The 144,179-nt window shown below is 29.1% G+C and overlaps 4 protein-coding genes across 4 annotated transcripts; 2 read left to right on the top strand and 2 right to left on the bottom strand.

The window, feature by feature from the left end:
* Nucleotides 1-33,664: 33,664 nt before the first annotated feature.
* LOC147801214 (uncharacterized) lies at nucleotides 33,665-41,197 on the top strand. The gene is made up of 2 exons (XM_087154617.1): nucleotides 33,665-36,369; nucleotides 36,801-41,197. Exons 1-2 carry the CDS (start codon nucleotides 34,639-34,641, stop codon nucleotides 38,844-38,846), a joined length of 3,777 nt encoding a protein of 1,258 aa, XP_087010743.1. The 5' UTR covers nucleotides 33,665-34,638; the 3' UTR covers nucleotides 38,847-41,197.
* A 3,553-nt stretch (nucleotides 41,198-44,750) lies between these two features.
* On the bottom strand, nucleotides 44,751-45,269 carry LOC147801213 (uncharacterized). The gene has a single exon (XM_087154426.1). It carries the CDS (start codon nucleotides 45,267-45,269, stop codon nucleotides 44,751-44,753), a length of 519 nt encoding a protein of 172 aa, XP_087010552.1.
* A 42-nt stretch (nucleotides 45,270-45,311) lies between these two features.
* On the bottom strand, nucleotides 45,312-47,595 carry LOC147801212 (uncharacterized). Its single transcript, XM_087154751.1, has 2 exons — nucleotides 46,939-47,595; nucleotides 45,312-46,839 (listed from the first exon to the last, which is right to left on the bottom strand). The coding sequence occupies exons 1-2, from the start codon at nucleotides 46,972-46,974 to the stop codon at nucleotides 45,934-45,936; spliced, it is 942 nt and encodes a 313-aa protein (XP_087010877.1). The 5' UTR covers nucleotides 46,975-47,595; the 3' UTR covers nucleotides 45,312-45,933.
* Nucleotides 47,596-75,285: 27,690 nt separating this feature from the next.
* On the top strand, nucleotides 75,286-138,751 carry LOC107439084 (gamma-aminobutyric acid receptor subunit beta-like). Its single transcript, XM_016051560.4, has 9 exons — nucleotides 75,286-75,526; nucleotides 75,620-75,723; nucleotides 92,273-92,340; nucleotides 98,562-98,782; nucleotides 102,541-102,623; nucleotides 107,193-107,324; nucleotides 132,493-132,645; nucleotides 135,322-135,542; nucleotides 137,741-138,751. Exons 1-9 carry the CDS (start codon nucleotides 75,471-75,473, stop codon nucleotides 138,104-138,106), a joined length of 1,404 nt encoding a protein of 467 aa, XP_015907046.1. The 5' UTR covers nucleotides 75,286-75,470; the 3' UTR covers nucleotides 138,107-138,751.
* The last annotated feature ends 5,428 nt before the right edge of the window (nucleotides 138,752-144,179 follow it).

Below are 144,179 nucleotides of genomic sequence, written 5' to 3'. Positions count from 1 at the left end.
TTAAATGAAAATGATCCACTCAAGTAATACTGAACATCACTCAAACACGAGTTAAAATCACTCAAGTTTGAGTAAAAACGATCCACTCAAATGATACTGAAAATCACTCAAACACGAGTTAAAATCTCTCAAGTTTGAGTAAAAACGATCCACTCAAATGATACTGAAAATCACTCAAACACGAGTTAAAATCTCTCAAATTTGAGTGAAAATGATCCACTCAAGTAATACTGAAAATCACTCAAACACGAGCGAAAATAACTCAAGTTTGAGTGAAATTTTTTTCACTGGAACTTGAGCTATTTCCATATAACTCTTTCACTAGAGCGATTTTAACTCAAGATGAGAAGGCCGCTTTTTTCTAGATGAAAGAGTTAAATAGCACTCAAGTTGAGTTATTTTCACACGTTCATTTTAAGTGAGTACGTTTAAATAAAAAAAATACAAAATATAAGAGGAATTTGTCGAATAGTTTTTAATAAATAGAATTTCAAAAAAAGTTTTTTTAAAAACTTTCAGAGCTCAAGAACTTTTGAAACGTTTTCAATTAAATTTTATTTATTTTTTGCTATTTAATATTACCTAGTTTGAAATTGTGTAAAAATTTGTGTACAATTGAATATTTTTTCAACCCTTATTAATGAAAAGTGTTGCGTTGACTCATTAAATAAGGCACTGAACTGTCATTTGTAAAGTACTGGGTGATCAATGTCGAATGGCGCCTTGAATCTCACATAGCTTCAGATTGATAGGTACCAGCTTGATGGGAAAGTAAAGGTGGCCTGTGCGCAATGCTGGACACATTACCACAATCATGTCTTTGGTCACAAAAGTGAGGACCCTTAATTTCCAAGATCCCCTAGCCCAGACTTGGCTGTTGAGGGAATGCTTTTCTTAATAAATAAAATGATGAAAAAATAATTAAAATTACTTTTCACAAGAATTTTTTTGGATAAAAGAATTTTAAAACCATGGTCACAAATTTTTCAATCTGTTTCGTAACATTCAAACATATTTAAGTATAAAGAAAGTGAAAATAACGTTGAAAAGTCTAATTTTCAGCGTTAATTATTGGGACCATATTTTAGAGTGAATTTCAACAAATTAATGGCATCCGTGTGGGCGGTAATTTTAGTAGTAACCTTAATGAAATAAATTTCCTTTTAACTTTTTGACAAAGGAAATGATTTTAATTCAAACCTATCCAATGAGGTTGTTCCAAATATAATTTCCAATCAGATTTTTTAGATTTTACAGAAAATTTTTTATAAAAGAATAATAATTTCAAAACAGATCTAATAAGTAACAATTTTCCTTATTTATTCTTTCAATTTCTTTTTAAAAAAATAATGCACAATTTAGGGAATTAATTTTTTTTTAATATCTGATTATGGTATGGATTTACTTTTCTTAAGATGAAAATTAATTATGATTAGATATTCCTAAAGAAACTGAACGATATAGCTTGGCTGAAAATCTTTCATATTGGAATAATTATTTTATTAATTATGCTATTAATTTTTAACCTTTATTTGATAATTTAAAGTTTTATTTAACTTGTCCAGTGTAATAAACAGTTTTTTTTCCTTTTGGAGTTATGTATGGATAAGGGTTGTGACATATATAGGGACACACCCGCTGAATGCAATACGTGTAGATTTAACTGTTGTGAAAGATTGTATAAATGAAGGGTAAAGTCAAAAGACGACTTTCTATCCATACTACAAACCAGCTAAATACATGAAAAAAATATTATTGCATGAACTGTTTGAAGTGTTGTTCGAAGATTTGGCATCCGAAGTAGCGGCCGCTGAAGTCCATTTTGATCATTGCATAGTCTACAACGTTGTAAAAATGATTATCTGGATAATTTTGGAGAAGACAGATGTACTTTTTATTGTGTGCGAAAAAGACAAAATTTGTACTATGCAATAAATTGGTGTCTCAAGAAGCGTTACGTCAACTAGTTATTTAACGTGATTCCCTGATGCATAAAGTTATTTACTTTTTATAATCTATTCAGTTTTACTTTTTGTTTCCTACTTTCTAAAATTTTAATTTATACTAGAAAGCCGGCAAAATGGTGTTGGCGTGCCTGACTGCGAAGCCAATCGCTGCGGGTTCGAATTCCGCTCAGGGTATGGATGTTTCTCTCTGTTCTATATTGTGTGATGAGTGAATGTGGCCACCCTATGAAAGGGCTCACCTCCATGACAGGTGCCTACTGGATAACGTTAAATGAGTATTACTACTTCCTAGGCGAAGAACGTATAAGTTCAGTGCCTGTCATTAAAAAAAAAATTATACTAGAAATGCTATAAAAATGTTTCAATAATTTTACACAATACTTTCATTGAAAATCATATTACTTCAGCATTCACGTCAATATATGCTTCTGATTATTAAATTTTTAAGAAGCATAAACATTATGTAATGTTTTTACTTATGTGATGATGTATTGATTTGGGTTACACAAGCTTTGCTCTCACCCTGTCTTTAAAATTTCATCCTCAGAATATTGAACTAATGCATAAGATTTTCATTCAGTTAATGATCGTACGTCTAACAAAACTTTATTCCTTCAAAATTTTGTTTTTCTCGTTATGAATAACATAGCTAATTACATGATTAAAAATCATTATACAAAATAAAACTTTTGATTATTTTTTAAATTAAATTTTCTTCTTAGAAAAAGTTAGCTGGTTCGGAAGGCTTCTTCCAAATAAAACTTGAATTATGTTTGAAATGTCTTGGATTCGGATTATAATATATTGTTTGTTTATGTTTGCCTTGAATGTAAACATATTTGAATGATTCATGCATACACTTGGAAATAGATTTTATAAATCTGACTATAAAGTAAATAATAGCAACAAATAATAATAATTTTCTTAAATGCATAAGTTATTTTTATTTTTAGTCATCTTTTATTGTGGATTCAATTCGGTTATGGGGTGCAAAAAAATTCGCAAAGAAAAACAAATAAAATTAAAAATAAGATATTACTTTAAAATTTAAGGTATTAAAGTATTAAAGCAACTCAATTAAGGTATTAAAGCAACTGTAAATTAAGAAAAACATAAAAAGGAAGAACGAAAAGGAGAATCAAAAAGGAGAATCAAATATTGACTTATAATCTGCAATGAAGTTTACATTCCATTAAAGTATTATTTTAGGGAATTGTATAATTTAATCACTTAAAACCCGTGATCAAACACATTTTCAAACAAGAATTTTATAAAAGGAATATTATTTTTTCAATAGTTTTATGATAGATTTATGAACACTATTAATATTTCATAATTTATTCAAATATGATAAATAAGGATATATCGTTAAAAATAAATAATAGTATACATTGATATTATTACTAGGTATTATTTATTTTTGATATACAAATGAAAATTAATATCGAATAAATTTAATTTTTACCACAGGTAATGAAGAATATTTTGAGCTATAAGCACCAATTTTTCTAGCATCAAAAACTTAATGTTTTGCATAACAAACAGCTTTGATGTGTTTCCATATTTTCTAGAGTTTTGAGTTCCCAAATAAATGTTTTTTATTTTTTCAATTATAATTCAGAATATATATCTACGCCTAAAATTTTAAAACTACTAAAACTGCTTAATTACCTAATTAATATTGTATATTTTATTTCATATTAATAATCCCATAATTCCAGATAATTCATTAGATTTCAGAGTGTGCATTAAACAAAAGAGAGTGAACAATAAAAATTGATCTAATAACAGTGGTTTCAAGCATCGATTAAAGGAAAGTGGGTTCAAGTTTTAAAAAAAAAGGGAATGAACTATAAATATTGTTCAAATAACAGAGGATTCAAGTACCGATTAAAGAAGAGTGGGATTGAGTTACGATGTAAAGATAGTGGGATCAAGTTTTCAACAAAACTGAGTCAACTATAAAAATTGATCAAAAGACAGTGGTTTGAAAAGCGGCTAAAGGAGAGAGGGTTCGAGTACCGTTGTAAAGATAGTGGGTTCAAGTTTCAAACAAAATATAGTGAACTAAAAAAATTTAACAAATAACAGTGGTTTCAGCACCGATTAAAGGAGAGTGGGCTTGAGTACCGATGTAAAGATAGTAGGATGAAGTTTAAAACAAAAGAGAGTAAAATATAAAAAGTGATCAAATAATAGTGGTTTCAAGCATCGATAAAAAGAGAGTAGGATCGAGTACCGATGTAAAGATATCATTCTGAAATTTAAAACAAAAGAGAGTGAATTATATAATTTGATCAAATAACAGAAGTTTGAAGCATCGGTTAAAGGAGAGAGGATTCGAGTACCGATGTAAAGAGAGTGGGTTCAAGTTTTAAACAAAACATAGTGAACTAAAAAAATTGATCAAATGACATTGGTTTCAAGCACCGATTTAAATAGAGTGGGTTCGAATACCGATGTAAAGATAATAGATTCAAGTTTTAAGCAAAACAGAGTGAACTATAAAAAATTGATCAAAAGACAGAGGTTTCAAGCTCCGATTAAAGGAGAAGGGGTTCGAGCACCAATTTTAAGATAGTGGGTTCAAGTTTTAAACAAAAGAGAGTGAACAAGAAAAATTGATCCAATTGATCTATGATTCATATGAAAACAGCATGAAAATAACTATTTCTAACCTAATATACCTTAACATTCAATTTTTATCACTGTTTTTAAGGAACGGTCAATTTGAACGCTTATGGCCGTTCTGGGTATACCGAATATTCGGCCATCCGAGTGTTAAACAAAAAAGAGTGAACTGTAAAAATTGAACAAATAACAGTGGTTTCAAGCCTCGATTAGAGAAGAGAAGGTTCGAATACCGATGTAAACATAGTGGGCTCAAGTTTTAAACAAAAGAGGGAGAACAAGAAAAATTTATCTAATAACAGTGGTTTCAAGCACCGAAGAAAGGAGAATGGTATCGAGTACCGATGTAAAGATAGTGGGATGAGGTTTAAAGCAAAAGAGAGTGACTATAAATGGTGATCAAATAATAGTGGTTTCAAGCATCGATTAGAGAAGAGAGGATTCGAATACCGATGTAAAGATGGAGGGTTCAAGTTTTAAACAAAAGAGGGAAAACAATAAAAATTGATCAAATGACTTTGCTTTCAAGCACCGATTAAAAGAGATTGGGAACGAGTACCGATGTAAGGATAGTGGGTTCAAGTTTTAAACAAAAGAGAGTGAACAATAAAAATTGATCTTATAACAATGGTCTCAAGAATCGATTAAAGGAGAGTGGGTTCAGGAATTAAACAAAACATAGTGAACTAAAAAAATTGATCAAATGACATTGGTTTCAAGCACCGATTTAAATAGAGTGGGTTCGAATACCGATGTAAAGATAATGGATTCAAGTTTTAAGCAAAACAGAGTGAACTATAAAAATTGATCAAAAGACAGAGGCTGCAGGCTCCGATTAAAGGAGAAGGGGTTCGAGTACCGATGTGAAGATAGTGGGTTCAAGTTTTAAGCAAAATAGAGTGAACTATAAATATTGATCAAATAACAGTACTTTGAAGAAGCGATTAATGGAGAGAGGGTTCGAGCACCGATTTTAAGATAGTGGGTTCAAGTTTAAAACAAAAAAAAGCTAACTGAAGAAATTGATATAATAACAGTTTTTTCCAGCACCGATTAAAGGAGAGTGGGTTTGAGTACCGATGTAAAGATAGTGGACTCAAGCTTTAAACAAAAGGGAGTGAATTATAAAAATTGATCAAATGATCGGTTTCAAGCACCGATTAAAAGAGAATGGGAACGAGTACCGATGCAAGGATAGTGGGTTCAAGTTTTAAACAAAAGAGAGTGAACAAGAAAAATTGATCTATTTGATCTATGATTCATATAAAAACAGCATGAAAATAACTATTTCTAACCTAATATACCTTAACATTCAATTTTTTCACTTTTTTTAAGGAACGGTCAATTTGAACGCTGATGGTCGTTCTGGGTATACCGAATATTCGGCCATCCGAGTGTTGAACAAAAAAGAGTGAACTGTAAAAATTGAACAAATAACAGTGGTTTCAAGCCTCGATCAGGGAAGAGAAGGTTCGAATACCGATGTAAACATAGTGGGCTCAAGTTTTAAACAACAGAGGGAGAACAGGAAAAATTGATCTGATAACAGTGGTTTCAAGCACCGATGAAAGGAGAATGGGATCGAGTACCGATGTAAAGATAGTGGGATGAGGTTTAAAGCAAAAGAGAGTGAACTATAAATGGTGATCAAATAATAGTGGTTTCAAGCATCGATTAGAGAAGAGAGGATTCGAATACCGATGTAAAGATGGAGGGTTCAAGTTTTAAACAAAAGAGGGAAAACAATAAAAATTGATCAAATGACTTTGCTTTCAAGCACCGATTAAAGGAGATTGGGAACGAGTACAGATGTAAGGATAGTGGGTTCAAGTTTTAAACAAAAGAGACTGAACTATAAATATTGCTCAAATAGCAGTAATTCAAGCACCGATTAAAGGAGAAGGGGTTCGAGTACCGATGTAAAGATAGTGGATTCAGGTTTTAAACAAACTACTGGGAATTAAGGAAATTGAACAAATATCTGGGGTATCAAGCACCGATTAAAGGAGAGTAGGCACAAGTAGCGATGTAAAGATAGCATTCTCAAATTTAAAACAAAAGAGAGTGAATTATAAAAATTGATCAAATTACAGTAGTTTGAAAAAGCGGTAAAAGGAGAGAGGGTTCGATTACCGATGAAGAGATAGCGGGTTCAAGTTTTAAGCAAAACATAGGGAGCTAAAAAAATTGATCAAATGACGTTGGTTTCACGCACCGATTAAAATAGAGTGGGTTCAAATACCGATGTAAAGATAATGGGTTCAAGTTTTAACAAGAGAGGATGAAGAGTAAAAATTTATCAAATAACAGTGGCTTCAAGCACAGATTAAAGGAGATAGGATTCGAGCACAGATGGAAAGACAGTGGGTTCAAGTTCTAAACAAAAGAGAGTGAATAATAAAAATTGATCAAATAACCGTGCGTTCAAGCACCGATTAAATGAGAGTGGGTTCGAGTACCGATGTAAAGATAGTGGTTTCAAGTTTTAAACAAAAGGGAGTGAATTATAAAAATTCATCAATAACAGTTTTTTTAATTATTATGTATTCTACTTATTACCCCAATTACTATTAACATATCCCAATTAAATAATGATTGTAACATAATAAATATTAAATAGATATTAGCCCGAAAACCTCTTATTGTGGAAGTTTAAACAAAAAAAGGCTAACTGCAGATATTGATAAAATAACAGTGGTTTCAAGCACCGATGAAAGGAGAATGGGATCGAGTACCGATGTAAAGATAGTGGGATGGATTTTACAGCAAAAGAGAGTGAACTATAAATGGTGATCAAATAATAGTGGTTTCAAGCATCGATTAGAGAAGAGAGGATTCGAATACCGATGTAAAGATGGCGGGTTCAAGTTTTAAGCAAAAGAGGGAGAACAATAAAAATTGATCAAATGACTTTGGTTTTTGTTGTTGTTGATTTACGTCGCACTAGAGCTGCACAATGGGCTATTGGCGACGGTCTGGGAAACATCCCTGAGGATGATCCGAAGACATGCCATCACAATTTTGATCCTCTGCAGAGGGGATGGCACCCCCGCTTCGGTAGCCCAACGACCTGCATGCGAAGTCGAGCACTTTACGGTAGCACAGTTTAACGAGGACCAATACCGCACACCCTCGGTCCCTACGCAGGCTGATCCAAGTGGGTCACCCACCCGCACACTGACCGCAGCCAGTGATGCTTGACTTCGGTGATCTGATGAGAACCGTGTCTTAACGATCAGTCCACTGCGGGACGACTTTGGTTTCAAGCACCGATTAAAGGTGAGTGGGAACGAGAACTGATTTAAAGATAGGGGGTTCAAGTTTTAATCAAAAGAGAGTGAACTGCAAATATCTGAAATAACAGTGATTCAAGCACCGATTAAAGGAGAGTGGGATCGAGCTACGATTTAAAGATAGAGCGTTCAAGTTTAAAACAAAACTGAGTGAACTATAAAAATTGATCTCAAGACAGTGATTTCAAGCACCGATTAAAGAAGAAGGGGTTTGAGATCCGAGGTAAAGATAGTGTGTTCGAGTTTTAAACAAAATACAGTGAATTAAGAAAATTGAACAAATAACTGTGGTTTCAATCACCGATTAAAGGAGAGTAGGCGCGAGTACCGATGTAAAAATAGTGGGTTCAAGTGTTATACAATAGAGAGTGAACTATAAAAATTCATCAAAAGACAGTGATTTCAAGCACCGATTAAAAGAGAGTAGGTTCGAGTACCGATGTAAAGATAGTGGCTTCAATTTTTGAACAAAAGAGAGTGAACTACAAATATTGATCAAATAAGAGTGGATTCAAGCACCGATTAAAGGAGAGAGGATTCGAGTACCGATGTGAAGAAAGCGAGTTTAGGTTTTAAACAAAATAGAGTGAACTATAAATATTGATCAAATAACAGTAGTTTGTAGCACCGATTAAAGGAGAGGTGGTTCGAGTTCCAATGTAAAGATAGTGGGATGAAGTTTTAAACAAAAGAGAGTGAACTATAAAAAGTAATCAAATAATAGTGGTTTCAAGCACCGATTAAAGGAGAGTAGGTTCAAATACCGATGTAAAGATAGCATTCTTATATTTAAAACAAAAGAGAGTGTATTATAAAAATTTATAAAATAGCAGCAGTTTGAAGCAGCGGTTAAAGGAGAGAGGGTTCGAGTACCGATGAAAAGATAGTGGGTTCAAGTTTTAAATAAAAGAGAATTATATAAATTCATCAATAACAGTTTTTTTAAGCATCGATAAAAGGACAGTGGGTTTGAGTACCGATGTAACGATAGTGGGATCGAGTTTTAAACAAAAGAAAGTGAATATAAAAAATTGAGCAAATAACAGTGGTTTCAAGCACCGATTAAAAGAGAGTGGGTTCGAATACCGATGTGTAGATAGTGGGAGGAAGTTTTAAACAAAAGAGAGTGAATTATAAAAATTGATCAAAGGACTTTGGTTTCAAGCACCGATAAAAGGAGAGTGGGAACGAGTACCGATGTCAAGATAGTGGGATCAAGTTTTAAACAAAAAAAGAGTGAACTGTAGAAATTGATCAAATAACAGTGGTTTCAAGCCTCGACTAGAGAGGAGAGGGTTCGAATACCGATGTAAAGATATTGGGTTCAAGTTTTATACAAAAGAGGGAGAATAATAAAAATTGATCAAATGACTTTGGTTTCAAGCACCGATTAAAGGAGAGTGTGAACGAGTACCAATTTAAAGATAGTGAGTTCAAGTTTTAAACAAGAGGGAGTGAACAATAAAAATTGATCTCATAACAGTTCTTTCAAGCATCGATGAAAGGAGAAGGGGTTCGAGTACCAATGTAAAGATAGAGGATTCAAGTTTTAAACAAATGACAGTGAATTAACGAAATTGAACAAATAACTGTGGTTTCAAGCACCGATTAAAGGAGTGTAGGCTCGAGTAAGGATGCAAAGATAGCATTCTCAAATTTAAGACAAAAGAGAGTGAATTATAAAAATTTATCAAATAACAGTAGTTTGAGGCAGTGGTAAAAGAAGAGAGGGTTCGAATACAGATGTAATGATAGTGGATTCAAGTTTTATACCAAAGAAAGTGAACTATAAAAATTGATCAAAAGACAGTGATTTCAAGCACTGATTAAAGGAGATAGGATTCGAGCACTGATGGAAAGACAGTGGGTTCAAGTTTTAAACAAAAGAGAGCGAATTATAAAAATTAATAAATAACAGTTTTTTTAAGCATTGATTAAAGGACAGTGTGTTTGAGTGTCGAAGTAGCGATAGTTGGTTCGAGTTTTAAACAAAAGACAGTGAATTAAAAAAATTGAACAAATAACAGTTGTCTCAAGCTCCGATAAAAGGAGAGTGGGTTCGAGTACCGATGTAAAGATAGAGGGATGAAGTTTTAAACAAAAGAGAGTGAATTATTAAAATTCATCAAATAACAGTAGTTTGAAGCAGTGAGTACGAATTTTAAGATAGTGGATTCAAGTTTTAAAACTGTCTACACTGTTTAATTATAAAAATTACACTGAAAGAATTATTTAAATGAAAAGGATACTATTTAAATATTTCCACAATAAAGAATACGTTTTAGGGCGATTCCATGAAAAAAACGTCCTGAGTGACTAAATATTCAAAATTAAAGTAAAATCAAGAAAAAAAATTTTGATTCCAGAAAGTGTGCATTTTCTAATTGTTAAGATGTTTTATAGAATTATAACAATTTAAATTCTAGTTAAATTCTAGCAAAGGTGAAACTGGAACAGTGTGAAATTTATCACGGGTTCTCTGCTTAGTTATGATAAATTTTAATGGTATTTTATAAATGTTTTTAGTATTATATATAACTCTTTTATCCTTTCATCTTTGATTTGTTTATATATATATATATATATATATATATATATATATATATATATATATATATATATATATATATATATATATATATATATATATATATATATATATATATATATATATATATATATATATATATATATATATATAATAACAGGGCAACAACCCCGTTATTTTGGTAGTGTTTTTAAATTACATTAGTAGAATCATAAACCGATTGATTTTAACAGGCTTTATATATTACAGTATGGTGCAAACAGAGGTCTCACCCACTCTCCCAGATGAAGGGGGTGGACTAATATTAAGACAGTAGTGGCGAAGGTTATGTTGGCAACAATCGTACAGCAAAAGACAAGCAAAAACAATCTCTCCTGCTTTAAATACTAACAGAGAAGGAGATGAAAAGGCTCAATTCGTACATACCTTGTAACTCTACGCATCGTCGATAATCATTTAATGCTTCCTAATATGGAAGTGAAAGAGGGAAAGATTTTAAAAATAAGTCCTCCTTTGAAATATAAATCTAATTATAATTCAATGATATGTTTTCAGTCTTGAAGTCCCAAAATAGAATATCTCTACACCTATTCTTTACAAAAGACACTTTATGTAAACGAAAGAGTTTTAATGCTCTTATTAATGCAAAAGTTTCTATAATTTTTGTATTGCATCCCCTCCCCCCCAAAAAAAATTGGTATGCCAATATAAAAAAAATTTAGAATACGCTAAATTTATAAAATTTAGGTCGGTACGACTGTCCTTTTCCTTACTACAAATAGCATTTTATTTCAATTATGTGCACAAAAAAAACAACAATTATTTACAATGACAACACAAAAACATGATAATGCAATTTATCTGTTTAGTCAACTAAACAGAAACTAAAAGGAAACATGTTTAGATAACTATTCTACTAAAATTTTTGAAAAACTTTTTGATACAAAAATATAAAAATTTTTTATGCGAATGAACTGGACAACAAGTGGGCGATTCCACGAAAAGTGGTCCTGAGTGACTAAATTTTCAAAATTATCGTAAAATCAAAAATGACACAATTTCGGAATCTAGAAGATGTACATTTTTTAATAGTTAAGATAGTTTTTCGAATTACAAAAAACATTTATGTGAATTCTAACAAAAGGTGGAACACTATGAATTTTAACAGGAGTTCTCTTCTTTGTTATGTTATATTCCAATGGAGTTCTTAAAATATTAAAGAGCAATAAAATAGTTTTTAGTAATAAATATAACTATTTTACTCTTTTATCATTGTTTAATGTATTTTTTTAATTTGGCCTAAATTTTTCTGCTTGTTTGAAAGTCGATTAATCAAGATAGTCTAATTTCCCAGTAACACACGTAACATAATTTTGTATTTTTTTCTGTAAAACCTTTAGTAAAAAAGAAAATTTAAAAAATTTTTGTTTTATAAATTAAGAAAGCAAGATATGCAACGGAAAAAATTCTCGAATTAAAACTGCCAATAGTTAAAATTTTATAATTAATTTTATTCAAATTAACACACGTAACGAAAAGTTACGCGCGTTACTGTTATGTGTGTTAGAGGTACTTATACACTTTAATTATTTATTTATTTTCAATAAAAGATTTAAATCATGTTCGGACATTTTTTATAACCGCCGTGCAACTTCAATGCCACAAATACGGAATTGTAAGATTGTGGTTTTTTGTAAAATCAGGTCGGTATAAGCATTAATAAAAAAGCAGCATAATAAGACGATAATTTTGAAACTTTTGGAAATTTTTTTCCCAAACTTCTATTTGTTATACGTTTATGTTTAAGTAGAATATTTCGACTGCATTTGCTAGATTATTATAAAATGGATAAGCTTAAAATAGTGTCCTTATCTGGATTTAAAAGAATAAGAAGATGAAGAAAAAAAGAAAAGAGCATAAGATTCTGCACTTTAAAGGAAAGGAAATAAGGAAATAATGAAAGTTAGACTTGAACTTTCAAAACAGATTGATAATGATGTAAAAGGTTCACCACTAAGTATTTCAGATGAACTTAATTATTAATAAATGGATTTTCTTCAAAAGTTAGATTGTTTATACTATGCTTGTATTGAAACAAGGGCTGGTTCTCTGGATTATTACGGGGAAAAACGGGCAATAAAACGAAAGAAATATCTAACAATGTTTCTAAGAGAGGCTTATACTGATTTTTGTCAGTTGCATCCTAAACATTGTTTAATTTTCCATATTTAGTGCTTTATGACTGAAAAATTTATTGCTACTGTAAAACTCAAATATCATGAAATTTTTATTCTTTAACTGGAAGGCTAAAATTAAGTTTATGACAATACAGTGAATAGATGGTAGAAGTATTTATGTATATAAAGTAAGAGAAATTTTGGATCTTATTGTTGGAAGGGTGCTTCTGATACTTACAAAAATTTCTCATTGCTTGTTATAGGTTTCTAACCATCATTTATTGTAGTTTGGTAACGATGAGAAAAAGATGACAATAGCTCACAATAAAAAATATATAATGGCAAATGTGCAAGAAGAATGTTTTGAAATAACTCTTGAAAATTGGACTAACTTTCAATAATACGTAAGAGTTAAAAGAATCCGAGGTGATACTTTCCAAACAAACATATCTAGCATTAAAACAAGGGAAATTCAAGTTGGGTTTTGCAATGGCATATTCTTTTGAATATCAAAACGAATTTCAATCAGCATTATGCTATCCAGCCACAGTTCCGTTATTCACAGCAGCTATTGTCTTAGACGATACTCTCCTAAAGAGTTTAAAATAGAGTCCTTTACAATATTTTCCTAAGGCAAAGACAAAGGTGAAACAATGTCTACACTTTTATTTTAAGACTCTTTAAAAACGATTCTATTTCAGAAGATGAGCTAACAGAAACCTTCTATATTAATAAGTCAAGTTAAGAATTTAAAAATAAATATATGGTTGAATTATTTCATATTTTGTCAATCAAAATATAAAAAAAGAAATTAATTTGGAAATATTTTACGATATCACATGTAGAAGTTCCTTCTATGGGATAGGTGTGTAGTACAAAATCTTGAAAGCGAAGCAAAAAAACAAAGTTATTTATATCATTGTGTTGTTATACAAAAAAATTTATTTGCTATCCAGTGTTGTTTTCAAAGCTAACCAATCAACTCATGCCTAATACAACAGTATTATATATTAGCCAAAAGGAAATAAGATATTAATTGAAAAGATTAATACATGGCAATGGTAATACAAAGCATAAAATCTATGCATAAGTATCGTTAGATACTTGAATAAGATGCATAGATGCACATTGTGGCACACAAATAGTCAGTAAGTCAATTTCTGTTCCCTCCTGATCAGAAGTGCGCCTATAACTGAAATTAAAACGACATATGCTCTATCTCGGGAACATTATTGACGCAAATGCACATGCTTGTAAACTTAAAATGCAATATTTGCATAAATTAATTGGAAAATAAGCATATTTTTGTTTCCAAACAGAAATGATTTTGAAGGAATAGATGTGCCTAAGATTTGCTATGTTTTACTCTCTAAACCAGTATAAAGAAGGGCTACAGCCATCTTTCCAGACCATAAACTATTTTATTTGCTAAAATAAATTGTTTTTCTTCTGCTAAATTAAAATAAATAAATGTTTTAGTGCAACATTTATGACTTCTCAGTTGAAATATTCACAGAGGGTAACACACGTAATGTTCAGTTAACACACGTAACGCACCAATTTCACCAAAATAAAGAAGTTTTTATTGTTGCAAGAAATTTTTAAAAATCACTAAACACAGCTTCGATATTGTATCTCTCTATAAAAGAAAATATCTTAATTTTTTGCCTTTATACTTCACAGAATTAAATGAATATATTCAAAGTTTCAAATATCTAGCATTATAAAGGGTAACACACGTAACAAAATTTCAGAATTTTTTTTTTTCAACATCAAATTAATTTGCGCCTTCAATCTTCGTTTTGAAAACTTACAACACATATAGATTTAACAACAAATTAAGAAAAACATAAAAAATATCTAACAAGTTTATTATAATAAGTGTTAAAGTTGAAATATGTCGTGTAAAAGTAACACACGTAACGAAAGAATCGCCCAAGTGTCATTTAATCAGAATTTGAGATTCTGTGTGGTTAAAAATGTACACAATTTTTATGTGAACGAACAGGACAAGTGTCATTTAATCAGAATTTAAGATTCTGTGTGGTTAAAGGGGTTATTTACTTGATGAAAATCTGTATTCCCCGCTAAAATGGAGGAAAACAGAATTTCATGAAGCACAGTGATATTGAGAGATCCAGGCAGGTCAATACAAAAATAGTTTATAACATTTTCTCACCTTCTTGAGAAAAAAAAAAGTTCAACTTTCATCGCCCTCACATCCAAATGATGCTGAGGTAAACATCTCCACACGTGACTCAGATCTCCCAAAAATATAGGGTTTGCTTCTTCCATTGAAGAAAGTAAAAAAAAATTTCTTTTCTTTTCCGTTGGACATTATTCATGATTTAATTTCAACATTTGTGGGCAGTGATATTTCCTAAGCTTTGATACATGTACCATTTCAAAATTTTGCCGACTTACATTATTTTTTTTATATATTTTGTAATTAGCTTCTGAAATTTTTGAAGAATTTTATACGCTCCACTAAAAGGAGGTTACAACTTCCTTGTATTAGGATAAGTAAATTCTTCAAACATAACTATTTCATCAGTTTTAAAGTCTATACTTAAAAATCTAGCATCATAATTAATTTTGTTTCTTTCATGATATTCTTTAGTATTTCGAATTGCTATTTTTTTAGCTTCCTCAACAGGTGGATAGATTTCTTCATTTAAGGGATTTTCATAGGGGAGTCTACCATGCATGAGGTATGCAGGTGGAAATTTTGTTACAGAATGGGGAGTTAAGATATAAGTATTAACTATATCTTTTAACAAAGTAGGCCAGGGAGTTTTAGTAGGCTTTTCATTAATTTTACATTTTAAAAGCGTAATTATTGTTTGACCAAGGCGTTCAACCTTGCCATTAGACTGCGGATGATGTGCAGTTGTCAATAATTGTTGAATTTTATTGTGTCTCAAAATTTTTTTAAAATGAGAAGAAGTAAAGGCAGCGTTTCGATCACTCAACAAAGATTCAGGAATTTGATTTTGAAAAATTTGATGCAAAAAATTAGTATAGGTTTCTGAACTGATGGATTTTGACGCAAAAGCCAAAATGTAAGGTGCTCAATAAATATAGTTAAATATTTTTTTGTTGAATTATAGTAATCTAATCCACCAACACTATCTATTGCTAGTAAGTCAAAAGACTGATTAACAGGGGATAAATATTGTAATAATCCAATTCTTTCTAGTCGCGGTTTTTTATTTAGTTTGCACGTATGAAAATGTTTACAAATTTTTGTTATATCTGAAGCTATGTTGTTCCAATAATAAACAGGAGTTATTAAATTAAAACATTTTTGTATTACTGGACGATTAAATTTCTCATGAGGAGACTTGCAGTAGTTTTAATCTCAACGAAAATGGAACAACTATTTTAGTAAAATTTTTCTTGCATATACATAAAACATTATAGATATCAACAAAATTACCTTGTAAGTTATCATTCCTTTGAGCTTCACTTATTTCACTCAATTTTAACAAATGTAAAACATGAGCATTATTATTTTTACTATTGATTTTCACAAGTGAATGTACTGCATCTCTCGATAGCCAATGTGCTTCAAAAGTAGTAGAACCTTTTGTGTATTTAATATCATATTCATACATACTTAACAATAACGACCATCTAAATAATCTACCTCTTAAATTTTTTACATTTTTCAGCCAAACTAGAGCAGCATAGTCAGTATGTATGGTGAATTTTCGTCCAAAGAGGTAATGATGGAATTTATTTAAAGAATCTACTATAGCAAGACATTCAAGTTCTGTTATTGCATAGTATTTTTCATAGTCCCTTAAGGAACGTGAATGAAAAGCTACAGGATGCAATACTCCACATTCATCTGTTTGTCTTAACACTGAACCAATTCCAACTAACAATGCATCAAGAAAAAGATGACATTCATGATTAGGACTAAAAATTTTCAAAATTGGTTTGCAAATAATAGCATTTTTTAAAATTTCTAAAGATTGTTGAAATATTAAATCACATAAGCCCGTTAAAATTTATTTTGCAATTTCATTCTTATTTGCCTCCCTTGAAATATCAAGAATGTTTGTAATTTTGACTAATTCCGAAAAATTGAAAGTATTACAAATTTCTTTCAGTTTGCTTGAAAATTCTTCATCGTTAGGTTTAAACGAAAGACTGAAAAATTTAGTATTTTATTATGATTTAATCGTGATAAATTATTGAGAAATAAAAGTTTAAATAGTAACTTAATTTGGTTTGCTGTCACTAATTTAATCTAAGTTTGAACCACATTTATTTCCTTCAAAAACATTTTAAATGCACTATAAATACAATATTATATCAAAATTTAAAAAAGCAATGTAAACATAAGCAAACTCCATTCAATTATTCATAATAAGAATTTTAGGTCACTTGACCTACGTAATCATAAAATTATCACTACTAATTATGAAGAAAAAAAATATGCATTCTTCTGAAATATTTTTTTTTCTTCTTCTTCAGATGTATCGGTGCTAAAAAAAAATATCACTCGATTTTAACGCGGGTGTGCTTCATCTGTTTACCAACTGGTACTTTTTAGAACACCGAGAAGCAAATTTTTGCAGGTCATTTTATACTCTCACTTCGCACTCGATTTTCACACTCGCATGGCGCTTTCATTTGAAATTGTTCCCCAACACACATTCTTAATCACTAGGTGCCGAATCACTACCAAGGATGATGTTTCTTCCAACTTAGATGCAGAAATCTCCTCTGAAAGTTCTTGGGACAGATATCAAAGGCTTTCGTGGATGTGAGAAGCTCCAGCCAACTTTCTTCCGATAACGGCGAGGTATAGGAACAGGTAGAGGAATAGCCGGGGTGGGATCATTCTTCCTTCAACTTTTTCCCTGTGTCAGGGATGGGAACCTTCGACAATTCAGCACAACCAGCCATAGTTAGGTTTAAGATTCAACTTGATTGAAATGCGCAATAGTTTCCTCCGTGAAGCTTATCCTGCGTGGCTTCTAATAACAGGGCAACAACCCCGTTATTTTGGTAGTGTTTTTAATTTACATTTGTAGAAATAAAAAGTCGATAGATTTTAACAGGCTTTATTTATTAGAGTATGGTGTAAACAGAGGTCTGACCCACTCTCCCAGCAGGAGGGGGGTGAACTAATATCAGGACAGTAGTGGCGAAGGTTGTGTTGGCAACAATCGTACAGCAAAAGACACGGAAAAACAATCACTCCTGCTTTGAATACTAAAGAGAAGGATGTGAAAAGGCTCAATTCGTACATACCTTGTAACTCTACGCATCATCGATAATCATTTAATACTTCCTAATATGGAAGTGAAAGAGGAAAAGATTTTAAAAATAACTCCTGCTTTAAAATATAAATCTAATTATAATTCAATGGTATGTTTTCAGCCTTGAAGTCCCAAAATAGAATATTTCTACACCTATTCTTTACCAAAGACATTTTATGAAAACGAAGGAGTTTTAATGCTTTTATTGATACAAAAGTATTTATAATTTTTGTACACACACACACACACACACACACACACGCGCGCGCGAGCGCGCACGCACGCATATATATATATACAGGGCGTTTAAGAAGTCCCGGTCCCTTTTTGATGCTTAATAACTCATAAAATAATAAAGACAGATTAAAATTAATAACATAAATGGTTAGATAGACTCAAAAAGATTCATGACTTTTGTCAATGAACTTCCACATGTGCCCCCTTCGCTGCACGGAGAGTATCAAGTCGATAGTCAATTTCACGCCAGGTAGAGGCAAGCATTATGAGTTATTAAGCATCAAAATGGGTTCAAAATGGGTGTTTCTGGCATTGTTAATCGCCATAACGTGCGCATATGAGGATCTGAAAACCCCCATGAATTCCGTGAGACACAAAGGGATTCCCCAAAGGTTAATGTATCGTGTGGACTAATGCACGACTGAGTCATTGGGCCTTTCTTTTTTACAGAAAAGACGGTCTCATCAGTCGTATACTTAGACATACTTCGTATTTCCACAACTAGAAGAGCTTCAGCCTCATGTCTTTTTGCAACAAGATGGTGCGCCACCTCATTGGGATATCATCGTTCGTAGTTCTTTGAATAACCATTTCCCATCAAGATGGATTGGGCGAGGAGGTCCAATTCCTTGGCCACCCAGATCACCTGATATAACGCCGCTGGACTTTTTTCTTTGGGGATTTATAAAGGAAAATGTTTACAGTAGAATCGTTTCGAACATTGATGGCCTAACAACCAGAATTACAATCGCAATAGCCTCTGTGGATGCCGACATGCTTGCCGCTACCTGGCGTGAAATTGACTATCGACTTGATATTCTCCGTGCGACGAAGGGGGCACATGTGGAAGTTCATTGACAAGGGTCATGAAACTTTTTGTGTCTATCTAACCATTTATGTTATTAATTTTAATCTATCTTTATTATTTTGTGAGTTATTAAGCATCAAAATTGGTCCGGGACTTTAAAAACACCCTGTATATATATATATATATATATATATATATATATATATATATATATATATATATATATATATATATATATATATATATATATATATATATATATATATATATATATATATATATATATATAAATACAAGAAAACACTAAGAAAGTTAAGAAAAACAATAAGTATCATTTATTGCGCTTAAGCTGCAAGTAATTCATTAAGCCAAATTAATTCATTAAGCCAGTAATTCATTTAAGTAATTAAAGCCAAAATTCATTGCCAAAATTCATTGCCAAAATTATTTACTTAATAATTTCTTTGTTAATTTATGTAATTTTTCCATGTGCAAATCCATTTCGGGCAAATCCGTGGCTAAAATTATGTACTAAAATTTTTTCTTTATTAATCTTTCCATGTGCAAATCCATTTCGGGCAAATCCGTGGTTAGAATTATTTACTAAAAATTCCTTTGCTAATAATTTCCCTTGTTAATCTATACAGTTTTTCCATGTGCAAATCCATTTCGGGCAAATCCGTGGATAAATTGTTTGCTAAAAATTTCTTTATTAATTTATACAATTTTCCATGTGCAAATCCATTTCGGGCAAATCCGTGGTTAAAATTATCTGCTGAAAAAATTTTTTTCTTTGTTAATTTTTCCATGTGCAAATCCATTTCGGGCAAATCCGTGTTAAAAATTATCTATTAAAATTTTTTCTTTGATAATTTAAATAATTTTTCTATGTGCTAATCCATATCGTGCAAATCCGCGGCTAAAATTATTTGCAAAGCAGGCAATTTATGTTTCTCTTTTCTATTTTATATTTTTTCTTAAATAAACATCTATCTTCTAAAACTATTTATGATAAATTTTTAAAATTATCCAGTATAATATTACCTTGCGCACATCCATTTCGGGCCCATCCTTGGTAACTAACAAATCAAAACTCAAAATAACAAATCACTTCAGCAGTGCAGTAAGAACGACACTTTAAAACCCTCTTGTTACACTCTATTTGCGCTTTTGTTTTCATCATTTGTTTTCATATTTTGTAATCTGGCAATCTTTCTGCGAAAACATTTTTAAATCATTCTTGAAAAATATCCGTCCAAGTAAATTGTTATGATTTTGCAACTCGCTTTATAGTCCCCCCTTTTTAATGTTTTTACTTTTTATTTTATTTTATGATCTGTTTCTACATGTTATTTTTACTTTTTATGATCTATTTTTATGTAGTTATTTTATAAAAAAATTTTTGAGTGCTCCTCACACTATTGTATTAATATATTTTGCTTTGGCTTTATTGATACAATATCAGAAAGCACTCTGTTTTGCGGATATAATCGTGTGGGCTGAAGAAAAGATTATATCTTTTTTTTCCGGTTTTTTTCCCGGTTTTTTAATTAACATTTAACTTTTTTTTTTTTTTTATTTTATTTTTTTTTTTTTATTTTTTTTTTTTAATAAAATGTTGTTTGTTATTTTTTTACTTATTATTTCCCACCCCCTTTTTTTCATATGTCTATAATTTTTCTTTGTTTTATTCTTCATTTTGAACTTATATATGTATAAATATATATATATATATATATATATATATATATATATATATATATATATATATATATATATATATATATATATATATATATATATATATATATATATATATATATATATATATATATATATATATATATATATATATATACATTCATCACTAAGTATTTTAGAGGAACTGAAATTACTAATAAATTAATTTTTCTTCAAAACTGACATTGTTTATACTATTCTAGGATTGAAAGAAGAGTTAATTGTCCGGATTAATGAGAAAAAAAAACCGGCCGTAAAACGTAAGAACTATCGAACCATTTCTAAGATAAGATTAGGCTGCTTTTTGTCAGTTACACAATGGACATTCAGTTTCGTTTTCAAAGTTTTGTACTTTGCGATTAAAAAATGTATTGCTATTGTAGGATACTATTTCGAATCAATGCAGATGCAAATATCATGAAAACTTTATTATTTTATTGAAAAGTGAAAATCAAGATTATGTCAATACTTGGAGATGGTAAAACAAGTGAAAAAATTCTTGTTTCTAATTTTTGGAAAGGTGCGAATGACATTTTCAAAAATGGAGCACTGCTTGTTATAGATTTCTAGTCATCTTTTATTGCAGTTTGGCAAAGATGGGAAAAAGATGCCAATTATCACATAACAAAAACAATACAATTGCAAATAAGCAGGCCTAGCTATTATAAGTATAGCAAACTTTTACAATAATTATTAACATAAAAGTTAAAATAATTAAATAGTTTATATTTTTGAAGTGACTGTGGTAGGTTAGTCTAGTGTTTAGAGTATTGAAATTCAGTTCAGAGTGTCGGGTTTTGATCTTTCAAAGCCACTGAAGACTCAACGAATAAAAGCGATAAGCTTGCTCGTAAAATCTGGAGAATTGAAACTCCTGCGATCGGTTGCTGATCAGTACCATGTGTAGGGATTTGTAGAAAATTTTCCTTACCTTCTGATCTACGTCTAAATTGCAGATGTGGCCACGCACATGATTAATGTTGACATCTGTGTTGGTGTCTTAGCTAAGTTGCACTTTTACCCTAGAGGTGCTCTCTTGTGAAACAAAACTTCCGAACTTAATTCGTTGCGTGAGAGAGCTAGGCTTGTACAATTGTCGTTAGAAACACAAACAATATTTTTTTGATATAAAAGTGATTCTGGGTAATAGAATTAAAGTTTTAATCCTAAACCTCTCTTCTTCAGGATTAATTATGAGGCAGAAAATTACATGAAGTGCAAAAAATAACTATAAAAGGAAACTTTTCATTTGCTTTCATGTTTATACTATTGCGACATATCTTAAGGATCAAATACCCAAAACGAAAATAAGTTAATTCAAACAGAGTACGTTTTTGCGTCATATTTAGTCATCTGCCACAATAAATTTACGTATCTAATGTTGGTCAGCTAAATCATTAAACCTGTTGCTCAGTAGGTAAAAAAAAATTTCCAAACGGTTGAAAGCTGTTTTGCTGACAGAACAGTTTTTAATCCCTATCATAAACGGATTAAAACCGTCAGTTTAAACTCTAGTTTTTAAAATACAGCACAAAAAATACCTACATCTGGTGTGAGTACAGATTTACTTCATAATTTTGACCGAGAAAACATTTTCCCTTATGATAAAAATTTGTTATGACTGTAGATTTATTTTGTAACTTTTGCTGTAAAAACGTCTGCTGTTTTTTTTTTGTTTTTGTAACTGTTGCTTTTTAACTCTTGTCAGATGCTAGTTTAAACCTTAAATTTTACAGGATTTTTTTACGATGCATTTTGAGCACTCTACATTCCATAGAAGTAATTTTTATTTCTAAAACGATATGTATTTTCTTGATGAAAAGAGCTGTTTTAACTTTAAAAGAAATAAATTAAAAAATAACAATTCTTCAAAAAAAAATCGTTTATTTTGTTACATATAAAGAATTACCCTAATTCAAAACTAATATCCAGTTTTTGCTTATTTTTTTACCCCTAACAATTCAGCTCAGGCGTAGTTTTCTAAATAGTAAAACAAACTAGATCTTGAAAATTTTTCAGTCTCGCAAAACTTAGGTTTTGACTCTTATTGACCAATAAAGATAGATCAGATACACCTATTCTGAGAAACACTGATAAAAAATCACAACATTTGTAAAAATAAATATTAAATATTCCCTCTGAAAAGCATTTTTTATGAAGACTGAGCTTTCAAATCCGAAAACTGAAAAAAAAGAAAGAAAAAAACTTCAATTACTGAAATCATCACCTCCTTACAATTTATATTCTAAGCTGTATAAAAGGCAAAACTAATTTAAGGACTATTAGAAAATAGGTATAAATAATATGCTTGATAATACTGGGTTACTGACGCGTGTGAAAAACAAAGTAGACCATAAAAACTGGAAAGAAACACAGTGAGGGTGTGTCTAAAGGCATTATATCATAGCACTTTCCAGATTATGAAAACAGAAAAGTGACTTCTGACCATACAGTAATAATGATTACCTTTATTGAAGTGACTCTAACATTTGATAAATTTCTTATCATAGAGAAAAGCAAGAATATATGAGAATTTATAAATATAAACGGCTAATTTAGCGTATTCATATCAATCATTACATTGATAACTGTTGTAATTGAATCCGTGGATCAGTATATTTTTTCATATATAATTAATCTTAAGAAACTATCTAATAAAAATATAGTAAGTCACACATAAGTATACCAAGATTTTTTCTTAACCTTCTTGTAATCCTTAATAAAATTTTTCTATTTGTTATGTGTAGTCTTTCTGATTAAGACTTTGATCAAGTCTTTCTGATTAAATAAAGGGCCGGTACTGAACTTTGGTTCTTCGCCTTAGAAGGTGCCGGAAGTATTGCTCATATATCGCTACCTGGTGGGCACATGTTAACTGAAGTCAAGGAGGCGAGCAACATTACCTTCTCTACACTGCCACAGAAACCCGTTCATATGGTGGACATTCACACATCAGAAGACAACACCCTGAGCGGGATTCGAACCAGCAGCCATTATCTACGCTGTATATCACGCTAACCACTAGGCCACCTGGCCGTGGAGTTTAGAAATATAGCACAGTATTCCAGTGTATAGAAATTTTCATTGAAAATCCATTTACCTAAGTAAACTTTTGCAAACTATTTGGAATTATAAAATAAAAACTAACTCTAATCCTATTGGAAAAGACGACAATATTTCTAGCTGGACCACTCGTCACAGTTAGTTTGTTACAACTGAAAACCTCTAGTTTATCAGGGAGACGCCATACTGATGAGTGCACTTATCTGTCCCCTGACTAGAGATTGCTCAGTAGCTAGTTCAGGTGTCTCCAAATAGCACTGTTTTTTAACAATAAGTTTTCATGTATTTATGAGCACCAAGCTTTGAAAAAATATAATGTTGAAAAGCTGTTTAAGCACATTACATTTAATTATTGACAAGCCGTTTTCATGAACACACAGAAAAAAATTGAATATACGGATAACATGTTTTGAACTCGAATATTTGAGCTTTTCCCGAAAGTAATTTCTTCCATTGAACTCTTCAATTGCTCGTTAAGTTATCTAATAAAACATCTATAAAAGAATTATATCAAATTAAAAAAAAGGAAGAGAATAATTTAGAATGACTTACCTCTTATGTTTATTGAATTATTCAAATTAAGTATAAAGTTCAATGAAGATGAAGCCTGTGACATTGAGTCACCAAATCTTAATTTTTCTGTTGGGATTGTGACCTAGAAATTAGGCCGACACCCCTGAACCCTCTACTGTGACGCCTCACTGTCTGCCGACCTTCACGCCTTTGACCTTCGGCGGCCTTTGATGTCAACACATGTTTTTAGTTACTGTACGGTCGCCGTTAGTGTTTAATTATGCTAAAATTTAAGGGGTTAGTCAACTCACTTCAGTTCGCTCCTTAAGCTAGATTCTTTTGCTTTTTAGGGAGTTTAACTTCCACTTCTGGCCTTTTATATAAATACCGCCCATTTTTGGGAGCGGGTAGCATTCGATATTTGATCCTTTCAAAATCTACGATCCTTTAACAGGGATTTTTAATTTTCACCCCCTCCTCTCTTTGAGAGACGGAGTTTTTTTTGTTTGGTATAATGACATGGCGGTCATATCTCTGACCCCCTGTGGGTGCGTGAGCTGTCCGGCTCGGCTATGCTGAAATTCTTCTTCGCCATGGGTGAATCTTTGGAGGGCAGATTTTGAGAAGTATGACTCCAGCGGCATCCCACTCCCGTGTAAAAAAAGGGATTTATGTTCCATTCTCTCGCCGTTCCTGTTTTATGATACACCAATAATGTGGTGTAAGAAGCTGTCCATGTTAGTCTCCACTAATGCCTATCCTTTTCAATCATGTGCCAGAAATTAGTGTGCTGATGTTTATGGTGTTCCTTGTGGCTGTGCTCCTCGATGTTGTGATCTACTATTATCCAATTTAACAAACCTTCTGCTGCAATTAAAAATAAAACGAACATTTTTGTGATAACCAGAACTCATTTATTCTGTTTCTTTTTAAGAACATTATTGTTTTTCAACATTTCAGACATCTCAAGGTAAACCTGCAACAGGTATGTGGAACTCAATTAGATAATAATTAACTTGTCCTTTATTTTTCAACCTTGTAACAAAAGTAATTAATTAGCTAAATTTATAATGTTTTTTTTTAACTAATTTAACTGCAACAATTTGTACCTCACCAATGTGTATTTGTATGTGAGTTATTGAGGCACATCGCATAAATTTAATTGTATTTTATTTTTCGGCCATATTTTTAATTATAATAACAGCCAGTACAACTTAACATTTGGCGCCGATGACCAGTCGCATTGCTGTGGTACTTGTTTATCAAAATTTTTTGTTTTCTAAAAATGATTTAAAGTTTAATTATAATAATTATATATAATTTTAATTTTGTTTAATATAATAATTCCTTTGATAAACAGTAATTGAAGATTTAAGAAATTAATTCCTGGCATTTTGTTGTTTTAATCATTAAATGATTGAAGATTTTTGACCAAAATTTTTTTAGCTACCTACATGTTTTTTTTCTAACTATGTTTTTAAAAAGTAATCAGTAATGTAATGCTTTATCTAAAAAGTAAGTTTTCATTTATTACCTACATTGTTGGGTTCAATTGCTTAGAATAATAAACAAATATATGATTAATTTTGATTTAAAGCTTGTGTTTATATATTAAGTTAAGTTATGATTTTTGAGTTGATTTAAAATAATAATTGATTACTACAATTTGCTGTAATTGAATCATGCAATTGTTTTGTGATATTGATCAGGGTAACTATTTTAATTAATAGTATAACTTTAATTAAGAAAATGCAGTTAACTAATTCTTCATAAATCAACTAAAATAGGATTTGATTTTGTATTTAAAATTGATGTTCAATGTTATTGATGTTTACACGAATGCCATATTGGTTAAGCAAAAATCGAACAGCTTTTATGTAATTGAATGATTACAATTTTAATTTTTTATTTAAACTTAAGGTTCACTTATTGAATAGTTTCATTTTTAAATAATAGTACTGCATTGTTTATATTAATATCAGAGGCTATTGAGAATTTGTTGAAGCTAATCATTAGTAATAATAAGTAATTTGTATTTATACCAGTTTTTAAAATCTGTTGTGTTTTTCAATATTTAACTATTTCACATAAAATTCATGATAAAATTCATGGTCACAGGTTAAATGAGTCATGTTTATGAATGTTTTATTTCTAATACTTCTTTAAATATTTAATTGTCAGTATTATTTAATACTTGTTTTTCAAGATGTTTCATATGGTTAGATAATTCAAAGTAATCATTTGAGTCATATCATAATTCCTTTTGACTAGGGCAATTTTTTTTAATTGTGATTTGTTGCATACAATTTTTCTTAAAATTTAATTTTTAAAATATATGGTATTTTTGTAATAATGGTAATTTTATACTATATTATTATGCAAAGGTTTTTTTTCAATGATACTAATCAATATAAAATATTTTTGGTAGATGACCCCAATTCAAACCCGCAGTAGGACTAATTTTAATTTAGCCTTTACTAATTTTAATTGATGCCTGATAATAGTAATGATGTAGATGCTTGTAAGCAAGCACCAAAGTTTAATTTCACTATTCCGGAATTCTCCGGGAATTCTCAAAATGTCAGTTGGTTTTTGACTCAACTTCAAGAGTTGGTCAAATTAAATAAATCTGAAAATGATGCAGCTTTATATCTGTTAAAATCAAAATTGTCGGGCTCTGCTCTTACATTTTTTCAGAATTCTCCTGAATGTAGAGCAGTTACAAAATTTGAGGAAGCATGCAAGCTACTCTTAAACTTTTTCCAACAAGATGATTCTTCTTCGGCGGATTTGGCAAAATTTCAGGCAATTATCCTCTTGCCCTCGGAAACAATCAAAAATCTTGAGTATCGTATAGACACCCTAGCCCATAAAGCATACAGCTTTATCAATGATCAAACTGCCTTGTCTAAAATAAAAGCTATGCAGTTTTTGTCCGCTATCCCTTTGCATCTCAAGGAGACCATTCTCATTGAGGGGATACAGGACTATCGCGAGATGGTCAAACGGGCTAATCATATTGTGTCAATTCAACAGTCTTTGGCTGGTTCGACTACTTCGTTAGTCGCTGCTCATTCAGTAACTCAGTGCACTTCTGCTGCACCTGACCAGCTCACCTTAATTGCTAAACAGCTAGAGTTCTTGACTACCAAAATTGAGACTATGCAATTTAATTGCAAAATTTGTAACGAAGCACATGATACAAAAGCTTGTCCCCTTTTACGTACACCTGTGCAGGGTCAGGATCGGGTTAGACAAGAACAACCCCGAACAACCCCACACCTTACCTGTGCTTTCTGTGGACGCTCTGGCCACATCATGAGTAATTGTCGCACATATCAAAGGCAATTCAGACAAAATTCAATGGGCTCAAACATGGCGATGCATTATTTTCCGCCACAGCTCCCCGTGGCTCCTCCCCGATTTACTGCACCGCAGTATCCACCACCACCTATTCCGGTTCAAAGTGAACCATTTCGACCTACAGTTAATGTTAATAATAACAGGGGAAATAATCCTTTAAACTCTCGCAGGAGGCAGTAAGGGATGGACCTGTCTCCTCATCCACCAAACCATCCAAAATTTTTGATATTAATGATTTCATGTCAGAATCTATGCATAATTCAAATGTAACCATTCGGGAGTTTTTGACTAATTGTGATTATAAAGAAAATATTGAGCACATAAATATTGTGTCAGATGAGATTAGTCTTCCAACCATTGCATCTAATTTTAGTAACGTTAAAGTTAATTTCTTGCTGGACAGTGGTTCGTCAGTGTCATTGTTGACTCTAGATACTTTCAATAAAATCAGGACTAATAACAAAGTAAAATTTTTATCAAGAAAGGTCCAAATTAGGACTGTCAACTCTCAACTTCAATTTACAGCTTGTGCTGAAATTTCATTTAAGATCAATAACCAGTTTTTTAGACACCAATTTTTTGTAGCAGATATTAGGAGTAATACCTTTTCTTAAGAAAGCATAATGTTCTAATCAATTATAAGCAGGAATGTGCACAATTTAGTAATTTTAGTATTCCCTTAAATAATTCTCATGAATTAACTTGTAATGATAACAATAATGAACAGGTGCATGTTGTTTTGAGGAATAAGCTCAATATTGAGCCAGGCGAGACTGCTATTGCCCATTTAAGAATTGATTCTTTTGATAAACAAACAAATAAAGAAGTGTACTTCACACCTACTTATAATACAAATATTGTAATTCACCCCTCTATTAATGTTATTGACAATAATTCTTTTGATATAATAATTCTAAATAATTCTGATAACACTGTTCACTTAAATAAAGGTTTGAATATAGGTAATATAAGATATAATTTTGTTGTCCAAAATAGTAATGATAGTAATAAGGTAAATGTGAATGAGATTAATAATATTGAACAGTGTAATTTAATTACTGCTTCTCAGGATGTTTTAAATTTAAGAAAAGATGAACTAAAATCTACTGATTTTGATTTAGCACATTTAGACACTGATCAAAAATTAACTCTTCAAAACATTTTATTGGAGAATTTTGCTGCATTTTCCAAAACCATAAAAACTTTAGGATGTACTGATCGTGTGGTTCCCTCTTTAACATTAAAAAATGATAATGCAATAAAAACCTTACCATTTGAAATTCCATATGCTTTAAGGGATGACATTAAACAAGAATTAGATGAATTAGTGGAAGTCGGTATTATTCATAGGCATGTTAGCCATTGGGCTGCTCCACTAGTCTTAGTCAAAAAGAAAAACTCAGAAAATAGTCAGGGAAAACCTAAGTATCGTTTAGCTTTGGACTTAAGATTACTTAATGCAGTGGTAGAAAGCTCCACCTACCCTTTGCCTAAAATAAGCACTATAATTAATGAAATTTCTTCTTATAAATTTTTCACAAAGTGTGATATACGAGAAGCCTATAGGCAGGTTATGCTTCCTGAACACCTACAGGACATACTGACTTTTACTACTCCTTTTGGATCCTTCGCTAATAGACGACTCGTTTTTGGCCTCAAAACGGCAGCGAGTACTTTCCAGGCTTTAGTAGACCTAATTATTGAGGAATTAAATGCTGATGGGGTAAAAGGTATCCATGCATACCAGGATGATTTCCTCATTGGAGCAAATTCGTTTGAGGAGATGCAATCTAGACTATCAGCTTTACTTAAAATTTTAATCAAGTATAATTTAACTTTGGCTCCGAATAAATGTTCTTTCTTTAAAGATTCTGTGGAATACTTAGGATTTGTAATTTCTCATCAATGCATAACACCAACTGATTCTAATATTTCTAAAATTACTTCTTTTGCCACTCCACGTACAGCTAAACAAGTTAAAAAGTTTATTGGTGTCTGTGGATTTTATCGTCACTTAATCCCTAATTTTGCTCAATTAATTGCTGTTTTAACCAAGGTTGCTACAAAGCAATCAAAATTTAAATGGACGGATGAACAACAACATGCATTTGATGCTTTACAACAAGCATTTTTCTCTAAACCGTTTGTTAGGTTACCAGATTTTGAAAAATCTTTCTTTCTAAATACTGATGCCAGTAAACTCGGCATTTCGGCTGTATTAATGCAGGAGCATGAAGAGTCTCTTCACCCTGTTTCATTTTTTAGTAAATCTCTATCTAAAGCTGAACGTAATTATCCTGCGATTAAACTTGAGTTATTTGCTATATTTAAAGGTGTTACTGCCTTCAAGTCATATTTGTACAATAGAAAATTCACCGTTTTAAGTGACAGTAAACCTCTAGCACATTATCGGAAAATTACTTCCCCTGCAGATATAATTACTCGGTGGCTTTTAGCCTTAAGTGAATATTCTTTTGATTTTATTTATGTACCTGGTCCTGACAATGTGTTAGCAGACTGGTTTAGTCGGTCTCCGGACCCTAATTTTCATCAAAATGCAATTGTTAATAAGGAGTCTGAATTAATTTTACCCTTTACGGATATTGATGATGATCATGTGCTTAATCATTTTTACTTGTAATGATGCTCCCCTAGAAATTTCTTTAGATACATTCAAGAATGAGCAAAGCAAAGATTAATATATTCTAGAAATTATATCTCTTTTAAATGAACCAACACTAGTCAATCAGTCAAAAACTGAAAATTTCTTTCTAATTGATAATGTTTTAATGTATGCCACCCAGACTTCTCCCCACAATCATAGAATAGTGGTCCCTAATTCTTTAAAATCTAAGATATTAAATATTTGTCATGTTTCTCACACTGGAATTCAAAAAACGTATGAACTAGTCTCTAACAGATACTTTTGGAAAGGATGTTATGCTGATACTCTTAATTATGTCAAATCCTGTGAATTATGTGTTAAACATAAACAATCTTCGAGCAAGCCGGCTCCTTTAAAATCTATGTGGTTACCGCAAAGACCTGGTCAATTTGTCTCAATGGACATTGTTGGGCCTATTAAAAATTGTGGTTACATTCTAACATTTATTGATCACTTTTCTCGTCATTTAATCTTAAATCAACTACAAAATTTAACTTCAGAAACAGTTTCTAAACACTTAATTAATTACATTTCACATTATGGTAGAATGCTATATCTTTTAACCGATCTTGGTACTCAGTTCAAGGCTGAAGTATTTGAGTTAATAAATAAAAAGTTAGGAATTAAATTGGCACATAGTAGTGCAGCTCATCCCCAAAGTAATGGAATGAGCGAACGAATTAATCAAGCAATAAAATCTTCTGTTTTGACTTTGCATGAGAAGGGTGTATCTTTTGCAACCAGTTTAGTAATTCATCAAAATATTTATAATGGCACAATTCACTCTGCAACAAAATTTACCCCTAATATGTTACATTTTGGCCGTAATTTGGCATTAATTTTTGATTGTTTTGAGTCTAGCATAGAACCTGTACATTTAGATAAATCCCATTATTTGTTAGATACATTAAATCAACTAAATATTGCATATGATAATGCTTATAGTAATTCAGAAAGGGCTCAAGTTAAGCAAAATTCTAGACAAATTACAAAAGCCAAGTTAAGATCACTTGATATAGGTGATATTGCTTATTTAAAGCACACTAATGTTTTTAAACCCAAATTTGACGGTCCTTTTACCATTGTTTCAAAATTTAATGATGTCGATTATGTGATTCAAATTTTAGATAACCCCAATGCACCTAAACAAACTGTACATATTGATAGATTACGTCTGTGTCCTCATAGGAGACAAAGCTTGTTGTTTCAACCCGTTGATACCTCGGATAATGTAACTGATGCAAGTATCACTTTTCCTAAGGCTTGTCCTTATAATTTGAGAAACAAATAATTTTTGGTTGTAAATTTAACATATTGGTATACGTATGATAAGTGTTATGGTGATACGTTCGTATGTGACGCTGGCCGTTGCATGTCCATGGAACGATTGTGTCCCATGCCAGTTGTGATGCAATGCCAATAGGTTGTTTTGCATAATTGTTTCAGTAATTTTTTTCACATATAATTTTTGTAACTTACTGTGTGTAAATTAATTGTTCTTATGAGGTTTTCAATCTGTGTTTTTACAACTGGTGGATGATGAGGGGGGTTCTCCTTACAGTGACTTTTAAGTTTATACCATTTTAGGTGCCTGTTTCTTTGGGTTGGTTCTTGTCTAACTTTTACAATTTTTTTTCTAATGATTGTTAGGTCATGTTTTAGACATTTTTTAACATTAGTAAACACGTAATTTAACTTTGAGGATGATACAAATTTCGAATGCCAATTTTTTTTATTTTTTTGATCCTTGCTCCTGTACAGTATATTTTATTTCTTTTCTTATGTAATGAATAAAGTTTTATTACATAACTTTTGGATTCTCAGAATGTAGTAAACGGCTACAGCTCTGTGTTTTAGATACAAAACTTTTCTTGTATCTGTAGTGTTGATGATTTTAATTTTGTTTATGTCTGCTTGCAAGCACTTTTTGTTATTTTTATGTTCATCAAACTGTTTTATTCTTATGTTCATCAATTTTTTTATTTTTTGTTCATTAAGCATTTTTATATTTGTTCATAATATGTGAATTTATGAATTTTCATTTTAAGCATTGTTATAGGTATTGTTTATGGACATTTTAAGTAATCATTGTTTATCAGTATTGGTAAGCAGCGTTTTTGATCATTGTTTATAAAATTTTGTCTATAGATAAATTTTGTTTTTGGTGTGTGTTTGTTATACATAGTTGTGTTTAGGCCATGATGCCTATGGTTTCAACATACTTATGTGATCAATTTTTTTAGTGAGAAAAATGTCTGTGATTTTTTAAGGTGTAATTTCTAACTTAGTTTTTGCAGGTGTTAAGTTCAATGTTTTTGCCTAGGCGTTTCTATTAATTTAAGTTTTTTAATTTTAAATCTCTCGAAGTCTTAACTTGTTAATTTTTTTTGTGCACTAATTGATCTCACTAATGACTTTGATTTCTGAACCCATGCGTAATTCATAGGTTGTATACTAAATTTTTTTGTCGTTTTAACTCGGAATACTAAATTATCAGTCGTATTTGATTGGTTTTAAATTTTTTTCAATAATTGAATTGTACAAAACTTTGTTGTACAAATTTTTTTTCATTCGTTTAAACTCGGAATACCATCAGTCTACAAATGTTAGCCTGATTTGTTTTCATTTGTTTGCAATTCTCAATTTTTATAAGCATATTTCAGCAAACGAAATCAATTTTTTTTTCATTCCTTTTTATAAGGAACCTTTTGAGTTAATAAATTACCTCAAATTTTTTTTCGCACTTATTGAGTGAGTTCTTTATATACTCATTGAGTCACATTTTATCTCTGTAATTTTATTTTCTATGGCGATAAAAATTTTTTTAATGTCGAGTGAACTTTGTTTTGACTATCGGGTAGGTCAAAAGTTTTTGTTAGCAAACAATTAAGATTGTTTTTGTTGGTGTTGTTTTAGTGAACAATTAAGATTGTTTTGTTGTTTTTTTTTTTCAAACAATTAACATTGTGTTTTTTTTACTTTTTAGCGAACAATTAACATTGTTTTTCACTGTTTAGCAAACAATAAAGATTGTTTACTTTGTAATATTCAAGATCAGCTATGTACAGCTGTTAATGTCTGTTTTTGTGTTGTGATTACTATTGTAACTATGTTGGGGCACAGCATTTCTACTTGAGGCCAATTTACTGTCAAAAATGTTTTGAGATCTAATGTTAAGTAACATCTGAATGTTCTGTTAAGGCTGATGTGGTGGACTGGAATGGCAGGTTGTTAAATTGTTAATTTTAATGCTTTTTGGGTACGAATACTTTTGGCTTTTCTTCTAAGTAGTAGGGTTTTAGGGCTTCTGCGCCAGGGGTCCGGGGGTCCCGCGGATGTACTCTTGAAGGGGGTTGGGGGGATCCATGTAGGGGGCGTGGTCGAATGCGGGATCCGGGGGATTTTCGGGGATCCCGCGGGTGCACTCTTGAAGGGGGTTGGGGTGATCCATCAAATGTGACAGCTACTATAGTTGATGGTGTTTATTTTTGTAATTATTTTTTTTTAATCTTTATTTTTTAATTAATTTTTTTTAATTAATTTTTTTAATTATTGTTTTTAATCTTTATTTTTTAATTACTGTTTTCTGAGTTAATATTTTTTTTCTAATACGAGTGATATTTGAAAAATGACATAAAATGAAACCCGATGTCATACTATCAGGATTGAACATGAATCAGGTAATAATCAGTCTGTAAGATAAAACTTGAAAGCAAGATAAGACATGTTTCCGTAGGGTGATGTCATTTCTTCGATTCAATCAAAACAGGAATGCGTGACGTCATACAACCAGGATTCAACATGAATATGAAGTACGCGTCTTCAAGATAAGGCATGCATCACTTCTGTGTGGTCTAGAAAGATGAAGTATATTGAAATGCTTCGCTCACTTCTTGTTCGGTCTTGTTTCATTAGATCATTCTAGAATGTTCCATGGGGGGTGGAGTCAGAAAATCATGCCGTCATTTTCTGCCTATCAGAATAAATTTTACAGAACTAAAATAATGATATCATTTTTAACCAATCAGAACAAGCATTACATAGCCGTTCGCAATGCATTCTGGGTAGTCGACTACAGTTTAAAATCAGATGCGTTTGCCCAGAGACCTTATTCTGATTGTAGGATTACCTCTCTCAGGGCGCTTTTCTAAACTTAGTTTGTTCTCTCTTTGTTATTACGTTAGATATTTTGTTAATTTTTTATTTGTCATCGTTGTTAAAGTTTTGTTAGTTGTTTAACTTTTTATTTAAAAGTTTTGCTAGTTGTTACGGAGAAGTTTTTAGTTTAACTTTTTATTTAAAAGTTTCGTTAGTAGTTTTTTTTTTATTATTACTTGTAAATTTATCAAGTTTTAAGATGAGTCAAGAATTTAGTGCTTCTTTGCCTGTGAACGATGAAGTGCTTGCTATGTGTGATTTTGGACACCTTACCGGTAAAGATTTGGATAACATGTTGAGACAAGATCAAGCGGATGAGGGTAAAGTTCCATGCCCTGAATGTACGAAAAGCTTTACCACACGACGAAATATGCTGCGACATCAACGTTTCATACATGGGGATAAACCCCTCCAATGCCCGGACTGCTCAAAGACCTTCGCCAGAACGGATAAACTAAAATGTCATCTCAGTGTGCATAAACGGAGAGCTGTTGTTTCCACGTTCACTACTTCCAAGCAGCCTCGTCTAGATATTCTTACTGCAAATCAGAATATTGTTTCCAATAGGGTTCCTGCTCATTCATCAACGTCCCATGCTACTTCTCCAGATCCCGATCCTTCCACATCTGCCTTTAATGGGAGAGTGAAAAATATTCGTCTTCCCAATAATGACCGCATTAAAGACATGCGGACATTTCTAGAACTCAAGCGAGAAGATTTTGTAAGAATAGTATCTTCTCACCTCGTTAACTATGAACTGAAAGTGAATCTAAAATTTTTGTGTCGTTACCAAAAAGTAACTCAAAATGGTATTATCAGCGAAGTGAAAAATTTCAAAACAAAAAATGCAGTCATTACATCTTCCGCCGATCTAAATGAAGTCTATAGTGCAAAGGTGGAAAAAATTCTGGCAGAAGCTGATGATTTTGAAGGGAAAGAATCTGGATGGGCCCTTGAGGAAATCATCAATTTAGAGGTATGGTTAAATAAGTACAATCCACTTCGCGGTTCTTCTTACATTGATTTACCACCAGTAATAAAGCAAAAGCACGCTATCATCAACGTGCATAACACCGACAACCGATGCTTTATGTGGGCAGTACTCTCTGCTCTCTACCCCATACCAGATCGTTGTCTACATGCTTCGCGATGTCAGAAATATGAGCCTTATATCTCTACTCTGGACTTTACAGGAATAGAGTTTCCTGTGAAATTAAAAGATGTACCTAAATTCGAGAAGCTAAATGGACTTTCCATCAACGTGTACGGATTGACAGAAAATAATAATGTGTATCCTCTGGTCATCACGAAAGAAGAGAAGTCTCGTCACATTGACCTAATGTACCTCACCAATGCTTCATCCTCTCATTATGCCTGGATCAAGCACTTGTCTCGGCTGCTCTCTAGACAATACTCAAAGTACAAGGGAAAACATCTTATTTGCCGAAGGTGCTTACAATTTTTTACGACAGATGAAATTCTTCAGCGGCATAAACTAAGTTGTAATCAACATGAAGCTGTACGAGTTAAAATGCCTACGGATAAATGGCTTAGCTTCAAAAACGTCAAACATACTCAGTTGGTACCTTTCGTTATTTATGCGGACTTTGAATGTTTGACAAAACCTATTGACTCTTGTGAACCCAATCCAGATGTATCATACACAGAAATGTACCAGAAACACGAGCCCATTAGTTTCTGTTATTATGTTTGTTATATGGATGGACTTTACAAACCGCCTTTTGTTTACCGTGGTAGTGATGCAGCGAAAATTTTCATGGAAAAAATACGAGGTGAAGCTGAAGAAATTCAAAATTTGTACAAGAATCCAAAGCCAATGCTACCATTAACCATGGAACAACTCCAGCATTTTGATTCAGCATCCAATTGTTACTTGTGTGGAAAAGAATTTACTACGGAGAATTATAAGGTAAGTTATTGTATTTATTACTTTTAGACTATAAATTTTAAATCTCAGAGTTGAATTATCTCATTTATTACAAACGATAATTTTGTATTATTGGTACTCAAAAATCAGTGTCCGCAATTTACCTTTCTAACGATTTTTTTTTTCTCCTAAGAATTCTTCATATTCATGTGATGATTAAAAAAGAAAATAGTACGAGTTTTCAAATTATTAAAACTAACTGTAAAAACTGATCTTTGTGAAAGAAATTTTCAGAATATCTCAGGAGTTTAAATTAGCTTCTTTTTAATTGATAGCTGCAAGAAATAAGATTTCACTAATCAATCAAAAAGAGGAAAGGAAATCACGTATTTCTTAAGATTATGAAAAATGTAAAATTTAATGTTATGGATTAAAATTAGTATGCATATTAAAAATAGTTTTTATTGTTATAGGTTAAGGACCACTGTCATCTAACGCAGAAATTACGTGGAATAAGTTGTAATACATGCAATTTACAAGCTAGACTACCAAATTTCATTCCCGTCATTTTTCACAACTTATCCGGCTATGACAGTCATCTTTTTATCAAGGAACTAGGAAAAGATGAAGAAAATATTACCGTGATTCCAGAAAATACTGAAAAATTTATTTCTTTCTCTGAATGTGTATCAGGAAAAATCTACCTTCGGTTCATCGACTCATTTCGTTTCATGGCAAGCAGTTTGGACCAGCTGGCAAAAAACTTATCTCTTGATCAGTTTCATCATATTTATAAATTTTTCTCGTCCTCACAAGTACCTCTGTTACTCCGTAAAGGGGTATACCCATATGATTACATCAACCACCCAGACAAGTTTGAAGAAACCACCCTACCTCCCCGGGAAGCGTTCTACAATCGCCTGAACGAGGCCAACATTACTCTGGCGGACTATGAGCATGCTCAAAGCGTTTGGAAGGCTTTTAAAATGTCTTCTTTGGGAGAATATTCAGACCTCTATGTGAAGACTGATGTTTTACTTCTCGCGGACATATTTGAAAATTTCAGAGGAGTATGTATGGACCATTATAATTTAGATCCTGCTTGGTACTTTACGGCTCCAGGGCTCTCCTTTGATGCTATGCTTAAGAAAACTAACATTTCTATTGAGCTTCTTACTGACTATGACATGCATCTTTTTATAGAAAACGGAATCCGTGGAGGGATATCCCAATGTTCGCATCGATATGGAGTTGCAAATAACAAATATATGAAAACGTATGATTCATCATATCCCTCTAATTACTTACTCTACCTCGATGCAAATAACTTATATGGTTGGGCAATGTCCCAACCCTTACCTCTTCAGGATTTCAAATGGGTGGATCCAACTATGGATATTTTATCTGCTCCTGATGATGGTCCAGTTGGTTTCATCGTAGAGGCTGACTTACAGTACCCTAATCATATTCATGATAAACATTCTGACCTTCCTCTTGCACCGGAAACTAGGATACCACCTGGTTGCAAGGATAAAAGACTGCTGACAACACTTTATAATAAAGAAAAATATGTCCTTCATTATCGCAATTTAAAATTATATATCCAACAAGGCCTTATTTTGAAAAAGATTCACAGGGTTCTTCAATTCACGCAGTCTCCGTGGTTAAAAGAATATATTGATTTGAACACTAACCTTCGGAAAGCTGCCAAAAACGAATTTGAAAAATCGTTTTTTAAATTGATGAACAATGCCGTTTTCGGCAAAACGATGGAAAATATACGAAAACGTGTAGATGTCAAGCTCTGCAGCTCTGAAAAAAAGGCAGAAAAACTAATTTCTCGATGTAATTTTCAAGACCGAACCATTCTTACAGAACGCCTTATTGCCATACACATGGGACGGACTGAAATGATTTTTAATAAGCCCATTAGCATTGGAATGGCCATACTGGATATTTCAAAAATACTTATGTATAAGTTTCATTACATCAAAATGAAGCCCAAATATGGAGATCAAATTAAATTGTTGTACACAGACACTGACAGTTTCATTTATGACATCACCACTGAAGATGTATATGCAGATATGAAAGAGGATATAAATAGTTATGATACGAGTGATTATGCAGCAGATAATATTTACGGTCTTCCTTTAGTAAATAAAAAGATTTTAGGGGTTATGAAAGACGAAAATAAAGGACATATTATGACAGACTTCATCGGATTAAGATCTAAAATGTATGCTTTTAAAATAAATGAAAATGTTACTAAAAAGTTGAAAGGAGTTAAAAAGGCTACTATAGATAAAAAAATTGAGTTTGAGGACTATAAGAAATGTCTCTTTGAACATCAACAACTCCATACTACCATGAACACAATTCGCTCCAAGGACCATAATATTGCATCAATAACAGTAAACAAGTTAGCTTTATCACCTTATGATCAGAAACGTTATATTTTAGAGGACAGGATCAGCACCCTCCCATTCGGACACTATTCCTTGGAAGAGGAAACTTAGTAAATAAAAAGAAAAAAAAATCTGCATAGGAAGAAAAAAAAAATGGAAAATGAAGAAAAATTGGCATAAACGAATGGACTTAAAAGTTTTAAGAAAGATTGAATGTAGATTTTAACGGCACATCTATGCTTTGCAATGAAGAGTGATTGAACTATTCAAGGAAATAGTGTTATAAACTATGACTGACAGGACTATAAATAGAAGTGAAAAAATTATATTATTTCATTCATCATGGATCTTTTGAAATTGAAGCATCCCTTTACAGCCGTCCTGGCAGGTCCAACTGGTAGTGGCAAAAGCTATTTCATCAAGAAAGTGATCGAAAACAAAATGTTGCAGCCTTTCCCAAAATCTATAGTGTGGTGTTATGGTGTTTATCAAAAACTGTACGATGAGATGCCTAATGTTATTTTTCATGAAGGACTTCCATCTGATTTGAATCAATATTCAAATGCATTAATTGTGATTGATGATCTCATGAGTGAATTGGGAAATGATCCTCAATTAACAAAACTATTTACAAAGTTTTCTCATCATAAATCTTTGAGTATCATCTTTGTGGTCCAGAACATTTTTCATAAAGGAAAGGAAATGAGAGAAATATCTCTAAATGCCCATTATCTTGTATTATTCAAGAATCGAAGAGATCAATCGCAAATTACACATTTAGGATGTCAATTGTACCCTCGAAAAGTTAAATTTTTTCAAGAATGTTATGCAGATGCCACATCAAAACCTTATGGTTATTTACTCATTGATTTAAAGTGTGATACCGAAGAATCCTTACGCATGCGTACTGGTATGTTTCCTGGAGATACTTATTATGTGTACCAACCTCGATAACTTCATTTTGACTACGAATTCTTAGCCAATAAGATGTCTGCCGTGGTAATTGACTTTGAAGGTTTTCCACTCCCATCAGGAAGCTACATCATCAAAGAACTCGCATTTCAAGCCGTAGAAGGTAGTTCTATCTCGGGATTATGCACCTTCAAACCACCGTACCCTTTCGAAGAACTATCAGCCCGTAAGAAAATGCAATACAATTGGATAACAAGAAATATTCATCGAATCGACTGGAATCAAGGACTGGAGCCTTACGCCAAACTTCGTACCATTCTAACATTTTTGTTTGATATGTTTTCACACATTTATGTGAAAGGACTCGAGAAAAAAAAGTTTTTGGAATTTCTATCTGGAAGAGTGTGCTATGATTTAGAAGATCTTGGCTGCCCTAAAATAGATGATTTAATGCCATCCTTTTCTTCCTGCCCCGCACATTCACCTGACTTTAAACATTGTGCCGTCGTCAAAGCAAAAGCATTTGCTCGTTTTCTCAAAGAAGAGTTATAAAAAGCTTCCACATCTGAGAAAAGAAATCATTTGAAAGCGAGATGTCTGCGTGTGATGTACGAACTTTAGAGCTCATAAAACTGATCTCGAAATCTAAACATTGCAAATCACTTATAAAAAAGTGTTCAAAGCGTGAGATTAAAACCCTGTGCGAGTGTGTTTTGAATGCTCTTTGTGGTAATATACCACTTACAAAAACTCAAAAAAGTCGTTTATCTCCTCACAAAGAAAGTTTAAGAAAACTTGTGAACAAGAAAACACCATTATACAAGAAGAAAAAAATTCTTATTCAAAAAGGAGAGGGATTCCTATCCATTTTACTGCCTGCAGCTATTTCTGTCATTAGTTCTTTAATTCATGGAGTATAGTAAGAAATTTGTGCTAGTTCCGGAAGATAGAATACAAGTAGCAGAACATCTATCCGAACTGGATCAACTAATGAAAAAAATTCTTCAGAATAAAAAGTTATCAGATGAAGAAAAAGTGACTTTGTATTTACAAGTGTTGCAAAAATATACACATTTTTCAATTCAGAAGCCTAATATAGAAGAATTTGAGTCACGTCAAACAGAAATTCCAACAACAGAACCAGCGAAAGAAGAACCCATACAAATAAAAAATGAAATAGAAGATCTGGGAGAAAGAATCCTTAGTGTAGTTCCAGCTCGATGGCAGGATAAAGCAACAGAAATGTTAAAGTTTTTGAAAGATCAAAAATCTCTCCTTTGGAATAATAAAGGTGAAATCATTTATAAAGATGTAACTGTTCCTGGAAGTAACATTGTAAATCTCCTCAATGACTTTTTAAGAAATCGGAAATCAGCCCCAGAAGGAAGACATGTATTTTTAAGTGCTTTGAGTGATGTTAAATTACCAAAACATTTGGATGTAAATAAAAAATTGTATAAAGAAAATAAAATTGTAAAAAAACGTGTAATGTATGCTCGCAGAAATGCATGGTTAAAACTTTGAAATAAATGCTATTTTATGTATTCAAATTTTCGTTTTTATTGATACTTTTTTCTTTCAGGTGTAAATATTTTAACTTACTAAAATTTACGGAAAAAGTTAAAAATAATAAATGTTTTTTTTTTTTTTTAAAGTAATAAATGTTTGGAAGAAAAAAAAAGTGTTAGAAATTTTTTTTTCTCTAATGCATTAAAAAATTTGGAAAAGAAACGAAAAAGTTTTTTCTTGCGTAGAAAAATAATTTTTCGCCAATAAAAAAAAAATTGTTTTAAAATAAACTTTACAAAATATTTTTATTCTAGAGTGAAAAAATTTTAAAAATAAAATTTGGAAAAATAATTTTTCTTAAGTAGAAAAATTTTTAGAAAAGTAATTTCTAAAAACAAAAAAAAAATTTGGAAAAAAAATTTTAAAAAGAAAATTTCCGAAAATAAATTATGTAAAAAAAATTATAAAATTAAATTTATAAAAAAAAATTGTGCAGAAACATTTTAAAAATAAAAACTTCGTTAAAGTTTTCTCATTTAAATAAAATTCCGAAATATAAAATTTTCTAGAAATGTTGTATAAATTTTCATAATAGAAACAAGAAAGACACAAATTATTTAGTTTAATTTCTTTTTATTTTTTAAAAACAAATCTTAAACCATATCGTTTCTTTACAAATTGAAACATCAGAAAATCATTGATATACAATCGATTTAAAATATAATACATAGAATAATCTTGACATCGCTTGAATAAAAAGTAAATACAATATTGTCCGCATACATTGGACGTAGGTGATTGAAAAACTTTGGAATTCCATCGTACATTTGAATAGGAAGAGGTATTCATATTATAAAATTCGGGAGGTCTTCCATACGAGTCATAAAATTCTAATTCCTTTTTATCATTCACGAATAATGCAAGCCAGTGAGATCCTGGTCGGGATGAGTCATCTGCATTCATGATAGCACATGTATTTTCTTGTAGATTAGGAATCTTATCTCTTGAATATACTCCTTGAAAGTAAGGCGATGTTATCTTCTCTCGAGATAAAATGTGAAATAATTGTAATCCATCCATTCTTTAATTTCCGAAATCGTACAAAATATTTCTTGACTTGTTAATTTCTATTAAATTTTCAAATTCGGCAAAAATGATTACACACACAGTCTGCTCTAATGATTTGCTGAATTTTAGTTCTAATCGTAAGTTGCTGTGTTTGATTAGATTTAAATGCTCTCCAGAACATAAATCGGGGGAGAGATCAAATCCGAACAAAGTATTTCCTTTCACGTATTCTTCTCTCGAAATAAATATTCCTTTATCTTGGCCCATTCGTTCCGTACCCACAAATAGAGTTTGATAGGCACGAATGTATTGATTTTTTGCAAAATCTAGTTCCAATGGATTATGAGGTACAGGTTGTCCATCTACATACACTCCAATAAAATTTAAATCAAAGTGTTTAAAATCATAGGGAGATTTCGAAAATGTTCCATGAAAAGCTTCATTATCTACACAACCAATAATAACTTTTTTCGGCATAGGACCTGAAAATACGTTATCTTGGATAAAAGACATACTTCCCTTAGGAATCGAATACACTTTGCATTGCACTCGATTAATGGGGTATTTTGCACTTGTTTTCTCGAGTGCTTTAGCATGACCAAGTAACACTCCTGGATTCACACGAACTTTTCGGATAAACAAAGACACATGATCTAATACTACTTTAAATCCTTCAGATCCTTGTAAACAAAATTCTGGCTTACTTCGTATCAATTTTATTTTCACATCCACCAAATTGAGTAACAGACGCTCTTGGTGAAATAAATCGGAATGTATACATCCAATCATATCCACTGTAGCACTTTCTTTGATAAAAGCAGTTCTTTTCTTTAAGCCATCATCAGAATCTTTGTAAAATAATTCAGCTGTTAATTGAGAAGTTTTGCTATCGTATCCATGGTTGAGGAGAGTTTCTATGTAGGCTCGATAAGGATAAGTATTACTTGAATTGGATACAATACGATCATTCAATGAAATATCAACTTGAGAAAATAACGAATGAAGAAATAAATTCACAGGTCCAATAGTATCATCTTTAGTGATGAGAGTATTATCACTTTTTACAATTTTCGCTTTCACATACAATTGAGTTTGGCTGAGATCTATGTAATCTTCAGCACTTCCTGAAACGTGAAACTCTACAGGTGCATTATCAAACACATTAGAAAGAGGATGAAACTGTATCCACTGACCATCTTGAATAACAGTTTGAGTACTAGGTAAGTTAAACAACTCCAATTCAGATTTCACACATTCGGGAGAATCTTTCAATAAAAATGCCATTATGGATCAAAAATATCACGTCCACTCACTTTGCGAGCTTTTGATGAAATGATTCTTTTCTGCTTCTTACGCTTCCTTTTATACTGTCCTTTTCCCACCATCGATTGTACTTTATCAATAGCTTTTCGAGCTAAATTTTTTCCACTCTCTTTCGCTCTTGTTTTTACAGCTTCTTCCAAATTTTCGCCAGATAATACATCAGATGCAACACGGGTTCCAGTTTTTAAAACTTCTTTTCCAATAGTTTTACCACCTTTTACTAAAAAGGGTAGTGCTGCTCGAAATAATCGACGAAATATACCGCCAAGTCCATAGCCTTTTTGGAAATTAATACCTTTATAATAGGACAAACCCGAGCCAATTTGACTCGCATAATGTTCTTCGAATTTTTTAGTACAACAAACGTACGGTACACTCATCTTGACGTCTTCTCTTCAAATGAATGTTTCAAAAACGCATCGTACTATTTATAGTATTTGCTTCATGCGGAAATGTAAAACTATGATCACTTTACCACTTTCAAAAGGTACGAAATTACCTGAATTCAATCTAAGCTCCATTTGAATAGTTTGAAAGGAGTGCCTCATCAAAGGTAAGTATTGAGGTCTATCATAATACTGACTGATTGTTTCACCGTCATGTCCTTTTATTCGAACCATCCGCAGTAGAGGAGCTTGTGTATCTCCGACAATTTGGGGTGAAATAAGATCTGTGTACACATAGAAAACTGAAAAATTAGACCACGCGTCAGCCACAAATTCGCTTTTCTGGTTACCCGTAATCACTGCATCGCGTCGAAATCCTAACAATTCACCTAGCTTTTCTAAATAAAGACTGCAACCTTGAACGACGTTAATTTTTACTCGTTTCGTAGCTTTATTGTAACTTATTGTAAACCGGCTAGGATTTTTAGGTAAAGCAAGTTGTATAGCTGATACAATATCGAACATTGATTCATAACACCCCACATCAATTGTTTGCTTTACAGTCGATACGATATTACCATTACTTATCTTGTATTGAAAATAATTGTTACTTTCATTTACGTTCAGCCAAGAATGGGGATAGATGATTTCAGATAGGCCTACTTCCCATTCACCGTTTAGATTAACTGGTATCGGTAACTGCGTCTTAAAATGAGAGATTTTGTTGTTAGGAAAAAACTGCATGGAGCTATCAGAAGGTAACGTCACGTAGAAAGACATTTTCGAGAATGAGCCTTCAGAGGTTAAGTTTCACTATTTATACTTTTTGAATATCACTCACCCAGGCATTAAACTTTTCAGGATAGCCTAAAAATTTCACGAAATATTCTGTGCTTCCTCCCTTCCTTCTCTTTTTGATCACTTTTTCTACCGGATAGAAGCCAGAGTCTACTACCTTTTGCAATTCTTCTTTATAAAAAGTACCTTTGATCTCTTCACCTTGTAAGTCTTTTAATCTATAAACAACAGGAATTCGAGGAATAATTTCATGAATAGTGAATATTTCCCGACTCCAGTTGTGTTCGTATCCTTTTTCAAAATGACCTTTCAGTCTGCTGATTCGTACTGTATCTCCTAATTTAAAAACAGGTGGATTGCGTTTTAATGTCTTCAAATCTCCATACAAATTTTCCAAGACCTCACTGGTATTGCTTTTATTAACGGAAGCTGGTTCCATTTTAATACTGCTATGTCGAGTGTGATTGTAACTCCATATTAATTGATCAATCACATCGATGTAATTTTTAGTATTGAATTCTGTGAAATATTTCCACATTTTTGTTTTCAATGTTCTATTAAATCTTTCCACAGTACTTGATTTCGTAGAATTATTTGTTGTAAAAAATTTAATCTGCATGCTTTTCAAATAATGTTGAACTGTTTTATTTTTGAACTCTGTTCCATCATCCGATTGAAGTAATTCAGGCTTTCGTTCCTTAAAAATAGATTCTAAGGCTACTTTTACATTTTTTCCCGTTTTATCTTTTAGCGGTATGGCCCAAGCATACTTTGCGAAAACGTCAATGCACGTTAATAAGTATTTATACCCTTTATTGAATTTAGAAAGAGATTGCATGTCGACTAAATCGACTTGAAATTGCCTGTTCATATCACTCATCAAAACACGATTCCGTTGAAATTTGCGTCTAACAGGTTTATGCAGTGTATAAGAATCTTTAAAAGAGAGCCACTTCTTAACGGTATTTGCATTCTCTTTTCCTTTGAGCGCACCATGTATTGCATCCGCACCCCCAAAACTAGCTGGATGTTTGGGATCTTTATAAAAGGATTCCATGTTAACAGTATGAAATGCAAAGTATAAATGAAGAATATTATTAGGGTTGGTTCCATTTATAGTGAAAAATAGTGAATGAATATTTATTTAATCTGGAAAATAATAACATATTGTTATATAATTTGGAAAATAATAACATATTTATTTAATCTGAACTAGTACAAAAATCATTTCTGGCTGTTTGAAGTATTTCAACAAGATCAATTGATTCTAGGAAATGAGCAGTTACAAAGTTTAATAAATTATTTTGTGTGACAGGATGAAGCGTTTTGTTTTTAACAGTATTATAAAATTTTTTAACAATTTCATTAGGTTTAAAGTTCATGGCAGCTTCAGAAAACATTGCTCGCGTGTTGGTTGAAAGTTCTAAATGACTTACTTCCATAGGATTCATTAAGTCTTTGTGTTGAGCGAGTAACATGTATATTTCAGTCCGTAAGAGGTGTCTTAAAGTTTCAACGATAGTTCCATCGTCTTCTGGTGCTGTCACTGGTACAGGGTGCTTTAAAATTTCTTCAAACATCTTTTTAAAGTCCAAATTACTGTATTTTAAATAATATAAATTGTCCATCAAAAATTCCCGAATTGAGAATATTTTTTCCCATTGCTCATCATTCAGGGTTATGCTAGTTGTGTAGGTGTTACCCTTTCGACAAGTAGAGACTTTTTTGAGCAGGATGGTTTCACCAAATTCAATGCATACAATATTTTGAAATTTATCTTTGTCTTGAATGCCAACACTTGTATTAGAATAGACAGTCACTGGATCGATGAGGTATGGTAAGTTGATGAAATATTCATAAAGGGGGTGGTCTTTTTTCTTTTCAGTTGACTTTTCTCTCAAAAATGAACTGTTCACCAAATGGATGAACTGGTAAGGCGTTAGAGTAATTCCTTCTTTCGATGGATAGTACTTTTCTCCATGTTTCTTATATCGTCTCACATTAACCAGAATTCGATCACGGTAAATAGTAGTGGAAATAAAGACATCTTCTACTAAAATAAACATATTGGAAGGAATACTGCTTTCGTGGAAAGATCCTTGATTGTTCTAAAAAAAAAAAATCAAAAACATTTATTAGATTATAAAATACTACAGAAATATATGCATATTATAAAAAAAAAAAAAATAAAAATAAAAGATACTTACTTCGCTATGATCAGCTTTTCGCTTCATGTTAGCCATTCCTTCGTTACGAATATTTAAAAGGCACTAAGGCAGAAACCAAATTATAAATGACGATTTGTATAAGAACATATACTTTTATACTATTTTCTCTCATTTCTGATTGGTTCTTGAAATTCATGCGCTCATTGGTTGAAAAAGTAGTGATGTCATTGAAATACTCCTTTCTGATTGGTTGATCACAGAGCCTCTAGCGGTAAATTTTGAAACTAAATAAAAATGCAGCGCCTCTTGCGGAGAAAAACATTGCTGAATAATGCAAGATTATTCTTGATTTATCTTGAATCTACCTGTTATAACATGCATGTATGACGAAGAGGCTTTTAAAGCAACAAAACAACTAATTAAAAACAAGAATTAAAAATAAAGATTAAAAACAATAATTGAAATAATTATATAAAAAATAATTTAAAAAGTAATTATTAAAAATTAAATTAAGAAATAATAATTAAAAATATTTCGTTACAAAATAAAGATTAAAAAATTAAATAAAAAAAATAAAAAACACCCTCAACTATAGTAGCTGTCACATTTGATGGATCACCCCAACCCCCTTCAAGAGTGCACCCGCGGGATCCCCGAAAATCCCCCGGATCCCGCATTCGACCACGCCCCCTACATGGATCCCCCCAACCCCCTTCAAGAGTACATCCGCGGGACCCCCGGACCCCTGGCGCAGAAGCCCTAAAACCCTACTACTCTTCTAATTTTTTTAATTTAATAAAAAAAAAAAAAAAAAATTTCTTCAAAATTTTTTTCACCGGCTGTGGGTATAAATGTGACATTGAGTCACCAAATCTTAATTTTTCTGATGGGATTGTGACCTAGAAATTAGGCCGACACCCCTGAACCCTCTACTGTGACGCCTCACTGTCTGCCGACCTTCACGCCTTTGACCTTCGGCGGCCTTTGATGTCAACACATGTTTTTAGTTACTGTACGGTCGCCGTTAGTGTTTAATTATGCTAAAATTTAAGGGGTTAGTCAACTCACTTCAGTTCGCTCCTTAAGCTAGATTCTTTTGCTTTTTAGGGAGTTTAACTTCCACTTCTGGCCTTTTATATAAATACCGCCCATTTTTGGGAGCGGGTAGCATTCGATATTTGATCCTTTCAAAATCTACGATCCTTTAACAGGGATTTTTAATTTTCACCCCCTCCTCTCTTTGAGAGACAGAGTTTTTTTTGTTTGGTTTAATGACATGGCGGTCATATCTCTGACCCCCTATGGGTGAGTGAGCTGTCGGGCTCGGCTGTGCTGAAATTCTTCTTCGCCATGGATGAATCTTTGGAGGGCAGATTTTGAGAAGTATGACTCCAGCGGCATCCCACTCCCGTGTAAAAAAAGGGATTTATGTTCCATTCTCTCGCCGTTCCTGTTTTATGATACACCAATAATGTGGTGTAAGAAGCTGTCCATGTTAGTCTCCACTAATGCCTATCCTTTTCAATCATGTGCCAGAAATTAGTGTGCTGATGTTTATGGTGTTCCTTGTGGCTGTGCTCCTCGATGTTGTGATCTACTATTATCCAATTTAACAAACCATCTGCTGCAATTAAAAATAAAATGAACATTTTTGTGATAACCAGAACTCATTTATTCTGTTTCTTTTTAAGAACATTATTGTTTTTCAACATTTCAGACATCTCAAGGTAAACCTGCAACAGGTATGTGGAACTCAATTAGATAATAATTAACTTGTCTTTTATTTTTCAACCTTGTAACAAAAGTAATTAATTAGCTAAATTTATAATGTTTTTTTTAACTAATTTAACTGCAACAATTTGTACCTCACCAATGTTTATTTGTATGTGAGTTATTGAGGCACATCGCATAAATTTAATTGTATTTTATTTTTCGGTCATATTTTTAATTATAATAACAGCCAGTACAACTTAACAAAACCTAAATAAAATTTACCTTGCTCTGCTTGTTAAATTAGTCAAATTTACTAATTCCTAAAAACAATATGAATTTGTACTTTTTTTGGATTAACAAGCAATAGTTTGTATTCAATTTTTAGCCCAACAACAATTCAATTTATCAAAAGAGATACACACTTTAATGTCGGATTTAAAATTTAAGCTCCTTCACACGAAAAGTTCCCTCCTACAACTACAGTCAATATTTCCATTATGCAATTAATTAAGCAAATTATACTTGAAAGACTCAGTTTTTAAGGTAATGAAATCGATCGACCGTAGTTGCATTTATTCCAATAAACAAATTAAACTAAATTGCCGCAATAGGAGAATATATACAATGATAATAATAATACTTAGAAAAGCCAAAGACAGAAATTTAAGTTCATTTGGAATCAATTTATTCTATCTGGAGTTAAAGTAATATGTATTATCTGAAAAATATTATAAATCATTTTCAAAAGCTATTTATTTTATTACATTTTACTGATGTTTTCTTTTTTTGATAATTAAACCCCAAACTTAAAATATTTACTCTTAAAATAAAATGAGCGAGGATATTAATTTTAACTCTGCGGAAAGTCAGAAAAAGAAGATTATAAGTTTTAATAGTTCTTTCTTTCAGTTTTTGGTTCATTCTTCAATATAAGTTATCCCCTGTATTAGGTTTCCTAGAATGCATTGTAAGAAATTATTACTTGGACACATTTTAAATTCTTTTCTATATTGCCTCTTGGGCAGCGGGTACATACTGAACAGCTGAACTATTTGACTTAAATGTCTGATACGAATTTTAAACAGATAAGTAATGAATGGACTGATTTTTTTAAAACTTAACTCTAAGTTTTATCAAATAGGAATAAATTAAAAATGAAAAGGATTTTGAAGACGAATATCATAAAAAAACTATTGAAGTTTGTTGAATAATTTGTTATAAGCTAACAAAAAGCAGCAACCATAAAGCTTATAATTCAATGCATTTCACAACCCCAACCTGCATTACTATCGAGACTTATCAAACTTTTTCTTATATATAGATTTAAAAAAATAATACGACAACAAGTAAATAACAAAATGATAAGGTTGGTGCGCACATTATTGCTTTCATTCAGATGTAATTAATTATTTGTTTTGGAACTTTATACCCAAATGCGCAATTTTGATTTTCAAAATAATTTCTAAATATAGTAAAACAAAGCATACTTATAATCCTAAATATTTTTTAATAATAATGTTTGCTTCATAATAACTTAAAATCCTTTTGCTTTTTCACCGTAAAATTTTAGTATTCTAAACTTATGATGATCTTAACTATTCTACATCAGTCGTTCCATCTTATTCTGAACTTAAAACCTATATTGCCGAAAACGTATGATTGTTTCGTGTCGGATATAATGCTATTAAGTTAAAGCAAAATGAAATTTTGTTACTTTGCAAGTGTAAAATGTATATCTTCACTTATTAGCTATAGAGTAATTAATTTAATTCATTCTGATGCTCTAAAAGTTATTAAGATGGTATCTTTTGTATGGTTAAAAACTAAATGGATTTTATTTTATTTAGCGTCATATTCGCCTAATATGTATGTTTTTCATTTCAGTATTCTAAATTTTAGTATTCTAAAACTATGATGCTCTTAACTATTCTGCATCTGTCGTTCCATCTTATTAGTATTCTAAACTTATGTTGCTCTTAACTATTCTACATCTGTCGTTCCATCTTATTCTGAACTTAAAACCTATACTGCCGAAAACATATTAATGTTTTGTGTCGGATATAATGCAATTAGGTTCAAGGAGAATGAATTTTTATTACTGGGCAAGTGTAAAATGTATATCTTTACTTATTAGCTATGGAGTACTTAATTTAATTTATTTCTAATGGTCTAAAAGTTATTAAGATGGTATCTTTTGTATGGTTAAAAATTAAATGCATTGTATTTTATATAATGTCATATTCACCTAATATGCATGTTTTTCATTTCATAGCTGACCTACAGAGTGACACGACAAATTTTTTTCAGTGGAATGTCAATACTCATTTAATGTTTTTTTTTAAAAGAAAAGGATAAATACCAATATTTCTTGCTCCAAATTTTCGAGAACTTTGACTAAATTCGTAAACACCCTACTGCTCAATTGCATAGAAATTTTACTATTTCTGCTAACAAGTAATTTTTTAAATGTACGTGATTTGTCTGTCAAATACTTTTGTAGGTCTGCATCAAGACATAATTTTGAAAAAAATGTTTCCTACTCTGAACATAATAGAGTTAAAATATCGTTAAAGAAAAATTTATATGCATTTCAAAACACTTAGTTTTTCAGATATTTTCAAGTACTATTCCTAATATAGATTATTGGTTACAGAACAGCACATTAAAAACGCACATTAACTACCGACTGCTTATTAATTATTTGGGATTAAAAGTTTCAAGTTACTCACTTATATTTTTTACAAAACCAAACTGTCTGAATATTAGAAAATGATGATTAAATATGAAATCTGAATTTGTATACTTTTTTTATTTATTCTGTTTTTTTTAATAACCACAGCTCAAATATTCATAAAACATATGCGCTATTTCCATATTAATCCCATAATCAGCCTATAAGTTCCATTTTTCCTCATTTAGATATTTTTTTTGAATTTTGGATAAATTTAAAGGGACAGTGGACCTTCAATATGTGAAAAAATCTCAAAATTTTCGGTTTTTATTTTTTGTAGAATTAAAAAAATTCAAACTTTTCTGAATAACATGTAAAAAACGGAATTAAAATTGGAGCAATTATATCTCTTAATTATAATTGCTCCAATTATAATCCAACGGAATTAAAATTGGAGCAATTATATCTATAATTGGATCTCTTATAATTGATTAACGAAAGTTAATCAATTATAAGAGATTCAATATGTAAACAAACCACTCACGCTGAAAGCGAAAACAAAACTAGTTATTCTTTCATAAAAACAGGACTGAAACTACTTTTTTAAAGCTAATTTCATGCATATTTATTAATTTATTTATTTCGAAATTTGGCATCATTAATATTACTCTTAGCAACTATAACTTTTATTTTCAAATTCATAGCGTTTGTTTACAAATCGTCTGCATTTTTATATTTCTTTCGAAGCTTTAAGAATCGAGTTTTTGTTTTCCTTTCGGTAATCGTACTTTTTCTGAAAAGTTAGGCTACTCCTGATAACACTTAGCGACAAAACTTCTAATGATATCACACATCGTGAGTGAATGAGCGAGCCATTTTATTTTAAATCACGAGAAACCTAAAAAGCGAGCAGTTCACACTCCTCCAAAATTTAGACAGTCCGACATTTTTCTGTTTCAGTTGACCATTTGATTTTTTTAATAAGAATTATGCACTTTGTGACGGTTGAAAGTGAAGTTTCTTCTAGCAAAATGCAGATTATTTTGATTCAATATAATACTTTATCCGCGATGCAATTTTCCAATAAGCTATCCTTTATGTGTATTTAGTGAACCTATGCAAAAATCAGGAACTTCATTCCTATAAAACTGCATTCTGATTATTTTTGCACTTTCAAATCAACTAATATAACTAACTAAATATAATAACTGAAACGAATAAAAACAAAAGCAATGACTGTGTATAAGAGATCTGCTCTGCACATGCAAGTGCAGTTGCTCTGAAATTTTAATCATTTTTAAGCACGTGCTGACTCTCGATTTTTATATATATTTCAAAATTTTATCTATATTACAATTTTCATTATGAATAGTACATTATTGTTTAAAAAATCGTGTGAAATATTCGCAATGTGTGTGAAAAATATAAAGCCTTTTTGAAACATATTTTTCTAGACGTAAATACTTATAAACTTTTATAACCGTGACACGAGACGTTTTAAATTAGAAATACAGGTCACGCATCATTGTGAAAATTAAAAAAAAATTTACTTTCATTTCCGATATGCAAAGAGTATGGAAAATTGTGCAGATACGTGTGAGGAAATTTAATATTCCTGTATCATACAACAGCCGTTGAGTCTGCTACTTCCTGACTCATATTGATTTTAGAAAAGCTTCTAATGCTGATGTTAAAAGAAGCGTCTATGCATTTTTAATAATAATAGGCACAAGTATGATCACACCACCAGAACATGGTAAAATTTACCATGTTTCGGGCTCTTTAGAAACGTGAAAAATCGTCGTAATATTCCCCGAAGCACTTTCGTAATGATTTTGATAAAATCAAAAATAAAGTATGGTTTAATAATATGTAATATAATTTGGTAATTTTGACATGAGACCTTAGAGCATGGAATAAAAATCTTTCATTCGGTAAAATTCAATTCTCAGTTTTGTATTTTTTACTAAATGTGGGGTAATGAAAACTTTATATAATGAAACCATAATTTTAAAAATCAACATTTCCAAACAAACAATTACCATATGAATGGAAGACTTATCAAATGAATGGTTTAAATACCGAATATTTTGGTTTCATTAACTAGAATTATGTTTTTCTTTTACTAGAAATTTCTTTTACCAAATTTTCATTGACCAATTTTCTTTACGAATTTTCTTTTACCAAAACATTCTGGTGAAATTACCATACTGTATAACTGTACAGTATGGTAATTTTACCAGAATTCTTTCGTCTGTGATTTATAATAAAATAATCCATAAATTAAGCGAAATATCTAATAATTAGCTTCAAACTTAATTACAATGTAAGATCTTTAACAGCTTGAACCAACTTATATAAACCAAACTGTTACCAAAAGTTACGTTAAATGTTGTATTTTAAGCCCAAAAACAACAGCACAGAATCCGATAACTACATTTTCACACAATAATACTTCTCAAAAAAACATTCAAGTATTATTCTAATTACAAAAAAGCATAGTAAATAGCATTGTGTCTAGGATCTAATGAATATCGTAAAAAAAAAAAAAGAAAAACTAAGAAAAAAAAGAATCGATGCAATGTAATTTAAATACTTGAGTCGAGAGAGATAATCATGCAATAAGAATAGCATATATATACACCGGTGTGCAAAACTTAAGCAACAAGTGGTTTTCGGCCACAGCTCCCCAACAAAGTATAAGATAGCCATGAAATTGCAGTATAATATGCACGTAATTCAGTAGAAAGATTATTTGCATGCAAATTTTAGAAATAAAACGTCGTAGGTGATGTAAGTGTACGTAAACCTTCTGGGTCGACGCGCGCAGGTCAAAGCTGTGATAAAAGGATGAAGAGGACCGTAGTCTGATGAATTCTTGAAGGCATAGCCGTTTAATTTTTCTATCAGCAGTAGCACTTGTGCATTTTTGTTGGCCAGATTTGGCTTTATTTTTCACTGATTTCGTTTTTTCATAACGTAAACAGAACTTTCCTACACCAGAACAAGTCACTGAACCACCAACTTGTCTTGCAATTTCATCATAAGAGAGGCCATTTTCTCTCAATATGACAATTCGGCTTCTTTTGGTAGATGTCCAATTAGTTCCTCTTGTTAATGACATTGTTTAAAATTAGTTTAATTAAAAAAGGACTTTAAATATTCTTGTACAAAATTCTTGTACGAAAAAAAACGTCCATCCTATAAAAGACAACTTATTGAAGCTATAATTGATTCTTAGCACCTTGTGATTACGAATGAACTCCAAACACTCGCTCACTCGATGAAAAGACGCTGTGAAGCTGTCTTAAAAAATAAGGGTTATCCTACTAAGTATTGATTGTGTAAGTATTACTTTAAAAAAATGCAAATCTAAGATAGATCCTACTATTAGTCGCATAACTTTTTTTGTAATACAGATACTGTAATACTGTATTTATTATTAAATTTTACATTAAATTACCTTCATTTTGATATATAAACGTTTGTATTTAAGAGAAAATTAATATATTCTTCAATCACACAAATTTGAAAAACATGAAACTCAATAAATGTCCACACTTTTGGCCACCACTGTATATATATATATATGTTCAAAATGAAGATAAAAAAAAGGAAAATTACAGACATATGAAAGAAAAAGGGGGGGGGGAAGAAAAAAAATAGCAAACCACTGGAAAAAAAGGATAAATTTTTTTAAAGAAAATCCGGAAAATAAAAGATATAATCTTTTCATCAGTCCACACAATTATATTCGCATAAAAGAGTGCTTTCTGATATTGTACCAATATAGGCAAAGCAAAATATATTAACACAATAGTGTGAGGAGCACTCAAAAAAGTTTTTTACAAAAATTACAACAAATAAAATAGAACATAATAATTAAAAATAACATGTAAAAGCAGAAAATAAAATAAAATAAAAAGTAAAAACAGAATAAAACAGAATCTATAAATCGAGTAGCGAATTCAAATGTACTTACATGAACGAGAAATTTTTCAAGAATGATTTAAAAAATATTTTCGTAACAAGATTGCCAGATTGCAAAATATTAAAACAAAAGCGCAGATTGAGCGTAACTAGAGGAGTTTAGTTTTAAAGTGCCGTTCTTACTGCATTGCTGAAGTGCGTTTGATTTGTTAATTACCAAGGATGGGCCCGAAATTAATGTGTCATACTAGGTAATATTATACTGGATAATTTAAAGATGTTAACTGTAAATAATTTTAGAAAATAAATATTTATTTAAGAAAAAAATATATAAAATAGAAAAGAGAAACATGAATTGCCAGTTTTGCACATAATTTTAGCCACGGATTTGCCTGAAATGGATTTGCACATAGAAAAATTATATAAATTAACAAAGGAATTTTTTCAGTAAAGGAATTTTTTAGTAAATAATTTTGACCACGGATTTGCCCGAAATGGATTTGCACATGGAAAAATTATACAAATTAACAAAAAAATTATTTAGTAAATAATTTTGGCAACGGATTTACCCGAAATGGATTTGCACATGGGAACATTATATAAATTAGCAAAGAAAATTTTTAGTAAACATATCCACAAAAATATACGATAAATTCAATGATTTTATATAGAACTGTATTACTTTAGTTGGGTATCCATTGCTTTTTATCAAATTTTGAAAGAGTTTATAGATTTGGTTTTTGGATAAATAAATATTACTACATATTCTTTTAATTCTATTCATTTCATTAAAAGTGGTATTTAAATAGATGCTCCTAGAAACATTTGAATTCCAGGTAATTAGTTTATTTATATCAAAATTAAAATCATTTCTTTTATCGCATAAATCAACAAAGCAGATATTTTCATCTTTTATAATACCCAAATGCAAAAAATTGAAATTAATGTTATCATCATGATTACGAAGCAAGATTAATTCCTCGGGGTAAGTATCATTTGATAAAATAGTATAATATTTAAAATTAACGATAATTAAGTCATCAATATATCCAAAAACAAATTTAATACTAAGAATATAATTTTTTTCATAATAATGCAAAAATAAGTTAGCTAAGAGAGATGCATAATTAGATCCTTGTGGTATTCCATCAATTTGAAGAAAAATATCCTTTCCATTGTAAAGATAATTATTAAAAAGACGAAAATTAATCAGAATTTCCCAATAATCAAAATCGCAACAAAGGATATTTTTAAAATCATGGTAATAATTCAAAAGGACATCTTTTAGTTTAGAAAGGGGAATGCTATTGAAAAGATCCTGGAAATCAAAAGTCGCAATAGAATTAATTTTCAGCATTCCCCTCCCAGCATTCCCGCGTTATAGTTATCTTGCCCTCTAGCGGCAGCGCTGCGACGCAATAACTCATTTGCATAAAACTCTGAGGCGGTCATAATAATTTGGCTACTCAGTGTATATATATATATACGTTACGGTGAAACACCGAAATCTGGAGAATGTCGTCATTCACCGGTGAATGTCAACAATCTCATAGTCGCTTTGGTGAATGTCCGAAATATTTGTTATATCCAATTTTATATTAATTTATTTGTTGATATTATTATATTTATTTGATATATTTATATTTATTCTATATTTTAATACTTTCTGACGATAGATTAGAAGAAACATCAGTGTAGGGTATACCGGACAGTGGCACTTAACCTTGAGAAAACATCAGTGTAGGGTTAAAATATCGAATAAATGTAATTATATCCACGAATAAATTCATATCAAATCGAATGTAATAAATATTTCAGACATTCACCAAAGCATATCAGTAATTGTCGACATACCCCGGTGAGGGTCCGAATGTACAAGAATGTAATGAAATATTCGATCTGAAGTATGAAAATAATGAGTATATAATAGAAAGCAATCATAAGCAGTAATTACATTTACTATTAACTTTCTTTTGCAGTTGCACGAACAAACTTCTTCATTTTCTCTCAAAAAACGAGATCTGAATACTTCCTCGCTTAAATGAAGTAGATAATGCACGTAAAATAGCTTCCTTGATCCAGAACACAGGTAAAAAGTACGTAGAGTGTGATAAAAATAAAACTACAAAGGGAAATTTCTATGATCTAGTGACACATAAAACTTGGAGCGCTACTCAAATGAAACGAGCAGTCAGACCAAAATGCTTATGGCTTTAAGACCACACGATCGTATAATTACAGTTGCCCATCTAAAATAGCTCTAGTGAATTGTGATGCTTACCTTTAGTCTAAGCATGTAAATCGATTTCCGTAAAGTTGGTCTTAATGGTAGAATAGGAAGTGCGGTTAGTTGGAAAAAATATTATTATTTAGCGTTGCGTAGTTACTGTTCCTTGTAAGGGTGCAGAAAACAAAAAGGTTGCTAACCTGATGTTAAAAGAATCTTTTCTGGATACTATTAACAAAATGTTTCTTTTTTTTCTTCAAAAAAACCAGAAAATGGTTTTTATTGCTCTCCTGGGTGAAATAGACCAAATGAAATTGTTAACAAATCTTCAAAAATTGCAGTTTTTATTATTTTATTCCTTGTAATACACAAGCTCTATTTAAGTATATACAAATTTATAAATATTGAATCAGCTCATTTTATTTCTCAATTAATTTCTTGATACATGATAGAGGTTTATACTTTAGCGCAGAAGTGCTTACCAATTAACCCCTTGACTGCGGAATATACTTTAGAAAAACGTACCAAAAATGCAAAGAAAATTCTCTTTAATTTTGTTAGTTATTTTCATCAAAATTTTGGAAATAGATTATTTGACAAAAAAAGTAAAATGAAATAACTACTATATTCAATATTTTCACATACATGGAAAATGTTAATGGACTACAGTAGTTTTTGATCAAATTAAAGCAAAATAAATCAAATGACATAATATTCAAGATAAATATATTAAAGTAATTCAACAATATTATTGTTTATATCAACTATTATGGATTCCATGTCCCACAGATGCCTTTGATTTGTAAAATTGCATAAAACGTCAAATGGTGCATAACAGTTGATTTTTGCCTTGGAAAATCTATACGATAATTCGCGCCATCTAAAGGAAAAATGATAAATTACAAGTTATGCATTGGACGGCTTGAGCTCGGGCTTCACTAATGTGAAGCACCCATTTTTCTCTTGCCCGAAATCGGTGCATTTGTGTTGCCCGGACTGAGTTCGGGCGTCACTGGCAAAGGGCTAAAGACGCAACCTTATTTGGCCAAAAGACTGATACATGTTTCAGGTGTGAAATTTTTGCAAAATCAATGATACAGGTATGACTTTTATATCTTTGCACCAATAATGACATTTGTTGGTAATGAGTATGGCAATAATAATCTGTTTTTTTAAAATATAATATATGAACTTTTCTCTCAGGCAGTCGACTGTTGAAACTCATTTTCGAAGTTCACATTACAGTTTTCAAGAAAAAAGCAACTTTGCTTTACATAATAATATGTTAACATTTATATGAAAATAATTCAACAAATCCCAATGAATTGTTGAAGATACTTTTCATTAGCTTCAAGTACGTTTCTAAAATTTTTATATAATATAGATTTTAACTCGGGTTTATGTATAATATTATAATTATGTAGTTATAAGGAGTTGGGGACTGGTGTGCCAAATGAGCATACTGCCAAATTAGCCAAACATTTGCCAAATGAGCATACTGTACATGATTGTACACAATGCGCTGGTTCATTGAATACGAAGAGTTTAATAAACAATACTTTATTTTACAATTGTAAATAATCAAACCAAAATCATTACGCTATTGCAATGTTAGCCACGACTAGCTCAAACAAGCGTTCAAGAGCAACTGACTAGTTCGAAACAATTACAACATATGGCGTTTCGCTTAAGACCGAACATGCCGGCCCCTTGAAATTTTTAACATATTTCAACAACAACTAATATGCATTGAAACTACAAGAATCACAATAAAATTATTCGAAATATTTGATTTCAATTAATAGAATAAAATTATGGACGGTAGAAAAATATTTGATTTAATATTAAATGAATGCACAATTCCACATTTAACGGAAATTATTAAAATACAATGATACAGTACAAATATAAACTAAAATTAATTCAATGTGGTTAAAATTATTACAAAACTATTTATTGTCCTCAATAGGTAAAATACTCAATTTATGAATTGGTCTTATAAATAAACCTTTAGGAGTTCACACAAAAACAACCATAACCTTTTTATTTTTGCCAGCTATAGTTTCTTCAACTCTACTAATTATCCAATGACATACTGGAAGATTATCTTCCCTAACTAGAACCATTGTACCAGGGATCACATTATCCTTCGAAAACTGCCACTTAGTTCGTTCGTGTAAATTAGACAAGTAATCTCCTTGCCACCTTTTCCAAATACTTTGAGTCAATTTTGTAACTCTTTCCCATCTAGGCAATCTGTTATCAGGAATTTGAGTGATTTCGGGTTCTATGGGAGCAGTAATTGGACGCCCTATTAAAAAATGACCTGGCGTCAGAGCGTTCATATCATTTGCATTTGTAGTTAATGGGGTAATTGGTCTAGAGTTTAAAATTCTCTCTATCTGCGTAACAAGGGTTAAAAATTCCTCAAAGGTTAGTTTTGTCTAAACAGTCTTTTTAAAGTGGGTTTTAAAGGATTTTACAGCCGCATCCCAAATACCCACGAAATGGGGGGGCCCGTTGCGGTATAAATTTCCAAGTAATCTCTTCTGTTAGCAGATAATCAATTAATTCTTGTTCCGGGGATTGAGCCAAACTATATAACCGTTTTAACTCATTCCGAGCTCCACAAAAATTACTCGCATTATCACTCATTAACATAGAACATTTTCCCCTTCCTGCAAAAAACCTATTTAATGTGGCAATCAAGGCCTCAGTTGTTAAGTCCGAGACAAGTTCCAAATGTGCTACCCGTGTGCAAAGGCACACAAAAACTGCTACATATATTTTTTGAAGACTTACTTTTCTTTGATATTTTTGCTTGACAAAAAACGGTCCGCAGAAATCTAAGCCTGATTTATTAAAGGTGAACTCTGGATTTTAACGACAAGATGGAAGGTTACCCATTAATTGATCAATAGCTAAAGGTCTAAATTTAAAACAAGTAACACACTAGTGCACTATTTTTAGGACAAGATTTCTTCCGTGAATTTGCCAAAACCTTTGCCGAACAAAATTAAGTGATGCCTGGGGACCAAGATGCAAATCTTTTAAATGGAAATACAACATAATTAAATATGTAAGCTTATGTCCTGCAGGCAAAATAATGGGAGACTTAGCATCGAAACTTCAAAATCAATTACAAAAGTGTTTTTCTCAAAGACAGTGAAATTAAGGTCTGAATTTTTCTTGAGTTCAGCCATATATTCATCGCTGGAAGAAGGAGAATGTTGGAATTGCTCATAGTCCTCAGACTTTTAAAAAGAAGCGCCATGCCACCAAAGTTCAGAGTTTGAGATTTTGTCTGCAGTAACACCACGTGAAACAAGGTCAGCAGGGTTGCTTTCGGAAGGCACATGTCCCCATTTAAATAATCTAGTGATTTCTTGAATCTTGGTCACTCTATTCGATATGAAAGTTTTCAACAAACATGGATCAGTTCGTATCCACGCCAAAGTTATGGTTGAATCCGACCACAAGTAAACATTCCGTATATCCATTTGAAGAGCTCTAAACAGTTTCTGTAGAAATTTGGACATTAGTTCAGACGCCAATAATTCTAAACAAGGAATCGTCAACTCTTTTATCGGCGCTATGCGTGACTTGCTGCACAGTAAGTTAAAAGTCACTTTATTCAATTTATTCTTACATCGTAAATAAATCGCTACACCGTATGCATCTTGCGAAGCATCGCAGAAGCCATGGATTTCAAAGGAGGCAACAGTTCCATTCGCTACACAGCGGTCTATTTTAATCTCTTTCACACAGAGAAGAGATGAAGCATACTTATCTCACTCCTTAACCTTGCAGTCTGGCAGTGCCTGGTCCCAGTCGAGTTCTTGTAGCCAGAGCTTTTGCATAAAAATTTTGACCTTCACTATCACCGGCCCAAGAGGTCTAATGGATCAAACAGTCCTGAAATGCACTGTAAAACTGTTCTTTTAGTACAGTTCGTCAGATTAGTGCTATCTGAAATTGAAAATTCAAACAAATCTGCATTTGGGTTCCATATCACACCGAGAGTCTTAACACTGCTTTTAATATCGAAATGGTACTCTTGGTCTTACTCTTGGTAATACGGAAATGGTACTCTTGGTCATACGGTAAGTTTTCTAACAAGGACTGTTCATTAGATGACCATTTGTGTAAATCCATGCCACCCCGATGAATAAGGTTTATTAACTGATTCTTTAACTCTAAGGAAGAAGAAATATCATGAGCCCTCGAGACTACATCGTCCATAAAACAATCATTTTGGACGACACGAGCTGCAATGGGAAAATCCTTCCCTTCATCAATCGAAATTTGTCTTAAGACACGCGTTGCCAAAAATGGAGCAGAGGTTGTACCATAGGTAACAGTACAGAGCTTGTAAATTTTAGTTTCTTCATCTTTATTCAATTTCCACAATATTCTTTGTAAGTCTTGTTGATTTTCATCAATTAAGACGGTGCGAAACATACCTTTAATATCAGCCGTAAAGGCTACAGGATGTTTTCCAAATCTACACATAATTGAAAATAAATCATCCTGAAGCACGCCTCCCTTCATTTATATAGAGTTAAGTGATTCACCACTCGATGTTTGCGCACCAGCATCAGAAACGACACGCAATTTTGTTGTAGTTTTGTCAGGACGATGTATGCCAAGATGGGGAATATAATAGTTAACATTTACATTAATATTAGTGTCAACTAGTTGCAAATGTCCTGAATTTGATATTCAAGCATAAAGTCTTTATATAAGTTACAAAGTTCAGGATTAGAGTCTAACTTTCTAACATCACCTAAACATTGGGGATCCTTTTTGAGTGGCATTTGCACCACGTATCTACCACATTCGTTGCTATAATGAGTTTTTAAAAAATGGTTTACACAATATCCTTCTTCACCAGTAAGCATATCTGACGAAACACTTTCGATTTCCCAAAACTTCTGAAGAGAATCCTCAATATTTTCAGAGATATGTGTTAAACCGCAAAAGGAATTTGAATTGTTCTCATGAACCTTACCTGTTGCAATCAAACCAAAAGCAGAATAACAAATTAGGTGAAACTCTGGTTTTTCCTTCCTTTATAATATCAAAATATCTCCGGCTCGACGGACCACTTTATTATGTTCACGATTGTACACAATGAGCTGGTTCATTCAATACTAGAAGTTTAACAAACAATACTTTAATTAACAATTGTAAATAATCAAACCAAAATCATTGCACGATTGCAATGGTCACGACTGGCTCAAACACGAGTTCAAGATCAACTGACTAATTCGAAACATTTACAACAGATGGTATTTCGCTTAAGACTAAACTCATACTAATCGTTATTTTTAACATATTGAGAATTTTTTAGTTAAAATTTGAATGTTTATCTTTATTTTGAACGATATATGAGTGAAATTGTATGTATATTTTTTTAATAGTCTTTTCTTAAAAAAATAAAAATTATTTATTTCTACACTTGCCCCAAATCAATGGGCAAGTTTGGACATATCACGAGGTTTGTTTGAGTAAGTCATAAAACCAATTATTTAATTTTAATTTATTGCAATTTATAAATAAATTGATGATTTTAATTATCACAACTTATAAACAATATATATATATATATATATATATATATATATATATATACTAATGTTCAACTCCATAGCCTTGTAAATTTGATCCCAATCCAGAACACAAGGGAGGTCCATTATCAAGTAACAGGGGAAATTTGCCTTTACGGAGGACTTTTTGATGGAACTAACCAGCATCCACGTTACATGGAGAGAAATACTACAAAAAACTCCCTCAGTTAATCTGATGGTAGGAGGATTCTAACCTTTTATCCGTCTAGCACTATTATTATCACGTTTGATATTACGTCAGCACTGTGTTCGATTTTAGCCGGGAGCGGAGTTCGCATCCAGCAGCATTTGTGGCAGCGCAAATGCGTGGCACCTCATTGGAAGGCGAATACTTTTTCCCCTGAGCCACCACGGCTCTAAATTAATTAATTTGCTATTATTTTATAACCGTCGTTAAACAGCCGACCCAATTTTGTATTTCCGACTACTAATGTTCAATTCCGTAGCCTTGTAATTTTGAACTCAATTCGGAAGATAAGGAAACTCCTGGATCCGTACCCCCAGAGGTATGAATTGTTATGGGAACATGGAAGACTTTGTAAACCGACAGATTTAACGTGCACCATTTACGACACGGGGAGTCTTTGGTCGGCGGGGATCGAACCCACGACCTGTTAATAATTGAAAAATAATTTTATTTGAATTCTTAAGATATCTAATTTAATGTAATTATTTTCATTAGGAAGTCCAATTCTGCCAAATCTTTTGAAACCTAGACTTAAAAGTAGACCCAAAATTTTGAAAAACTTATTTTAAATAAAAAACAAACCATTTAAAATTTCAATTAAATCATAAATATTATTTAAAAATTTGTCAACAATATCTGAAAAAATCATTGAATTAAAATGTTGTTTTTGTTTGCATATTATCAAATTATAATTTTGATAATATGCAAATTATAATTCCCTAATTATACTTTTGAATTATTTAGTTTTATACAATATTACCTAGCGCGAAACCTGTTTCGAGAAAATCTGGACTGGAAATTACAGAAAATTTGGTTTTCAAAATTATAACTCTTATTATCACACATTTTGGAAAAATTTCAAAATTGAAAAGTAAATTTTGTCAAATAAATGATTTTTATGCCATGTTCTGAAGGAATTATGATGAATGTGCCAGATTTTACCACATTTATACAATTTTACCGCATACTATAAAACCATATTTTTTTAAAAACTATTATTTTACCGAAGGGCTTTGGTAAAATTTAACAAGCTTTTTAGTGTTCCCATAGAGTGAGAAACACTGTAGATTCAGCTATATTCTGTTAGTTTTGCCAAAACTTTTTTTCTCAGTATAAAGTTACAGTATTATTTGATGAAGAAAAATGAGAGAGTTTTATCAAATCATAATTATCATAAATATTATATTTTTCAGTAATATATATATTTTTCTCAGTAGAATTTGCATTATATTTTTCTTCCAATTTTATTCTTCTTTGACGTGATTAAATCCATTTTCGATAATCTTTGTCTGTTCTTAATAAAAATATGAATGCATAATATATTTAAAAGCCATTGAGGATTACATTGATGAATTACTTCCTTTCGCAAAATCTGTCAATTTGCAAAAGCAATTTCGCCGCATAGAATAATTTGTTTCATAGAGGTATGATTTAGGGAAAGTAATTTAATTTTCCCATTAAGCTGCTTTCTGTGAACCAGGCACAGGAAATGAATGCGTGTGTTCAGTGAGAAAAACCATATTCATTAAAAAAATCATTGGATTACAAACCACTGTACAAGAGATATCAGTGCTTAAACATCGTTACATAAAATTATCTAATTAGTATTTACAATTACTACAGAAATAACATTTTATTTTTTAATAAGTTTTTATAGGTTGTAGGTGGCTCAGATTGTTCGCTTACGTCACCCATTAGACAAGTTTGAATTCGATTCATGTAATTACTAAACATGATTCCCGGGCTGTGATGACTAAAATGACTAGATTATTAGATAGATAAAGATTGCTCGATTGACATGCGCACTGTTAAAATTTTCATACTAAAATTACGGTAAAATTATCGACAGAAGTCTATCAATCCAATTAACCGTAAAGTTTTCAGCAAAGGAATATTTTTACCCTTACGGTTTTGAAACCGTTTACAACTAGTATTGTAATAAAATTATGAATACAAAACTATGCAGCTATTTTACTACTAGCATGGTTTCAAATCTGAAAAAAAAGAAATTGAATTGGATTGGAGGTAGGCATTTTTTTGTAAGTAAAGGGCATTGGAGAGCGCAAATACAAGTTGAGGAATGCAAAACACTGGAAATTCTACATATACTGAAGGGAATGGAGGAAATATTGTGGTGTCAAAGCTCTGATACCAACCTCCATTCTGACGATCCTGATTCTGACAGATTAGCCCTCTCAGCTATAATATCTACCCAGCTGCAAGGAACTAAGGGGCTTCATTAGGTGGGTTAGTTAGTGCGAAAAAAAATCTCTGATTGTTTAACCTTGTTCAAACGAAAAAAATGTGGTTGTTTCTGGATGTTGAGAAGAAAGCACTTAATTAACGGTTTTTCTTTTAGTTGAAGTTGGAATATTATTTTATTTTTGGCTACTTGACTGTTTTGTTTGAATATGGCAAAATAACACTTAAATAAATTGTTATTTAACAATTTGTTTCGAGAAATATCTAACAGTGTGGAATTGAGTAACTCCATTGGCGTATAGAATTTTATTAGTTTTCCTTCCTTTCTATTTGTAAAGATGGAATAGTGTCCCTGAAAAATCATCCTAAAAGAAGGTAAGTTAGATATTCATTTGATATAGAAAACTGTCGTAGAGGTAAAAAGAAGAAGACAGATTATATTATTTAAAATATTTGGGACTAACGTTATATGTTATTGTGTTAAAAACACATATGCATGAAAACGCTTTACAATCAGACATGTAGGGATTAAAGTCGAAATTTTAAAAACAGGGAATGCCTACTAATATTAACATGAATTCATGAGATATTTCTAAGCCAAAATGAACCCTGAAATATATGTTTATCCCAATATTTAAGTGACGAGTTCCAATGTCTGTATCTAGTAGAAATGCAAAATTATAGAGTCGTATCTACTTGAATATTGATAAAAGTGATATTTATGAATCAGTTTGCCTGCATTTCTGTAAGAAATATGAAGCGCAAAAATTATTTGTAAGAATGCTAAATTTGTTACATAAGCTATATTGATATAGTCAATTTGTCTTTTTAATGTTTTGACTATTCACTATTTTTATTTACACTTAACTATTTCTTTCAGGAAAACAGAAAATAGTAGTGTAAGTATCATAATAAAATTATGACATTGATTTCAATCTGAAGTAAATTTTGATAACAAATGTATTTGTTACTCAACATTAGGCCAGTACTTGAAATGAACCAATTAAGATATTTAATGGTTCCATTTTATTTTTTTTTCCCTTCGTATAAAATACAAAACCACGTTATATCTAATATTTTATTTACAAACTAGCATTTGTAAAATTAATAGTTTCTTCCCATTTTAAATTTTTATTTTTTCAACATCCATGATACTTTTTTATTCACATAGGTTATAGGCTTGAAAATTAGAAATATTTCTGTTAATATTTTTAAAAAAAATTAGTGATTGAACCACTAGTAGTAAGTCGATTAACTTCAGCTTTTTTTTAACTAAATTTTAGTTGATATATTTTGTGTTTAAACAAGAGCAAACTTATATACTTTTTTCTAATATAAAACTAAAACCATCAGCTTTATCAAATGTTTGAAATATTGCAAATGAAATAATTTTCGCTTCATTATATAAATATACATATATATATATATATATATATATATATATATATATACATACATATATATATATATATATATATATATATATATATATATATATATATATATATATATATATATATATATATATATATATATATATATATATATATATTTATATATATATATATATATATATATATATATATATATATATATATATATACATATATATATATATATATATATATATATATATATATATATATATATATATATATATATATATATATATATATATATATATATATATATATATATATATATATATATATATACATATATATATATATTATATATTACAATCATTATTAGAGGATAGTATAATTGAAGAAAAATTTCAATCCTTCGGAAATAAAGCATTCATTTCTCAATTTTAAAAAAGGAATTAAGTCGCCTACCCTTTTATTTAATTACTTTAATTTCTAGAGAATTATAAAGCATAATACAAAAAAAAATGTTTGAATGTTGAATACACTAATTTTTAAACGTTTTAATCATTCCTTGAAAAGATCACGCGAAAGATCAATGTTGGCACAATTTCTTGTGTTTTGTAATACTTTAAGGTATTTTTCTTACCTCTTGATCATCAATATTTACGACAGTTTGCTTAACTCAGCGTTTCTCAACCTTTCAATATTCGCGGCCCAGTTTTCAATCATAATTTTCATCGCGCCCCCCACTTACAGTAAAATGTATACAACAATAATGTATATTGAGTATTTTGAATTCTGTCTTTAAATTATTTTTAACTGCCAAAACAAAAGTAAAATAAAAGCCAGCAGCAATTTAGATTGTAGAAACTGTGTTTGGAGTTAATTTTTCAAAACAATTACAGTCCATACCTCTTTCAAATGATACTGTTGCTTGTCGAATTGGTGATACTGCTGAAAATGTAGTGACAGCTTTTCTCGATGGTGCGTGACAAAATGTTTTCAATACAGTTTGATGAAGCAACAGATATTAATAAAGATGCTCATTTAATTGCCTATGTTTGATTTTGTGATAATATGTCAGTAGCAGAACTACTTTTCTGAAAATCCATAGAACTCAAAACAACAGCTCTAGCATTATTTACTATTTTAAATGATGTTATGAATGAGGCAAACATAGAATGCAAAAATTGCATCAGAATATGCACCGATGGTGCTCGTTCAATAGCCAGAAGGTTCGAAAGTATACACGCACTTGTAAAACAAAAATCGCCTCAATGCGTCTGGACAAATTGCATGATCCACAAAGAAGCTTTGGCTTCGAAAGAAATGCTGGTTTAAATATTGTGTTAACTACGGTTGTAATCGTTGCAAATTATATAAAAATGAGAGCAATTAGATCGAAAATCTTTTTCGCTCTTTGTAACGACATGGGTTCAGTACATTCTGAGTTACTATTTAAATGCGGGGCAAGATGTTTATCACATGAGAATTTTTTGCAACGTGTTTATGAATTAAGAGAAGAAATTGCCATTTTCCTAGAAGAAGATGACCGAGAATTTTCACTATTCAGAAGAAACCGAGAATTTTCACTATTGTTTATTTGTGATGAAATTGAGCTACTTGATCGTCATATTCGAGAAATTAAATAACTTGAATCTTCAACTCCAAGGAGCAAATACACATATGTTGGATACGAGTGATAAAGTCAATGCTTTTTGTCGAAAATTTTAATTGTGGGGCAGAAATTTAAAGCAAAAAAAACTTAACAATGTCAAATGTGGATAATTGTACTAAAACTTATAAGGCTGAAGAAGAACACGTAAAAGTTCTTTTTGTAACCATTGAAAATCATTTATCCAGGATGGCAAGGAATTTTAAAAAGTATTTTCCTGCTGACGACAAACTTATTGCAAGTTAAGAGTGGGTTAGTAATCTCTTTCATATGACTCCCGAAGGACTCTCAATTCATGAGGAAGAAAAATTCATAGACTTCACGACAAGTGCCAAAACCAAAATACAATTAAGTAATAAATCACTATTTGAATTTTGGGCAGGGGGATAATTTTTCTGCACTAAAGACAAGAGCAATTCGCGTTCTATTAACATTTTCAACACCCTACCTTTGTGAAACTGGATTTTCTGCTGTGACTTCTTTGAAGACAATACTATAAATATAGACTAAATATAGAAACAGAACTGAGAGTGACTATTTCTAATATTAAGCCTCACCTCAAAAAACTTTGCTCTGCAAGACAGGCCCAAGGAAGTCATTAAAAACTACTAATTTTTTTAAAACATTTAGTATGTTTTGATTAAGTAAGGTGGGTAAGCCAAAGGTGGCCAGTGTTCCTAACGTAGCCCACCCCCCAAAGTAAAATTAAATTTATTTTGAACCATAAGATGTCCCTGCTGCATTGTAAATCTTGTATCTGAGGTGCACGAGGCTGAAATGTAAGATATTTCATTGAATGGCCTCCATTGTATGAAGTGATCTAAGTTTTTGCAGTTGTCGTTCTGATTTCCGGATGAGAAGATATTGTAATTTATATGTGTTTAAATTCTTAGAACTTTGAGTTAGGATATGTTTTCTGAAAGTTTATTTCGTTTTCTTTAGCCACATTACTTTAATTCAAATTAATCTATCAGATTAATAGTTTTAAGTCGCCAAGGTGGCCCGACACCGGTGCCACCTTGGAGACACGTGGGCCACCTTCGGAAACAAAGGGAAATCTATAAAAGAGTTAATTACAAATCATTACATAGCATATTATTTCTCAAAAAGGAATGATTAAATTGAATGCCAATTGATTTCTTTCATTTTAAGCAAATGTGGAACTTTGGTATTTTTTGAATTTTTATAATATTTTGATGTTCTCTGCACTTTAGTAGAGTTAGCGATATTTTGTTTCAAGTTTTTTGTAATTTTTCAGGTATTTTTTTATTTTTGTGGTGATTATGAGTGTTTTTGTGGTCGATTCTGGTATTTTCTTGTAAATTTGTATATTTTTATACTAGTTATGGGTTAGGTTAGTTAACTCTAGTATGGTTATTTAACTCGTGTTAGTTAATCCTTTGAAAAAATTAACTCAGAAATTCCTGATTAATTCTAATGAGTTATCTCAAAAGAATCGCTAGTGACTTCACACAAGAACTATTAATGTAAAATCAATAAACAAATCATGCACTCTAAAAGCAAATATCTTTTTTATAGTCGGGAAACTTGTTCCAACCAGCAATCCTTTTTAAAAAACGTTTGCCAGTCCAAATGCTTTTTCTGAAGATAATTTGAGTAAGTGAAAAGTGATTTCTATATATGGCTCACCTTTGGAACCTGAGGGAAACCTTAGGCGCAAAAGCTACAATTTTGAAATGTACTATAAAATAAATGAAATTTTATTTTACAATTAAAAGTATACATGGTATATATTAGAGATAGGTGTAAGATGTTACAGAAAAAAATTCAGTCGCACAGACTTAATCAGAAAATAAGGAAAAATCCTCAAAGCAAAGCAACCCTTGGCTCCCACCTTAAGTTTTGATTTAATAAGTTGTTTCACTTTAAGAAGTTATTAAATATGTCGAAATGTATTTTGTGTTCTATGTGTATGTGCGATTTCCCTTCATCCAGTTAATCAGTTTTTTTTAAATAATATTTTCTCTTGAATATTCTCGCGCCACCCCTGTAGTACGCTCGCGCCACCCTAGGGGGCGCTCCCCACAGGTTGAGAATCGCTGGCTTAACTTATTGAGCAATGTTAAAGAGTTCATGCCTTTACAAAGATGAAGGACAATAAATAATAGGGGTCATCAAATTTTTTGGGGAATATCTTCTTCCCCACATGAAATAGTTAAAAATTAATACTAAGATATATTCGCTTAGAATTTACGCTTTTATACCAAGTAGTAGACGAAACTTAATTAATGCTTGTTAAGTTTACAAGGAGAAAATTTTTTTTTGAAAGAATCTCCATACTTGTAATTAAAAACTAGTTATGGGTCATTCTCACAAAAAGGTGATTTTTTAAGTCCCTGAGTAATAAATATTAGGAAATACAGCAGATTTCTTAATACTTTTCTTTATCATTTTTCGTGAAGTTCTTAACTAACAAATCATATGCATTTCTGCTAAATGTATTCAATATTTCATTCTTATTTTTTAATAAACATGACTTCAAAATCCCCTCCGTGGACGTCCCTACGTCTGTGGCACAAAATAATTTTTAATGCCTGTTAAACAATTTAAATGTTATTTTAATCATTTTTGTAGTTTTACCTAGTTAAATGTTTATAGTAGCTTTTCATTTAATATTTTTTTTGAAAAAATTATTTTTGTAAAATAAATGACTAGTAAACTTTGTCCATCAAAAATGATGTCTCCCTCCGTGGACAATTAATATAGTTCTGTAAATATGCAATAAAGGGCAGCATATGCGAAATCCCTATAAGACAGCTGCTGAGAGGGGTAACCATTCCATTTTCTAATGTTAAATATCAGTTGTTTTTGTTCTCTTTGGTGTCAGTTTTGGATTGTTGTGTTCAACTGGGGTTTGGCAAAGTTCTCACCGTATACTCCGGGGACATCATAAAGAAGGTAAGAGAAAATTATTTTATTTTTGATAGATGAATTTCAGATTGCAAAAATAGTATATTTAACGAAAAGAACTGCCCCATTTTTCTAACTTTAAAATTAAAAATCAGAAAAATTCAAGAACTAGTTTTTGTCTCCTCCGTGGACATAATAAGTCCACGAAGGAGAAGACGCAGTCAATGTAAGAGACAATGTGTTAGATAACCATAATACAATTTTAATAATTAAAAAAACTATTTTCTTTTAATTGATATTTTTTTAAATGGAACAAATGTGTTAATTTGTTTCTATTTTTAAAGAAAATCAATTAAGTTTAACTTTTTCTTTTCGGAGAAGTAAATATTGGCAATTTTTCTAAATAATTTCTGTGATGTTTAAAATTTTTTTTCTCTTCAAATTTTAGGAAAAAAATTGCAAAACCAAATTTAAGAAAAGAAAGCAATCAAATGTTCAAATGCAAAAGAGAAGGGAACAGAAAAAACTTAGTATGAGACAAACTAGACAGAAATTAAAAGAAAACCCTATATTGTTTGAAGAAAATAAAAAAAATTAAAAAAAAGAGCAAGAAACTTTAACATTTGTATCAGAAAAAGATTTAGCAGAAAAATCGTGATTAAATGTACTTAAATTTCTAGAAATTGATAGAGCTAGTCGTTTGTGCCCAGGGAAAAAAGAAACAATAACAAGAAGAAAAGAGAAAAAACAAAAACGTTATTTGTTTAACTTGCATAAAATGGTCACAAAAGAGTACCCTCAACACTCAACTTTCATGTGGAGTCTGAATTTTTATTTCAATAATCTTTACATTTTAATTTATTAATATTCAGTAAGAGTTACTTAAGAAATTGTGCACCTAGGTTAAAAATGGATGTTTCCTTTCATAGCAGCATGATTAATCGGAAGTAGCTCTATCTCTAATTATGAAATATCTTATTATTTACTTATGAATGTTAAACTCATATCAGCTGTGCCCAATAATTAATGAATTAGTCTTCATTGACATTTTATATTTTATGACATAAAATGTCTCCTCCGTTGACTATTACATCTCCTCCATGGACAAGGCAGAATTTAAAATATTTTAAATCTTGTAAAAAATAAAATAGAAAACTTGATCATTATTATAAGGACATATAACAAAAATAAATAAAGGCATTTATGTAATTTTTATCACTTTTTTAATTACTTTAATTTAAGACATTTTTTTAGTCTATTTATACCTTTCCAGTGAGAATGACCCTTATATGGTATTTAATCCATTAATTCGGTAATTGTTTGTTAGTATCGTAGTAGTTTACTAGAAATTCTGGTTCTCTACAGATATGTTTATCTTTTTTAAACCTCATTTTTTACTTGTTAAATTAACATTGAAATAACTATTAGCTAGCATAATTTCTTTTTTGCGTCAAATCAACTTATACGCGTCTTTTATTGTCTCCTTTGAAGCGAACTGCTTCAACATCGTCCTTTCAAGTTTCCTTTTCTGCATATCTTCTTCTTTTTACCCCCCTTTCGGTAGTTTAACTAATATTGTTAAGTTGATTTGAATTATTAACTAGCATAAAATTTTTTTGCCTAAAATCAACTCGATTGTACTTATACGTACTCATTTTTCTGATTTGAAAGTACTGTTTCAACCTTTTTAATTCAAATCCCCTTTCAACACACTTTTAACAGTGTTTGAAATCCCACTTTTACTTGTTAAATTATCCTTTAATTTTCTATTAAGTAACGCACAATTTCTTTACTTAAAATCAATTTTTCTTCTCTTTTGAAACAAACCATTTTAACGTCTTCGTTACTTACCTTCTTTCTACATAAATTTTAATTGACAAGCATACATTTTTTTTTTATTTAAGTCAACTTATACTTACCTTTTAACACATTTTTACATGTACCATTTCATGAACTTAAACATATCGTTTCAAATGAGAGATTTGAAATTTTTACGCGAAAATACAATTTTTGTTGAAATGTATAGTTTCAACGTTTTCAAACCATACGCATCTTTTGTTTTTTCCTTATAAATTCTCTTTTATTAGTTAAGCTTTCAGTTATAACTAGGTAATAAAAAGGTTTACTTTAAAAACTAATTATCTTTTTCTCCTTTGAAACAAATTGTTTCAATGTTTTCATTCCAAAATTATTTTTTACTTTTTTTAAAAATTAATTTTATTTACAATTAATTTGCATACAAAATGTCTCCCTTAAAGTTTTTTCCAACAAAATAGAAAACGTGTTCTTTATATGGCATTATTTATTTATACCTGTGATTATATTATATTATTCATATTTAAGTGAAAGTTTTAGCTAAATCAATGATGTTATTGGACTCAGTCAAGAAGAATATGAGTAATTAATTCATAAATTACTGAAATATTATTCTAATTTTTAAATATTAGTTTGTAATTTTGAAGTTGATTTGAACATGAGAAATGAATTTAATTTCAGCACCAACAATAGTCATTCTCAAACATTTCAGAGGATTGACAGAAATATGTTCATGCAAATAATAAGGAATGAGGTAAATATTTTGATTTGTGATAAATATTTATTTAAAACTCTAACGCATTTCAAACATTTTAAATTGTAGGAAATTAACTTTATTTTATGATTTTGAGTAAAATTGATCATACCTGAATATTTGAGAGTTGGACTGTATCCCTTTACGAAAACTTTAAGCAAATGGAAAATAATCAGTTATTATATTATGGATAGGAAATAATAGAATTATATAATAAATATAGTTTGGTAAAATGTTACTGAAAATAGGAATTTAGTTTAGAACAAAATCACGTAAAAAGACATTAGATTTGAAAATGACAGAAATCAAATTAAAATTAATGAAGAATTGAAAGTATTCATTTTGAAACTAAACACTTGATATAAGAAAAAATGTTTTTCCTAGTCAAGCAGTTTTTTGAGTTATAACTTACATTAAGTCTACTTTTTTGAAAAAATGTGTTAAAGTTTATTTCTCTGAATAAGAGTATGAATTAATGGGAAAATTTAAATTTTTTTTAAACTTTAATAAGGAATACATTAAATTTCTAATAATTTTCACTTTTTTTGGAAGATTTTTTATTTCAAAAGCATTTAAATATACATAGAATGGTGGAAAGGGAAATATTTAATTGTGAGCATTTAAGAGGTTAATACTAATTTAATTTATTCAAATGTTAGTCAAATAACTAAATCAAGACTAACTCTTATTTTTGATACACGAAAAAATAAATTATAAATTCTTATTGAAATAGAAGGTTTTAAAAAATTTTCATATTTTTAAAAAGATCTAAAATCTCTTTTTTTTAAACCAGAAAGTATGTACATAACTTTGGAAACTTTCAAAAAAATTAACATATTTTTTTAAGAAACCTAGAATGTTTTTAAATAAAAAATATAAAATATTTATAACGTGACTGTGAAGTAAATAAATGTATATATTAAATAAATTTAAATATTTAAATAATAATAAAATAATATGATATTTTATAGAGAGAAAAAAATATATGTCATAAAATTATACGAAAATTTAAAATCGGCTATGATGCTTGAATAAAAACTTTTCTCATTAATAAGAATTTGAATTTTTATCGTTATTCTTCATTTAAAAAGCAGATCTTATAAAAAGTCAAAAATCACTTTTGAATGTTGATTTCGTTTAGACTTTTAAAGTCAAGTTCAAACACAGAAAGCGCAATAAGCGACTTTCCGTATCTCTTTGTGCGCCTTTAAACTGTTTATTTTAAAAGTTTCAAAAAAAATATTTCTTCTACAATTATGATAAATCCATATGGAACATATTTGATTTTCATATTGTTTTATTTCACTAGGGGTGACCTCTCAACAGCATCTTCCACTCCCATTTCTCAAGGGATTGTCGGAAGATGAAGAGCAATCTCCTACTCATCAGAGCCCCCTCCATCCTATGAGTAAAGCGCAAGCGCAATATGATGGAATCAACTCACTCGCTACGGTAATCGGCGGCAAGTGAGAGAAAATTCCGCTTCATAAGGATGCTGCTTGTAGCTCCAACACGTGTAAACTGCAATGTATCGATACCTAATACTTAAGCTCTTCTCAATACTTAGTGTTTTGAATTATGGGTAAGGAAATTAACTTTGAATTTATATTTAACCCTTCTAATATATAAAAAATACTCATTTATACTATTTTTTATGTCGCCATTTCTTGGACAGTTGTTGTCGGCAGGTGGAGAGTCCTGCACAATTGGATAATGTCACAGATATACTCAAAACAATACTGGAAGGCTACGATATACGACTTAGACCTAATTTCGGAGGTATGTTTAAATTTATTTAAAAAAAAAATGAAAGTAAACTTTATATATTACTGCTTAATTCAAAGGTTTTAAAAACTTAACTTTGAATGTTATTATGGTTTAAGTATAAATCTGAGTGGTACAAGTAATACAAGTAAATAATAATTATATGTCTATCTTTTATTACTAAGTAGAAGCTTCTGATACGAATTGATCTGATAATATTATTCTCACTTTAAAACGAGATTATTATAATGTTAAAAGTTATGACTTTTTATAATTATGAAAAATGAAATAATGCTTTAAAATTAAAGAATACGTCTTTCTTTTTTTACACTTATTTTCAGTATTAAATTCATTTAAATATTTCTGCGAAAAAAATGGATTCAAAATTGCGTAAGCAATATTATTAGATGAAACTCGTTATACTAGAAAGCATGTGATATATTAGATTTTATTTTGATTAGAACATGAAAGAATTAATGAACATGATTTGAATATGCCTTTCTTTTTTACACTTGATTTCAGTATTTTTGCTTATTAAATTTATTTAAACATTAAGAAAACATTATTTTCAGGAAAAATTTATTAAGAAAACATTTATTAAGAAAACATTTATTAGGAAAACATGTGACATATTATGTTTTTTTATTAATTAGAAGCATATTTCCTGCAATTAGAAATTTTAGTTTTCAATCACTTTCATCCGAAACTTTTTTGGTGTGAAATAAAATAAAACTATAAAATATTTTAAACATTTACTTTTGATAAGGAATATATAAATTGGGACCTGAAATTAAAGATCTCGGGTTTATTTAACTTTCGCTTTTGAAGAGGCTTAGAGTTTATTTGGATCTTATATAATATTCAACTTGCTGCTGCATATTATTGTATGCAAACTAATACATTCTTGTTTTTTTCAAACACTCACTATATAATAATGATTTTCTTCAGCAAAATACCAGCTCTACTCAAAAAATTAAATTAAATAGTTATCTTCTATAAAAAATTAAATTAGTGTTCAGCATTTCGTTAGATATTTCCAAGCTAATTTCTTTAAACCGTTTCATTTCTGTATAACTGCGTAGCATTGTAAATACATTATGCTGACATTATACAAACTGCTTCTTATATTTTAATTTTTATATTCAGAATTATCATTTTTATTATTATTTTATTTATTTATTTTTTGCTTCTGGAGAATTCCGAAAGAAATATTTATGTTTATCCTTATGTTTAGATTTATAATAAAATAAAAACAGTTAAATGTGCTTTGAAATTTAAAGCACAAGCATGCAATTATAGTAATTTATTGTAATCTTCAAAGCTGCGACTGTAACTAATTCCGATGTTAACAGCAGGTATTCAATATTCTTAAGCAGCAAAATAAATCGTCAGTTTTTTTTTAATGTTTTCAGTCAAAACAAAAATGGAACAGTTGTTTTAAAGAATAAATAGCTGTCAAACTAAGCAGAAGGTAAACTGTTGCACTTACTAAGCTATTTTTACTTCAAACCCATTTTTATATACTCGTTCAAAAATTTTAAATATTTACTTTCGTTAGCATAATAACAACAATTCAGTAATCCAAATAGACTTGACTCTTAAATGAGCAATACAAAAAGTTTTCACAGTTTTTTAAATGCTATAAATACTTTTTCTGAGCGATTGATTTATGATATTTCAATTTCTTTAAGAAAAACTTTATGTAAAAATTTTCTAAAATGTTTTCTGGTCTAAATATTTTCCATTTGGGATTTCTAAGCTACTTTTTTGAGGCATCTTGCAGTTAAAAAGCGTTTGTGTTAGAGAATAATTGGTTGTTGTAAAATTTGATCTTTATGTTTACGTGGATAAATGTTTTCTAAAACTTGCATGCTAAAACAAAAGAAAATGTTTACTTAATCTTGAGTAACTAAGGACAGCAGTATGATTTATATATTTTACTCATGTGGATTGGTAAAAGATAACAAATGGCATTCATAAATAAAAGAAAATTGTAAAAATTAGTTTTTTCTTAATATTTTGTGTGTCTTGAATATTCAATCTACATTAAACAGTTTTAGATGCTTATTTAACGGTTAAAGTGCCTTCAATTTTATTGAAAAATTATCGTATCCTCCATTGATTGTCATGAGCTGATCAGTAGGAAAAATGTTGACAATATTCACATCAATAGCTTTGTGGAATACATTTGTTGCCCTTTGTTACCACGTACTGCAAACAAAAATGAATTTTCATGTGCAGAACAATAGCCAATCGGAAAAACCAATGGAGCAAATTAACCATGAAAGTGCTGCAAAAATAAAAGTAAATATTTGTTGATTAAAACTATAAAACGTTTAAAGATTTTGATGAAATTTCCTTATGATTAAATGAAGCTTATAATTAAGTCCTTATTATGATAAATTCCTTATAATTAACGATATGTTTAATTCCTTATATTTAAGTAAACTAAAGTGATATAATTAATTCCTTATAATTAAGTCAACTTACTAAAACACACATTAAATGTAAAGATTTTTGATCCAATATTTCTCTGAAATATTCATTACTTTAAAATCAAAATTTGTCAAAATAGCTCCGAAACAAATGTAGTACAATTTTAAAACTATATTTATTCAAAATTAAAGCGTTATATACACACATTTGAGCGAAAGGCATAGTCTCAAAATGTTATGAAATTTGAAATGTATAAGAGAAAAGCTTTACAGAAGAATTTGAAGAAAGTTCCTCCGGTAGGATGCTCGAACCACCATAGTTGCACATTCCATTCCGGGGTGAGTTAGGAAGCTTTACATGGTGGTCACTGCAATTACTCATTATGACTTACTAATTTCCAATTTCAAAGGTACAAAGGGTTTCAATTTGAAAATATGTCACGATGTGTCACTGCAACGGCTACTATATAAAACTTCCCAACTCACCCTCTGCTGAAATGTACAGCGCTCTTGACACAAAAGTGTACGGTGTACAGAATTGGTCGAATTGTTCCTGATAAATCGAATTTTACATATCTGACTTCTTGAAATTTAATTTCTCAGTAAATGTTCTACCAATTTTTCGCCCATTTTGTATTTTGCAATTATATTCTTTAAAAAAAATGATGCAAAAAATTGTATACCTTTCAATTCAAAAATTTTTCCATCATTATTAAACAAAATAATAAAAAAGTATTTAACAGTTGCTAAAACTTATTTTTTAATGGAGTTTATCTTTGGATAAACGAATTTTATATTCGAGAGGAAAAGTTTTCAATTCGCTTAAAAAGTTCTCGAAATATAGCTAAATGCGCAAAAAGTGAAATTTACATTAAAGGGTCCAAACTTTGGTCAGCTCTCCTGTCCAAATTATTCGAATTCTATTTTCTAGATTGTTTATTAAGAGAATGTTTATCTAGAATGAGAAGAGAATGAATATGTTTATTAAGAGAAAGTACGTTTTTGTGTCTGATTTCATAGCTTAAAATATCATTTGCATTTATTAATTAGCATATTTGAAGTCATCCCTTTTAGCCATTAAAATTGAGTTTTAGATGGTTAAGATCCGATACATTAGATCAAAAGTAATTCAGATTCAGGGTGGTCCGTTTTTTTGGCACACTGTATAACTATGGTTAGAGCAGCCTAGTAAGAACCCAGAGGTCCTTGTTTCAAATCCTGCCGGAAGTCAATGATACATTTTTCTTTGCTCAACTTTTTGGAGATAATATGACGACAGAATTATAGTATATTGACATTTTAAGACAATATGACAATACATTTTACTCAAAAATAATTAAATGCAGTTTTAATTTTTTACACATTTGGTTTTCAAGTTTGACTATATTTATTTCAGAGTTAATTTGACAAATTTTTGCTCAATATCTCTTTCTTACAGTGAACTGTTATTATGAAATTTAAAATTTATACTCGCACTATTCCTAAAATAAGGGTAAACAAAATAGCATTAATCAACTTATTGACTTAATTACTCCTGGAAGACTGAAACTTATATAAGAATAAAATTCTTGGAAATAATAAAAAGATTTTAATGAAGTAAGAGAAGAGCAGAAGTGGCTCTTCTTCTAATGAAGTAAACCGGCTTCAAATCCCGGCGATGGCATTCGAATTCCGCACCCGGCTAGAAATGACGACAGTGCTCACGTAAAATATTCTCAGTTGTAGATGGAATCATGGGTTAAATTTCCCTTTCTTTCAGGCTAATCGTGGGACGTTTTCTTGGTTTTCTTCTCCATATAACCCAAATGTGGGTTTCGAAACATTCTTAGAAGTTTTTATTAACAAAATTATATGAGAAAGTATTTCAAAATTTATAAAAAAAAATGTTTTTTGTTGTTAGAATTTATATCGAAATTTTTACTAATAAAACACATGCAAGAATCATTTTTTAAATTTATGAGCAAAATATATAACCATAACGTTGTATTATTAATCTCATAAATGTGGCATATGAATGTATAATAATATTAAAATATTTTATTTACATATAATTCACTGAACAGAATTTAATAATGATATAGTAATTTACTATTAAAGCAATAACTGACTCATAGTGCAGCTCTAGTGTGACGTAAATAAAATGCCTACCTACCTGCCTGCCTGACAACCTAAAACAATGACTATTCACTCACTGATTAAAACCACAAAATTGTTTTCATACAAAATATAATTTATGATTGACTCCCCAAAACAAAGTGATACTTTTGCATAATTGAAAATATATCGAAAAAGAGACGTGATACGAGAAAAAAGTCATAATAAAAGTCAGTCTTTTATAGTCGTGTTAAATTTTTGCAACACGTTTTTTATTAAAATATATTTCCAATTGAATAACAACTGAGCTCTTAAAAATCATTAAGATAAGATAAATAAAAACTCAAAAACTGTATTTGTAATGGTAGGGAATATTGTTATTTAGCGTTCCGAGAACTACGACACACAAGAAGGAAAATAAATTAAATACGTTGAGTAGTCATCAAATTTCCAATAAAAAGAAGAAAAAAAAGAAAAACTTTTTGCTTGGTTTATGAGGTTTATGAAGTTGCACAGAAACTGAGGTTGAATCTTTCGCTGAAGTAACTAAGAGTGGGGGAGAGTGTTAGGAAATGGAAGAGCGACAATCAATATATCCTGTCAAAATGAGTGACTTTCTTTCATTCAAAGAGGGACTCTGATTTGTTGTAGCGAATTGTCGAAATTATGACAGATAGAAAAAATTTATGAATCTGATAGATATTTTATTTATGAATCTGGATTTTAAACAGTTAGCATTTTTTTTAAATTATTTTTTTCTTATTGAAATATGAATGACAATAGTTTATCTATACATAGTTAAACAATCAAAAAAAGCTCTCTCCGTGTCTTCAACCTTTTAAACTTTTTAATTAAAATCAAGTGCTTAAGTTTTCTAAAAAAATTTCAAATTAGTACATATACGAAACAAAATAAAATTATCTACAGAAACACTTTTTAAAAATAGGAAAAAAAATTAACAGTTAATTTAATATTTTTATTTAGTTAAATAAGAACAACTCAAAGACTAAAATTTACTAATAATTATCTGCCAAAATCAGTTCAATCCAAACGATAATATTTGCAAAAATATGGTTAAATTAACATCCGATCAAAAATAATTGTATGATCTTCTTTATCTGAGTATTAATTTTTGTTTAGTTAAACGAACGGTAAACTAGAAATGGAAAATCAAAATGTATTTATATTCTCTCAAACTAAATTATCTTATATTGATTTCCCTTTAGGTAGAGAAATATTTTGTTTCAAAATTTCAGAAGTACTTTTTTAACTATTTTTAACTCTATTCTAGTCATTTTAGCCCATTAAAGGGCAGATATTATTAAAATGTATAATTTCGTGAAATGTTTTTCAAAAAAATATGACATTTATCAAGCTTTTTATTCAGAAACTACATCGTAACAATTGCAGGACATAACTATTTATTTACGATTTTTCTTCTAAAATCTCAATAAAGGTAAAAAGCATCTTTAAGGCAACTTAACTAATCTGCAATGTCAACCTAGAGTTTATGGAAGGGAGTCAGTCCTTAGTTGCGATAACAATGGGTTCTCGCCTAATTATAGATTGTTTTTGTTTAGTTTGCAATAATAGTTTGTTTAAAATTAATTAATAATTGTAAAATTGGTTTGCAATAATCAAGTTAATATGTCTAGTTTTTTTCATTCTTTCTTAATAATATTGGTATTATATTTCATGGCAGGTTTTCATTAAATCTTTCACTATCCCTGATATAATTATGAATTTTTATTCTTTTGTTTAAACTTTTTGAATAGTCAAGCCGATGGAGCCCTGGGAGTAAGATTATCTTAATCCATCTTCAAAAATGTAAAAACTCAAGCCCCATATATGCTATACAAAGTATTATTTTTGCTAGTTTGTTAGTGATAGTTAAAAAACACAAGGACATATTAAAATACTTCAATTTCTGTCAGTACTTGCGTTATAACTATGAGACATGTTTAGGTAAACGTCAAAATGGTTTTTTCTCTTTTAGAGTTAATGGACTCTCTATATACAAGTAATTACCTGTTATTAAGTGATGCATTTAAATTTATATTTTATTATTTTATTCAAATCCTTTATCATTTTCTCTGTATTTATTTTATCTCTTTCTTAAAAATATGTACCTATCCTTAAAAAATTAACCGACGTACCCTTTTTTCAAAATTAGTTTCAATAATTTTTGTTTATGTAGACTTATGTAGACTTACAGTTTTATCTAGATTCATGCAAATATCTTAGAAATTTCAAGATTTGAATTGAGTTTGAGTTCAAGATTGAAATTTTGAAGTTAATACTAGAGAGAAATAACATAATTTCTGTAATTTTTTTTAAGCTAGAAAAGTTATGCCAAGAATGTTTGTTCCACAAATATGTACGCAGGGTAATTTGGAATATAGTTATCTTAAGTTCTTCTACGGAAAAAATGTAGAAAAACTGAATGAAACTATAGTTCGAATATTATCCCCATTTTATTTTTTAACTTTGATGGAAAAATATGAAAAAAGTTGATTATTTGAGATAATAAAATTATTAGTGCAAAATTTGAGACTGATGCGGATTGACAAATAAGATTGACGAAACAATTTGTTAAGTGTCTCATTAAGGCGTAAATAATAATGATGTCACAAAACACTAAAAAAAGAGCTGTTTGGCAACTAAGCATTTAGAGAACACTTAGAGAATTGTAGCTGCATATACACTGGTTATCATAAATTAAGGAAAAATCACAAAAATAGCGATAACTCTTTCAAAAGTAAGCCAAACCGTGCAAAATTTGCATATGTTGTCCACTAAGAGTAGCTGAGTAAAATTGCAATATGCAAATTAGTGGCGCTCCACTCGGCTTACGTCATCTGCCTGGAGCATAAAAGTCCAAGTTTGAGAGAAAGCACACAAATTTTACTGTGATTGCGACATTGAAAATCTGAGATAGCCAATTCGTAATAATGACCTCTAGGCATCATTTGCCTGAAGAACTACGATGGAGAGCCATCGGGAGACTAGAGGCAGGGCAGAGTCAATCAGAAGTGGCCAGATGGCTAAATGTGAGTCCATCTGTGGTTCATAGACTTTGGAGGCAATTTCAAACCACAGATTCGGCATCTAGGAGGTTCAGTCAAGGACGGCCAACTGTTACGACCAGTGCCGATGACCGATATTTGACATTAAGTGCACGCAGGAATAGAACCGCTACTCCGACACATCTTAGATCCTCTCTTGCTGCAGCCACCGGAAGGTTGGTGTCAACGTCAACTGTGCGCAGAAGGCTCCACGAAGGTGGTCTGTATGCGAGACGACCAGCCATTTGCGTGCCGCTCACATCACGCCATAGGAGAGACCGTTTGCAGTGGGCCCGACAACATGTCCACTGGACGTCAGATCAATGGAGGCCTGTTCTCTTTACGGATGAGTCCAGGTTTAGTCTAGAAAGTGACAGTAGACGTTATTTGATATGGAGAGAACCTGGGACCCGTTATCATCCATCAAACATCCGTGAAAGAGATGCATACGGAAGAGGCAGTGTCTGTGTTTGGGGAGGCATATCCTTAGGAGGGCGCACATACCTCCATGTCTTTCCAAGGGGAACCGTGAATGCTCAGGTTTATCGAGACAACATCCTTGATGCTTATGTGCGCCCATATGCCGGGGCAATTGGTGATTGCTTCCTGTTACAGGACGATAATGCAAGACCACACAGAGCTCGCATTGTTGATGATTATCTTCAACAGGAAACAATTACTCGCATGGAGTGGCCAGCTCGATCCCCGGACTTGAATCCTATCGAGCACGTTTGGGATGCTCTAGGGAGGCGTGTATCTGCCATCAATCCGCCCCCTCAGACCCTTGCCACGCTTGCAACTGCTTTACAAGAGCAATGGCTCTCACTTCCTATTGAACTGATAGACCGCATAATTGAAAGCATCACACATCGCTGTTTGTGCTGTATTGCTTCTAGAGGCAATCATATTCCATATTAAAGGTACTTTTTCTATTGCAAACCGATACTTCCAATTTGTTTATTTTATACATGTGCTAATTTCTATACTACTATTAATGTCTGATAATTTCTTTTTATGTTGTTTAATACCTTACTATGTGTTGTATATTGTGGGTAAGTTTCATAAAATTCCATGTGTAATTTCTTGAGTTATCGCGATTTTTGTGAATTTTCCTTAATTTATGATAACCAGTGTATTTCATATGATATTGATGCTAATGAAAATTCAGTTAGTTAAGTAAACAAAAATATCAACCTCCATTTTATGTATACTATTTAATGCAATTATTATTTAATGTAACCAAATTTTTAGTGGGTAATATTATACTGGCCCTGACCAAATTATTAGACTCACTATAATATTCTATGCAACATATTAATTATCAGGTGATACTATAGAGCATTATTGTTTTTACGCAACTCAAACCTATATACACTTGTGTATCAATTAGTTAAATTAGACGATATATAATAGAAATTCGATGTTTGGATTAATTAGACCATGTATTATAGAATAATTATTATATCGGGCATTATATTTGTATATTATAATAATTAAACCAAATTATTTGACGCACTGCAGTGTTTTAATATTTTGCATACATGTAATGGGTATTTATTCCAAAGATTTTTTATGTACTTTCTATTTGTATTTATTTTTAACATAATGTTAAACCGAACGAAAAATCGTAAACAAGTGCAAACTGGCTCGTTCAAACAATAAAGCTGTTTAGTATGACCTGATAATGAAGATTTTATATAGAATCTTTTAGTGCGTCTAATAATTTGGCCAGGGACTGTATGTTAGTATATACTATATTATATACTAACATATAATAGTTAGTTATTCACTATATGTTAGTATAAATTTCTTTTGTCTGTTTCAGACAATAACAAAAAAAAATAATTCTAACAAAATACATGTTAGTTAACAGTTGAGAATCCTCGGTAAAATGAATTTTTATATCCCTCCTGAATTTCTTTGATCACCGTTGGATTTCCTAAATTTATTGATGTGACAATCGGACTCATAAGTTTGGAGACCCCTTAAGTAGAATGATTCGAAATTCACCAGATAACTGTAGTAAAGAAAAGTAATTCTTAATATCACTCAAAATTTAAAATAATTTCTTTAAATCACAGTTCCTTTCAAGCGATAATTTATATACAAAATAATGTGATTGGAAAATGACGTATTCTACTTATTAATTGTTTCAGAGACTTAAAATTTAATATGATTGCAACTTCTGTATACTTTTAGAGAAAGTTTTTCAATTTGATGCTGGAAATAAAGCATTTTAATAGTAAATGGAAACAGTAAAACATTTCTGTATTTTTTTTCTATTAACTATTTTTGTCCATATAATTTATAATATCAAGAAAAAGTTAAGATTAAGTGATTACGAATTTTTTTCATAATTAAAATTTTTTTATCATCCCTTTTTTTATTTCAGGATTTTTAAAATTGTTCGTTGTAAGGAAATATTGCTTTAGTATGAAATGTATTTATATTGTTGTTGCTATGAACTGCCCAGAAAAAATTGAAATTAGTGATTTTTTATTGTAGAATTATCAGATGAAATTTATGTTTTAAACAATTATAAATACTAATTATTTTTAAGCGATTGTCTCAAGATAAAAAATAATTTTTTAAATTATAATCATACTAAAACGAGAATTTATATTAAAAAAAATATATGATTGTTAAATGGCGCATTATTGCGTCCTTACTTGTTTGAGAAATGTAAAATTTAATGTGCCTGTAACCCCCGTATACGTTTAGAGGAAGTTCTTAAATTCGATACTGGAAAAATAACATTTTAATAATAAATGGACCAAAGATTTAGAAACTTTTTGGTAAATCAGAAACATGAAAGACGTTCAAAAACGTTTATTGAAGTGAATAAAAAAAGAAGGGTTTTTAATAAGGTTTAGTGCAAAGCATATAATTTCATTTTTCTTCAATTTGCTTATTATATGAGGATGAGAGGAAATTTTCGGTGCTCCTTCTAGCTGTACAAAATTATTACTATACTTGTCAATGAAAATATATGTCCTTCCATACTTCAATTCGTTAAAATATTTATAGATGCATTTATAAATTGTAAAAGCCCTAATACAGAGATTAAATAGGCTCAAGAAAGATTAACGGTTTTCAAAGATATGTTTAATACTAAAAATTTTTACTAGTTGAAATTTAAAAGATCCAAGAATTCTAGTTGAAAATTTATTTAAGAAAAATAGTTGTTAACTATTTAAAAAAGTCTAATAAGTACGTTGTTAAATGATTATATCAGTTTTTGAATTCATTTATTGAAAGGTTATACAAGCTTGCCCTTTCGTCTGTTCTTTTGGATCTTTACCTGATAGAATTTGCATTTGAAAACTTCAAAATCAAATCAGATACGTGTTTAAATAGTTAGGATTGCTTATAATGCTTTAATGTAGATATTTGATTTTAATTTTTCATTTAAAATTGTTCTAGTATAGTTTTTTCAGCATATTTTTAATCAAAAAAAGAACTTTTCCCCAATGAAATATTTTATGTGTTTTACAGCCTTAATGTAGACTACTTCATTTTTTGTTCCTCATCATTTAATTACCTACAAGAAATCATTGTCAGCAAATATATTTAATATCAATTATCTTAATTTGTTTCATAGTCAACAACCACCGCCGTTTTTTTGCTTTTATAAAGAGAAATAGATAAAAAGTAATTGATTAAGGCTGGAGAAATCTAATTGTTATTTTAGCTACTTTTACTTTAGTTTTTAATTAAAATATAAAGCTTTTAGTATAAAATTATTTTCAGGTTAAAAAAATTTAAATATAGAGATTTAACAAAAACTGAATTTTAAAAAAATGACGACTTTATCAATAAAAAAGGTGCCCAGTGGCTGAGTGTTGGTACTTCATTCTTATCTACCACAGGCTCTATCCTTGGACCGGGAAGGGCTGACTCATCCCTTTTTCCATCTAATGGGCAAATAAAATCAACATAAATCATGTTTGATAAATTAAACACTGTTTGTTATGTATTCGGTGACGACACAAATCAGAATATTTGCTCCTGCACCGCAGTGCAAAAGGTCAAGAAAATCGGAAAGAACAAAGTAGACCATGGAGTTTAGTTCTCCATGAATAAAAAAATTCTGACACTTTAAGAAGAATTTTAACACTAAGAGTTAAGAAAATTTCCAGTCATTAAGTTAAAAATCAATAGTTTCTAAACAACAGCAAAAAAAATTTTTTTCTTTCAGTTTTCCTAATTTTCTCTAATGATCAAATGAAAATGTAAAAAAGAATCAGACAAACAAAATATATATTGAAAAATATTGGTATAGCTGTAAGAAATGTCCCCAATAAAGTATTTAATTTAAAAAAAAATGCGCTTTAAACAAATAAAAATAACATATTTAAAGTTTTTATATAAGAAATACCTAAATAAACTTTTAAAAAGCTTTTAGATTTCCTTCAAGGTCGCTCTATTTCTAAAGTGTATTCATAAATTTCTAATCTCGCTAATTAAAGTGCATGAAATCACGAAAGAGCAATTTAGAATAAAATCTGCTTTCTATTAGCATTTAATGTTTAATGACTGTAACACTAACTGTGGAAACGCCCTTTAGGGAGAAAGCAAGTTTTTTTTAAAAAAACAGTAATGAAAAGATTTACTATTCAAAATAATTTTCAACTTTACTTTCCAAAATAAATGTCTTATTTTCTATATTTTCTGTAATGAGCATCTAAAAGCTTTAAATGATTAATAACTTAATATTTTAAATTGATCACTAGCATTAGTTAAAGATTGGTTTTCCAAAGATGTTGTTAATTACTAAGATTAAAACTTTGTTTTGTGAGGACATTACAGCAATAATTTATTTTCAATTTTTTTAAGTTATTTGTTACAGGAATATGCCATCATAGTACGAAATGGTGATAATATTTTTTTCATGAGCGTGGTGTACTTTTTCATAGTATACTTTTAAAACAATTCAACTCAATTCTAGATATTTAGCATGAGTAAACTTTATAGGCAGCAGCTCTCCAATCTGTAATTATTTATATGACCATATGTCTTAGAAAATTTAAATTAGCTTTATTTTTTTTAAATGCAAAAAAAAATATTTAAAAAACACTGGTTCAAATAGATGAGCTGTCGTTTTTTTTAAAGTATTAAGCATTACAATTGCGTTGTTTTTTAATATTTATCCATCTATATATATATAATAACAGGACTACATCCCTGTTATCATTGTTGTATTCATCTTTAATAATGCAGTCAAAAGCCATAATATGTTATAAAAAGGTTTACTAAAGTAAGGATGGTGGTTATAACAGTTCACATCCCCACTCCACAAGGGAGGGGGAGTGGACAAACTGCGGATGGTTCCGGCAGATGGTTATTGGAACACGTTATTCAGCAAAAGACATGCGAAAACCATCGGTCCCGCATTAAATACTACAGAGAATGATGTAATTAGGTTCCAGTCGTACATACCTTTGTAACTCTACGCATTATGGAAAATCATTTAATGCTTCCTATTATGGAAGTGAATGAGGGACAAGATTCTAAAAAATAACTCCTCCTTCGAAATATAAATGTAATTATGATTCAATGGTATGTTTTCAGCCTTGAAGTCCCGAAATAGAATTTCTACACCTATTCTCTACTAAAGACATTTTATGAAAACGAAAGAGTTTTAATGGTTTTATTCAGGGTTGGGTTTTTGACGTCAAAAAGAGGTTTTTGACATGACAAGGGTATAATACTGGTTTAAACCGTCAAAAACCCGTCAAAAATGTCAAAAACTAAAGTTTGCCAAAAAAATATATAAACTTCAAAACTACCAACAGTTGCCATGCATTATATTGAAATTTAATTATACTATAGGTAATCAGCAGGTTTTAAGATATTTTTTAATTAAAATTAAGGTAAAATAACAGATTTAAAATCTTAGAAATTTATATTCAAATGCATGTACAGAAAAATTTTGCACAAAATTTTTTTAAATATTTATATTTTGAAAAAAAAAATTTTTTTTTTGATACTTAAGAAAATTAAAAGTTTATTACTATGCATTTTTGACATATAAGGAACATATAACTAATATTTATAAGGAACTTACAAGTTATGTTGTATAAATACAAACTTGATACAAGTGTATGAAAAAAATTTTTAATGTTATACCGAATATCTTTATTATCCAGTATGTTAATTTGAATTTAAAAGTAGTTATATTTGGGAATAATGATAAATATAATTCATATTGTTTGTTATATTTATTTATAATTATTACACTTACCATTTTAAAACAATTTTTATCTCTTAATTTGTTTCCCCCACTTGTATTAAGAATACAAATAATGCATATCTTGAAAGCAAGAAGTAATTATTCAGCAGCTGAATATTTAGATATTCAACAAAACTATGTATATAGTATTCAGCAAAATGAAATTCACAAGTATTTGGATAAACTAAATTTTCAGCATAGTAAATGAATAGGCTGAATATACTGTAAATCGACACTAACTACTCTGTGTATTTAACAGAAAGCACTTAAATTTGTATTGTCTTATGTTAAAAAGATTATTAAGAAGATTTAAAAGAATATTAAAAAGATTTTTCTTTAAAAGATGTCTAATGTACAAAACTGCTAATGTTTATCTTTAAAAATGTCTAATTTTTAGTATAATCTATACTATACACTAAATTTGGTTATAAATAAATTTCTTAATAATATCACTGCAGATTTTCAATAACACATGAAAATGAATACATAATATTACAAAAGATGTGAGCTTTCAAAAGTACAAGATTTTAGTTACTATTCAAAATATAAGTGTTTCTTCAAAATTTTAAATTTGTTTTTTTCTAGAACATATTTAGAAACACTATCCTTTATAAAAAATATATAAATTTTATGTATTAATTAAATTTCACATATGAATATAGGTTTTTGACATTTTCGACATTTTTGACAGTGAGGTTTTTGACGTGACGGTTTAAACCATGGTTTAAACTGTCAAAAACTGTCACATGTCAAAAACCTGCCAACCCTGGTTTTATTAATACAACAGTATTTATGATTTTTGTGTTACATATATATACACCGAAGAGCCATTACATTATGACCACCCTCCATCTATAACAATGAGCTCGCCCAGGTTTTCATGGTTTTTCACCAGGAACAATGTTTTTTTCATGGGTCACATTAGGACCCATAATCCTCATAGAACAATCCCTGACGTCTGTAAGCTACTTGAAAATAGTTCACCCATTCATGGCAACAGTTTTTCCTGATGGGGATGGTGTTTACCAACAGGATAATGCACCATGTCATAAGGGTCGAATCGTCATGGATTGGTTCGAGAAACATTCCAGTGACTCTCAAATCATGTCTTGACCCCCAAATTCCCCCGACCTTAATCCAATATAGCATTTGCGGTCCTACTTGGTAAACCAAATTCGTGCTGCCACGCTACCCTCTCGCAATGTGAGGGATTGCAGATCCAGTTGGCGAGCGCTTGGTACCAGATACCTCAGTCTACCTATCAGCACTTAGTGGAATCAATGCCACGGCGGCTGCTAGCAGTTTTGAGGGCTAAAGGTGGTCCTACATGTTATTAGCAGGGTGGTCATAATGCAATGGCTCTTCGGTGTATATATATATATATATATATATATATATATATATGTCACGTGCAATGTAAATAATTGTGCATTGTTTATAATTCCCGGGCAATTTAAAAAATGCCCAAAAGGATATGACAAAATGATAAATTATGTTGCAATTATTACATTTCCCGGTCATTATGTATAATGCTAAAAGTCAGGTGGGCAATTTGTGTCACACACAGCCACAGGGTGTCTTGGGATATTCATCCACTTTTTAGATGCACCTGGATAATTTTTTTTTGAATTTTTTCCCGCACATGCGCTGTATAAAGCAACTACTTCAATTACTCTTATCTGGCGCAGTTTTTATTATTTTTTTTAAATTTTAAAGCAATAATTTTGGTATCAGTTTAAAATTGATTCAAACGCTTTGTTTAATTTTTTTTAATATTTAAGCTATAGCAAAAGTGGCACTAGACCTAGCATATATTTTGGACATTTACCAAAGGTCTAGTCATACTAGGTCTGGTTAAGTGCCATTGCCCGGTATACATTTGCCCGGTATATCCTACACTGATGTTTTTTTAAGGTCAAGTGCCACTGTCCGGTATACATTTGCCCGGTATACTCTACACTGATATTTTTTAAAGTCAAGTGCCATTGCCCGGTATATTGTTTTACATTGCCCGGTATAAACATTGATGTTTGTTCTAATCTATCGTCAGTAAGTATTAAAATATCGAATAAATGTAATTATATCCTCGAATAAATTAGTATCAAATTGGATGTAATAAATATTTCGGACATTCACCAAAGCGACTAATTTGATTATCAACATTCACCGGTGAACATTGGCCAGCCAGAATCACACCACACGCACGTGGTTGTCCCATTGCTGTCAATTAATCAAAGTGCCCATAGAAATAATAGCGGTATTTATAATGACCGGGCAATGTGAGAAATTATCGTAAAGTAATTCAAATTTATCAAATTGCCCAATTTTAATGGTCATTATTCATAATAACTAAGCATTATGAATACTGACCTAAATAATTACATTGCCCGTAACATATGTATGTATATATATATATATATATATATATATATATATATATATATATATATCTGTGTATCAAAAGACGAGTAAAAACTGTTTCTTACCTTATTATTCCAGGGAGAATCTTTAGCCATAGTTCAGAACCTAGAACTTACCACAATGCGAAAATAATACTACAAAAAACGTGCATAAAAATATTTTTAAAAAAATATAAAAATTTCGAAAATTTAAATTTCTTGTTATTAGAATGCATTTAAAATTAAACGATTTTTACTGTGTATTAAATATAAATATCTAAATGTTTCTATTAATATTATTTTTTATTCGTGGTCATAATCATATTTTTATATCAACAGGTGCTCCATTGCTCATTGGTATGGATATGGTTATAGCTAGTTTCGACAGCATATCTGAAGTTAATATGGTGAGAGTTTGATTTTCAATCGAAAAACTACCTTTTTTTGCAAAATTGTTTATTATTTCAGCCAATCGATGCATTAAAAATATACTTTCCTGCTTTACTTTCAACACGCGGAAGTTGCTTGGTGCTCAACCTTATATTTGCATTGCAGTTTGCTGCATTTTATAACAATTATTATTAAAATTACTTATAAATTTCAGAAATGTGACGCAATAATTAATGACAAGTATCTAATATTTTGAAAGGCATTTATGACTAAAAAAGTTCTCTATTGTTAATCAAACGAAAAATGGTAACTGCATAAGATAATAATTATTGCTTTTTTTAAAAATTATCAATCTGTTTTGTTTATAATGATTGTAAACTAAAGCAAAACTTCGTATCGTAACTCAATCATTTTTAAAAAATGATTTTGAATAAATCATTTAATATTTATGAAATAATTTTTAGCATTAAAAATAATTTCAATTGAAATAAATAAACATTGTATGAACTAAAATTTATGAATAATTTGTGATCTAATTTGGATAAAGAAATACCAAATTTCTGCAAAGCCGGATGAGAATTATAGAACTATTTTCCAGAGGAAAAAATTTCTGAATAATACGTTGTATAGCAGCGACATCTATTGGGGAGTTAACGTAAAAATAATAAGTTATTTGTTTGCACAAGAAACTTTTTATTTTCAGTTAAATAATGAAATAAAAATATAAACGTGCGCATTGATTTAAATTGATGACTTATTTTCCATTTTGTTTTTAAATATGCCAAATATGTGTCTGCCTCATCCATCTGAAACATTCAGATCAGATATTAATTAGAGATTGAATTTATTAATTACTATTTGAGATTTCCTTTCTTTGTTAAAATACTAATATTAAAACTACCTGAGAAAATTGATCCTTTACTTAAACAGCTTGCATAATACTTAATTTATTTTAATTATTTAGTTTTTCAAGAAGGGTATATTCGAATTTAAAAATTTAGTCATTCTTTTAATCAGACAAAAGAGTTTTATATAATACAACTCTTCATTTTTTTATAGTTTTTAAGCAGGTTAATTTCATAAGACTTGAAACAAAAAGTAGTTTTAAAAGTTAATGAGTGAACGTTGGAATTACACAAGACGGCCCTACGCTTTAGACATTGTTAGGCGTCTATTAAATTTTTAATAATTTGCGAGTTGAATAGAGGCCGCTACTTTTCTTTTATAGTATAATTTACTGTTTCTTTAAAAAAATCGCTAAAAAGGAATATAAAAGATAGGTAAAATTAATAAAATTAAAATTATTTAAGAAGAGCAAAGCTCTTTCCAGACTTCTTAATTTATGTCAATTATTAAAATTATATGAAGAAACAATGAACAATTTAAATTTAAATATTAAAAAAGCATTTAATTTAGAAATACTCATTTTTCAGAAGGTAGAATAAATTGTTGTTTTGTGTTGGAAAATTTTAAGCATTTCTTATGTAACATTTTCAATGATATAAAGACTTTATAATTCATTTTTGTCTTTTAGATTTTATTTTGTTATAACTTTTAGTACAGAATCTTCCTAATTTTAAGAAATTAATGCTCTCATTGAAAAACCGTTTTAATGTTTAATCACATGCTTGAATTAGCACGATTGCTAGCTGAAGTGTTGTCATACGGAGCGAAATTGAAGTGTGTCGATGGATATCGTCTGCCTTGATATATTAAATGAAATCGAATTTTTAAACTGTAAGAATTGATCATTTATTTTATGCAGACAATAAATAAAACAATAAAAATATAATTTTTCCGACAGGAAAGGCAAAAATAGTTACTGATAAAAATTAATGTAGAATATTACTTGTATCTATTTATAGAGTAATTTATTTTTCAGTATGCTTTTTCCTTTGTATTTAAAAACTGCGAAACTTTTCTGAATTTTTTTTCGCTTAATTCTTTTTCCATATTATTTATAAAACAAGAAAAATTTTTGGCAATTATTATTTTTATTCATTAATAAATTTTTTTTATCATTAATTTTGTATTATTTCATGATTTATAAAATTGTTAGCAGTAAGGAAATACTGCTTTAGTACGAGTTGCATTTATATTTGTATTTGTTGCTTATATGAACTGCAGAGAACTAATTGAAATTAGTAATTTTTTTAATATGAAAATTATGTTACAAACAATTATAAATATTAATCATTTTTAACAATTCCTTCACGATAAAATAATTTTTTTAAATCATAATTCTATTCGAACGAACATTTATATACAAAAAATATGTAATTGGTAAATGACGTATTCCACTCCTTACTTGTTTCAGAAATGTAAAATTTAATGTGTCCACATATTTTTAGAGAAAGTTCTTCAATTCGATACTGGAAATATATATATATATATATATATATATATATATATATATATATATATATATATATATATATATATATATATATATATATATATATATATATATATATATATATATATATATATATATATATATATATATATATATATATATATATATATATATATATATATATATATATATATATATATATATATATATATATATATATAGATAGATAGATAGATAGATAGATAGATAGATAGATAGATAGATGGATAACATAATGCATAATTGCAGGATGTAATACATATTTACAAGATGAAAATTATATTTCAAACAATTATAAATATTAATTATTTTTTTAACAATTGTTTTACTATAAAAAATAACAAGATAAAATAAAAATATAGCCAGGAACAATTTCACAAGAATATTTAAAGCATAGGTTTATAATATTATAACAAATTTATATTGACTAGTGCAAACAATACGTTACTATTTAGTTTACTTTCATAACGATTAATGGAGTTCTTTTTTTAAGACAGTTTGTTTTAACATTTATACATAGGCTCGAAAGTTTAATTATATTATATTACTAACTACATTTTATGTAAGGTTTCAGAAAATATAAATTTATTTAAAATTTGCCTAACCATATTCAAACTGTGGAATCATTCAAATATTGAGTAAGTTTTTAAGAGTTAAAGGTGTTTATGGTTTTCTTATTTTGTATAAAAAGAGAAGTGCTATCAGCTATACGTACATAAGGTGCTAAAATCTCCTTATTTTAAGATTTTCTTTATACTAAAAAGAAAAAGTTGGGAAGAAAGTGACAAATGAATTTTTTCCCTGAATTTGGAATTAAAAATTGTTGCAAATTTACTATAAGCTGGAATTTTTTTTTCAAGGAGTTACGGAAACAACAGAAAAAATACCCAAGATTCTTAAATAATATTCTATTCATATATTTTATGAAATGAATTATAAGTTTTGTATAATTCAAAGTAGGAAGGTTTCAGAAAATATAAATTTATTTAAAATTTGCCTAACCATATTCAAACTGTGGAATCATTCAAATATTGAGTAAGTTTTTAAGAGTTAAAGGTGTTTATGGTTTTCTTATTTTGTATAAAAAGAGAAGTGCTATCAGCTATACGTACATAAGGTGCTAAAATCTCCTTATTTTAAGATTTTCTTTATACTAAAAAGAAAAAGTTGGGAAGAAAGTGACAAATGAATTTTTTCCCTGAATTTGGAATAAAAATTGTTGCAAATTTACTATTAGAAAAAGCTGGAATTTTTTTTTCAAGGAGTTACGGAAACAACAGAAAAAATACCCAAGATTCTTAAATAATATTCTATTCATATATTTTATGAAATGAATTATAAGTTTTGTATAATTCAAAGTAAATCTGATATTACAGTTTAATCCTAAAGTTAAATTACTACAGTATAAGTGAAAGTTAAAAAAGGAAATGAAAAAAAAAAAACAGTAAATACATTCCTAAACAGTTTGATTCTTTCCTACATAGGCTTATGAGTTTTTTTTATTTGCTTACGTTTGTTGAGAAAGGGAAGAAGGGTCCAGCATGAAAAAAAGGCATGCTTGTGAAATATTTGAAGGACTCTTTTACAGATTACAAACTTTTAAATGAAACACGTTTAAAATTTAACTGTTAGGGTCTGTATTCTGTTCCAACGAACTGGGGATACAAGGCGGTGGTCAGGTTGTGGGTTGAATTACATTGTTGGTATCACGCAAAATTTGCTCTGTGAAAACTGAAAACAAATTTTTTTTTCTCTCATTAGAAGTTTTTTTTTTTTTATAATCTGAGATGCATTCAAGGTTTTAAGTTTGAAGATTAAAACGCAAAAATATTCATTTTACGAGTTTATAATAGAAATAAAGAACGTATTTTTGATATTAGATAAGTAATATAGTTCAATACATATAATTAATTTATTTAAAAGACAGTTGCTAATTATTTTTCTTTACTACAAGCAAACGTTTCCTGCAGCTTTAAAAAGCCTTTGTTCAAAATAAATGTTCTAAATTTTGCCATTTTAAAATAATTGAATTTTACACTGCAATTTATATAACAAATGTTTCGTAACACAAATGATAGTAAAATAAGCTGTTCCTTTTTTCATTTTTTAATAATATATTCATATATTTACAGAGATAATAAACAGAATGTTACAATTTTATGGTATTTTAGGTACACTCTTATTTGTTTCAATTTAATTACTAGGTCTCTAGTATATATTTTTAAAAGTCAATCAGGAAATAAAATACGTATTATTAGTTAAGAGTGTGTAATAAAATAATTCCAAAGAACAACAATATTAGAAATATATGTTACGTTAAAAAAAATGGTATATATCATAATAAAACTCAGACAATTTACTGTAATCCAAATGATGTAAAAATAAAAGTGATTATGACACAAAATATTATTTTATTAAAATTTTAAGTTTGATTTAAACATACTTGTCTTTTTCTTAAAAAGAAATATTTAATATTATTTGAGAATTATCAAGTAATTATAAACAGAGTAGTATCTTAAATTAGTAACATTTATTTAATTTTTCTTTATAAGCTCTAAATTTATAAATAATTAGTTAATATTATGTTGAAAACAAAAAGGAACAAATTTTTATAAAATAATTTAATATGCGTATTTTTATCGAAAAAAACTTATTATTCAAAGAGAAAATAAAATATTAAAGTCGGTATTTCAACCAACGCTTATTGAGAAGGGAAAAAAAAGGAAATCAATGCAGCGTGCACACTAACTACGTTATGTAAACCGAAGCACTTCCAGAAATTTTACTTTGAGAACAAATTATAATCATTATCGTTGCATTATGGGCTTTGTACGAGAAGGAGAGTTCTTGCTATGCTTCTTAAAATAAAAATATCTAGGTAAATGGCAGAAATCTATAATTTCATTGCATTTGATTTAAATAACTTTGAATATTCAGATAACAGTCAATGGATTTTTTCTAACTCTTCTAGCCTTTAAATGATTCTTAGAATAGTGTAAAAATAAGATTAAATGATAAGTGAATGCTGGAAAAAATTATATTTTTTTATTTTCTATTTTTTATTTTTAAATATTTCACTTTCAATAGTTGTTAAAATTGTGCTCATCAAGTTCATTGATAGTTTCTCTCTCATATGATAGATCTCATGATAGATCTCCCTCTCAAATTAGTATATTTAAAGTCTTTATAGGAATTTTATTCAGCGGACTGTTTGTCGGAAAACAAAAGGCAGCCGTCATATTTATCAAATTGATTGAACAGTTGAACATGTAGTCCTGAATTTCATTTTAGTGAAATATATCTAAAAATTGGTTTTCTATGTTTTAAATGTTCTTACCAAGTTGATAATAGTCCATTATGACCGCGCTTAACAATACCTTTTAGAAGAGAGAAGGTCTCGGCACTGGTTACCATAAACAATAAATTCCATCTTTTAGTAGACCAACCGTAATGACATCTTGCGTATTTCCCCTTTGCGCAGCTTAGTAGAACGAACGTAGTGAAATTTTTCTTATTTTTTCTTAACTGCGCAGCTTATGCTCGTCGTCACGTCGGACTATTGAATTGATCAGTGATGCTGAATCCCTGATTTTGATGTTCGAGGTTGCCACTTTTTAAGCATGATCGCTAATTTTCAACTTTAAAAAGGTTGCTAAAAATGAAGATTGGTTAAATCATTTGCTTATTCTAACTCGATTTATAAAGGTTTCTGAATACGGGCCTAAATTATACAAAAGATGGTGATACTCCCTTGTGAAATCGTTTATTAAATCCTTTAATTTCTATATTGTGAAATCCTTTAAATCCTGTGTGTTTAAATTCTATATTTTCTTCAAATTTCAGGATTATACTTTAACACTTTACTTGAATCAGTTCTGGACTGATGAAAGGCTGATTTTTAGCAGAGAAAATTACGAACTTACACTTTCAGGTGATTTTGCAGAGAAAATTTGGGTACCAGATACATTTTTTGCAAATGATAAGAATTCTTTTTTACACGAAGTTACTGAAAAAAATAAAATGGTGCGATTGCGATCAAATGGAGAAATTGCATATGGTATGAGGTGAGTTAAAAATTGCACATAATTTGTCCTTTATATTAATTATTATAAAATTGAACATTTTAAATAAACAAATCCGAATAAAATGATTAAAAAAAGACTTTTCAAGTGAAAAATATTTATATTTTTGCAAGTACGATTTTATAAAATTCCACTTCTAATATTTAAAACACCTATGGATAATATATTAGTATTACGATACAAAATGATATGCATTCTATATATCACCAAAATTGTTTTAAAATTGTTATTTTTAATAAATATTTTTTATCAAATGGTAAAGGTAATTTTTAACTTTGATTCAGAAATGGTATGTTTCAAATATTTAAAAAAAAACGTGTTGTTTTTTTAACTTTTAAATTTTAATTGAACACTTTTTAAATTTCATTTTTCTAAATTTAATTGTATATTCGAAAATCAAAAAAATTTTAAGATTAATTCTATAACGATTATTTACGTTACGAATACGGTTCAAAGTCACCTCTTGTACTTCAGCAATTTAAATTGCAAGATTTTAAAAAAAGCTCTGTCAGAAAAAAAATGAAAATTGCCAGTAAACTGTAACAATTGTGAAATATAAACACCAAACACTCTAAATTTGCATAAAATTATAGCTTAACTGTAAGGAAACGTTTCTTAAGAAGATCCATAATTAGCAATACAATATCAGAATCAATGCCATGATGAACCAGAATAAGTAAAAAGTTGGTGCAAACTTAATTTATGAAAAATAAAACCACATTTTAAACTTCATTACTACATAAATTTAAACATGATTCAATTGACCTTATTAAGATTATCAAATTTTCCTCCCATTATTTTCAAACGTTGAACTGTTTTTCCTTGGTTTTAATTCCACACTGAAAAGAAAGCATGATCAAAAATTCCAGAATATGGTAAAACTTACTGTGTTTCATACTCTAAGGAAACATAAAATAATTTTTACCGAAGTACTTTGGTAATGATTTCAGTAAAATAACGATAAAATATAGTTTTATAAAATGTGATAAAATTTAATAAATATGGTAAAATTTAGAAATTTTATTATGATACCTTGGAGTATGGCATAAAAACCATTTATTTGGTTAAATTTACTTTTCAGTTTTGTATTTTAAACTTAATGTTTTGTAATAAGAACTACAATTTTTAAACCATAATTTCCGGTTAACAGTTACCATACGATCGGAAAAATTACGAAATGAATTGTTTTTTTTTTCTTTTGCCGTATGCCTGTTTAGGCAGTGGGGGTTTTCAGTGGCGCCATCTATGGCCAGGAATAGACATTAGCATTAACAACTACAGACGTAATTGTTTACTTTACTATAGGTGTTTCAGTTGTTATATTGGACGAAATTTGTTATATTTCCAATATATCTGTTTTGAGAAATTTTTCCTGTTTTTCATTAAAAATTTAATTTAATTTTTGAATAAGCATTAGCATTTGCAGGAAAAAAAATTAAATAAAACAAGTAGAGTTTGAGTTATTTCAGTTCAAAATTTTTCTAATGAATTCTGGTGTTGAAACTTAACATAGCACATAACACACATTGTCTATTCAAAAACATCGTAGCCTTTGTTAGAAGTTTCTCATCAAAATTGGTTAAATTTCAATTTATTTCATTGTTTTTTTAACATACTCAACAAAACAGTCAAATAACCATCAAAACGATGATATTTGAACTGTTACGTGTGAATGTTTATTGATTGATTTTACCTAATCCGGTTAAACAACCAGAATTCTACCCGCGCCAATTATGGCCCACCTTATAATGCCGTTTTGTGGCGGCGTGTAGCTGAGAGGGCTAATCAGTCAATATCATGATCGGCAGAGCTTCCAGTGTCCTGCACTTATCAATCGCTGATCTGTAAGAAAATGAAACTATCATTCACGCATGAATGGCGGAGCAACCACAGAGCTCCAATGCGCGTTTAAGTTTAATTTTTATAGTCTAGAAACTATGCTAGTTATAAATGGTTACAAAACCGTATAGTTTTGTAATCATGTTTTTACGGTACCAGTTGTAAACAGTTTCTAAACCGTAAAGGTAAAAAATTATACTAACCATAAACTTTATGGTTAATCAGATGGAGAGACAACTGGGAGTATTGCACCGTAATTTCAGACGGAAAATTCTAATTGACGTGTACAAGTCACCATTGCTTATTCATGAAGCAAAAAGAAAACATTTAAAGATAGGTATAGATATATATTTAACCATAGACAGGTGGTAGGGCGCATCATGAAGATTGCGTAGGAACCCATGACTGATAATGTTATCGTACGCCATATGGGGCACATTCTATTATGAATAGTTCCATGAATTTATCTTGAATTTATGTTTTCTGATAATTATTGTCAAAAATAGCATTTAAATTAGTTCTGTATAAGATTTTTAATTCTAATTTAAATATTTGGCGATTATGTCATATTTGCCGCCAAATCCGACTGAAAATCAAATATCGAACCAATTTAAACGTCATTTTCGACATTAATCATCAGAAAACATGAAATTAAGATAATTTAGATAAATAAAAATTCATATTCATTGACTCACGAAGGAAAAGTTCCTAATAGGGAGGCTCCCCTAGTGGCGAAAGATAACTCCCATTGCAGCCGAAATATTTTAGCTTGTATAATGATAGAATTTGTATTTATACATGTTTCGTGCACAATTTTAAAATTGATTTAAAACTTTATTTTTGTGGAATTTGATATACTAAGATTAGTGAGAGCAATAACATAAACTTATAAATGAGCGAAATAGTTGTTCAATATACGAAAAATTAAAACATGAAATAAAAAGATTTTATTTATATAGTTTTGAAATATGAATATTAATTTTAAAAGTCATATTAAATACCATAAATTGAGTACTAATTGGTATTTGGTTATAATGATTTATTACATTGCGAATAAATGTCTTATGTTGCTTTTTAAACACATGATTAATGTTATAAATTTTCTTAATTCGATAAATTTGTTTAATCAAAATATTTAAATAAGTATTATTTTTCAAGCGCAGTATATTAATAATAATATTTCATTTTATTTTTATTTTAATTCCATTTATTTTGAAATACAATTCATGTTATTGCTATAGCGCTCCGATTTATAACGATATGTCTTTTTAAACTTATATTTAGTTACATTATTTTTATTCTATTATTTTATCTTATTTTTATTCTTATTAATTATATATTTTTGCAGCTTTTGTTTTAACTTTTATTAATTATTGGTAATATAAAGGTGTAAAAGTTTTTGACTAAGTGATATTTTCTAGAAACTGATAAAAATAATGTAACTTTTGATCACATTCACTTACCCTTAATCTGTTTTACAGTACCAATGCAAATGCTTGACTCATTTTTGTGTATCGTTCGATATTCACTATGTAAAACGTCAATTAATGCTGAAGCATTACTTCACTCAAATTTAATCTCACATTATTAATGTATTTAAAATTATTGATAAATAACAAAATATATTACACATTATGGAATTGTAAGAAATGGAGCATCATTTGAAAGTTTCAAAAAATGTAAATTGCCAATATTTTGAGTCTATTATGAGGAATATATAATTATAAGATAAACCTTTAAAAAGGGTTATACCATTAGTGTACAATATCAATTTCTGAAAAAGATGCTACCTCAATTAATAATGTTTTTTTATATATTTATAATAACTTTTTTTAGTTCCAAACTTTTCTGTATTATTTTTTTCTCATCATAATTGTTAACAGATATGGTTACTGTTTCAGGTTTACAACAACATTAGCTTGCATGATGGATCTACATTATTACCCATTAGACACACAAAATTGTACAGTAGAAATTGAAAGTTGTAAGTAATGAACGACAGTAGTGTTTACATCATATAATATGCTTCCTATTAAATGCATGATTTAATTTTTAAAAAATGAGTAATTATGTAATATTTGCAACTGTTTTAAATGTTTATGTTACAAAATAAAATCATAAAAATATTAATTTCAAAAGGAAAGATTAAAAAAATAATTTTATTTATAACTTCAGATATGTAATTTATGCACTTTTAATGATCTTATTTCTTTTATAACGGTAACACCATAAATTTTATGGAGGATGCGCTATGCTTGTTATGACGCTTAAACTTATAAAATAAAAATATTTGCTTAGTATTTTTTTTTGCATGAAACTTTATTCTGTTGAACGAGTTTCATAAATGTAGAAAAATATATTTTATTAAAGCCTTTAATTATAGAGATGCAAAAAAATATGTGAAAACATGATAATTATTGAAATCATACCTTAAAAATTGTAATAAACTTCCATATCTCGAAATAAACAATTCTAGTCTGTCAAAAAAAGCACTCATATTTGTATTATATGTATTTCTATGCCTTCCGACGCTTTTCAAATAAAAAAAATTTATCTAAGTGCGTAAAAATCATATCATTTAATCCGCAGATGTTTGAAATGAATGCAATTTTTGAATTAAACCCAACTTTATACTATATATATAGCTAATGGTTTCTGTTAGATTTTAGAAGTAGAAATAACTAACGAATTGAAAAGTAATTTTAAGAGCACTTAAATGTACTAGATATACTTAAATTGTGTGAAATATATTTATAAAGCGATTTTATTTATTTATTGTTTACATTTAAACACTTTTGTCAGATAATTACAAATTTTGCACTTTCTTTTTGCTCCTTCTATTTTTATTCGATGGAATAGGTAATGTCATTTTTTTTAATCACAGTGCATCGGATCAATAAATAAACTGTTAAATCAAAATTCAGATTATTTCAAAAAAACAGTTACCTTTATTTCCTACGAATTTTATTTTCTACTTAAACTTTTATGCTCTATTTAACATATTAAGACTGAAATTATATTATTGTTTCCATAAATATTATATCAATTTAAGACTGAATAGATTATTAAAATAATAGTGTTTAAAATGAAAAGTGATCCCCAACAAAAGGAAAATAATCTAAAATATATTTTTCTTGCCATTAAATTTCTAATTTTCAATTAGTTCATCTATGAATTTCTCTTCATTAAAAATTACGTTCCGAAATTCAATGCATATTTTTGTTGCATGATGTGTCCATGATAAAATGATACATTTATTCCTAATATCTTTACTTTTTTTAAGCTGAACAATTGTCAACATTTTAAATCCAATGATTTGCAAAATATAAGTTACAAAATGCTATTTGTGACAAAGTTTAATTTGTTCTTATTCAAGAAGTAATTTTATCTTAATATAATCAAATCATTTTTAATCTCTTTTAAATTAATAAGTTTTATTCCTCTTATAGAAATAAAATGTTTAAAAGAAAATTAAATATATCTTTAAAATGTGTTTGATTTAAAAAAAGTGTTATTTTTTTGTCTTTTGAGATCTGAGGTATTGCACGCAATACATTTTTATTTTAATTCGAATTGATGTAATTCACTTTTTTTACACATTTTACAAGTGGAATTATATTGTTATATCATTTGTTTTTACACTCAACCTCGTAATTTTCTTTTGATATGCAATTATCCAAACCTATTGCATTCCTATACGGAGAAATAATTGTGATAAAATCAGAGTATTTTATGGTAATGGCATTTTTAGTTATAAAAAAAAGCAAGCATTTGGTTAAATAAAAAAAATATACGCTTTTTAAATGATTCATTCGGTAATTTTTTAGTTGAATGATAAAGACTTAGAAAAAGTTTTGCTTTTCAAAATTATAATTCCTATTACCACACATTTTGTAAAAAATTCAAATTTCAATTGTAATCAAATGTAAGTGTAACCGAATAAATATTTTTATGCCGTACTGTAAGGTAAGGTATAATGATAAAATGTCCAAATTTTTCCCTGTTTACCAAATTTTATCACATATTATAATACAATAATACGTGAACCAGAAACACGGTAAATTTTACCATATTCTGAGAGTTCTGAGCATTTTTTCTCAGTGTATAGAATCTATCGCTTTTTATTGCTCTTGAATTACATAGAAATGTAGGAGTGTGTGCAATATTTACCACTTTTAATTTTGATGAAGCCTCAATTAAGTGACAATTTGCCTTATATCACTATATAAATTTTTTTGCACTATATCACAGTAAAAATTTGCACTATGCACTAGATCACTCATGAAAGATAATCCTTTTCTGACTTCACTAAAATATATTATGCTCAAATTCTAGTTATTCTATCAAATATTTCCAGTTAATAGTTTAACGATGATCCTATTTTTTTAATATCCTTAAAAAAATTAATTCTGAATCAAATTATGGTATCAAGTACATCATCCGTAAAGTGGGTGTATCCGTATCTGTAAAATCCATTTTACCGTAAATTATTATACCGCAATTTTCACTACAATATTTATTTAATAAGCGTGATTTAGTGATTTCATGGTAATTATTACTGAGAAAATCACGGTATATCAGATTACATATTCCAGTAAAAATGGATTTTACGGTAAAAGTAGGGTAAAAAGCTTTTACAGCGTAATGCAGATATATCTAGGGCAACCATTTCTAAAAACCGATTACTTATGAGTTTACAAGCATTGAGACAAGTTATGATGACACAAATTGTGAGGTTTTATAAAATTAAAAATAATTTTGAACCCCCTTTTAATAAATTCTTTCTATTTCATTTTGTTTATGAGAACATGAAATTTTTTCTGTTCTTTTAAACTCTGTTAGTATAAAGGAATTACATCACATAAATTTTAAAAGTAGTCATTTTATGATTTACTTGTTAACTGAACTACATTTTTATTTTAATTTTTATGTATTCGAATATTCTTTCTATGAATTAAAGCAAGGCAGTTATTATTTCATGATGTTATACATTCGAATAATCTATAAAAATGTTATAAAATCATTCTTATTTAAGAGAAGTAATATATATCTTTAAATCATATATTCTAAAGCTGACATTTAGTTACTTCATTTGAATACAAAGATGAGTGTTATTTATGAAACTATTGTTTAAAAAGTTTGCGACTCCGTACTTTTTTTTTAAATGACACAAAATTTTAACCATTACAATTAATAATAAATAATAATTGCTTATGAACCAAATTGCTGCTTAGTATATTTAATTGTAATTATATAATTTTATTTTTTAAGTGTTTACGTACATGTAATTCTTTGAGTATAACGGGTTTCACTCATGTAAACTAATACAATTAATCAATTTAATTTAATGATTCCAATTTTAAAAATATATGGTACAAAAATAGTTGTAAAATGTTGCATATAATGCAATATAGTAAACTTATATGTTGAATATACACGATGAGAAAATTCCGGATCAAATTACGGTATAAAGTAACAACATTTTGAGAGAATCATCCATAAAATCTATTTTACCGTAGAATATTTTACCGTCAATTTTACAGTAATATTTATTTAATAAGAGTGATGCAGTGATTTTCAGTAATTATTACTGTAAAAATTAAAATATATCAGATTTTTTTGTTCCGCAAATTTGTTCTGGTAAAAACGGATTTTAATATAAAAAGTACCAGCACCCTAAGTACCAGTACAGTTCACCATAATTTGATCAGGAAATGTTTACATTGTACATAGAATTCTTCCTAAAATTATAAATATAAACCTTAAACCAGTTTACAAACACATTTTTGAAATCACATTTTTTCAAAAAATTAAATAAAGAAAATTACTTGATGGTTTATAATAGCGGCATTTGTTTAATATTGAAAATTGTATTAGGATTTTTTCTTAAGTTTGAGTCACAAATTTTTTCATGAAATTTAAAGACTAGTGTATACGCCTGAGTAGACCTTCTTTTAAGGTATATTTTGAAAGAGAATGCTAAAAAGAACAAGAAAATAACGATACACTCTAGATTTTTTCTTCTTTTTTGAAATTTTGAACGATTAGCTGGATTCAAAGTCGTTTGAAAACTTTAAATATAGATATCTGTATTTAATCCTAAAAAACGTGTTTAGCTTTCAATGATTCAAATATTTTCTTAAACATATCTTTTAGGTTAGGTCATTCTTTCACACTATATCTACAAATTAAACTCTCTATAATTACAATCAGTTAATACATGAAATTTTTTCAATTAACATATCTTATTGCAATTAGTTTTCCAAAATTCCATTCAAAATGAGTTTTATTACTTCCAATTTATTAAAATTGGAAATAAACCGCGTGATTCACATTCGCCTTCTCTAGATTTGTTTAGTATTAATTAGTAGATAAATATAAGCTCATAGCTTCACCTTTCTCAAAAGCACAATAGTTATTTTTTTTATGAAAAAGATCTTTTCTTTCAGAGTGTAATGTATTGCTTAAGATTTATTCACATTGTTTAAAAGCGATGTAAAATTAGCTATTATATAAAACCAAATTGAGTAAATGTTAATTTGGACTCTTTCAGATGGTTATACTGTAGCAGATGTTGAAATGTACTGGACGCAAACGCCAGTAATTGGAGTTGAAGACGCTGAGTTACCACAGTTTTCTATCATAAAGTATGAAACTACAAATCGAATGGAAAAACTTGCTACAGGTACCACACATATTTTCAATTTATATTTTAGTGTCAATATTTATGTTTCTAACTTTAATATTGTTGTTATTTTGTATGTTATTTATGTTATGTTGTTATTTTGTAACTTTACAATTTGATTTTTAACATGCTTGTAGCTATGTTATGTTACTTAACACAAGATAGAAAAGGTTTATTTTAAAAACTTTCAAAATACTCGAGAATGAAAAAATTCAATTGCAGTTTGACAAATGTTTTAAGAAAAAGAATAGAATAATAATCTAATTTAATTCAGTTTATTTTATTTATCTGCAAATTGGATATTAAGCTTTCATCGATCTTCTATGCTCTGTAACTCATAAACAAATATAAGTAAGAAATAAAAACTTCTCAAACTTTTTTGCTTGAAATCTTAGAATAATTGTACATTTTGCTAAAAAAATTACTTGATGTCTGACAAAGTGAAGGAATATAATTAAAATACGGAATACTTTGTACAATTTCAAATCTCATTTAAGATAAGAATTTAGTAAATGGATAAATGTTTAACAAAATGTACCCAAACTTGTAGAATAATCACTTTTTTTATAAAATTAGTTACCAGGCATCTTTTTTATTAAATATAACAAATTGAGTATAAAATGATAGTTGGGGAAGTGGTCTGAACTAAGTTTGTTATTGTAAAATAAAGAGTAAGAATTGTTGTCGGAAATAGGCAGAGTCACTGGAAAGCAGGAAACGCACTATCTGCCTTAAATTCGCTTGTTTTTACCAAGCAGGCTTGCTGCTATTGCCAAGTAGCATTAGAAACAACACGGAATATGAAAATCGGGATTGAATCCTGTATAAGAAATAAGCTTGGACTGATGAATTTACTGTTTGAAAAAGTTGAATTTGATGACGACTGACACCAACTTTGTACTGATTTTAATTTTTTGTTGTGGGCACTATTTCATTACCTGCTAATTTGTCGTTGAGATCGATGCATATCTGGCTTTGAAATTGATGTACAATTTAGTCATTTTCCCACAATCTGAGAAGTACTCTAATTCTACATACTTTTTCAAGAAGTTAAGTTAGTTCTGAGCAAATTTGTGAATGATGTAAGTGACTTTCAGAGACAAACCATTTGCTCGCGTCATCTATTTGACTTTTACGTCGCTATTGACTCTATCATTATTGAACTTCGTTGTGATTCGAAATTACATAATTGAAAGCAGGAAGGATCTCTCCAAAATGAATGACAACAATTGCGTTGAGGGTTCTTTCAAATCTTTTGGGAAAAGGTTCCGTCCCACTCTAGCTTTTTCGAAAGTGGTTCAGTATGCTGGTATAGCGCTTTCGGGATTTTCTTGAGGTGCTCTTTTTTAGCAATAGAGATCGGTATTTTGTTTGTGTTCCCTCGAATTTAATATTTCCTGACTGCTATACTCGACATCTTTGTAAAATTCAGATTGATTCGCACGTCCCATTCTCACATTCTTTTGCATTTATCGATCTAATTCAAACACTATTACCAAACACTATTATATCTCTTCGCATATTTATACTATCCCATTTTCAAGTTTTTTTGTTGCATTTATCGGTCTAATCCAAGCACTTTTGTAACACTTCGTACATTTGTACTTTCTTTTTTCATGATCTATTGCCTATTTCAAAAATATTTTTTGTCATATCAGTATTATACTTCTGTTATTTATTTAATACATGATTTTTTTCACCTGTAGAATATGCACAAATGGAAGAAACATGGCAGGTTTGACCCATTTTTATTAAAAAATTCTTCTAATATTTTTAGTTTAAATTTTTTTAACTAATAATACTTTTCATCTTTCTTATGTTGTTAGTTTTTATACATGACCAAAGAGCTTTCCTTGCGGTTGATTTTATCAATTATGAGGGTGTTTTGAGCAACCATGAAGAAGGTTTGATCAGTGAAAATTGGAGAAAAAAAAGAAGTTATTGGGCAATAATAATTAAATATTTAAATAGAAGTTACAATCAATATTTATGCCATAAGCAATATCAAATATTTATTTGCTGTTGAAAAATAACATTACTGAACCGAATTTTTTTAATGAATTTTGTTTGCATTAATAAACCGAAAAGTCTAAAGGCAATTTTAGTATTTACTGTTTGATGTTGTTCCTTAGTCTCTTTTTCTAATATTTTTCATAATTTTTCGTGCTTCTTATTGATTTTCTCTTTGACTGATCTGTCAAAAAGCGCGATTTATTTCAATTGTTTTAACCTTCCCTTAGTATTGGGCAAAAAACAATGATGAGACTAGAAAATTAAAGACCAATATTCTAGGACTAATTTTTCTTCAGAAATTTCCTATTCTTAAGGATCACACTTTGATGACGAATGATTTAGAAATTTTGATGAATGATTTGGAAATTTTGAGAAAGAAGGCAGTGTAATAACTGACACCAACTTTGTACTAATTTTAATTTTTGGTTGTTGACACTATTTCATTACTTGCTAATCTGTCATTGAGATAGATGCACATCTGGTTTTGAGATCGATGTATGGCTAATTTGTTTCTGTTGTTAATGCAATTTTAGCCATTTTCAACAATCTAGGAAATCCTCTAATCCTAAATACTTTTATTATGATGTTTAGTCAGTTCTGAAAAATTTTGTGATGGAGTTAAATTACTTACAGAAACAAACCATTTGCTCGTGTCATCTATTGGATTTTTTACGTCATCACTAATTCTTTCTATATTAAACTTTGTTTTGATTCGAAGTTACATAATTGGAAGCAGGAGGGATCTCTCCAAAATGCGTGACAACAATTGCATTGAGGGTTCTTTCTAATCTTTTGACAAATTATCCGGCTTACTGTCCAACTTTATCGAAAGTTATTCTTTCTGATTATTTAGCCTCTTGCTACGCAGTATGCTTAGATCGCAACTCCGAGATTTTCTTGTGGTCCTCTCTTTTAGCAGTAGAGATCTCTATTTTATAGAATGACTTTTTTTCCCTTCGGTTAAATATTTTCTTAATGTTCAATTCGACATCTTTGTTACAAATAGATTGATTCACACGTTCCATTCTCCCATTCCTTTGCGTTTATCGGCCTAATCCAAATACTCTTACCCAGAACAAGCTTTATCTCACGATCATTTGCAGATTTTAACAATATCTGTCATATCAGAGGTATAGTTTGTTATTTATTTTAGCCATGACTTTTTCACGAGTTGAATATGCACAAAAGGATGAAACATGGCTTGACGCATTTTTATTAATTTTTTTCTAATATTTCCAGTTGTCTCTATTTAATATTATTTATTAACTTAATAATGTTTTTCAACTTTTTTATGATATTAGTTTTTAAACATAACCTCTTTCCTTGACCTCTTTCAAGCCTCCTTCAACCAACCTCTTTCCTTGCCTCTTTCAACTAACCTCTTCCTTGCGGGTGATTTGATCAATTATGAGGGAGTTTTGAGCAACAATGAGAAAAGCTTAATCAGTGTTAATTGAAGAAAAAAGTTGTTTAAACGTTGCATTAATAATTAAATGTCTAAAGAGAAGTCACAATCAATCATTGTATCAAAAGTTATGTAAAATATTTATCGACTGCGCAAAAACAAAATTACTGAATGAATATTCTTTTAATGAATTTTATTTGCTTTAGTAAACCGAAAAGTCTAACAAAATTTCTAGTATTCACTGTTTTATTGTTTCTTTAGCAGGAAACTTTCTATGTGAATTAATCTTCTTTCATCTGTGTTTTTGTTTTAATCACTATCGTCATTTGAACTTCGTTAGTTAAAATATGTCTCTACTGTTTTCCATACATTGCTCTGATAAACAACCAATAAAATTTCATAGAACAAGGATGATTTGAGCATGATCATAATTAATAAAGCAATTTATAAATATTATTTCTCAAGTTTCTGCTAACTTTTTACTGTCTGTAAATTGAATGAGTTGATATTAAAATTTAGAAAAAAATATAAACTTTTTATGTATAAATATCTTTTATTATACATAAGATTTCAAAAACAAATATTTTTCTATAAATGCTAATTGCTATAAATCTTCGCGATACCTTATGTACTTATTTTTTAAAAGTATATACCTTCTCTCTCAATTCTTAATCTAAAATTTCATATGATCTACAAAAATCTTTCTAAAAACATTTCTTTTTGAAATTTAACATCACTTACTGTATTACATTAGACATAATAAATTGCATAATTTTTTAGACATAATTAGCTTATATATTTGTATATGTAAAAAATTTAAACGGGAATCATTAAGAGTGTACCTTCACAGTAGGGTACAGATATTAAGGAAACTAAAAAACTAATTACAAATGAAACAATTGCAAAATTTGATCAATGTAAAGATAACTGCCATTCATCTATAATTTAATCTGCAATTGTCACCATAGAATATAATCATATTAAGTTATTCAGATTGGTTTCAGTCAATGCTGTAAATTTTGTTGTGCACCAGGAGTAATGAGAAATATATTGGATAGAAAAGATAACTCATTCTATTACTTATGAAATTTAATTACCAAGAAAACGCTTCAGCTTTGTTTTTAGGCATTTGTTATATCCAAATCAATTAGTCATATCCATCAAAAGTATACATTTTATTTAGTCAAAAGCCTTTAAATTTTAAAATGCAATTGAACCTATAATTGAATTTTAAAAATTAAATTGGTGTTAGCGAATAAATATCTGATGTACACGTATTTCATAAAGATTTATTTATTTATACAGAATATTTTAGAATGTAATAAAAAAACACAGCCTTTTATAAACATAGACTTTTGAAAATTATTTGTAAATGATCAGGAGTTTTTTTTAAACGGAATTGGTAAAGTCTGTTCAGTACAGCTATAATATTAACGTCAATTGAAACAATGAAAAATACTAAACCAAATTAGATAGGAAAGTATTATAAATGAATGTACTTTCATACACCACTCGTATTTTATCAGCCATACATATACAGATTCCATGAAGAAAAATCATATTTAGAATCTATTTATTTATTTAATTACTATATTTATCGATTTATTACTATAGAATCTATTTATCTGTTTTATCTATTTTAGAATCCGTATTAAAAATGATAACGAAGAGAAATGCAAATTAGGGATCAAAAATTAATATTTAGGCAATGAAAAAAAAAACAAAAAAAGAACGCTGTCGAAATCCAATAAACCACAATACAGAAAGACGAGCATAATAAGTAACAAGACAGGTTTGATTGCGGAGAGAAAAAGAGAAGACTTGAAAGATGATAATTCCAACCTCAACAATCTCAACCTCAAATAAAACGCGTTTTAATGCTTAAATTCACCTTTTGGGTCATTCTCACAAAAAGGTGATTTTTTAAGTCCCTGAGTAATAAATATTACGAAATACAGCAGATTTCTTAATACTTTTCTTTATCATTTTTCGTGAAGTTCTTAGCTAACAAATCATATGCATTTCTGCTAAATGCATTTAATATTTCATTCTTATTTTTTAATAAACATGACTTCAAAATCCCCTCCGTGGACGTCCCTACGTCTGTGGCACAAAATAATTTTTAATGCCTGTTAAACAATTTAAATGTTATATTAATGATTTTTGTAGTTTTACCTAGTTAAATGTTTATAGCAACTTGTCATTTAATATTTAAAAAAAAAGTAATAATTTTTGTAAAATAAATGACTAGTAAACTTTGTCCATCAAAAATGATGTCTCCCTCCGTGGACAATTATTATAGTTCTGTAAATATGCAATAAAGGGCAGCATATGCGAAATCCCTATAAGACAGCTGCTGGGAGGGGTAACCATTCCATTTTCTAATGTTAAATATCAGTTGTTTTTGTTCTCTTTGGTGTCAGTTTTGGATTGTTGTGTTCAACTGGGGTTTGGCAAAGTTCTCACCGTATACTCCGGGGACATCATAAAGAAGGTAAGAGAAAATTATTTTATTTTTGATAGATGAATTTCAGATTGCAAAAATAGTATATTTAACAAAAAGAACTGCCCCATTTTTCTAACTTTAAAATTAAAAATCAGAAAAATTCAAGAACTAGTTTTTGTCTCCTCCGTGGACATAATAAGTCCACGAAGGAGAAGACACAGTCAATGTAAGAGACAATGTGTTAGATAACCATAATACAATTTTAATAATTAAAAAAACTATTTTCTTTAAATTGATATTTTTTAAAATGGAACAAATGTGTTAATTTGTTTCTATTTTTAAAGAAAATCAATTAAGTTTTACTTTTTCTTTTCGGAGAAGTAAATATTGGCAATTTTTCTAAATAATTTCTGTGATGCTTAACATTTTTTTTTTCTCTTCAAATTTTAGGAAAAAAATTGCAAAACCAAAATTTAAGAAAAGAAAGCAATCAAATGTTCAAATGCAAAAGAGAAGGGAACAGAAAAAACTTAGTATGAGACAAACTAGACAGAAATTAAAAGAAAACCCTATATTGTTTGAAGAAAGTAAAAAAAAAAAAAAAAAAGAGCAAGAAACTTTAAAATTTGTATCAGAAAAAGATTTAACAGAAAAATCGTGATTAAATGTACTTAAATTTCTAGAAATTGATAGAGCTAGTCGTTTGTGCCCAGGGAAAAAAGAAAAAATAACAAGAAAAAAAGAGAAAAAACAAAAACGTTATTTGGATGACAGTATGTTTAACTTGCATAAAATGGTCACAAAAGAGTACCCTCAACACTCAACTTTCATGTGGCGTCTGAATTTTTATTTCAGTATTCTTTACATTTTAATTTATTAATATTCAGTAAGAGTTACTTAAGAAATTGTACACCTAGGTTAAAAATGGATGTTTCCTTTCATAGCAGCATGATTAATCGGAAGTAGCTCTATCTCTAATTATGAAATATTTTATTATTTACTTATTAATGTTAAATTCATATCAGCTGTGCCCAATAATTAATGAATTAGTCTTCATTGACATTTTATATTTTATAACATAAAATGTCTCCTCCGTTGACTATTACATCTCCTCCGTGGACAAGGCAGAATTTAAAATATTTTAAATCTTGTAAAAAATAAAATAGAAAACTTGACCATTATTATAAGGACATATAACAAAAATAAATAAAGGCATTTATGTAATTTTTATCACTTTTTTAATTACTTTAATTTAAGAAATTTTTTTAGTCTATTTATACCTCTTCAGTGAGAATGACCCTTTTGTGTTTTTTACTACGTTTTTTCAGATTTCGATTACCTTTGTTTTTAAAGATTAATTTGATGCTCACAGTGAGCATATTTTTTTCCCCTTTTTATAAGGATTATAAAAGTAGTTCTTAATGGAAAACCCTGAATAAAATTGAGAGTTTTACAAAGCTGATTAAAATTTACGAATTTTTTTTGATAAATTTATTGCTATTTTTACTTTATTTTGTTTTTATTTCCAATGGCTGGGGCACATGAACTAGGTACAGGACAAATACAGAAAGAAAAAAAAACATATGCAGGACAAAAACAGAGGAGGAACAACATCAGGGAGAAGAACATCAAAAATTTCAAGCGATAGTGGACGGCCCAAAAATTTTCTAGCTTCTCAATATCTAGAACTCAGTGTAGAGCTGCACGGGCACGCAGGTGATGTTTGTCCATGGGCTCATTCTTGTCAAACAGGGGATAGGCAGCCTCGTTAAGAATTCCAGCTACGGCATATTATCCGTAATTCGTTAAACCCACTATTCAAAAGCCCGAGATATACCTCGAGAAAATTGTTTAGTTAAAGGGTTAATATTAAAATATATTTACATCAAAGTTTTAATAGTTACTAAATATTTTTTTTATTTATAGGAATATAATGTGAAAAATCATTTAGTTAATAGTCTTCAATTTTCTTAATTTACATTTTCATTTAATATAGTTTATTATACTATCTGCTTCAAATTAGCTGTACGTTTTTTTTTCAAAATGAAGATACACCAATGGCAAACAAAACTGGAATCTCTATTCACATAAAATAAGAGCAAGAAATCGTTTTTAATGTATGGTCTTTTAGATTTAAGTTTAGTATTCTATTAATAAGTGATAAATAAAATTATCTTTTAGAGAAGAATTGATCAGGAATTTTTAATAATATTTTAAAAGAATTGCTTTAATGATAAAATTAAATATAACGATTAATAAGTTAGGGTATCGTTCTTATTTATAGAGCTTACATTTGTTTGAGAAGCAATTTAATTGATGCGTAGGAGGGGGGAAATATATTTTTTGCGTATGACGAGAAACACGATCCTATATCAGACTTTTTCATTAGTTGCAGCGAATCGTATTTCTTGAAATACGATTCGCTGCAAAATCAAAAGAAAAATATATAATTTTAAATTTTTTTCCGCGAATGTGCAGTACAAAAGAAATATTTTAATTATTTCATCACGGTGAACGAAATAGCTTGTCTTTCCAGGAAATTTTTATTTTATTTCATGACCGCCCTCATTCCTCTATTCTTGAATTAGTAAGTATTGTTGTTGATTATTATGTTGATGATGTTGTTGAAATTTTTAAAAAAATAAACAAGCTTTAAAGAAATTCGAGTTTTGATTCAGTTTTAGCACTGCGGAAAACTCTTAGTGCTTGAGTGTGAGACAGGCATGCACCATTGACGAGATGAAAGTGTTAAATAAATCTTGTGCAGATTTACGGATTTTAAAACGGACTTTTTTTTAATTTACAAACAATAATTTTATGATTAATTTTTAATTGCTCCAAAAAAATATTTGATTTTATTTTATATTTTGAAATGTATAGCAAAAAACGCAACACAAAAAAATAATTTTTTATAAAAATCTCTATATTTCCATAAATATTCCTATTTTTTGTGAAATTTTATAGAGTTATTGATCAAATGATGACCAATAACTGGTACAAATTTCAAACTTATTGCTTGATTTTCTGGCATAGGGGTGTACAAAAATACTTGTTTTCTTTCATAATAAGGTATCTGCTTAGTATGAAACTTTAAACTTCATTGCTAAGTATGAAAAATTGCATGAACTATTTACCTCTAAAGTTGCAAAATGATTATCTAAGTATTTCTTGAAAAATTAAAAAAAAACGTTGAAAGCGGAAAATGTCTCTTTTATAGGATGCGTTTTACAATCAAATAATTAAAAAATATATTAAAATATTTCTCCTTAAATTCTAATTCGTGTATTCATGTATGTTTATGTATTAAATTTAGAGAAAAAAAATTTTTTTTTCTTATCTTATCGATTTTAAAATAAGTTTTAGAATTGTCAAAAACATTCAATAAGATGTTTCTGTTGTTCATATTACGAACGGTGCAATGATGAAATATATATCGAAACAGATTTCCTTTAATTGTTATTATTATTTAATTTAGCATATCACCTATTAAAATTCTAGATTTGTATGTCGGTAACACTTGTATAGTCAGGGAAATCCTTTTTCTTAATCTAGTTATGATTTTGAAAGCATAAAATATGAAGAGATTGCAAAAATGTTTTTATAAGATGCTCATTGTGAGTTTTATTTATATATTTATTTTTAATTTCAATTATTATTTTAAGTGTATATACTACTTTCGGTTTACCTAGATTAGATAGATGAGCTTCTCAAGAGTAAATCAATGAAATGTACATTCAATAAGATTGATAGAACCAAATACGTAAGTCCAAAATAATAGTATCTATTTCTATAAAATTCATGTAACTTTCCACTTACTATATGCAGAAAACACAAAAACATATCTTAAAATATGATATAAAAGTTTGGTTAAAATAATTTAGAAATTTTTAAATGGGAACTTTATTCTGAAGTGAGGTTTAAAATCTTTTTATAATATTCATAAATTTTTTATATTTTAATTTTAGACTGTCACTTTAGTCATTGTTATTTTTTGTATATCCACAACAAATCGCTTAAAAAATTTAATTTTCGAACTAATGTACACCACTGCTCATAAAATAAAACTTCATAGAACTCAATAATAAATCTTTAATAGTTTGACAGGGTGAATTCAAATGTGATATTTGATTAGTGCAGACAAAATCTTTATATCAACGACTTCCTCAAAATATAGGGGGCAGTCGCAGGAAACTAAAATAATAGTTTAGACAGAAGAGCGTTTAAAATTTGAGCCCCTTAACGTTAATTTTATTTTTTGTATATTTCAACATACCTCCAGGGAGTTATCTCTGGTAAAACGAATTTTATGATCGTGTGCAAAATTTCTTAAATGCTGATCTTCTCTTCTAAAACGCTGATACTCGTTCAAAATAGGAAAATGAATAATCAAAAATATCTTGCCTAAAATTTGTCTAAAAAATATTTCCTGCTCGTTTATGGAGTATTTTCAGTGCCTTCTGTAGACATAAGAGATTCTGCAATCTTTGGAACGACTTCAGAACTCTTCTTTCAGTGCTGGACCCTGGGTTCCCAATATGTGCTATGCCAGTCCACAGTCGGCTTTAAAATCTTTTAGATGGAAATTGGGAATTTCTCGATGATCTGCAATAATTTACTGACGATATATTTTATAGATATTAAGTGCAATTTAAAATAAATTTTAACTGTTTTACATCAAAAGATCAGTTACATAAAAAACTTTATACTTTTTATTAATGCAGCAGTTCTTTGTTAGAAGTTTATTAAACTATTCCATGGTAAAGACAATAGTTTATTTGCCGGTCAACCATCTCCCCCCTCAAAAAAACATTATTCATTTCGCACTTAAGATGTTTTTGACATTTTTTTTCTCTTTTCAAAATTCAAATGTTTTTTGTTTGCTTTTAATCAGAACTGTGAAGTAATACTGATTTGAAAATAATGCAGTGTCCACTTGAAATACCCTAGATCAGCTTTATGAATTTTTTTCTATTTGATATGCACCGTGGACTGCAGATATACTTTCGGACTGCATATACATCGAAAACCACTCTGTTTCATTTCAATTAAAATTGCTTTAATTTTTTTTTATAAATATATTCTCTTATAAATACTCTCTTTCAAATTTAATGTTATCTCTTTTTATGAATATTTAATTAATTTATTTTTATATGTTAAGTTTGTGTCAAATTGTTGAGTTGCACCATTCTCTCATTAAGATATCTATCAACAGAATCCTCAAGAAATATAAATCAATCGCTGGGATGAAGATCTCCTATTTTTTTAGAAAATTTTAATCCTTATGTAACAGTTTAAATTTGTTACTTTCTATAACTCCATATGACCACCTTCTTAGTGGTCATTTGTTGCCTCGAGGACAGCAATCCAATTCTTTTGCAAGTTCAAAGAGCTTAAGTTTTTTTATTTATTTACTGAGTCCCTTTGCCATTTTAAAAGTTTTATTCTTTCTATATTATCAGAAACTTTTGTGTTCAAGAATAAAGAAAAAAAAGAAAAAAGAAGTCGAGTAGCAGGAATGTGTTACTCGCCTTCAATTCTTTCACGTATTACTGGATGAACATCTTTCTATACTTCTGTGTCTTGTTTTACACTTATCTGTAAGACTACTAAAAAAATCATTATTTTAAACATATTCTATTTACAAATTCTGATTTCTAAGAAAATGCAACTTGAAACACAGCTCAGTCGTAGGTTTGAGCATTCTGCGTGCATAAACGGAGTTCATCCGTAAAAACACTCTAGTAAGCCACAGTTATACGCTACTGACAAAAATTTACAGGATTTTACCATTTAGCTGGAAAACCGATCTTGGCTATAAAAATTATGCGGTAAATTGACGTTAAATTTCACTGTTTTGGTAGTATATGTTTTCAAAAAGACTACTATTAATACCTGCAAGCTTCTAAAATGCTAATACTCATTCAAAATATGAATAATTTAAAATATTTCGTGTAAAATTTGTCACAAAAAATATTTCCTGCCAGTTAATGGAGCATGTTCAGTACCTTCTGTAAATAGAGAGATATTGCAATCTTTGAATTTAAGATCTTTTTTCAAAGCGCTTCATCCTGGGTTCCCAATTTGTGCAATAGACAGGGACAGTGATGACGTATTTCACCTCGCCTCCTTCCAAACGCGTTCCAAACAATTTTTCGAACGAACCATTTCAATGGCATTTCCTATGTGAATTTAAGACGGCAAGATTTTTAGTTTATTATTGAAATAAATAAATTTATATAGCGCTTCTAAGGGACTTATTCCTAATTTAAGTAGTTTTCTTTATACGGAGTATCAGTAGATTTTACGAGTTAAGCGCATTAAATGCTATAAAAAAAAGTTTCAAAATGGTCAAGTTATCTTTAATTTTGATGTATAAAAATCTAAGCGTCAATATTTTTAACTCTTGTTTCATGTTTAAAATAATGTCTTATTTTATTTAGAATTTGTTACATATTCTTGACCTACATCTAATTTTTTTCTTTAGTTATGGATAGGCATGCATTGTTTTAAAACGCTTTGTAATTAATTTTTAATCTATAATTAGATTGTATTTATCAATACTAATATGTCTGTTTATTTAATTATGTCTGTTTATTTAATTATGTCTGATGATAAAATTTGTAGTTATTGTAAACTTTGTTTGCTTAAGATTTTCTGATTATTGATGCTAATTCTCATAAGCTTTAGTTTTTAACTACTAAATAGGAATAAATTATGTAACTAACTTATTTAATTTTAAATCTGCACAGAGTTTTAGTTTAAACTCAGATTTATTTTGACTTGAGATTTTATCTTGTTTATATTTGTCAACATCATCATTAATTAGTTTTTAACTATAGTTTTATGCATTAATTATTTGAGAAAATTAAGTTACCTTATTATTAGATAATAAGGTATCTATTATCTAATAATAATATTAGATTATTTCTTAACGTTAGTAGTGTAGTGCTATATTAATGTGTAGTGTTATCATAGTACAGTGTAGTGGTATGTTAAAAGGGCCAATATTATGTTTAGTTTCCAGAATTTTAATATATAGAATAGCTAAATTATTTTAGAATTTTAAATTTCTAATTTTCATTTTAAAATGTGAGAGGAACAATTTTTTTTAGGTGTTATATATGAATTTATCTTAAAATCTCAGATTCCTATTTTATTCGATAAGAAAGTGCAACATGAATTTTTTTAGAATTCTTTAAAACATTCTTATCCCATACATAAACTTTTATTTAACATTCATATTTATTAATCTATGTATTCACATAGATGTTTAAATTTTACTTATTTAATAATATTAATTTCGCAGGCATTTCAAATAAGTATAATTCAAATTTTTAAGAAATTTTTTAATTTAGAAACTTAATTCTTTAATGTATGTATGCATATTTAGTTATACAGCTTTTATTTTGGCAAATGTTACTGTTATCACTTTTTATAGAATAAATTTGCATTTGACAGTCTAAATCAAAATTTTTTAAATTACCTTCATAGTAATATTCTATTTGTTGCAGTGAACGTAACATTCAAGTCATCCATATTTATTTCATAATTTGGTTGTAAATATGTTTAAAGACCTGTCAACTCTTTTGTTTATATAATTTTTTATTTTTTTTACTTCCTATCATTTTAGTAAATTTACCAATTAATTTGAGCTATTTTAAAAACGTGTATCTAAAATGCTTTATAATTTTCACTAATTTATCTGACTTTATTCATGCTTCTTACATAACTTTTTAATTTGTTTTAAAATTCTCATAATTATTTACAATTAATAAGTTGTCTCAATATTATAAAAAAATTGATTTAATATAATATACATATTTTAAGAAAAATTAAACATAAATTAGAAATAACTTTTTCCAAATAATAAAATTCACAAATTTCCGATTTCCAGATTATAAATACAATTTATATGGTAAATATTAAATACAAATTCTCTCAATCATATATACAAAAAGTTTTCATAATCATTTGCAATTAATAAGCTATTCCAATTAATATCATAAAAAGAGATTAACGTAATATTAATATATGCAACACTTTTTCTTGCCATGTCAGTGGTTAAATTCGACTCTATATTAATATATTCAAAGATTTAGTTGACCCACTTTTAACTACATGAGAAACGCCATATTGTTTGCTCCGTTCAAAACTTTGTTTGGAACGAGGAGAGCTAGTGACGTCGTTGATGACGTAGAACTAACCCTGTCTATACCACTCCTCAGTGGGCTCTAAAATCTTTCAGGAGGACGTTGGGGACTTTCCTTAAGATAAGCAATAATTCAATGAAGATAGATCTTATAGATATTAAGTACATTTTAAAATAATTAGTCTTAATTGTTCTCCATAAAAAAACCAGTTACATGTAAAATTTATTACATATTATTAATGCAACAATTGATAAAAGTTTATAAACCAATTGCAACCAATAGTTTCTTGGCCATTTAACCTCCTCCCACTGAATTTTTTTCTTCTTTTTGCTTTTTATTAATCAGAAACGTGAACTAATAAAAGTTTGAAAAGATTACAGTTTCCACTAGAAATACACTATGACAGCAATATTTAGCTCAGTGCTAGACTTTCTAGAACACTAACGAATCGCAGGTTGATATAATTGCATGAATGAAGCACTATTTTTTTCACATATTTACATGCGATATGTAGCTTAATATTATGTAATTTCAAGAAGGTACATAGCATTAATTTTTATGTAAGCACCTACAACTTTTACGTATACGGACTAAAATTTTTTAAAGAGTTCAATCATTAATTAATTGATCATTAGAGATATGTAGTAAATTAAGAGTATAATTAAAAGTGTATATATATATATATATATATATATATATATATATATATATATATATATATGAAAAAACTATGTCTCTAAGTTAGAAAAGACTGAAACAGAAAAATATTATCTTGGCAAATAACATCTTTCCAGCAGAATTCAAATGAGTTTTTAAAATTGAATATTGATTATCGTCACCTTCATTTTTTTTTAAAAAACTGACTTATAAGTTAAAATTAAAAATAAAGAAATACTAGTAAATGCTTTAAGAAATTTTGCTTTTCCTGAATTAATGACATGTTCAGTGGCGCCATCTATTTCATGAATCTGTAAACAGTTTCGGACGTGCCACTCCAATACTTGAAGGGAAATCTATAGCGAGTTTTAATTAATTTGAAGATTAACAAATATAAAATAAATATAATCAAGAAGTTTTTGATTTGAAATTAATAATTATTGATTTCTTATTTTATAAAAATATTCTTAATGAATAGTTAATAATCTTAATACGGTTTTTGCGTTAATAAAATAGATGTAAAAGCGGAGTTTTCCTTTTAAATTCCTCATTCGTAATATTTTGTTCGAATTGATTTTAGAATGCTCTCTTACTCTATAGATTGAGGCACTATGACATAATTGACTCAAATACTAATCTAGATCTTTCAATCCCCATTTACTTATACGTAACAAATTTTGTCTTCGACGCAAAATAATCACTTCTGTCTCTATATTCAAAAAGTTTTTAGTTTAACAAGCATTTTGAACAATTCTTAACAGAGTTTAATCTTTGGCTTTAAATTCTAAGGATGTCATCGAAATATAAGCAGGGATGACTCAGTAGTTTAGGCACTGAAATGTCATTGAAAAGGACTTGGATTCGATCCCCAATGGCTGTTTGAAGTCCACCCATCCACTTCAGATTGATGGGTATCAGCATGTCTGCGGCTCAATGCTGACCACACTCCCACAATCAAGCAGATGGTCATGAAATTGTGGTGAATTAATGACCCCCTGAATGAATTCTAAAATCGGTTGGTGTGATCTAATACTTATCTAACTAAACCTGGCACCATTTTCTCTAACTACTTAAATAAAATTATTAACAATATTTCTAAAGAAGGTTTCTCTTGAATTATCATTAATAATCAACCGATTTCAGAATTCATTAAACATAATAAAATTAATTCCATTGCGACTTTTGATTTCTAGGATCTTTTCAATAGCATTCCCCTTTCTAAACTAAAAGATGTTCTTTTGAATTATTACTATGATTTTAAAAACGTCATTTGTTGCGATTTTGATTATTGAGAAATTCTGATTAATTTTTGTCTCTTTAATAATTATCTTTGTAATGGAGGGGATATTTTTCTTCAAATTGCTGGAATACCACAAGGATCTAAGTATTCATCTCTCTTAGCTAACTTATTTTTGCATCATTATGAAAAAAAATTATACTCTTAGTATTAAATTTTGTTTTTAGATATATTGATGACTTAATTATCTTTAATTTTCAAGATTATACTATTTTATTAAATGCTTTTTACAACGAGGAATTAATCTTGCTTCGTAATCATGATGATAATATTAATTTCAATTTTTTGGATTTGGGTATTATAAAAGAAGAAAATATCTGCTTTGTTGATTTATATGATAAAAGAAATGATTTTAATATTAATATAAATAAACTAATAACTAATTACTACTAACTTACTATAAATAAACTATTTACTTGGAATTCTAATGTTTCTAGGAGCATCTATTTAAATACCACTTTTAATGAAATGAATAGAATTGAAAGAATATGTAGTAATATTTATTCATCCAAAAAACAAATCGATAAACTCTTTCAAAATTTGAAAAAAACCAATGGATACCCAACAAAAGTAATACAGTTCTATATAAAATCACTGAATTAATCTTATATTTTTCTGAATATATTTACTAAAAATTTTCTTTGTTGATTTATATAATTTTCCCATGTGCAAATCCATTTCGGGTAAATTCGTTGCCAAAATTATTTACTAAATAATTTCTTTGTTAATTTGTATAATGTTTCCATGTGCAAATCCATTTCGGGTAAATCCGTGGTAAAAATTATTTACTAAAAAATTCCTTTGCTAAAAAAATTCCTTTGTTAATTTATAAAATTCTTCCACGTGCAAATCCATTTCGGGCCAAAACGTGGTTAAAATTATTTACTAAAATATTCTTCATTAATTTATACAATTTTTCTATGTGCAGATCCATTTCGGGAAAATCCGCTGCTAAAATTATTTACTAATAAATTTCTTTGTTAATTTATAAAATTTTTCCATGTGCAAATCCATTTCGAGTAAATCCGTGGCTTAAATTATTTATTAAAAAGATTTCTTTGTTAATTGATGTAATTTTTCCATGTACCATGTAATTTTTCCATGCCCTTCCTTGGTAACTAACAAATCAAACGCACTTCAGCAATGCAGTAAGAACGGCACTTTAAAACAAAACTCCTCTTGTTACGCTCAATTTGCGCTTTTGTTTTCACATTTTGCAATCTGGCAATCTTGTTACGAAAATAATTCAACTCATTCTTGAAAAATTTCCCGTTCATATAAGTACATTTGAATTCGCTACTCGCTTTATAGTTCATGTTTTATGTTTTATTCTCTTTTTATTTAATTTTATTTTCTGTTTTTACATGTTATTTTTATTTATTGCGTTCTATTTTATTTGTTGTAATTTTCATAAAAAATTTTTTGAGTGCTCCTCACACTATTGTATTGATATATTTTGCTCTGGCTATATTGATACAATATCAGAAAGCACTCTTTTCTATGGATATAATCGTGTGGGCTGATGAAAAGATTATACCTTTTATTTTCCGGATTTTCAAAAAAAAAATTTTTTTTTCCAGTTGTTTGATATTTATTTTGCTGTATATATATATATATATATATATATATATATATATATATATATATATATATATATATATATATATATATATATATATATATATATATATATATATATATATATATATATATATATATATATATATATATATATATATATATACAGAGAGAGAGAGAGAGAGAGAGATGTTACGATGAATAACCGAAATCAGGAGAATGTCGACTCTCAACGGTGAATGTCAACAATCACATAGTCGCTATGGTGAATGTCCGAAATATTTGTTATATCCAATTTTATATTAATTTATTCGTTGATATTATTATATTTATTTGATATATTTATATTTATTCTATATTTTAATACTTACTGACGATAAATTAGAAGAAACATCAGTGTTTGGAGTATCGGGCAAATATATACCGGGCAATGGCACTTGACCTTAAAAAAACATCAGTGTAGGGTTTACCGGGCAGAGTTTTCGGAAAAAAATTTTTACGTGATTATTTACTTATTAATTTATCAGTTATTATTTATTTGTTAATTTGTATCAAAGAATTTCATTTAGGCAACATGCAAAAATTGTTATTTCTAAACTCCCAGGTCTTACGGCAAAAATTCTTTCTTACTATTTTATTTATTTATTTCAATTGTTTTCATTAAGAGTACATGCATATCTCGCAATTCAGTAGAAAGATTTTTCTGGGAAAACCTTCTTTGCTTTATATTTTTTTAACTCAACTGTAAAAGTAGTTTTTTTTTTCATTGAAAATTGAAACAGCTGGACATTTGAATGCATGAGACTTAATATGGTGGATAAGATCATACGATCATCTCAACCGGTAATTAAATGGTAAAAACGTTAGCCCAATAATTAAACTCACAAAAACTATACAATATTCTATCTATACTGTTCAGCTTCCGTATTTAATTACTCTAATTTTGAGTTTTCCGTATTCAATCCAGATTATGTTTTCTTGTTATCATTATGATATATTTAAAACTATCCGTCCTACCGAAACTATTCCAATTAACCGAAAATAGTCCAAATTTTTCACCAGTAAATCTCCTTTTTGTTTCTGGGTTTTACTGATATTTTTTGATATCATTGAAATATCATTACTATATCAATGAAATATCATTGATATCATCAATATTTCTATGATATTTTTCAGTGATATTTCAGTGATATTTTAATTTTTGAAAAATAAATGAATATATTATTTCAAACTTAGAAATTTTAAAAAATAATTGCTTTAATCTTTCAGAAAGAAATAAAAACACAGAACAGTTCATGGGCAAAGTTTTAAAAAGTGTAAGATATATTATTAAATATATCTTAAAGTTACCAGATATATTTACTCTCCTGAAAACTTAATTCAAAACTTCTTTCGAAAAATACTCGTTAAAAAGCATGATAAAAACTGACTAAAGTTCTGGTATGAATCGCTAACATAAAATTTCATTTTTATTCCTTCAAGATGCATTATCTCCTTTAGGTTCGAATTTTATTTTTTTAAAACACCCACGCTATCAATTTTTGTTTGTACTTTCTTTCTTTCCAACCGAATAACAAGAATAAAAGAAACTAATTATTTTCGGATAAACTCGACATTTCTGGAACAATTTATGATTCGGAGAACTTCTAATAATTCTTTCGCGACAAAATTTTCTTATCATATATTATTCAAAGTTTTTCTTTCAATAAAAGGAAGAAAATTAATGAGTATATTCGATAGAAGTATTATTTTGAACTTTCAACTTAAAATAGGACTAGATATTTATTAAAAAAATAGTTCTATTAATTATTACTTAATTAATAATTAAAATCAGACCATAGCGGAAAAGAGTAAAATAACTATATTAAGTAAATACTTAAAAATTAAAAAAAATGTTAGATTAAAAAATTTGATAATTTTAAATATTTAATAAGTTTCAAACTTTTAACAAAATCATTTCTTTCACAACGGAAAGATATATATATATATATATATATATATATATATATATATATATATATATATATATATATATATATATATATATATATATATATATATATATATATATATATATATATATATATATATATATATATATATATATATATATATATATATATATATATATATATATATATATATATATATATATATATATATATATATATATATATATATATATATATATATATATATATATATATATATATATATATATATATATATATATATATATATGAATTTTTTACTAAGTATGTGGTAATAAAAACTTCAACTTTAAAAACCAGAATTTCCCCTAAATCGTTATCATACGAACAAAGAAACTACCAAATGAATGATTTTAACACCGCATATTTTGGTTGGTTTAACTAGAATTAGGTTTTTTCTTTTTTTAAACCAGAATTGTCATTGCCGTTCAATACGGTAATTTTAACAGAATTTTCTTCCTTCTCCATTTATTGTTAACATGTTTTAATGTTAATTAAATAGAAATAGAAATATTAGTTATCTTATTTTGTGGTCAAACAGTATAACTTTTTTTTCTCTTTTTTTTACCGATCAGTTAAATTTAAAGAAAACTGTCATAAAAGTGCCTATTTTGTCAAATACACGTATTTGATTAGTGCTGACATGTAGTTTAAAGTAAGCTAACTATCTACAATTACCTTAAAAAATATCCGGGTACTGACATCTGGGGTGTATAATGAGAAATAAAATGTTTTCTGGGCAAAAGGAATGAATTATTTTATTCTTATTGGCGCTTTACTACTGAACACTCCAGTCCGGAAATTTCACGGGAGTGAGAGGGAAGAGGTTAAAAAGAAAGGAAAAAACAGGCATAAAAATAATCAGAGGTAGCAATCAAAAGGTTCTCTCTATAAACATCGCTTTTTTTAATTTAATATTTTACGCATTTCATAAACTATGCAAATCAAAAACTTTTGAGCATATTTACAGAACTTGCTTTACCATAGATATTTCATATAAAAGAATAAATTAATAATGTTAAAAATGGTGTCAGAGAGACATTCGTTGGCTACCAAGAGGGTTCGAAGCAAAGACCTTCGAGTTCACATCAGGACGGTCTATCCACTATAGTTCCTCGTTCAGGAACACTTAGGAAGCTTAATATAGCTCCTCCCCATTGGCACACCTTCACATACTAATTACCTATTTCAATGGTAAAAATGATTGCAATGGGGAAAATTAGGGTTGTAATTATAGTCGCAATAGCTTAATCAGGTTATCAATAATTTTAATTTCACTTATTTCGCTGTATCTCATTCGAGTATACGGAGTTATTTTGACACATTTTTGCTTTTATTTTCAGCAACTCATTTTTACATAGTAATAGTAGTATGGTAACTTAAATTCACTTATGATCAGAAAAAACACTTTCGGGATTTTGATGTAGATTACTATTTTTTAACTCCTATTTTACTAATACTATTAAAATGCGTTAAATCCCCAATTAACCTTTAGTACTAGAAAAAAATGATGCTTAAGAGTTTAAGAATGTTCACTTATTATGATTTTATAAACGAATTTATAGTTTGATTTTTTATTATTTAGATATTTTTGAGCTGGGATTGCCAGATCTAAATTTATTTGGAATGTCTTCCTCTCACGGTCTACGACATTTTGAAAAATCTTATTATTTTTATTTGCAAAAATAAAAATTTTTCAAAAATTTTTCATTTTTTCATACGGTGCCAATTTACACAATTATAGTGATGAAAATGCGTAATATATTAATAATATATTTAAAATATATTTATGTCTACATTAAAATATTTGTTTTAAATAACTGCCAAGAATGCTGACTGATAAAAAATACAGTCAAAAAATACTACGAAAAAAATATTTTTTGTCATTGTGTTTTGGAAAAATCAGAGATTTACACAATAAGTAATAAACTTTATGCTTCAACCCTTAAAGTATAAGTGTTGAAACTGTTGCTTACCCCCCTTAGATGAAATCCGCTAAATTAATGATTTTTCAGTCTTCTTCATCTCTTCATTTTTGCATTAGGTGCCTATTTATATAGTGATAGCTGCGAAAATACAAATTAATTAAAATAGTTTAAGATTAATTTACTTCTAAATTAAAATATTTGTTTTAAATTCGTGTAAAGCAGCATAATAAAACTGATAAGAAAAGTCAAAAAATGTTATGAAAAATTTTATTTTCAGTCCTTATTTTAAAGAAAAACTCTGAGATTTACTCAATAAAAAAATTAAGTTTTTGTTGCAATCCTTAAAAAATGTGCCCTAAAACTGTTTTTTTTAAAAAAAACCACATTATCAACCGCATTTCCCTGTCTCCTTTCTCCCTTAAATCTTAAATATAAAAATGTAAAAATAAACTAATAACTCCTGGATAAACTTCGCATCTGCAGAGCAGTTGAAGATGTTGCTTATTTCAAATAAACGATTTCTTTTCTTTCATAGTTTTTACGTCATACTTTATTACCACTTTCTCTTATTTTATTTAAAGAAAAGTACGTCTTTTTCTTTTCATTATTAGTCAGAATACTTTTAGTCTTGAGTTTTATTGAACAGAAACATTTCAGTAGTACAGAATTATTTACGTTGTCATGGATTTTGACTAGAATGCGAATATGAAAGAGTTTTTCTGAAGGTGAAATCAAAAACAATTCTTTATTCAAATTCTCACTTCTCAGTTTCGGATTTTTATTAATTTTTCCTTTTATTCGTGGTCTTTCCTACTTAATTTATTTTGTTGAAACTATTTTTTTTTTAAACTTTTTTATTCAGTGAAATTGTTTCTGGATAAGAATTCTAGTTTAAATTCCGTTTAATTTTAAATTCTAGACCATAAAAACAAAAAAAAATTTGTGTTGACATGAGGAATATGAATTTTATTTCGTTTTAACCAAATATTTTATTCTTCATTAAAGTAAAATAATGTTTTTAAAAAAACTTGAAATTATTGCGATGTGTCAGAGTGATTATTTGAAATATGCATGTCAAAGTTATAACATATTACATCGACGAAAATTATATAAAAAAAATTTTTTTAAAATAATTTAAACTTTTTTTTTATTTTTTTATTTCCAATGCAGCAGGTGATACAGACAATATCCTAACGCCGTACAGAGATCAAAAGAAAAGAGAAATACAAATACAGAAAGAGATGAAATATACAAAATTAAAAAACCAAAACATCAAACACAAAAATTAAATCAAAATTTAAATTGAACAAAAAATCTCTGGCCTCTCAGTATCGGGAGTAGATACAGTTCTTTGTGAGAACTGAACAGTTGAATCCCAGCGTTCATCGTCGCTCCACTGCGGCAGAGGAGGATTATCCAGAAAGGCAGCTACAGCACTGCTTCTTAGGCAATCGGGGAGATTAAGGATGTCATTTCTCCACGATTTTTCTATCGTCCGTTCTTTTAGCAATGATATATGCGTTGTCTTAATTGCATGATTAAACATTAATGAAGTGGACTTACAGCTAACCAAGTTATTTGGGGCTTGATTAACAAAGCAACGGCCAGTGCATCCGCTTTTTCGTTGCCGGGGATACCACAGTGGGAAGGGATCCATTGTAAGGTTTTATATTTTTCACCCATTTCTGTCATTAAAGATCTACATTTCACAATGGACAAAGAGCTAGGGGCTTGAGAGAAGTTGGCAATGGCCAGAATCGCAGCTTGGGAATCTGAGAAGATGAGAGCTTGATCGAAAAGAGAAGGACGAGCATTTAAATGAGTTAAAGCTACTTAAATAATTTAAACTTAATGATATTATTTCGAAAACTTATATCTTTTAAATAAGTTATTTTCTAAAAGCGAAATAATGAAAAGTTTTTTGTAGAGTAAAAGTAGAATTTTATGAACCTGCTTATCCTATTTTATGATGTTGCCTTAAGCAAAAACAGAGTTTTTAAAAATGAAGAAAACTTTAAAATAATAATTTATTTATACAATTTTAATACTATTAAAATATGTATAATTTCCAATAATTTTGTAAATTAATATTTATTACAACGTTTTACACTCGAAAAAAGGCAATTTTTGCCCCGCTCGTTTTTTATTATTCTGTAATTCAAAAATAACTAGTTGAAAGTATTGAACCTTTCCGTTTATTTATAATTTGATCCAATTTAAGTTCCTATTTAATCATTCATGAGCTAGCTTTATGGGAGTGTGTACATAGAAACTAATACCTAGGATAACGGGAAGGGTTAGAGTGGCTCCAAAGGCATTTTAGTAGGTACCCCATGACCCCAATTAGGTTGTGTGCAAGGTACCTTTTTGTAGGTACAAGTCTCCTTAAGAAAACAAGAATGTTTCTGCATATCTTTTTAATTTTTATTTATAAAGAAAACGAAACTCAATTATCTTGGAAACTAATGCATACGCATAATAAAAAAATTAAGTGTTCCGTTTAATTAAATATTTTAATCAAATATTAATGAAATAAAATAAGATATTGCATAATTTTGATGATCAAGTCACTAATATATTTATTATTAATTTCTTAAGATTTTCGATGTCTAATTTATTTACCAACTAACTATCCTGGAAAGGCCAGACGGACTCTTTCAGACATCCTAGGAATACAATGAACAGTCTTTCTCAATCTTCAATGATAAGTCAGTTAGTGTAAAATGCATTTAAAAATTACTTATAAAGGTAAATGTAAGAAAATATATATAATTTAAAAAAAAAAACATTTGTGCTCCTGCATTTGTTTATTCTTTCTTTTCAACTCTTTTTTTCTCTTAGCAAGGAGAAAAAATGAAAAACCTTTATAACGAGACTCAAATTATGTTTCTAACATCTTTTACTCTCTCTTGGTCATTTTACCAAGCGAGTTTAAGCTAATCAATGGCCTATAACCTTAAAATAAGAACAGTGTAGTGAATACCGGGATATGACTCGCACGTGAATGTATATCCTTTGTAAAAGAACGTGTTTCTACTTTATCATTTTTCTGGAACTCTTATCTCATATATATTGTTTTGAAATATCAATAAGGACTGACATACAATCCTCGATTATGTATTATTCGTGGTTTTGTCTACTGCATTTGATCCTGCGGTCTTGTCATTTAGAGACTTTGATACGACACTATCTTTTATGGTATATATAAGTTATATATGATAAATATAAGTTATTATCTTCATAATCCCACAATATTTTTCATTATTTTTGCTCAAATAGACAGGCGCAAAGTCAGCAGCAAGAATAGTTGCGATGTCATTTTGTCTCTTCAGAAAATTTAAATAATATACATATATGTGTTATTCTGAATGACTGAAACCGGTGGTTGTTGATTTCCGTCGTGGAATGTTGACAATCACAAAGTAGCTTTGGTAAATGTCCGAAATATGTACTAGGTTTAGTTATATATATATATATATATATATATATAATATTATATTATTCATCTCAAACAGCTGTACTTTGTTCAAATAAAAAATTATTTCATTCCAGGATCATATTACCATTTATAACTGTGTTTGAATTTAAAATAAAATTACACGTGTTTTCTTTAAATTTATTTTATTATTCTGCATCCATCCCCCACGTTAAGCTTCACACTTGCAGGTTTGTTGTTAATAATGAAAATCTAAATTAATTTTAGGGACATACCAACGTTTATCACTGAGCTTTGAACTGAAAAGAAATATTGGATATTTTATATTTCAAACATATTTGCCGTCCATTCTCATCGTTATGCTGTCTTGGGTCTCATTTTGGATAAATCATGAAGCTACATCAGCAAGAGTGGCACTTGGTAAGTATCGTCTTTTATTAATATTTTCAACAACTAAATGCAATTTCTGTATATAAATTTATTTTTTAATTCTAAATAATTTACTCTTTTTTCAGTCTAGTTGCCAAGTTTGCTTAAACACTTATCATAGCTTACAACTGGATCTAGAATACCCTATTTATAGTAATTTGCCGCCTGTTTCGATAACCAAGCGGTCACGACAGTTTTCACGTCTTCATCATCGTTGTACTGATTGCCGCCAAATTGATGTTTGAGGCATCGGAAAAGATGAAAATCACTTACCGCAAGGTCAGCGCTGTATTAAGGGGTGGTCCAAAACCTCCCAACCAAAAGAGTTCAATTAAAGCTCAGGACGGAGCTGTAAAGAGAGCCATTGTCATGGAGTAGAAAAATTTCCTGTCAGCGTGCCTGTAGGAAGCTTCATAAACTTCACAAATCTACCTGTGAATGTAGTATGTAGCTGACAGGTTTTTGCCAACTAAAAGCTCATCACTGACCGTACGTCATAAGCCAACAAACTGTCAATCCTCTTTTTTTGGTAACTTAAAATGCTGAGGGTTTAAACGTTGTGCCGCAACCAATTTAAAGGCTTGTGCAATATTAATGACTTACGTCGGAGTGTGAAATATACACTCATAGACAAAAAAAATTTGAGCACCAAGAAGGAGTCATCAAAATGAAACAAATTTTTACATACGTAATGATTACTTTGATGTAAGTAAATGATTAGAAAATCAAAGAAAAACGATAATCTTTGATTTTCTAATCATTTACTTACATCAAAGTAGTCATTACGTATGTAAAATTTCGTTCCATTTTGACGACTCCATCTTGATGCGCTAATTTTTTTGTCCATGAGTGTATATGAATTATGGCAATTTTCATTTCAGTGGATCATTTTGTATTCCGAAGTATGGTAATGAAATGGATTATACTTTTTATCAAGTTCACAGCAATTTTGAACTATTTCTCGTAATCTTTTTTTTTATTTGTTTCCTTTTTGTTGCATTTTTATTTCTTATTTTAACTCTTTTATTCATACCTATACATGTCACACTGCTCTTGTTCAGTCCAACTCTCTATTCATTGGTTCTTTTTTCCGAAATAAGTTCTTGCTATAACTTGGTTGATTTTCTGGTACTTTCATTCTATAATTTTGGTTAAATCATCGGCAGTATCTATTTTCAATTACGATCCATCTAATTAACCGTAAAGTTTACGATAAAGAACATTTTTTTTTGCATTTACGGCATGGAAGCTGTTTACTACTAGTATGGTTAAGAAACTATGAATACGAAATTATACGTTTTTTTAAACAGTTACAATTATCATGAATAAACGTTTTTTTAAACATTTACAATTATCATGAATAAACATTTTTTTAAACATTTACAACTATCATCAGAACTAAATGGCTTCATTAGGTGGTGCGACACAATTCTGGTTGTTTTGCCGTATTAGGTAAAAGCAATTAATAAACTGATCAATACTGTTAACAGCTTCAGTAGCATCTTATTTTCGGTCATTTGACTGTTTGTGTGAATACGGTAAAATAACAATTAATAAACTGTTATTTAACAATTTTTTTTCAAGGAACTTCTCTTAGTGTAACAAAAACAACATTTTGGGGGGAGAAGTTATCGACAATATTGATCTTCATGCATCAAAGGGTACCCCAACAATTGACTCGAGTTAACATATCTTATATACTAGTGAATTGTAATTGTATTTTTTTAGTGGTTGATAACCCGGCATTTTTATTTAACGTAATTAGTGCACAGCATTAACTAAAGGTTATTTTCTTATTTTTCATGATCTTCATGGGAATGTTGCATTTACGCAGTAAAAAAGTAGTTTAAACTTTGCTTAAATTACTATGCGTACGGTAAACTAATGCTGAAAATTGAACTACAAATAAATTAAATAAAAAAATATTTAATTGTGTTACAAATTGCATTTTGTCTAAAGAGTTTCAATCGTATAATTTAGTTTCCATCCAGAACCAGGCTGCTCGTGCAGAGAATTAACTGAGTACAAACCTACGACATAACAAAATAGAAATATGCTCTAAATGAGCAGGTATCCTGCCTGTAAATTTCTCTGTTTTTTAATTTTGCTTTCAACAAATGTAACTGTTTATTTTTTCATGAAATATTATCAATATTGTATTTAGGTGTAGTCTTAAATAAAGATTATTTCGTCTACAAAAATATGATCTAAATTTTTCTTAAAATATGAACAACATAAATTACATATTTTGCATTTATATACCTTACATATATATATATCTTTCGCATATGAAACAAAGTTACAATTTAAAAACAAGTGAACAATATCTTTTTATTTAAGTCATATTTTTTGAAACACCTCATAAAACCTTCTTGAATAATAAAATTTTAAGCTTTATTTTCGACATTAAATTTTTTATTGCTTGAAACTTTCGGAATAGGTCATTAATTTTGGAATCAAAATTAATTCCTGGTATCTTAAAAGTTTAGGTGCGTTTTTATTTTCTCTAATTCATTCACATTGTATTGAAAGAATAATAATAATAACAAACTAAGTACAGCGACTGCCTAGTATAGATCAGACTTTTTTAGAAGCTTTTAATGACTCAGTAAATATATAAAATCAAGCTAAAGGACTCTATTTTACTTTATTCTTTTTTCACTTTAGGTATTACCACTGTATTGACCATGACTACAATTAGCACAGGAGTACGCTCATCTCTGCCTCGTATTTCATACGTCAAAGCCATCGATATATATCTAGTGATGTGTTTTGTATTTGTATTCGCCGCACTTTTAGAATATGCTGCTGTAAATTACACTTATTGGGGAGCTAGAGCGAAAAAGAAAACAAAAAAGGAAAATAAAGCAAATGACGTTGTTTGTCCAGTAAGTAAACTTTTCCATCACTGTGTCTTGTTTTTATGTAGCTTAATAATGTTGATAACATAATAAAATCGGTCTTTTCTAAATTGGAATACTAAAGTGGAGTCCGATAATTATTTCTCCTAAACGGCTGAGGACAGAGGTGGGTATGAAAGACAGAAAATATAATGAAATATTTTCTAAGATAAGAGGTAACTTTATTTTTTTAAATGATTACAAATTGCGTTGAGACATTTGTCATACCATTTTATAAGTTTTAAAAAGACCAGGAGAAAAAAAAAACCTTTGTGAATGCGTGGAACGGCTTATGTAACTTGAGAATTTTTTCAAAGAGCCAGCATCAAAGATCCCTCTTCAAAGCCGTTAAAAGAGGTGACTGAGTGTGAGATCAGAACAGGGTGGCGGATGGTTGAGGCGCTCCAAACTAAGAGTTGCAATATGGTTTTGAAAAGCTGTTGCCGAATGTGGTCTCTCTTGTCATTCGATTACAGAACGCCAGATGTGAGAAATCTAGGCCTCTTTTTCCGTGTAGCCTCCTTTAATTTTGACAGGGTGTAACAGTACCTAGTAGAATTGACAGTTCAAATCAACTAAAAGTTCAACAACGAGCAACAATACTGCACTGGATTGAGAGGCTCGCCCCTACTTTCTTCAGACGCTGCGAGAGCACCTTTAACTGATTATTGTCGAACGATACCAAATGCTGTCTTTCATGCTCAACCGTTTTTTTGCTTTCCCCATTATTCTTCGATTTCTAGAAGAAAATTACAAGGCAAACTTATTTTCGTACTCCCTCTTGTACTTTAATCATACGTAGGGCCTAAAATGTAATTGTTTTCACCCTCCAAACGTTGAGCCCCAGGGAAAACTTACACGGAAATTTCCCTACTACGCACCACTCTCCCATTGAATAAAATGGGAGAAAGAGATTTTTGATGCAGGGTAGTTTTCAACTAAAAGTTTGAAGAAATCCGGAACTGACGCTCAGAGGGTTAACTATATTCTACTACGCATTATAAGCAATTACTACGCATTATAAAATTAGCAAGAAATTCTAGCAAATTTATAAAGATTCTAGCTTCAAAATATTCGCTAATAGTGAGCTCTGATACTTTTTATCTGTCACTAATACAATAGTTTAAATTTTGAAAAAATAGTTTTTAAACGTTATAGTTTCCAAAAATTCGAAAATGTAAAGTTAGTCATTCGGAAGAAAGTCAATAAAAGTTACGCCTATGAACAAATACATTAAACTTTTTTGAATTAACTCAATATTTTTAAGTAAAAAAATTATAATTAAAAATTATGTTTGAATTTTTTTTTGCAAATTTAGAACAACTCAGCTTTTTTATATAAATACTCAGTTACTTATTAAAATTTCATCGAAAAATTTCATAAAAATTCTTTTACATCCAGTGAGAATTTGTGGTCAATAAAGAAAAAGTTATTACACTTTATTCAACAATACATTTAATATAGATAGTTTATAATTTTTCACTGCGATTTCAAAAACTACATTTAAAAAAAAATGCACGATGGATTGTTTCAAATTTTTCCTAACTGCTTTGAGAAAATAAAAAAAATTCCTTTACAAAAAAATACTTAAATAAATAAATAAAATAAATAAATAAAATAAAACAAACCTTTTTTCATAGTTAAAAAGAGATAATTATTTTTAAGAATTACTTATTTTAAAATTTATTTTGTTTTTTTCATGAAAATTTATTATTTTTCTACAATTGCGCAAATTATAGTAAATTTTAAAACTTTTATAATTGATTGATATACCATTAAACATATTCCAATTAAATAACTAAAATAAGGAGTAAAATCGGCAAAAATATAAATCACAGTATAAAATTGCATTTGTCTTACAGAAAGATTTCAAAAAGTTTCATAGTTTTAAAATTTAATAGAAATTAATAGACCCTAGCACTTGGCATACATATTGCTGGCAGGATTCATTTACTTTAGCAATGAGAATTTTTTTAATAGAAAACTAAGTATTTATTTTTCATGTTCATTCAATTAATCTTATATGTTTTACCAAGTAGAACAAATGAGAAAAAAAAAGTTTTAAGTTTCTGAAGAAAAAAGTTTATCATAAATCACTTCAATATATATAGCTAGACTTACAACAAAAGTATTTATGGATGTTTTTCAAACGTTGCATGTTTTATATGTATTCGTTTTCTTTTCAGAATGAAGAAATAATAGAACTCCAGGATGTCAGAATGTCCCCGATCCCTTGTTTACGGAAAAGGAAGTCTCTGAGTAATGCTACTAGTGAGACGGAAGCCATATTTCCGCCCTCATTGCGCTTGAGTAACTTATCTTTACGCACTTCTTATAGCCCTAGAGTTCCTAGTGGCTTGGGGCGCCGAAGTAGGATGGAATACGGGCGAAAGCCAAAAGTTATTCAAGCTTTAAAAAAGAGAGCCAACGCCCTCAAGGCTTCCGTTCCCCGAATCAAAGATGTCAACAAAATAGACAAATATTCTCGGGTTATATTTCCAGTGTCGTATTTGATCTTTAACGCCATCTATTGGTGCTTCTACTTATTCTGAAGTCGGGCATTTTTAAAAATAAATTTACCAAGACAATTTTATTCTGCATTCCAAAGAAAGTATTTGATAAGTTAACGTGTATACCTCCATTTATTGGCATCAATGTCGGACATTAATTGCAAACAGAATAAATGATTTTAGTTTGTGTACTTACATTGACTTGCTAACACTGTAAAAAATGAGTTGTATGAAGAACGTTCAATTTTACGAAGCTTGAAGTTTTCTCCGAAAACTGTTATTCATAACAAGTATATTACTTGGTAGTCAAAGGCAGTTAAAAAGCAAGTTTAGGAACGTTATAAAATTAACTAAATTCTTTAATACATTCTGAATGAAGAGAATTGAATATATTCATAAGTGTAGCGCAAACCGAAATGATGATTAATCAGATGTAGCTCCTCAAGTTGAGCTCTTTGTACAATTCATGGAGAAATATGATGTGTTCTTAGCAATTAAGACTAAAGCTTGTTAAAAGTGTTTTTGTTGCTAAAGTAAAGACTTTTTATTCCTTTAGGATACAGGTTTGCTTTTTGTTACTCTAACGAAACATTCGGAGCTCTGTGGCATATCATATTAATAGCCAATGAGTTACTTTTTTATTCCAGAAGAACACGGTACCCAATAAAATAAGATCTGCTTTGTAAACATTGTTTCTGGACCATACATATATTGATATCGTAATAATAATTTTAGTTTTCTTTTCATCTCGTCATAAATAAAAAACATCTGCTGTAGTATTAGATAAGTGGAAAACTAACTCTCCAGTGAATGCAACCTATTGCGTTAGCATTTTTGGCATAGTTTAAAACATTCACGAAAAATTCCTAAACTCTACAATGAAGTTTGATTCACATAAAAGAGACAATTCTTTTGTTTGTATTTCATATATATAAGTATGAAAATTATTTCAAGGGAAGATGTTTTAATGTATTACAAATCGGAGTCAACCTAGAAAAATTTGCCTTCTGGTTATCATATTTAATGTTTTAAAAGCTTGGAAAAGTTGCATCAAGATGAAAAAAAAACTGCTCTGGTTTAATACGAAGAACGTGCGCACGGTGTTAAAAAACACGCTACATTCTGAATAACTGACCAAATCAACATATTTGTAATTTGAAGCTCTAAACTAAGAAATTTGAGAGCATGTAAAATACTGTGAAATTACATGACGGTGCTCAATTTCTTGATAAGTTACCTGGCTAAACTATTAAAACTATATCTTCCAGATCATAATTTTGTACGGTAAAAAGTTTTTAAGGATTTGAAAATCATAAACATTAAAAAATCATATTATGTTCGATTAGAGAATAAGAGCTTTTAACTACAATTATCAACTTCAAAATCTATTAGTAAATTTCCTAAAATACTGTATAATGCATCACATTACGTTTAAAATCATTTAAATTATTACCATCAACATGTATTCAAAATAAGATTTTTTTTAATATTGCATCTTTAAAATAAAGCTTCAAATATTAAAAACATAATCTTATAGTTTTAACTATTTACTCCAGAAGTGAAATTAAAATAAGGAACCAAAATGTTTGATTTCTTTCCAGAATAAAAAATTGGGATCAAATTTTTTCTAGACTATGGTTATCTCTAATATAGTTATATTTTGAAGGTCAAAAATTGAAATCCGTCAGAAGTGTATATTTAATAGTTGAGGACCACCTTTTTGTGTATGTTTTTATTTTTCTGATAAAATATCATCTGCACAAATTAATATATGCATGAAAAGTTAGAACCCATATGGAAGGTTAGAAAAAATAATTTTAAAGATACGTATATACATTTTTTTAAAAATTATAATTAAAATTATGGATATATTTAAATAATAACGCAGAAATACAATCACGAAAATATTTGATTGGGGAATTGTTAGATCCTTTTAATTAAAACTTACGAAGAATTTTTACAAGCACTACTCTCTGCGCGTCCATCACCTTGCTTCCTTGCATGTATACATACATAAGTAAATATATATATATATATATATATATATATATGGGTCATTCTCCCAAAAACAGTCATTTTCATGTCCCCAGTATATTTTATGTTTGTTTTACAGCTTACGAAAAAAAAAATTCAGGGAAAGTGTCCTTCAGAATGCAAGCTAACAAAAGAATAAAAACAAAATTATCAATTTTTATTTTTTATTTATTTTAGGTAATTAAAATATACCAATATGTCATTCCCTCACTTGTCCCCACTGCTGATTTAAAAAAAGAAAAAAATTGTTTCTGAAATAAATATTTTTTTTTTACAAATTCGTGTTTTTTATTTCAGAATACTGAAATATAGAATTCAGAAAATCAATTTAAAATTTAATTTCTGATAAAAATATTAACACAGCACTATTTTAAACTTTGTCCCCAGTGTTTCGCGTCATTCCCTCACAACAATGTTCTTATCACCTGCAATCTTCTTAGAATTAAAATATTTTAATAAAAACTTCAGAAGTTAACAACTGGCATGATAGAACAAAATTGCAGTATGTTTCCATCTTCAACTTAAAGAAGCTTTGCTGTGGAATAAATTTGAATGAATCAAACCAGGTAAAATTTTTTACATTTGTCATTCCCTCATGTCATTTTTTAGAGTAAAATAAAATACAACTTCATCGAGAAAGTGGATATTTATATGTTGCTTTCTGGTATGAATATAATTGTATGTGATTGACTTCAGAAATTAATTAGGCCAAACTGTTATTTTTAAATTTTATTGAATTCGTCATTCCCTCACTAGAGTATAAAGTGAGGGAATGACGCTGAAGTGAGGGAATGATTCAAGATGAGTATATTATTAAATTTTTTTTTGTTCAATCGTGCCAGTCAATTTTATTTCCCAAACCTGTAAAAACTATTAAATATATAAGACTAAATTATAATAAATATTAGATATACTTAGTGTGTTATCATTTTCAAACTTTAGGTAGATGTAACTTAGATAAAAACATGTATTAAAATAAAATATCATTCCCTCACTTTTTAAATAGTGAAAATAATTAATTTACTTATTAATTAATTTGAAAAATAAATTGAAAAATTAATAAATTAATTTATTAAATTAATTAATTAATTATTAATTATTATAAATTAATTAATTATAAATTAATTATTTAAAAATTTATTAATTTAAATATTAAGTATAATTTATAGGATATATACTTTCTTTATAATGCCATTACATATTTCTATTAATATAAAAAGTTTCAGAGCTTTTTATTCATTTTACTTTTTTGGGATTTTATGAACTGAAAAATGACAGTTTTCGTGAGAATGACCCATATATATATATATATATATATTTTAATTCTGTTCATTTGACTAAAAATAATATTTAAATAAATGTTTTTAGAGACATTAGAATTCCACATAATTAGTTCATTTACATTATATTTAATATCATTTCCTTTGTCGTATAAAACAGCAATGCAGGAATTTTCTTCCTTTTTAAGAAAATCCAAAAAATTAAATTTAATATAATCTTCATGATTACGAAGCAAGGTTGATTCCTTGGGGTAAATACTATTTAACAAAATGTATAATCCCGAAGATAAAAGATAATTAAATCATCAATAAATCGAAAACAAGCTCAAAATTAAGAATATTAATTAAGAGTATTACGAGTTTTAAGAGAAAATTATGAGTAAATTTTTTTTTTCAGAACAGTGTAAAAATAAGTAAGATAAGAGTGATGAATAATTAGATATTAGTGGTCTTCCAACAATTTGAACAAAAATGTCTTCTCCATCGTAAAGTTAATTATTAAAACACACACACACACACACACACACATATATATATATATATATATATATATATATATATATATATATATATATATATATATATATATATATATATATATATATATATATATATATATATATATATATATATATATATATATATATATATATATATATATATATATATATATATGATGCCAAATATAAAATCTGAACCAGTAGGTTAAAAAAATATTTAAACAAATGCTTGATAGGAATCTTAATACCAGTTTGCAGAACAGCTTTATTGAGTTAGGCAAAAACCTAAATTATAACGCATTTTTATTTCACACCGTTTTAGAATGTCATTAGAGTATTAAATATGTGTAAAATATGAGAGAGTCGAATTACTTTGTTTTGTTTGTGGAAAAAAATTAACGGGCAAAATTAGGCTTTATGTTACTATATTTTCAATTTATTAGCTAAATTCTCTAAAAAAAAATTTTTTCTTTAATGTCTCACATCTTTGATTTTTTTTATTCTTGAAAGTGTGTACTATTTGTCTTTCTACAAGAAAAATTATAAAATATCTTTTAAAAAATGTGTGTCAACCGGACATCAAAAGTGACGGAATTATTAGAACGACGCTACCACAATGTTAAGGTATGTAATAGCAATTACGCAGCTTAATACATTGTTTTTAAAGACTAAACATTTTGAAAAGTATGCATGTTAAAAGTACATCAATTACTATTTGAAACCTAAACTAATATTAAAATCCAGCATAATTCGCTAGAGAGTAGTTTAAACTTATATTCAAAATACATTAAAATTAATTTTAAGATTTCCACAAAGTCTTACATTTTAAAATAAACAACGCACAGTAAATACGTACAATATTTTTACATTATTTAACAGCAGTTATTTCAACATTTTTCGAACTTATTTGTTATTTGAATGTTAGGTAAAAATATCCTTAATCATGACATAAAATATTTTAATATAAATTTTTAAATGAAAAAGAGCGTTGTCAAGAACTCTAATTTCCTATAATAGGAGAAGAAATAATAAAAATTCACTGTTAAACAAAAAGTAATTGCTCATTTATAATTTGACTGACACTGCTGTAAATCCGCTGTAGAGCTTAACGAATGAAAATAAATGAATTTATAAATACAGTGTTCAATAATTAGTGAGCGCTCAAAGCAATGAAACTGTTATAACTGGTATCTCTATTATTCAGTGTATAATTATTTATAGTTAAAGAGCTCTAAATGTAAATAATTTGTTAAAAATAAACTTTTATGTAAAAATGTATATATACATATAAACTAATGAATTTACAGTTGTGATCTTATTCAAAAAATAAAATATACACAGCGAGAGCTTTGAATTTGGAAGCTTTAAAATTTAGAACTATAAAGATATACAATGCAATCCTGTTCATGTCATATCGATTAAAAAACAAATAGATAAATTATGCCTCAATGCTAACATTTGATTTTTATTATTAACGCTTCAGCGAGAGAAATGATTTTATTTTATTAGCACTCTTATGATAGTGTTTTTATTTTCAGCAAAGGTATTTCCTTATTGTCAGATTTCGCTCTAATTTTTTAATAAAGATTATTCATTAAGATTAAAATGCGAGCAAAAACTGCTGTTGCTTAGAGAACTAACTTTTTTAATAAGATCAAACTATTAAATGGTTTTAACCTGTAAATTTGAAGTCACGTATTTACGGTAAAAAAAATACATCCTTAGTTAAAACTAAGTTGCATTGTAGTACCTTGTTATGCTTCTTTTCTTGAATGTACAGTTAAGCAGAAATAGTAAATAAGCGATTTAGAATGATAAACTATTTCAGTAAGTAAAAAAAAATCTGGCGTATGTTAGAGCAACTGATATAAAAGGCAACAAGTTCGATAAAATTCGTAAATGCGTCATTGAAATTTATTGAAAAAATCTATAAAGGAATAATCATGTCAAAAAAAAATTGAAACTGATTTTGCTGCAATTTTTTTATTTGTATTTTATTTTGTGTTATAGATGTTTGCAAATGTACCTTTATATTTTTTTATTAATTGTTTGTCCTACCTTGTCCAAAATATCGTTATTGCATAGTTAAAATTTGGCCACATTGCTTTCATTTTTCTTACTATTTTTTTAAGTGTTTTGAAAAAGTAGACTAAGTAATTTAATATTAATGCCATTTCAATAATTATTCGCATAAAATTTGAAAAACACGTATAAGTGCTTCTTCTTTCAAAATGTTATCTTCAGAACACAAGGTAATGAATATTATCAATTCATTAGCAATAGCACTTACAAATTAGGTAA

This window comes from Parasteatoda tepidariorum, chromosome 11 (assembly GCF_982258835.1).
Source record: "Parasteatoda tepidariorum strain Cologne lab strain chromosome 11, Ptep-v5.0, whole genome shotgun sequence".
In the NCBI taxonomy this organism is placed as follows: domain Eukaryota; kingdom Metazoa; phylum Arthropoda; class Arachnida; order Araneae; family Theridiidae; genus Parasteatoda; species Parasteatoda tepidariorum.
The sequence above is the reverse complement of the archived record's forward strand: the minus strand, read 5'-3'. Positions and strand labels throughout refer to the sequence as shown.

What these genes read in the sequence shown, in the direction of transcription:
- LOC147801213 (XM_087154426.1), bottom strand. Translation starts at nt 45,269, where the DNA reads ATGTGGAAATATTTCACAGAATTCAATACTAAAAATTACATCGATGTG.
- LOC147801212 (XM_087154751.1), bottom strand. Translation starts at nt 46,974, where the DNA reads ATGGCTAACATGAAGCGAAAAGCTGATCATAGCGAA. An exon ending in GAAAAGCTGATCATAGCGAA is followed by an intron (nt 46,840 to 46,938) that starts GTAAGTATCTTT and finishes TTTTTTTTTTAG; the next exon opens with AACAATCAAGGATCTTTCCA.
- LOC147801214 (XM_087154617.1), top strand. Translation starts at nt 34,639, where the DNA reads ATGAGTCAAGAATTTAGTGCTTCTTTGCCTGTGAACGATGAAGTGCTT. An exon ending in TTACTACGGAGAATTATAAG is followed by an intron (nt 36,370 to 36,800) that starts GTAAGTTATTGT and finishes TTATTGTTATAG; the next exon opens with GTTAAGGACCACTGTCATCT.
- LOC107439084 (XM_016051560.4), top strand. Translation starts at nt 75,471, where the DNA reads ATGTATCGATACCTAATACTTAAGCTCTTCTCAATACTTAGTGTTTTG. An exon ending in TACAGTAGAAATTGAAAGTT is followed by an intron (nt 102,624 to 107,192) that starts GTAAGTAATGAA and finishes GGACTCTTTCAG; the next exon opens with ATGGTTATACTGTAGCAGAT. An exon ending in AATGGAAAAACTTGCTACAG is followed by an intron (nt 107,325 to 132,492) that starts GTACCACACATA and finishes AATTAATTTTAG; the next exon opens with GGACATACCAACGTTTATCA.